Source organism: Manacus candei, unplaced genomic scaffold, assembly GCF_025592945.1.
Source record: "Manacus candei isolate 608988 ecotype Guabito, Panama unplaced genomic scaffold, ASM2559294v1 h1tg000169l, whole genome shotgun sequence".
In the NCBI taxonomy this organism is placed as follows: Eukaryota; Metazoa; Chordata; class Aves; order Passeriformes; family Pipridae; genus Manacus; species Manacus candei.
The window spans coordinates 417,864-556,339 of record NW_026138217.1 but is presented as its reverse complement, the minus strand read 5'-3'; the positions used below and the strand labels follow the sequence as shown (position 1 = coordinate 556,339).

The following is a 138,476-nucleotide window of genomic DNA, read 5'->3' as shown; positions in this document are numbered from 1 at the left end:
GAGCCTGGTCAGTGCCAACCACCCTCTGGGGGAAGAACCTTTTCCTGACATCCCACCTGACCCTGCCCTGACACAGCTCCAGCCATTCCCTCAGGTAAATTTTTTCATGTAAATGAATAAATTTGTCACCCTTAATCCCGAGCAGTTCCACACCATCAAAAATAGGAACTGGCTGATAAAATCAGGCTGATTTCCAGAGCCTGACTCCAGAACTGTCAGTCTTGTGCCCAAACACGACAGGGACTTGGAAAGTCACAAGTTTGTGGTTTGGGAAGCCAAGGAGTGAAGTGATGGGGGGGAATCAGCTGACCAATTTCTGACTCCGAGGAGCCAAAAACTGAGGGGTTTAGTCTATACCACAACAAAATAGTTGTCCATGGCCAAGCTGCTGCTCTCTGCCCTGTCCCACACCTTTTAAGCTCCATCCTACTCTCCACCTTGCACAGGGTTGAAGAAGAGGAATTAACTTCAGTTAGAAAAATGGTTCTTGGACTCAGATTTCTTGTTCCCTAGTTAGAGGTAGACACTGACTGAGTGTGGAAGGAGAAAAGAGGGAAGAAGGAGGTGAAATCATTATCTTTTCCTTCTGCTTTGGTCTCTAAAATGGGAACTACCTGGCTTTTTTTCACAGCTGGTGTGTTCTGAGCCCCTCAGAGAACTTGGGTGCCCACTGAACCCCTGAATTCCAACTGGAATGGGAACCATGGCAAGCAACATCACTTGGGATGTTCTCCCTAAGCCCGTTCCTGGACCAAACCTCCCTACTGGCTCTGAGCATCCTTGTCTCCGTGGACATGGACTGATTTCCTGCTGCCCAGGCTGCAGGGAGGTGATAATTCCTTGGTGACACCTGCACTTGCAGCCCAGGCTGCCTCCCCCACTTGTCAGCTCCTTTTAACCACATGTGATAACTTGCCAGAGGCTCCTGACATTGTTTTTCCTGGAGCTGAGCAATGTGTTGAGCAGCTGCATGAGGGGAGAGTCTCATCTTTCTGCTCCAGCCCGGGAGAGCCCGCCCGGCACCTCCTGCACCTCCCGCTTCCATTGGGAACACTGAGACTTTGGCACCACTTCAGACCCTCCCTCCTGTCCTGGGGTGAGGGGGAGGCAGCTGTGGTGCCTTCTCACAGCCTGGGAAAATAGTTCAGGGCTCCACAATTCCCTGAGAGGCCTGAAATTCAAGTGGCCAGTGCTCTCACTCCCCTCTCCCCCCTCCATCCTTCTCCCCTTCCTTTTCCTTCCCCTTTTCTCACCCCAACCTCACAGCTCTTGTTTAAGATTAAGCACTTTTCCTCCCTCACTAGGGAGAACAGGCCACCCATCCCACCCCTTGCCAAGAGCCTCAGTGCCCTGTACATCCCACAGCTCTCTTCCCTAGAAACTTTAACCCATTCCTTCCCCTCCCTATTATTTTGGGCTCAGTAATTCCAATAATTCTAAAATATTCCTTAAAATTATACCCTCCTTTTACAGCTGTAAGATGAGGTTGAGGACACTGCTGCTGGGAATATGTTCTTATACTTCTCCAGGGTTGCAGCTCCCAGACACAGAGCCCAAAGGATGAACCTCCCAATTAATAATTAAGTCTATCAATGCATCTCACTTTTAAGCAGTATCCTGCTGTTCCCCCATGACAGGTGGTAAAGCAGTTTATCCCAATTTTATAGATGAGGAATTGAGGTGCAAAGGGGTTTCACAGGCTCCCAGTCCAACAGAGTAGGGTCAATAGGCATGAACCTAATTCCCACAGATGCCCAGGACCACAATTTCAGGAATTTTATCCCTGTTTTACCACTGACGAACTCCCAAACAGTGATTCCTGTAGTTCAGGCATCAAACCATGGTGCAAACCCACCTATTTCCCAGCTGAGGGACAGGCAGAGCTGCTGGTTTTGAACTGGATTCCACAGTTTTGCAAATATTTGACATCACAATGGATAAGGGATGCTCCTGTACAAAATAGGTTATGCAAATGGACTGTATACACAGTAGAGACCCTTAAAATATCTGTCAGCACTTTGTGCCACATCCTTCCTTGTGCAAAATCACACTTTAATGCTTCTTGGCAAGCAAAGGACCCAGTTTTATCCCAAGACTATTGGTGCTCCTGCAAAGTACCACCATCTCAGAGTAGTAACAGTTTACACCCACTTTGTAGCATAAAAAACTGTAGCACAAGGTGCAGGTAACGTCCAGGGTATTGAAATAAAACCTCTTCACGTGGACTTGGCATTAGTTCCTGTCCAAGGTGCTCCTGGCATCAGGAAAGAAGGGTGGCTGTGTCCCACCAGGGAGGACATTAGACAGAGGGTGTGGATTGAGCCATTTGGGAATCACAGAATCATGGAATCATGGAATGGTTTGGGTTAAAAGAGACCTTCTCTTGTTCCACCCCCTGCCATGGGCAGGGACACCTTCCACCAGCCCAGGTTGCTCCAAGCCCCGTCCAACCTGGCCTTGGACACTTCCAGGGATCCAGGGGCAGCCACAGCTTCTCTGGGCACCCTGTGCCAGGGCCAAACCACCCTCACAGGGAGAGATTCCTTCCTAATATCTGATCTAAACCTGCCCTCCTTCAGCTTAGACCATCCTTCCTTGTCCTATCACTCCACATCCTTGTGAAAAGTCCCTCTGGGGAAGGAAAAGTGAATATTAACAACACATATTTTCCTAAGACAACACACCACTCCTTCCTCCTGTGTTCTCCTTCTCTGTTCTACAGGAGGGTGTGGGGGTCTCCCCAGGCTGGAATGAAGGTCAGTCTAGCGGGGACTGTTGGGAGAAGCTTTGGATGTGCATCTCAATCCCACGTGGTGGATGATTTGGATTAGCGATTTGTCACAACCCCCTCAGCTCAGTGGGTTTCAATGATGGGAAAGACACACAGATGTGAAACCTCACTTTGATTGGCTTTGATTTGAGGTTGGATTGACAACCACAAGGAGCTGGGGGTTGGACTGGGGTCCAGACACAGCTGAGAACTGTGATGCCAGAGTTGTGACCCAACACAGTAAATTCGGTGGTGGGGACAGAAATGGACAGGAAGATTTTCAGACCAGGAATTCCAAACTTCAACCCAAATGCTGAACTCCTCAGGGAGCCCCATCAGTGAACTTCATCTCCATTTGCCAACCATCCCTCAAACCAAATTCACTCGATGTTTGGCCCAAAGAGAAATGCAAGAGAAGCCCCGAGATGCTGCAGCAAAGCTGTTTTCTGTTCTCTCCCCTCTCAGTTGGGGGAATTTCAAGGATCTGAGGAGACCTTGTACCTTTTCCTTCAGAGGGAAGATGCCAGTGCTTCCAAAAGGCCCAGGATGGGCTGGATGGTTCCTTCTCCTCCCGTCAGGGTGGTGCCCATTTGGGAAGCTGCCATTTTGCCCAATCACTGCCATAGGAGGAGGCAGCTTTGAACAGCTCTGGAACGCTGCAGGGATCGTTGTGGGAATGCTCTCCCAGCTCCCTCCTTCCATCCTGACACAAGGAATTTATTTATTACCTTCCCCCCTCACCTTCCTTCTGTCTGATGCCGGGAAAGGCAGGAAGGGGACAGGACTGAGGGGGCTGGATGCCAACAACCACCCCAGAAAGGAGGAACCTGTTCACAATTTTGGCATGTTCAACACACAAAAATCCAGCTGACCCAGTGTTTCCCAACTTTCCCTTCCACAACTTACCTTCCAGGGTAGCAGGAAAAGGTAGCAGGATGCTGTGAGGGCCAGTGGGCAAAGCAGGGCTACTAGAGGTGTTTTGGAAAAGATTTCTGTTCCTCTTCTCTGCATCTAATTGCATTTAATTGTATTTATACTGTGGCAGAGATAGAAGCAGCTGCTCATGACCCAAAGTCCTTGTTTGTTAGAGAAGTCTTCACACTGGACACAGGATGGTTTTCCCACAGGAATCCTTGGTGATGTAGATGACTCTCCCTCTCACACTTCTCCCGGAGGACAAGGGAGAGAAGCTGGGTTAGCAAAGGGAAATTACCAGTTTGGGGAAATGGAACCAAAGGGCTGCACTTGTGACTTGCAGAGGATCAGAGCCAATGTCTCCATTTCTCCCGTTTTTTGGCTGGAAGGTGTTTCCAGTCCACACTCCCACTGGGCAGGGCTGTGGCCATGGCTCTCCCCAGCTGAGTTTCACATTTCAGAACACCCAGTTTCCCGTTCTGGGTTGACCTCCCTGGCAGGGAGGGACATGAAGAGAGGGTTTAGCTCCCATGGAGACACCATGAGCTTCCAGCAAGTTTGCTTCTTGCAATATGGGAATATGAGCTCAGGGTCCCATATTCCTTTTTTTTTTTACACCAATTACACCCTGCAGGGCGACTCCAGCAGCTGTTGCACATTAACCTCAAGGAAGGCAGGAATCACACAGCCCCATCCCTGGGGATCTGGGTGCAGCTTGGTCTCCCCATCCCCAGCAGTGTTTTCCCAGCCCTGTGCACCTGGAGTGCAGGGAATGGAGCAGGACATGAGGGGGAAAATGACAAACAAAGCAGAACAGCACATGTGACACCCTGTGAATTAATCAGAGAGCAGGGCCAGCATGCTGGGCAAACAAGACCTGGAATTGCGTCTCTCCCCTTGATTAAATTAGAAAGCTCTCCAACTAATACAGAGCCCCTCGGTAAACAAGGGAACGGGGGCTAATGAAGTGGATAAGAAGCAACTTGACAAGTGACGGGGCTGGTGAGGGAGAGGAAAGGAGGGAGGAAGGCAGGGGCAGAGATTTAGACAGGAAAAAAGGGAGAAGGAAAGCACAGAGTCAGAAATGGGGAGAAGAGAGGGATGAAGGGAGAAAAGGGAAAGGCAATCTCCTTCCAAAACGTTTTCCTAAAAAGGCAACACACAAAGAAAGTGTCTGTTTTCTGTTAAAAGAGATGGGAACTCTGAAGAGTCAGAAGTCAGCAGCAAAGGCACTGGGTTATGGTAGGTTTTCCTGCTGGGTAGAGGTTTAGGAAACCTTGAAGCTGTGAAGCATCAGACTCCAAAGCAGCTCCACCAGCTCTGGACTGACTGAGCTGTGGTGGGGTCAAAACTGGCACCGACAGACTGCACTTGGCTGAGGTATTGATTCAAACTGAGGAACTGCAGTTCTGTAACAGGCAGGGGGTTTGCTCCCTCTGCACGTCCCTGTCCTGTGTGTGCAGACCCTCCCCACCCCCTCACTAAGCCCTATGCCTCATTTGGTTCATCTGAATGAAAATCATGGGACCAGCTCTGGGATAAACCAGGAATGACCTGACTGAAGGCACTGGAGAAGTATCAGTGGGCAGGGATGCAAGAGCAGAACCCAACAATCTCCTTCTTCCATTTTTGAAGAATTTACTCTTCACATCCAGATATGAAGAACAATGTAAACATTTCTGAAAGCCTTGTCCTTCTCCACCACCTCCAGAGTTCAGACCAAACCTTACACAAGTACCACCCAAATCTGAGGAAACATTGCAGAAAAAACCCAACTACCTGAGTACAGCTGTGAGTGAGAAAAGGAGCAGCCAAGTTGGGGAAAGAAGAAGTGAAGTGGTCTGGAATTACCTTGGGGTGGGTCTCTCCACGTGCTGGGTGTATGGAAGAGGCCTTTGGAAGGGCTGAGGGGTTTTCTATAGGTAATGTGGCTCTAGAGAGGATGCTGAAGTAATACAGCACAGCCAGCACTAAACAGGCATCCCATAAGCTGGTTTCTTTGCCCAGAGGCTGGGAGAGGGATTTGAGGTAAGATAAGATAAAGGAGTTTCTTTCCACCGAGGGCTGTGAAATGGTGTGGAACTGTGTCCTCTCACATTTATTCCTGTCTCCCGTCCCTTCTCACTCCCACACCCTCCACCTCTTCCTGCTGGGTGATTAAAAAGAGTTTAATGTTGCTTTCCTCATTATTTTTCTCCTTTCTTTCTCTCTCCAGTGCACGGCAAAGCAGGAGGCAGAGCAAGTTGCTTCCCACCCTCCCCACTTGGGCTGTGGCAGTGAATTTCCAATTTTCAGCTAATATCAAGGTCGTGACAGAAAGCGCAGAGGCCCTGGTAGGACATAATGGCAGAAGAATTGTAAATGTTGCTTTTAGTGAATGCAGAATAAGGAAGGGCCAAGGAGGGGAAATTTTCCATTCAGTGCTGGCCTCTGAGTAGCGAATACATTTTCTCCTCCACTGTGTCGCATTAGATTTCCAGAGGTGCTCGGCACCAGGTACATGTCATTAGTAACAGTTTGCGTGGTAATGAATCCTTTTATTTCTCTTCCACACAGCTCATGAATACATAAAGAGCCTGGTTTTAGTCGCATCTGGTTCAGCTGCAGGAGCCTCACATAACTTAATTTCGTATCCTCTTCAGCCGGGTGGCAAACCCAGCTGGGGCCAGCCTTAAAGGCACAGGGAGGTTTGGTAAAAACCTGACTCAAATCTCAGCTCCAGGGTGAGGATTTGCCTGGGGATGCCCTGGAGCCTTCTCTGTTCCCTCGTGGTCTTCCTAGAGGTGGAACATCCTTTGCTTTGACAGGGATGTGCTGGAGTTTGGCTGAAAGTTTGGGACAATGTGGGTGCACCTTGTGTCACATGCAGTGGGGTCAGTGTGTGTGCCTCTTGTAAGTGAAAAAACTCCTTCTTCCCTGCCCTGGGAGGATGGAGCTGGTGCCCAGGTAGTTGGGTCTTTCCTGAAGCTGAAACCTTGCAGGCAGGAATTACAGCTGCAGGAACACTCTCGCTGTGCAGGGCAGGGACTGCTGCCAGCACCCCGCCAGTGGAATTGCTGTGCTTCCGTTCTGAAGCTTTATCTTTCTTAATTACAATTAATTACTCAGAAATTTTAATAATAATAATAATAAAACTCCCATGCTTTTGGCTCTCTGCAACCACCCTCCAGGGTCACACTGCAAAACATGCAGGAGCTGCCGAGTGGTGACAAGGAGAAGTAGCTGCGAATGAGGAAGGATTCCCCAGACAAGCCAAAGCACCTGTTAAGTGGGGTTGGAGTAAAAATTAAACCCAAAACTCCTCAAGCACCCAGTAAAACCCAGCCAAGACCAGTGTCAGCTGAAGAAATCCTCGCTGACCTCTCTTCAGCTGTGCCCAGACAACAGCTGGAGCTCGGGAGCAGCCCTGCAGAGCTGCTCCTCTAACAGGGACAGCCTGGGTCGGCCCTAGTTGGGGTGCTGGGAAGATACAGGACATTCAGATGTCCAGTAGAGTGTGATGGAGCCACCAGAGAGCTGGAGCCACGGGTTTAAACTGAAGGTGTGAGAAGGACAGGGCTCTACACAGCATCAGGCTGTTCCCAGACTAGACATGATCCTGCAGAACAAACCCTGAGTGAACAAGTTCGTGATTCACCTGAAAAAATGCCCTGAAACCCCTCGTTCCCTGGTGTTATCCAACCTCAGGGGCTCAGCAGGGAGAGCCTGGGTCTCTCACAGCAGTGTAAATCCCCCTGGGAAGCTGTCAGTCGGTCACAGGAGCCCAGAGCTGCTCCGTGCTGAGCTCTGAGGCTCCTTGGGAAGTGGCTTTGGAGCTGAGACAGCTCTGCTGAGATGTCACCCCTCTGACAAGGAAGGGCTGAGCTGGAGATTGAGTGGGTGGGAATCTGGCTGGGTGGTGGAAGTTCTGGGAGCTGACAGTGCTCCCTTCCAACCCCTGGGGCTGGATGTGGACCTTTTCCCCCATCCCGATCCCAGTGTGATTCTGCATCTTGGAACAGCTGCCCCTCCATGGACAGAGGCACATTTGGCTTTATTTGGGTTAAAAGGTAAGTGAAAACAGATATGTGAGGTGGTATTCTTGGTACAGATTAGGAGCTGGAGCCCAGGACTGGAGAGACCCATTGGCTGCAGTTTTGGTTAAAAGAACAAAATTCTGGTGAAATAAAATCCCCCAAATAAAACCCCAAGCCCTAAGCCAGCCCACCCCCCATGTGAGGGCTGCCCTTGGGGTCAGAGCTGTTGAGGGGATGCTGTTTTATGTGCTGGAGCTTCCCTAGAACTCACTCCCTAATTTCCCTCACCAATAAAAGCAGGAAGGGTGGACCCAGCCTATCCCAATCCCACCATCCTCTTCTCTTCTGCTTCCCCTGACTCCTCCTGTCCTCTCCTCCTTTAGGAGATAAGGAAGAATGAAGAAAAAACAATTTGGTTGGGTTTTTTTCCTTTATTGAGTGTAGAACAAGCAGGTCCAACTCCTGTTAAAATGCTTTTTCTTACCAAATTATTAATAATTTCTCAGCTGAAATTATTGATTACATTAAAAACAATGCTCAGCACTTTTCTGCTGATGGAGTTTTCTAAGCTAAAATCAATGTTTGTTATTAAATACCAAAAATTGCTCGATTTTCTAGATGAAGATGGGAAAAATTAAAAGACTATCTTGATAAAAAATGAAATTATTTATAGTGGGGGCTGATTCGAGTATCTTTTGCTCAGTTGCTCAATTAACTGGGCTGCAAGAACTCACATTAAATAATTCTCAGCACCTTATTCATGAGCATCCAAACACTGGGCACAGTCACCTCTGCCATCTGCAACAATTTTTTGCCCCAAACTCATCTGAATTTCCCAATTAAGATGGAATTAATTCCTCCCCACCCCTTCCTGATATGCTGCTGTGCCCAACACAGATCCCAGAGTGGGAATTTCGAGTAAGGAACTGTGGAGCTTGGGATCTGGGAAGTAACATCTTGGAAACGTGAATGTCAGCAAACCTTGAAGGAACAAAAGCTGGAATGATCCCAACAAGGTTCCCATTCCCCACTGGGACACTGCAGGCAGAGAGACAGTGTTGGAGAGAGAGGGATGGAAATCTCAAGGAAAAGTGATTCCATTGCACCTGAAATGAGGATTTTGTGTTGCAGAGGAGTTCAGGAAAAAAACTGCTTGTCCCAGAGCCTGAATTTCTGGATGTGGGTGGGACTCACTGGGGAGGAAGCAAGACAGACTCTGCACGAGGTTTCTCCAGAAGAGTTTTCACAGCACAAACATACAAAAAGCTGCAAATATTTTAGCTTAAAGGGCTGGTCGTGCCCATCACGAGGTCAGGAGTCAACACTTTTCCACCTCTCACCAAGTCTCTGTGTAAGTGGTTTTAAACTGAACCAAGTTTTAAACTCAGACCACACAACAAAGCAAGAGGACACCTCCCAGCCCCAGCCCCCAGACTGTGACCCTGAGAACCACCATGCATCAGGAAAAAGTGCAGAAAATCATGGAATGGTTGGAGTTGGAAGTGGAGTTGGAAGTTGGAGTTGGAATGGTTCCAGTCCCACCCCTCCATGGGCAGGGACACCTTCCACCAGCCCAGGTTGCTCCAAGCCCCGTCCAACCTGGCCTTGGGCACTTCCAGGGCTGGGGCAGCCACATCTCTGGGCAACCTGTACCAGGGCCAAACCACCCTCTCAGCCAAGAATTCCTTCCCAATATCCCATCTAAACCTGCTCCATCGATCGCGTCCAGCAGCAAAAGCTGCACCACCTAATTTTAAGTCACTTCTGATAAGTTCTACAAACCTGGTGGTGGTTCCTCCAGCATAGGATGGATATTTTACTCCTCAGCTGAGGAACACCAGTGCCAAACCCTTGGACTTGACCTGACACCTTCCAGGTGCACAGCACAGGGATTCCCATCAGGAGACTCCAAAGGCACTTCCTAAGGACTCTTCTTCCCCTCCCACATTTACCACCTAAAGATACTGAGTTGCATTCCAGGAAACAATTTAACCACAGGAAAATATTCCCCTGAGCCGTTTTGGAGAAGAATTCAAACAAGGCAAGTCTGATACAGATCTGCCAAAGCACAACATCACTCATTTTCAGGCACAGTTCGTTCTCCCAAACCACCTTTGATTTAAAGACCCCCTAAATAGGAGGGTGGGTTGGGCAGGAGGACAAAGGGATAGGCCAGTTCCTCCTTGGCACCCACCCACGTCCCATCCTGGGAGGCTGCAATCCCACAGGATCTCAACAAATCAGGATGGATTGGGGAAATCTCCACAGAGGGTTCTCACATAGGATATTTTACCCCAAATAGTCCTCCTATAATTTCCAAGTCATATGTCCATCTCCTGTTCTGGTGCCTACAGTGGGTTTTCTGGAATAGTGGTGGGGGAAATGGACCCACCCTCCTCTCCCCCCCCCCCCAAATTCCACCCACTCCTGCAAACTTTCCCGTTATTATTCCCATTATTCTCCCTCCCCCTCCACAAGACGTGGGTCACAATTCCTCTGATTCCCCTTGTATCTCCAGCTATAAAAAGAGAACATAATGGAAAAATAATTAAAAAATAAAAGGGAGGAATAAAACCCAGCATTTTAAGGGAGAAAGGGGAGGGGGCCTGGGAGATCTGCAGAGCTGGGAGATAACCAGCAGATGTGATTTTTGCAGATAAGCGTAGTAATTTAGATAAATCTGGAGGCTTTAGAGCCTTTCGCTTGCGTTCCTTTTCTTTCTGTCTGATTTTTTTTTCAATTTTATCTCGCAAGTCAAGAGGAGGGGGAGCAAGAGGGAGGGAGGGGGGGAAGCTTAATCTTTGGGTAGTTTTTCTTTTCTTTTTAAATGTGTTTTTCCCCAGAAGGTGGGATAATAGGAGCTGCTCTCCCCCACCCTCACACACACACACACACACACACACACACACACACACACACACACACAGAAGCCCGGGCTATGTTTTTTAAAAGCAGCGGACAAAAATCAAAATATTTGAAAATGTATTTCATGGTAATTATGTCATATTTCATGGACTGATGCCACTACTGAAAGAGAGCCTGAATGCCTTAATTTGTATAGAAATTGTAATCATTTGTTCATTTCAAGGTGAAAATTGCATTTTTTAATTTAAATTGTATCCTGCGTGATAGTCTATTATCTAGTAAAATTGTCTCCATGTCTGAATGCCTTATATGCAGCTGCAATGCTTGTTACAAATCCAGTTATATTCATAAAAGCTTTGTCGATGTCTCGGGAAATGTGAACAGTTTCTTCTGGGTTTCTTCTCTCTCTGTTTTTCTTTTTTTCCCTTCTTCCCTCCCATTTCCATCCTCCCTCCCCTTCCCCCTTGGTCTTTTTTTTTCCTAGTTGAAATAAACCCACATCTCCCATTAATAATAATTAGCCTGGGTATGTACAAAAGACAATTCTGTGTGGAATAGGGTGAGGGACGTGCAGAAAGCACCCAGGATTCCTGATTCTTTCTTTATTTCAGAGTGAGCCACCTCCAGGTTGTGGATTGCTGGGGAAAAGGGATCAGAGGAGGGAAAGGAGAAGGGAAAGGAAAGTGTAAAATGAGGGGAGAGGGTTTGTGTGGCAGCTCCTGGAAATAAAATCACATTCTCAAAGGATGGTAAGGGCAGAGAAAGACTCACACTGATATTAAAATAGAGATTTAAGTCACTTTCTAGTGTTTTGGAGATTTGGGAGTGTAGTAAAGAGGGAGGAAGGAGATAGAAGGTCACTTTGCTTCCAGCCCCTGGATTTAAGAAACCATAATAATAAGAAACCATTATATCAAGAGATGTCCCATCCTATACCCCTGTCTCTCCTGGCAGCTGTGTTGATCCCCAGTGTGATTTAGGCCTGCCCAGGGTCTGCTGGGAGGGAAACAGAGGCTGAGAAGTTGATTGTAGTGTCCAGGATCCCTCCAGCACCTGGAAAAGGACAGATCTTCCAATATCCTGATCTCTGCCCTGCTCACTGCACCTTCCAGCTTCTTTGCTGTTTTACAAAAGGTCTTTGTGTCGAGGGAATCACAGACACCCTAAACTGGCTCTGCCACACCCAGAGAGCCCTCCCTGAGGAGAAACCCCTGTCCCCAAGCCTGTTTTTCCTGGGAAGGTGGCTATGCATTTGTCTGCATCTCATCCTCCTCACCTTCCACTCGTCCTTCAGCCAAAGAGCCGAGGACATCCCACCTCCCAGCACCCAGTTTTCTGGGAAAACTACCCCCAAAAAAGTCAGGTTGAAGTGGGAATGTTGGAAATGCTGACAGAAGGATGCACAGAACTGAGGCAGGACTGACAGGAATTTTGCAGGAATGCAGGATGAGCTTCTGGCTCCTGTAAATCAGCAAACCCAGTTAAAATTCTGGGCTGGTTTGCACCGGGTGAGAACGTGGCTTGCCCGGGACAGGATATTAATTATATTAATCCTTAAAAAAGAAAGAAATGGGCTTCCCAAGGAAATCCTTTCTCAGTCATTTAATTCCCTTTCATACACCTCTCCCTGCTCAGAACACCCTGATTTTATGCAGGGCCACAGCCCATTATAATAAACTTCTCTCCACTGATTCTGAAAAGAAATTGCTCATGAAATGCTGCAAAGCTCGAGGCTGCTCAGCCAAATTTGCTGCCACCGTCGCTGGCTGAGGGAGCTGGAACCACTGGGATGAGCAACAAGGGACCTAAACACGGGTCAGGAGATGGGACTGACCCCTGAGCTGGGAAAAATCCGTGCCTGAGGATTCAGGGTTTGCAAAGCAGGTGCAAAAATGCTGTGCAAAACCGCTGGTTTGTGCAGGGGTGTTTTGGGTTGGGCACGTTCTCTGTGCTCATGTGGGTGGTGGCATTGCTGCCAACAGGCCTTTTGCAGCTTCACTCTGATCTTCCCAGTCCATCAGAGAGACCTGGGAGGTGTAAATACTTGCTTTAGGTAAATAAATACCTATTTTAGGTAAATAAATACCTAAATAAATTTTAGGCAAATAAATACCTGTTTCAGGTAAATAGATATGTAAATGCCTATCTTAGATAAGTAAATACCTAAATAAATTCTAGGCAAATACATAAAATAGGTATTTGCACCTCCTAAATCTCGTGAAGATGAAACGCAAGGTGGGCTCTGCGTCCAAGGGGATGTTGGAGGGCAGGAGGCACTGCTTGTGAAAAGGGATGGGGCTGGGAAGCAGCAGGAATACCACAGAGAGATGGAGGAGCTGAGGAATTGTGCTCCCAAAAGGAGCTGTCGATGCACTCACTATCACCCCCTTCTGTCCCACACAACAACACTGGAATTCATCCCACTGGGAACTTACAGCAGTGTTTTAGTCAGAGGGAAAAGATATCTTCTAGTGATCCAAGTGGCGGTCTGAAAAATAAAAGCTAGACACGATCCCAGTATGGGGAAACTGGAATCGTTTATCGAACACGAGAACACTAAAGGCATCTGGGGCTGTATGTTAATAAGGGGACAACCTATGTTAATTGGGGAGTTCCACAAGTTTTTACTGCAATTTCCAAATAGTTAATTTTTCTTCTAGTAGGATTACATGGGGGATAGAGGGATCACAGGGGTTTAGACATGGTTTGATACAATCATCTCAAAAGTCCTTTCTGATTTCTGTTGGAGCCAGGCTTGATCCATAAGGTAGAACTTTAACAGGTCTTGTGAGAAGGGTCCAGTTCCTTCAGATCACGAGGTTTTTGTCAGCCCTTGTTTTCCTTTGCTGAAAGCTGGGTTTGGGCTCCCACATCTGCCCCTTCTTTTTTATTTTTCTAAAAAACAAAAAACTCGGAAAAAACTTTGATCAAACGTTTGCCAATGCAAGACAAAATACAAGGGAATACAAATATCACCATAAATGTTTTCTTTAACTAGAGTATTAAATTTATCATGCTAACTAAACATGTAATCTAAGTTTTGATTACTATTTTTTTCTTCAACTATCAATGCTTTGATGCATTAGTTCAGAGTGAGTAATAACAAATTCTATAGCTGCATTTTAGAAGCAAATGTATTCTTAAATGGATCTAACAAGAAATATTGCAGTCTTACTTTTAATACCACAAGTGAAATTAATGTTAGCAAGGAGGTTCCTTTTTCAAGGCAATGTACAGTCTTTTATATACCTGAGATGGAAAGTATGATTATGCAAAGGCATTGTGTGTCAGAATAGTTTGGGCCACAAGGTTTGGCATTATAAAGGCATGTGAAGGAATCATAGCTGTTTTAAGGCATTCTGCATATTGCTACATAAATTATTTTTTTAAACCTAGCACTAACATTAAGAACATTAAACCAATCAAAAAGACTATCAAACATTTTTGAATATAGAAAAGTAAACAAGGAACAAAATGCAAGAAGGAAAAATTCCAAACAATGCTAAATTATAAAACTTGTTTAAACAACTTAACTTATTCCTATTATTTCTTATTAGAAATTGCTCTTATAAAATCTTATTTAAGCTATTCTCTAAAGATCCTATTGACTTATAAGCGATTGATTTTGAACCAAACTTAATAACTTGATGACTTCAGGGTTCATATGCTCCTGACTTTTACCTGAAAGTGTTTTTTAGTGTTTGTTTTTGAAAACTTTTATTTAACCTAAAACATTTCTGCAAATGAAATTCTATTCAACTCAGGGTGATATGTTTTCTGTTCTTTATCTAAGGGTGTTTGTGCATGTGTGAGGTAATGTGCATTTGTGTATAAATCAGAACATATTAATTATTGTATTTTCACACGCATGCATACATTCACACATTCATACTTGATGGCCATTGAACACACATCATACAAACATACTTTTGGGTTTCATTTTACAGTGTCTTTTGGTTATGAACTGAGAAATTGACGTTTTTTGTTTCTCACCCTTAGATTAGTAATATATGTTTTCTGGTTTTTATGATAGTATAACCTGTAAAAACATAAGCATATTTTACTTCATGTTCAATTTAAATTTCAAATACATATAAACATTCCTATAGTTCAAGGATAAAATATATACTTCTATTTTTAAGGAAAATATATGTGTTTCTGTGTTAATTTGGCTTTTGGACTTAAGGAAAATTGTTATTGTGAAAACTTTAAAATTTTCAAAAATACAGCTATGCATACATTTAAAAACAATTGTGGCTATTAGCTATGGAAGGGTGTCTTCATTCAGCAAAGGGACTTTGCTTCCCTCGCTTCTCCCTTTTTTTTTGTTTCTTTCTTTTTTTTTTTTGTTGTTTGTTTGTTTTGCGGAGGACAGTCTCTCCATTGGTAGCGTTTTGTTCGCCTTACTCACACTGTGAAACTGAAACAGGTTGATAAACAAAGAGGGTTTGCAAAAAAAGACCAGTTCTTAGTTTAGGCTGCAAAGAAAAAGGAAAAAAGTCAAGGAAGGGGTTTTTGCTGCTGTGACTACTGCCGAAGTCGGCAGCTTTGTGTCTGCCCCACTCCGTTTGTCTCCGGGGTCCCTGTTCCCGGCTTTCTCTCCTGCTGTTGCCGCCGGGCTTCCGCTCGCTCCCTCCTTCGCCGCTGGTCCCGCTCGGGCTCTTTCCTCCCTCGGGCCTTTCCCGGAGCCCCCCGGGGATTCTGTGGGATCCTCTCCTCCGCTCTCGCTCCACAGCCCCGGTTTTCGCACACCTCGTGCTCTGCCTGTGTTTGTCTTTCCCGGTGCCTCTCTCGTTTCCGGGTTCCGGGTCCCTCCTGCCCTCGGAGCGGTTCCCGCTCGGCTCCCGCCGCTGCTTCGGCCGGCGCGGGGCTCTCGGTCTCGTTGTTTGCGGGGGCGCCGGAGGTGGTGGCCCTTCCTCAGGGACCTGCTCCAGGGTGTTGAACCCGCGCCTCCGGCCGCTGCTCGGCTGCTGCTGCTGAGAGCGGCGGCGGGCGGCGGTGCAGGAACGTGCCCGGGGTGGCCGCAGCGGCGGTGGCCGTGGTTCTGTCTCGTACGGCTCTCTCCGGGCAGCGTGTGTCGGGCTGCAGTGTGCTTGGGGGGCTGGGGCCCGTCCCGGGCAGCGGCTGCTGAGGTTTTTTCGGGCGGTCGCCGAGTCCCACAAGCGCATATCGAGAAGGTCGGTAACGTTCAGTTCCGACATGTGACGCTGGGCCCACAGCAAGGGCTGTTCGTCAGTTTTTGCACTATGCTGCTTAAGCTCGCGTTTTAAAACTAAATAAATGTGGTTTTGTTCAGAAGATATTTGAGTCCCCATTGTACCCAAATTCCCACTGTAATTAGGACCTGAAGTACACAGGGTGGGTGCCTGCACTTCCCAAAAAATCAAGCCACTGATGCCAATCAGAGCTGAGGAAAAAATCAGGAGCAGGTTTTCAATCTCTTGGTGTGTTGCTTTAAACAGCAGGAGCTCATGTTTGGACAGAGAGAGGGATGCTTGGGCACATCTTCCCATGGGAATTTCCTAAATTTAGCATCACTTTTATGGTCCTGGTTCATCCTTTGGAATATGTTTTCAGCATCAATAGAAATCAGTATCCTAAACCCTCTCAGAGCACCCACACCCGGCAGGGGCAGGATTTCTGTCACCCCTTTCCCTGAATCTTTTTCACATCCCAGTTGAGATTTGGGGATGGATCAACTGAGACCTGAACAAGGTTCAGACACTTAAACCAACGTGATGCTGCTGAAGTCACTCAACTTTCATCTGTGAAACAGCTTTTGAAATGATTCTGGAAAAGGTGATGGAAAAGAGGAAAGATGAAATCTGGTTTAAACAAATTCTTACTAAAACATTTTCTTTTTAGAATAAGAACCTTTTCAAAATCATTTAATTATTCAGTTTTTAATAAAAAGGGAGAAAATTTTCAGTCTCTTTAGTTTTAGCTAAAAAATATCTCAGCTTAGAAAGGCAAAAATATTTTGCTTCCCCTCCAGGTTGTTCTTTTCTTTTCTTGCACACCTTTAAAATGATAAAAAGAATAAAGTGGAAACACCCCAATATTGAAAAGAGTTTATCTATTCCTCATATTTCCTCTGAGAATAGAATCCTAGAACATGCTGAGTTAGAAGAGACCCATCAGGAACACCAAGTCCAACAGTAATTTTGAGAGTGTCCAGGAAAATAATGGAAATACATTCAAATGTTTGGTTAGGAAGTTTAAAAGGAAAGTGCTGGTTATCCTGCCAAGTGCTTCTGTCCTACAAAACTACAGTGTTGATGTAAATATGTGGATATTTAGATATATCTATGTGCTCTGTGTCTCTACTTGCTCACAGTCGCTGTCCTGGGCTCTCTCCAGCAGAAAAACGTGGAGCTCCAGGGGAATATGCAGTGGGAGGTAAGAAGAGGCTGCAGGAAACCCGAGATCAGCTCAGCTGGGCAGAGCAGGGGGCTGATCATGTCCAGGTTGGGGGTTTGATTCCTGTACAGGCCGTTCACTTCAGAGCTGGACTCGGTGATCCTTGTGGGTCCCTTCCAACCCCAAATACTCCGTGACTCCATAAACATGGGGTGCCAGGGGTGGAAGCCATGGGGAACAGATGAGAAACCCAAATAATTAACAAATAAATAACTAGGAAGCAGAACAGGAAAGGAGCAGAATTAGCCCCCCAGGCAGAGGAACAGCCCCTCTCATGGCTCTCGGGTCAAATCCAGCGGCGCGGGAGCGGCAGAGCCCCGGCGGGGGCAGCACCCGGCCCTGGCAGGCGGGTCAGTGCCCGGGGCAGGGCCAGCAGCCGGTGCCACCCGGCCGCGAAGGGGATTTGTCACCAGCCGGTGCCACCCGGCCGGGAACGGGATTTGTCACCAGCCGGTGCCACCCGGCCGCGAAGGTGACTTCTCACCGGCTCATCAGCCCGCGCTGCTCCCTCGCGCCCTTCGCGTCCCTCAGAGGGAACCGGACCGACTCTGGCAGGGCCTGGGGAACACCCCGCGCTCCTCAGCCAAGGCTGAAGCGGCTGGAGCGAGGCCGCGGAGCTCGGGGAACAGCGGAGGGCAGTGTTGGAGCGCTCGCAGCGGAGCCTGGACGTGAGCGCTGCCGGAGCGAAGCACCGCGGGCAGGGCTGGAGAGGGAGCGCAAAGCCGTGCCCTGTCAGAGCGGGCCAGCGCGGATCTAAAACCAGGGATGAGGCTAGAAATCATCTCTGCCGTGGTTTAGAGCTCCCGGAAGACGATTCCTTCCTCTGCAAACCCCTCCATGTGCAAATGTTTGGTGTGGGTGGGTTGGCCACGCTGAATTCAGGGTGAAAATGAGTGCTGCTCACGAGTGCAGGTCTGAGGTAGGAAGGGGGGCCTCAGAGTGGGTAGAATTTGCAAATGGCAAATACAATTCCCATAGGATACAGGTAGGAAGCTGGGGCTGACTCTCACACTCTGATGGCTGAAGTTGGTTATGTTTCCTACATGAAGATGAGCCTCTTTGGTCCATAATTATCACAATAATGTTTTTTTGAGCAGCACGGTGCCCTTGGCATCATGTAAGAACAATGTCCCAGCTTGGGACATTTGGAGACCTGTTGTATTTACAGGGATCCTCATCGAGCTTCTCAGAACCACCAAAGCCCCTTTGTACCCAGAGCTCCATGCCAGGCACCCCCCAGTCCCCTGCTTCTGTTGCAGACCCGCCTGTGGCCAACCGTTGGCTTGTGGGTGCTCGTTTCCCTCAGAAATGTGGATTATCCAGGCATTGGGAGCAGGTGGGGGATTAAGAAAGGATCTCGGTGGGTGAGATTGATAAGGGGCTGGTTGATAAAGTAGCCACAATCAAGAGGTGCACAAGAGTGCAAGCAGAGTTTGCAATCCTAAAGTCCTTGTTCCTTCACTGAGCCTTCTCCAGCCTGTGGGAAACTCCAGGCTGGCAGATTTCTGCCTCTTTTGCTGCCAAAAGACAAACATAAGCAGTTGGCACATCCTATCTAAGGGTGATCTCACCTGGCTTTGGGCAGCCAGTCAGTCCCGTGGACTGACCCCTCTGCTGGAGACAAGTAGAACTCAAACCCAGGGGCTAATTAGGCTCGTTACTGCATGCGGGTATTCCTCCACCACGACTTGGATGAAGATCAACTTCTTTTACAGAGAGCCAAAACATCTTCAGATGGGACCAGCTTTTGAATTCAGGGCTTTGTTTAGAGGTGAACCGCTTTCTTACTCAGTGCAAAGCCCCCAGCCGCGTATCCCTCCGTAGTTTCTAAATATTTTTCCGCTTGTTGGTGCCGGGCTTTGGCATTAACGAGAGCCAGGTGCCTGTGGAGCAGCCTGGTCCCTCCCTGGCCTTCCCCTGCCTGGGCTGGGGCTGGCTCCAAATGAATGCATAAAGAACTGGTTGTGTTGAGAACAGGCCAGGTAATTGTCCTTCCCTTGCGCAAAGTCACAGTGAAATTAAATGTTTTATTTATTTACACAGCTCTTCCACCTTCTCATTAACTAACGAAGCCCCGCGATTTTGCTTCTTTGAGCAGAAACATCTGCACTTTGCCTGTGTGTGTCGGATATTTCTGCTTCCCCACTTTCCCCCCTCGCTCTTGGCACACCGCGGAGCGCGTTAAGCAAACAAGCCACCCAAAGGCACTTTTAATCCTTTTTTTTTCCTTTTTTTTTTCCTTTTTTTTTTCTTTTTAATGTATAACAGTTATGCCTGAGTTACAGAAAGACACCTACAGGCAGCAGGTAGTTAAAGCAAAACCAGTTTTCTCTTTCTACTATTCTACTCCATATAGCTGAATAAATTATGGTGCGATTATATATATACACACGCACACCCGCAGGCACCCACACACCCACACTCACACACCAGCAAATGGCTATGAGGCAAACACAGAAGCGACATCTCCGCAGTTACTAGGAATAAGGAATGCCCTAGAGTGCTATGTAGATATTCCCCAGGTGGGTACATGGAGGTGTTAAGGGATGACGGGTTAGAAGCATTAAATACACAAAAAGTCTCGGAGCGACAGGAGCCAATCTGCTGAGCTGCTGGACACAGTGATGCGACATCCACGCTGTGGGGAGAGGTGAAGGCAGGGCTGTGGGGAGGTCAGAGAAACCCACTTGGCACTGTTCCTTTCCCCAGGGATGGCAGGGCTCATCTGCAGGCAGGGAAGAGCTGTGGAGCTGAGAGAATGTCCCCAGAGCGTGTCCCTTCAGGGCTCATCTGCAGGCAGACATAGAGCTGACACAACATCTCTGAGTGTGTCCCTTTGCTCAGTGAGCTGTTTGGAGGAGGTGCAGAACAATGTTTGGGTTCCCTCAGAGCCACCAGGAGTTGAGTATCTGCTCAGTCCCTACTTGGTCGGTGTCAACCAGCCACGTCCACGTGTTCTTCAGGGTCTGATTTCAGGTCTGGTTTGACATAGTTTCAGAATCACAGAATATTCTGGTTTGGAAGGGACCCCCAGGGGTCACGAGTCCAACTCTCCAGTGAATGCCTGCTGTCCAGCACTGCCACTGCTACTCTTCCATGCTCAGTTTTGTTTCACCTTCAAGGTACCTCCCTCTGTTCTGTCCCCCCCTCCCGTCCCACCCCACCCCTGAGTTTGTCTCTTTTCAGCAGAACTGAGGTTGGCAATCCAAAAAACAAAACGAAACAAAACAAAAAAATACTTTGACTTTCATACATGAACGTACCTTAAAACAAAGAAACAAACAAACAAATAAAAAAATCCCAAAATCAAACCCATCCCACCCCAAAGATTCTGGAATGTACTTTGAAAACACACAATAGGCAAATTTCTACAGTTCATCTCCCTTCCCCTTTTTTTACTTTTTTTTTGGGGGGGTTTTCCTTTTTTTTTTCTTTTTTTTTTTTTTTTAACTAGCACGGCACTCACTGTGTTTTTTAGTATAAAAAAAATGTCAACTTTCTATAAACATACAGCACATGACCAAATTTCCAACTAATGTACAAAGTGCGACCACAAGGGAAAGGTCAGAGAAGAGCTATTTGTGCTAAGCATGGGGGGGTTTCATAGTCCTCTAAGAATCCTATTTACAGCAGTGCCCAGGTGGCCACGGACTTTCTGGCGAAGGTAACTGGCAAAGAGGTTCCTGCAGTGCTCCCTCTTTTTAATGGTTTTGATTTCTGAGTCCTGCACTGGGTGCTGAGCTCAGGTCGAGTCCTCCTCGCGAGCCCGTGCGGCGAGGACCGACCGTCCACAGGCGAGGGATCCCTGGAGATGTGTGTGCACAGCAGGGTGGGTAAGGGAACAGAGGAGATAAGAGCAGGACAAGCAATTCTCATGACAAACTGGAACTTTCCTTCTGGTTCAGAAGGCAGCAAGGAATGCATTGGGTCAGGAATTTCAGTATAAGGGATGAGGGATCACAACTGGCTGGGGCAGTAACAGGGCAAGAGATCACCAGCTACAAACCCCATGTTCCAGTGGCAATGAGGATGGAGGTTTGAAGGTGCTCCCAGGGAGGGAATCATCAGCATTTGGCCTCTTAAATACTGTTCAATGTAAGAAAATGTTGGGCTCTGTTGTTTTAGCAGTTGGCTCAGGAGGAAGCTGAGGCACAGGAGCAAGTTCAAGCAGGTGTTTCAGTCACTGATACCTTCACTGGTGTCCATCATGGAGACACCCTTGATTCCCCACTTCATGTGTGGCTGGAGGTTACTGTTGGGAACGGCTTTTAAGCCAGGACTGGAATTCAACAGGGATCAGTTCTAACATGTAAACACTATAAACCAGTGGGGTTTTTGTTGCTTTCCAAGATTTCAAACTAGAGCAAAGCAGGGAGAGTCCTTCAGGTAACACAGCTCATCCAGGGAGTTTTGGCTACTCAGTCACCTGGAGGAAATCAGTCCCTTTGGCCTCACCTGTTCAAGCAGCTGTAGGTGCCACAGATTGCCCTGAGAAAGGGAATGAAGAATGCAAGTGCTTCAAAAGCTTTGTGATCCAAGGAATGTTTTTCACAACTAGAGAGAAGCTTGGTGTGTGATATAGCTGGACAAGCAGAAGCTGAATTGGGATTTGTGGAGCATAAAGGACAGGAATCAACCTCAGGATGCAGATGTCACCTCTCACAGGGCTCCTGCACAGACATATCCATGTGAGAGGCCAAGCTGGTGTATGAAAATGCTTTTGGGAATGTAGAGCTGGCTCTGTCAGAGCCGTAAAGCAAAGCTGATGGAAGCCATATGTGGCTCCAAGAGGATACTGGGCAACATCAGAAACCAACCCCTGCTTTGGCCAGGACAGGTACTTCTCCATATGGCTCAAGGGAAGTGGCTTGGTGGTTCATGATAAATGATGTTGGAGCAAGTTCCCCAGAAAAATGTTGTTTCAGCTGCAAAAACAAGAACAGGTTATTTGGGAAGAATGGAAGAAGCAAGAAAAGAGAGCAAGTGGAAAGTGTCTCCTTTAACAACCCAGGCCAGACTCATCCCACCTCATGGTCCCTCTTTATCACCAGTGACTGAAAGCAGACATTCATTATCCTAGAAATATCAAACAGTAAGTGTATGATAAACTCCAACAGCCCATGGATGACATAAACACTGCCTGTTGTCACTGGACTTCACACACCAGCTCCTGGTGGCACAGATTCTGTGCATCCCAGTGCTTATCCCTGGGGCAGCTTTCCTTGCCCTCTCCACATCAAATGTCTTCAAGTGAATCCTCTCAACACAGGAAGGTGAGGGGAAAAAATCCATAATATTACATATCTGCTTAAGAATCATCAAGGATCATCCATCCCCACATGCAAAAGGGAAACTATTTAAACTGTGCTTATCTGAGCAGTGCAATGAGGTGACACAAAAGTGAGAGCACTGTTTTTCACTGCTGGAGAAGAGTGGGGTGACAAATCCAGAACAAGGTCTGGCTTAGAGAGAGAGAAAGAGAGAGAAAGAGAGAGGCTCTACCACCAAAATGGAAAGCAGAGGGAAGGGACCAAGAGACTGATTTGTACAGAAGAGTACACGGAATGAGATGGGTGTGGGAAGAGCCAGGAGGAGGGATGGGGCAAACATTTCTCCTGGCAGCCAAAGGATAAGGAATGTCTCGGGAAGGTAAATATTTTCCTGCAGTACAAAGAGGTGCAATCTTGCATCTGAGAGCACCTTTCCTTCCAAGCTGCTGCTAGAAAGACTCTTCAGATCCCTTTTACCTCAGGCCAGGCCACATCCATCCCTCAGTGAGAGACTGTGGCAAAGCACCTCCAGACCAAGCACCATCTCCTTTCAGGTGAGCCCTGCAGAAGACCCTGGCTTTGCACACTGAGCTCACAAACACCTCTGACTCTGCCCTCTCTTGTCTTTGCTCTCAGGGCCAACTCCTCTCCTGCTGAGAGAAGGAAGGGCCACCAACAGCCCTCACCCTTCTCAACCAGATGAGCAACAGCTCCTGCGCTCTGGGGTGTATCCGCTGCCCTTCCTCTGTGCTGTCCCATCTCCTGCTGCTCCTGGTGCCCACGTCCTTTCAGTGACAGTCAGCTCTAAATTGGTCCATAAAAGAAAAAGTAAATGTTGCTCATGCCTGTGCCCATCATCTCCAGCCCTCATGCAGCCATTTACATTTTCCAAAGGTCCCAGGCTGGATGGATTTCCATCCTGCCCCTGCTTAGCAGCAACCTGGCCCTGCTTTGGGAGGCCACCAGTGAGAACGGAGGGTAGAGTGGGGTGGGGAAATTTGCTGTCACTTTAATATGTGTTTTTCTGGGTTTGTTTGTCTTTGTGGTTTGTTCTTTTTGTTTTTAAACAAGTTCTTATATTTGGTCCATAGGTCTTCTGTGGTCCTGATTTGTATCACCCTTAATGATCAGCTTGGTTATTCCTTCCTATACATTCACCAAATTTACAGCAATGGAAAGAAAAGGAAACAAAATGAAACATTTCTCTTTTTTTTACAGAAAAAGAAAAAAAAAATCAATTTGGCTTTGACTATGCCAACTACCTAGATCAATGGAAAGTCCTTAAGTGTGGGCGAAACGCCATGGCCAGGTAGTTTAGTAGAGGGAGGGCATGAACTCGGGATTAATAAATGTACCCAACCCACTGTCTCTGGCCACAGGAGGAGTCAGGTCACAGAGGCCACAGCTGCCTCTGGAGTGCTCTGGAGGAGCTGGATACTTGGAGAGCCCTCCCGCTCTTTCCCGTCTCCTTTGCAGCTCAAGTTGGTGGAGGTGGAAGGGAATTGGGAAGGAGTAGGGTCTGGGTACAGGCAGATCTCTGGAAGGCTGGTGGTGTTTTCTCCAGTGGTTCCAAGTTGCTGGAGCAGGTTGTTGGCACAGTTGGACTCTTCAATAAGCTTGGCCTGTCTCTACTGGTAGGAGGCCCAGGACGGCGGAATGTTCTCCCAGCTTCATCCTGCGCTGCGTCGACAGACTCACATTCTTGGCCAGGTAATCAACAGCAGCTGAGGAGGAGGGGAGAAGAGGAAGGGTGAGAAAACGGCCCAAAATTAGCATTTAGTGGCTGTGGCTTTCAGCACCGAAGGGTGTGTAACCAACAGCCTCTCACAAGAGGGGCCCATCCCAGTGGTTGGCACAGGCATGAGGGTCCTGCTGCTCTCCTGAAGGAGATCACACAGAGGATGGTCCTGCCACAGACACGTGCAGGACAGACCCTGCAGGGGTTCAGCACACTGAGGGGTGTGCAGTGCCCTATGCTGCTGTGGGCCCCCAAACCTCTCTGTGAAGCCACTGAAAAGAGCTAAAATTCTACCTCTGCCATGGAAAATGCTGTTTCCAAGGGAGCTGCCTGAAGATGAGCCTGAGCAGAAGGCTTGGAATAAACCTTCCAGGCTCAGCTCCCTGTTGACAAAGCAGCTCCTGCTCTCAATGGGGAAATGATTCCAGAGATTTCAGTGGAAGCACACTAAGCCTGGACAGGGCTTGGACCTGACTCATCCTCTGGGCGCTGACTCAGCTCTGGGAGCCCTAGGCCTGCCCTCCTCCCAAGGGAAACTGCTTTCCCTGTCCCCCCCCGGGTGAGGAACAGCCCCAGCTCCTGAGGCGATGGCACATCCCAGCTCACCCGGCTGCCCCCTGGTCTGAGGGGGAAGAGGATGGGGGCAGGATGGTGACACTGCTCATTAGCTGAGCTTCAGTCAAAGTCTCTCCCTCTCCCTAACTGTAATGTCTCAAATTAGATTAATAAGGAGCTGGCAGGAGATGTACAATCGGTGCCAATGAGTAAACAAATTTCAGCCATCAACGTCTTGTCATCCTCCTGCCCCAGAGGAGGTCCCTTCCACACACAAATTCTTATTAGACTTGTCATATCTATTAGGATTCCTTTCACGCTTCTGCGTTCCATCACCAGCATCATTAACACAGCTCCGGCCTCTGGGAATGGCCAGGACCACATTAATCTGGCAGCCCTGCTCCTCGCAGGCAGGGCAAGTGCCAGAGGGAAGGCAGTGGGCTTGGCATGGGATGAGCTATCCAGGGCTGCAAGGAGGGAGCACAGAGCCCAAAAGCAGCAGTCAGGCCAGTGGAGCTGGACTGGTGCTCCTAGGACACCGGGCTCTGGAATGTTGCCTTGGGGTGTCTCTGGCTACAAGGGGGGTGGCCAAAGGATTAGAGCCCACGTTCTGCCTCTCATCCAGACCTTGTCATCCTGGTCCCCTGATGTTTCAGGTAAGCCCATTAAATGATGTCCTTGAGAGGCTGCAGGTGCAGAGGAATGTCCTTCCTCACACAGAGTGTGGCTGTGACTGTTCCTGTTGTCCCCTGTGCTCTGTGTGAATCCATGGGGAGCTTGGGAAAGGAGGGAGCTGAGGGCTCAGAGCTGGTCATTCTGCCCTGAGCAGTACTGAGCAAAATCTGAGAATCACAGAATCATTAAGGCTGGAAAAGCCGTCTAAGACCATTGAGTCCAACCATTAACCCAGCACTGCTGTGTTCACCTCTAAACCATGGCCCCAAATGACACACCTACACGTCTTTTAAATCCTCTCAGGAACAGTGACTCCACCACTGCCCTGGGCAGCCTGTGCCAGTGCCTCACAACCCTTTCCATGAAGAAATTTTCCCTACTATCCAACCTAAACCTCCCTTGGTGCTATTTTAGACTGGTTTTTTTTTTGTCCTGTCGCTTGTTACCAGGGAGAAGAGACTGACTCCCACCTGGCTCCACTCTCCTGTCAGGGAGAAATTGGAAATTTGATGGCAATCTAAAAAAAAATACTGAACTCCAAATATTGCTTTCTGTGGGTAGTGCCCATGGGAAGAGTTCAAAGGCACCAGGGTATCCCACGCCAGAAGTCAAGGATACAGTTGGTTGGTTCAATAGGGCGAAAGCCAAAATAAACCCATAAATTTACTGAAAGTCCTTTGGGTGTTTATTTGCTTATATGAAAGAGAAAGCTGTCTGGGTTTGTGTTTATAAAGCAGAGAACAAGGAGGAGAGAAGTGGGGAGAGAGAGATTCTCTGCAGGCCAGGTCTAAAGCCTAACAAAGCCATAGAGCTCTTAATTCCAAGCCCTGGTTTTGTCCCTTGTTACACAGAGCCTGCCCCCACCATAACAACCCCCCATTTTTATTATATCACTGTTCACTAAAAAGAGATTTGATACTTTTTTTGGTGCATCAGAGAAGGAAAAAACATATGATCTGAACTGAACACAAATAAATGATCTTGTGGAGGTCACTTTACACTGATGGGCATTTAAACAGCATTTGAAAAGAAGTGAGGAATTAAAAAGGAGGAGGAATTAAAAGTATCATGTATTAGCATGCTGCTAAATGCAACAGGCACTGAGAAAGACAGGAAAAATGTTGTTATATCAAGGTCAACCTCATGTAAGTGATTGCTCTAACAGGACTAATTACCAATGAAAACTGTTTCCTTGCAGAGATTATTACAAACAGAGTGAGAGAAAAAAAGGAAAAAGGGGCAAATTAAACATAAATAGAGCTGTGTGAGGAGATTTTCATCAGCATATGGAGAGGCCCAAGTGAAAATTCCTGCAGCAAACCAAGACAAATCGTTCTTTTTCCTTTCTCCTCCTTTGCTAGTCTTTCTCTCCCAGAAAACATAGCTCGTCCTCCTTATTTTATTTTTTACACACATGGGTGTGACTAACGTCTTGCCCAAGGGAATCTTTATTGGAAATACATGGTATCGGAATTTGTTTAAGATTTTTATCAATAGCACGTGTGTCCAGCCTCACATCCAGAAGCGAGGGGAAGGTCAAGGGGTCACAGATCAAACTCCTGAAAAACAAAAAAAGGAGGGGTGTGGGGAAGCTGCTATTGATCCCGTCTGCAGCCACAGCCGGTTCTCATTTAGCTGGAGAAGTTAAAGACATTAAAGGGCTGTGACGGAGAGGGGAATAAAAAGCCACAGCCAAATGGAAGGAAAGGTCACTGAGGACAAGCTCTGGGCAAGCAGGAGCACTCCTGGAGGAAGAGGATGCACCTTTAACCCCCCCTGGCTCAGTGTCTCACACCAGCACACTCGTTACTGGTTTAACACGACAGGTGAGCCCTTTGCCAGGCTGACCCAGGATCCTGCAGCAGAACAGACCCTCCCAGAGTCCCTCTGCCTTTCAGCTCTCAGGGTTAGGTTCAGGATTACAATTCCAGCCTCACTCCAGGTCTCCCAGAATCCCAGCCCAGCTGACAGGCGCTGGATTATCGTGTTTTGTAGCAAAACCTCTGAGCATGGTCCCAAGCCTTGCTTTGGGGAGGGCAGAGGAGGAAGAGACACACAGTGTTCGGCATCACCAAGGGATGGCATCAAAATCCAGGATTTCCTTTCGCTGAGCAGGGTGAACATGTTGTAGGGCTTCTGGAGAAGTGAGAATTGGAGATGGAGAAGAAGAGGGGGCTGGAAGTCATCCTTCAATAATAGAAATGTTTCACCTAAAATATTTCAATTGGGACTTTTGAACTGGACTGCAAAGGTGTTGGGGAGGCTGTGAGGAGCAATCTCCACCCACGTCTGGTGAATAAACTCCCTTTTTCTCTCTAGATGGACAGATTTCCACAGGAATCCCTTCCAGTACATAAGATGGTGTGGTATATCCACACCTTCTCGTGCTCCCTCCCTCTCCTCTCCTGCTCCCCATGCAGGGGGAATGTGAGCAGAGCACTTACTTTGTCCGTACTGTCCGTACTGGTATCCAGCCACGGGGTCCACGCTGTAGCTGGTGGTGCTGTAAGTGGGAGGGCAGTAGGACTGGGAAGTCGGGAGGCTGTCCACGGACTTGATGGAGTCACTGCGCTGGCTGCAGCTGGCAGAGATGGAGTTGGTGGTGTCCAGGCCACCGTGAAGGGGAGAAATGGAGAAGTCGGCCTGGGGCTGGGGAGGGACTCCGCTGGGATTGCTCAGGATGCTCATCACCTGGAGAAACACAGGAGACCACATGTCATGGCTGGAGGAGAAAAGGAGGGTGCAGCTGCCTTCATGCAAACCAGGGAGAAAAAACCTACATCTAATGGTGCTCTAGAAAATACTGTATCAGAATTGGTTTGGCCAGGCTGGAGAATGAAGGTCTGCTCCCTCCAAATAACACCAGACAGACCCCACAGCTGGCTCGTCTGTGCCTGACATTTTATTTGAAAGCCCTTAACATGGAAAATGGAGAAGTTCCTTCACAGCACACTCAATCTCTGATCATTTTTTTTGCTGCCCTGCCACAGCATCTGCTGTGCAAGGAGCACTGGAGAATGGAATAAACTTGGGACAAACCTGCTCGACAGGAACTGCCAGGACCTGGCACCCCTCCCTTCCTATGCACAGAAGAGGAGACACGTAAAACAGGGAGCAAAAATCCATATTTTCCGAAAGGGACAGTGCAGACACACCCTTTCTTGGGAAGCTGGAGCAGGGCTTGCTTTGCCAAGATGACTAAACAAACCAGATGCAAACCCTTTCTGGCTTTGATGCAGGTTCAGCTTTAGGGACTGAAATGTCAAAGTTCTTTCTACCCTCAAATGTTAAAGGATAACAGGTCCTGGTCCAGCTCGTTTCAGTGCAGTGCTTGGTTTGAAAAGGTAATTAAATTCGCACACAATCAATCTTCCTGCTTTGAGACCCGAAACAGATGAACTATTTTTTTTCCTCTTTTGCAGCAAAAATGCCAGATTTGTTCCTGCGGGCGAGCTCGGGGCAGGGCTCTGCCTCTGCCCTTCACACGGGGACCTGATCCCGCCAGGCTTTAATGCAATTGCCTTCTGCACTCAGCAGAATCGCCCCGCGGCTGCTGAGTTCGGAGTGTAAAGAGTTTGCAGGAGGAAGGGAACTCCCGACGCCTCTCGGTTGATCCCCGGGCCGCGGAAGGGCGGGGGGAGAGGGGACGGTCCCCTCGGGGGGCCCGGCCGGCGCTCAGATGCCAAGCGGCTCAAAATCTCCGAATTTAGCATAACCTTATTGACATCAATTAAAGTGGCAAATTGGAAATATTTGGAGCCTGGCAAGTGGTAAAATGAGCCCTTTATCCCCCAGCAGCGGCCTGGTGAGCTATTGTGCAAGGGCTACATTCTCTGGAAGGACACAAGAGGGGTTGTATAGAGAGGGCAGAGTCTCCCCTTCCTGCTCACCCCGACACCTTCCCCATCCCTCCTCCCTCACCTTCCTGCCAGAGTGAGGGCTTATGCTGAAGGATCAGCTCCACACTGGCCTTTGCTTTCTAAAGCTTCTCCGCCCCCCGGAAGGACTCAGGAGTCCTGCAAAGATGCTTTCCCTTGATGTAAAACCACCTCCAGGCTCGTCCAACCTGAGATCCTTCCCAGGCATTTGTCTGGGAGGGGAATTCGGGAGCAGGGGTGGCTGGAACCCCATGGAGGAGGAGGCAGTGGGAGGGGGTTAATTAAAAAGCCTGGAAAAACAATCTAACCCCGACCACGGGGTTTGTCTGCAGTTGGAACAGAGACAAAGAAATGAGCTTTGAACAAGAACAAGGTAAGTAAAAGCAGCACAGTGGCAGCAGCACAGAGCTCAGACAGGGTTCATTTACCGTCTCCTCCTTCTGGGCTTTCAGCCTGCACTGAGCTTAGAGTTTGCTGCTGGTCTCCAAAAGTTAAAACTGGCTTAGCTGTCTCTACACCATGGGGTTAGACAGGGCCTAAAATACCTCCAGCTCTCCAGTCCCTCCAGGCACAGCTAATCACAGCCATTAAGCCTCCAGGTATCTGGATGAAGATGTTTAGCCCTAACTCTGCCAAAATGTGCCCGTGGAACTCCCTGCCACCACAGCCCAAAGACTGGGGGATGAAGAAAGGAAATTGCATTTAAATATGCAAGACAGTGGATTAATACACAAATAGGCCTGTCATGCTTTCCTGGGTGGATGTAACATAAACCCCTCTGCCTCAGGGCTTATGCAGTGGGGAAATCATGGAAGTGCAGCCTGGAGGTAGGTTTTCCAGCTGCAAAGTTATTTGTAGCCTTCCACTAAAGCCAGGTCATGAACTTTGATCTGGCTCAACCACAGATCCCCTGATCCCAGCAGCTGCAGGCAGAGCTCAGAGCTCTGGCATCACCTGGGCTGGAGGTGTCACACCTCTGCCCTGGTGGGCATCCAGGACACTCACACACACAGCAGCCACCAGACAGGACTGGTTTTCATTCACAAGCAGAATCTGATGTTAAAAACAATAAACATGCACAAAGCCACAGATGTATGAATTATGAGTTGTTTTTTGAAAGCTCCAGCTCAGGCAGCACAAAGCCAGGCTGTTTTTCCTTTCCATTCCTGAGCTGTCCAGGTCTGGAAGTGCTGCTTGGCTCTGGATGTGCTGCCTGCCCTGCCAAGCCCTGCAGGTGCAGAAAAGATTTCGTGGACTGTAACATGAAGGGCAACTGGAATCACTCATAGAGCAGAGGGTTTCTAGTCCTCTCCCTCCTGGCCATCTCCCCAGGAGTCAGTCAGCTGCTTCATATTACTCTGAGAAAATAAAAGGCTCTTGGAGCAAGCAGAAGTCACATTAACACTTCCTTCTAAAAGAAAGGGGGATGTAAAGCAATGCTGGTAAATGAAACCCAGATTCACACTCTTCAGATTCAGGGATCGGAGAAGACACTTGCACAAATCCTGCTAAAAAAAGTAATTGGCTTTAATCAGTCAGAATCAGGACTGATTCCTAATCCCAGCTCTGCTACTGACTCACAAGGGCTTGTGCAAGTCACTTCAGCTTGGACTCAGCTCAACTAACCTTAGTCATGTGAAGTTCCAGTCTCTGCTAATCCTCCAGAATCCCTCCACAGAGAGACTGACACTTCTGAAGGACAATTCATCCCACCCCAAGACCTCTTGGTGAAAAAGACAGGCTGAGTTTCCCTCTGGAAATCCAGGGTGAAACACAAGGGCACGAGCGTTTCCTCACGGTGATTCCAGACTGGATACAAGGCCGAAGAGAGGCTGGGGATGCACATCCCTGTGGATGCTCTCGTGGATGTGGGGGACTGGGACCTGCAGATGAAACCCGACAGAGGCTCTGGGGCTCAGCTGGGCCAGGAGCCCCAAAAGTTTTGGATTCCTCTTCAGCACTGACCAGGGGAAGGATTTGCCTTTTCCAGGCACTCTTAGAGCAACTGGGGGCCGAGCTCCCCTGAGACTCTGTTTGCTCAGGTTTATCAGAGAGTGGCATCTGATCTTGGCCACCCCAGGACATGAAGGTGTCAGGAATAACAAGAGTGAACCAGAGATTTCTATTTCCTCTCCACCACGTGGCCACCCAGCACAGATAACCCTGCACGAACCCTCCAGCCCTGGCAGGCCCATGTTATCTGGCTTCTTCTTTCAGCTGAATAAACTCATTTTCCAGGCAACTTTTGAACTGAGGAAAGTCTGAGGCATCTGGAGAAATCCCCTCCTCAAGAATGCAAAGTCCTTTTACTTTTTCTTTTTGACCTTGCTTTCTTATAATTTATTACTTCTTGGTGCATTATCATCACTAACTAAAAATCAATACACTCTTCACATCTGTAAGGTTTTATCTGGAGGGAAATCTGCTCCCTGTCCATCACTGTGATTGACAGCCTTGTCTTTCCCCTCCCTCTCAGTTGTCTCCCCCTTTCCCCATCACCTTCCCCTTTGCTGTTGTCCCAGATCAGTCACAGGCGTGACGTGGGCTCACACTTTGGGCTAAGTCAGCAACAGCCACAGTGCCAGGAGCCCTCAGCCTCATTTCTGCCCTTTCCAGAGGTCATTTGTCATGGGAAGAGTGGGTTGGGGTCCCGATGTGCTGGGGAGACCAAGGTTAATGCACAAAGACCATCCTGAATGAAAGAATCAGCTCCCCTCTCACCTCCTGCTGCCGCCTCCCTCCCCACCCTCATCTCTGCAGCTCCCCCCTGCTCCCCCCCGGGACGTTTCATCACTCTCTCCCATACTTTAAAAGAAGGGGAGTTAAAAAAATGTAATTAATTCCCTCCATTTCTGAGCTGGCCCTCAGGGCCTCCGGCCGCGGAAACTGTAGCAGGGGAAATGTGCACCCTTTATGATAAACGAAGGCGGCTTTGGAAGGGGAAGTGCAATTAGGACCTTCCATCTGTGCAATCAGGCTCCAGATTTTAGGTTGGGGGGGATGGTTGGGTGTGTTGGGGGGGCAGGAGGGGCTCGAGGGGCAGACAAGTGATGGGGAGTGATAACACAGAGAGAAGGGTTTGAGAGCACCTGGGAGGGAGCAAAGAAGTTCCATGACCAAACCTTGCCCCAGCAGACCTCTCTGGAACATCCTCAGAGTCCCCAAATTTTCTTCCCTGCCTTATCAGCTTGCTAAGACCCCCAGCTGATGGAGACATCGGGGCCTGGACCTGACAGGGTTTCTATGCACACCCTGTGATCCTGCAGTGCCCCGTGCCCAGGGAGGTGTTGTGAGGAGATCAAACTCCAGCAAACAAAGCCATGGGGAGGCAGGACGTGCCTGCAAACAGCATTTTCCAGAGTGACCCCTGATTCTGTGGTGTCTCCATTTCTGGACACTCAATTTGACACAGTGCAGAGCATCCAAAATCAGAGGCTGCCTTAGGAAAATGCTGTGTTTAGAAACTGCTGAGCCTGAATAAAGAGGGGACGGAAAGACCCACAACAGGCATCAACTCTGGAGGAGCTGCCGGGTGGTCCCAAAGGATTTCAGACTGGATACCAGGCAGGAGACAACAAGGGAAAACCAGAGGAAGGGTGTCCTGCAGGGGGTTAGTATTCCTGAGGCTGTGGTACTGCTTTCCTAGGAATGGGTAGAAATCCTCCCTCTTTGGGACAGGCTGGAAATGTGGTTAACTTGTATGACCTGATGTCACAACAGGCCAGAAGCACTGGGACATTCTGTGTTGTGAGGGGCGTTTAGAGGCTGAAATCTCTCTTTGTTTCAGCTTCTGTGGTGTTAGAACAGAATGGAAAGTCTGCCAGGGGCCTGATGGCTGTGATGGGAAAGGTGCTGGATCTTAGAGATTTACTCACAACACGGACCAGGCTAATGGTCCCTTCAGAGTTCCTCCATGAGATCTCTGTCATTTGTGGCTGATTCAGCTTTTGCTCCAGGTCAGTCATGCCCTGTCCTTCAAGACTGGTTTTAGCTGCTTGGTGGGGACCCAACTTAATCTTTCCCATCTTTCTTTTGCAGCCTGTTCACCTAATCTTTTCCCCCTCCCTTGCAGAAGGCAGCCCTTCGTCATATTAATGCTTTTTGATCTCTGTGGATTCATTTTCTCTTGGTGGGAAGAGGAAGAGTCGATTATTCTATACATACATTAAATGGAAACAAAATGAAGAGGTGACTGTAAGACTACTGAAAGCCAAAGAAAGAGTTAGGAGGAGATAAATACAGTTTCCCCAAAGATCTTCACTTGAAAGGAGGATAAATATATGCAAATATGCCCCTAGGTAGGACTAAAATGACTTATGTAGCAATCACTAACACTGCACTCACAAAACCAAGCAATTAATTTTGAATATTTTCTAAACCACTAGACCCAGCTGAGTTGTATCCCAGTATTCCAAACCAAACCAGTAAGTGCACCCATCAAATTTGCTGTTGCAATCAGGTCAAGGATCCAGACAGTGCTGTGCACTTCCTGCATCTAGAAAATGCCTGATATGGGCAATTGCAGTCCCTTCCATCTAATATTGCTTCCAACCAAATTTTGGAGCAAACTGGCACTTCAGGATATGGTTTAGTGGTGTTTGGTCAAAGGTTGGACTTGATGACCTTAGAGATCTTTTCCAACCTTAATGATTCTGTGATTCACATCACCCTCCTTTCAGGACAACATCCCTGTCTTCAAGCAGAGCCCTGGTTCATTTTTGCCAGAAATGAGGATGTGACTTAACTCTCTACTTTGTTTTTGTGGGGATTAAAGTTTAAGGAATCTGATGCTCCACTGTCTCATCTGCCCAAGTCTTTATAATCCATCCATCAGCACATGCTAAGGAGAACATGGAGTTCACACATCTCACAAGTCCTTCCTGCCACAGAAAGACTCCAGGGCTGGTGTGGCTGCTGCTCTACAGAGGAAATGTCTCTGTTTCCTATGTTAACCTTCCACAGTCCCTTGGAAAATGTGTGGTGGCCATGCAAAGAGTGGAAACCTGGGAATAGAACGCAATGTTCCTGAATTCTTTCATTCCCTACACTCCCCTGGGACAGATCAAACCAGACCCCCTCAAAGTGGTCACAAACAGTTGCAGTTTGGCAGCAAACAATAAACCCAGAAACATCATCAATGCCTTCCAGTGACTTCAAACATCTGCAGGATGTTTCAGTGCCGCAGGGGAGGGGTCTGGGACACAGCAGGTGAAATGGAGATGAGCACTCGTGTCCTAAAATGACCCTGTTTCATTGGATGGATGAAAAGCTGCCACACACTGATGATGGAGAGGGCTCAGGGAATGCTGGGAGTGGGATGGAGCTGGGGATGTGATGAAGAGCTGCAGCAAAGCAGAGCAACAGGGGCTGCACGAGGAGGGGATCGGGAAAAAAAGGCAGTGGGAAGTTATTACCTGATTGTTCAGGGCTATGGTGAGGTTCCACCTGGAGCACTGCATCTTGTTTTGGGCACCCTGCTTCTGTAGAGATGTACAAATTATGGAGAAGGTCTACAGAAAAGTTTCTAAGCTATACAAAAGAATGGGAACGTCTTAACTACAGGGGTGAGAGAAATGGCTTGAGTGTGGATGGTGTGGGAAAGAGGAGGGGGCTCTTCCCGCAGTGGAAATGCCACAGGGGAACCAGAAGCTCCACGGGGCCATAGATCCAATAAGGGCTCTAAGAAATCCTGTGGGAGAAGTGGAATTTGGAGGGGAAGGGGGGAGGAATCACTGTGAACAGGAATTACGTTAAAAGCTGCTTGATCTAGAAACAGGAGCCACTATCCCTGGCATTAGGGCACCAAACTCTGCTGTCCCTGAGATAAGAGCAGGTGGAAAAGGCTTTAGTTGGCCGGATAACCAGAGGAAATCAAAAGCCATGCTGTGCCAGTGTGGGGTGGTAGAGGTAAAGGGGGTCCCAGTTCTACAGGCATCAATTTCACTAACAAGGAAAACCAGAAGACGTGGGCTCCTCCCTCCCAGAAACAGGAGAAACGTAAGCAAAAAGGCAAATGAGCACCTTGACATCTCAAAACTATCAAAGGGCTTTGATTTTCATGCCTTGCTGAGCAACCCCCTCCTGAAAATGGCCAGTTTGTGCTTTACCAACCATCAGCACCATTATTTGACTGATGTTACCTAAGCAGGAAGGGTTTTATCTGATTAAATTGGAATTGCTAAGATATTTTATATAGAATAACCAAAAGAAGGCCAATGTTTCCCAAATGTGCTGGTCAGCAAATTGAGCCACCCCATCCCCCTGACTTCTGTGCAGCAAAGTCACCACAGGCAAACTCCACCCTGATGCTGCTCTCTTCTTTAATATATTTAATCCTACATTTCTCTGTGAAGACCGAGTGAATATATTAGAAAGGAAAGTCTCCATGGGAAAATCCCTCTGTTGAAATATGGAGCATCTCTGGGATACTTCACACACAGCATTAACTGCAGGAATATGAATCTTGTGTGTGGAGTTTTGGAACTCACAAAGTCACTCGGGTGAGAAAGCAGGAAGGCACAACCACAGAAAACTGGAATTCCTAACATTTCCAATCCCCAAGCATTTCCAAAATCAACAGAAGCACTCGGGTTAGTTTTGGGTCGGGAAATGGGCTGGGCTTGTGTCTTCTGCCTTCCTGGGTAAGCTCAGACCTGCTGACGGCAGACAGGGAATGAAAAGCTTTTGGGGCTTGGAGAGAGATACAAAATAGCAAGAAATTAACAAACACATCCAAGGTTTCGTGCTAAATCAGCCCTAAATCTATGGCTGGGGTGTGAGGAAAGGTAGGGAAAGGAGACCCCGCAGCACAATCAGGTCCCAGCAAATTAAAACTGCTTTAGAAATACCTTCTATTCCTCTCTTCAGCAGCCTCACAGCAGCAGAGACTAACAAAGACAAGCCAAAATTCACAGAAAGGTCTCCTCTTCCCCTCCTCCCTTTCCACTTGTCTCCCTCCTTCTGTTCCGACTCCCCCGTTCTCAGCTGAGCTGCTCTGGGCTCGCTCTCTACCGCAGCCCCCCGCGGACACTGGTAATGGAGTGCTGGGGCTGACTTACTGCTTCCAAACAAGATTTCCTGAGATCCTTTGAGTCCTCTCCATGCCCCCCCCGCGCCTGATTTTCTCTCTCTTTTTGGAGAGTGGAGGGGAGCCTCTATAAATGTGAAAGGAGCTGCACTACAAAGAATCCCCGAGCGGCACATCCCAGCCCCAGGCAAGGCTGCTCCGTGCACTGATAGTCCCGGCTCTGCTCCAGGACTCCTCTTTCTCTTCCCCTCCCTCTCTCTCTGATCAATCAAGGGCTGTAATCAGTTAAGGTCCAGCTTAACTGCAGTGTAAGATACACCAGTTAAGCAAAGCCGGGGCCTCCGGGGCTCCCGGCGTAAATGGGAGAGGTCGTGGGGAGATGAAATAACCCCGATAAGTTCAGCAGGGCTGGCCAAGCTCACACCTCACACTTAATAACTCGAGCTGGCAAAAGAATGGAAGAAAGGGAAAATCACGAGTGCTTCCCATTGCCAGCTCCACGTTTCCTTGCTCTCCCAGCTCCCCCATTTTTTAAGGGGAGGGTTTCTCTTTCCAGCTCACCCGAAAGAAAGAACAAGCCACATCCTGATCCCGTCTGGCAGCGCCTTGAGTCAGTTTGGACCTTCTGAGGATGAATTTTTAAAGTCAGGACCTCTTTTTCCCTCACCTACAGGAAAATCGCAGCCCCAGGACCCAGGGAAATGCCTTTTCCAGCCCTGCATATCCACCTGTTCTCTCTTCCAACTCCACTGCCAGGGAGCACTGCCGTGTTTTAACACAGGGAGCTGTTTGCTTTTGCCAGGCATGAACCTCCCAGGTTCAGAAATCAGGGGTAATGGAGCTGCATCCACCGAGGAGCAGAATCCACTGGAGTGGAGGCATCAGTGCAAACAAAGAAGAGAAAGTAGAACAGAAGAAGGTGGGGATCCTTGCTGAAAACACTGGCTCTCACAGAGTTATTCATCAGTTATTCTCACAGTTCAGGTATTCCAACTCAGCCACCTCTTTCCCTGTGTTGCTCCAAGGTGTTTCCCTTCTATCCAGAAATGTCCATTCTCAGGGACAGTCCAGGGACAAACGAGCTCTTTGTGTTCATTATTTGTAATCACCTTTACACTGTTCCTGCTGTGCTGGATCCAAACAGTTTATAATTCCATAATGCACTTCTCCAAGAGGAGGCTGGGGACACTCAGACTGTTGAGGGGACTTTCTGTGCAGGACACACTGCTGTTTGCTTCCCTTTCCAATCCCAGAGCTCCTTTCTGCCCCTCAGATGGGAGAAATCCAGCAGGATTCCCTCCCCATCAAATCCACCCTCAAATACTACCCTTTCCTAATCCCAAACTCATAACTCTGAACACAACCCAAGGTTTGGATGCAAATACCACTGTGTTGGCTCCTGTCTAATTGGGCATTGCCCCACTAGGAATTACAGATAGGGGGAAAAACCATACAGGATTTATTAAAAACGATGCAGGCACACAAAGAGCAGAACAAAATCTTTAACCACAAGTGATAAGAAAGCCCTAAAGGATTGGAGTTTAGATCACTATCCCTCTTTGAGTCCTCCAGCTCTTTAAAAGCTATTTGGACTGGAGTTTTCCTGTGGTGTTATAGGTGCTTACTTAAGCAGGGGATGAGATTAATTCTTCCCTGGGTGTTTTGGCTCTCCTGTACCTGGGGTCTGCTAAGTTTGCAGTGATTATTTGTGTAGTCATCACAAATGGGGGAAGCCTTTGAACAATAAAGTATAAAAGCAGAAGCTCCTGGGCTAACACGTCATTAACTGCACTTCTTTTTGTTTGTCTGGCACTATTTGATTTTGGCCACGTGTGTAGCAACTCCAAAATAAAAGATCTTTTAGAATTACAATATGAAGCCACCGAGAAGTGATTTTGAGCATCAGAGTAGCAATATGGCTATTTTTAAAACCTTGCTTTTCTTCTGAACATCATTGACTGCCTTGAACTAAGTGATTTTTATGAAGGAAAAATACACTGGTGGAAGGTAACTGTCTGCTGGCAAAGCTGTGTCTGTGTCAAAGGGAAGGGTCCTGCCTCATTAAAATTAAACCTTTTCCAAAGGAAAATGGCAATGCATTTCCTAAGTGGACATATGACAGAGCACATCTTTTGCTCTCCTGTACAAATGCAAGCAAAGAACTTTATTCATTAACCCCTTAACTCCTGACTGAGCTATGAGCTCTATTTTATGAAAATATCTTGATCAAAAGCCTCCAAAAATGGCAAATCCTCCAGCTTGCTGAGTCGTGCCCCTTGCTGCAGTGCCAAGGGCAAGGGCGAAGGTATCACCCCCTCCCATTACTGGAGCAGAGTTTTTAAGGCATCTCCTGCACACAGAAATTTAAAAGCACACAAACCACTGCTGATCCAGAGATAAATGGTGGAAAAGGGATTAGAACTACTTAGCGGAGGAGAGGGAAGACTCAGGAAGGGCTGATTATTTTAAAGATATGACTATTTAAAGATAATGATTGCATAAATTTAATTAATGCATTTTCATGCTGCAAATGGCCGTTTTGTAATTAATGTATCTGGCCTCGCTAAGCATGGGAGATCACATCTCCCAGCCCCCCTCCATCCTCAATTCCCCCCCTCTGCCTCCCGTTTAATGAAAGACAGAAAGCAGATGACAGAAACAATTTGTCAGCCCGTACGGGTGTCAGATGCCTAATTGGTTGCGCTGAGTTAGTGCAAAGTGAAGGGGGAGAGGGTCGAGGCTGGGGGGGCTCTTCCCTCTTTATCCCGGGCTCCAGGTTGGTGTCTGCACCGGGGAGGGGGAGCAAAAGTGTTTCCTGTTAATTGATGGAGATTAGGACACAGATTGGCAGTGGCAGGGACTGGGCAGTGACAAGAAGGGGACGGGAGAGGCCGGTTAAAGCCCCGCAAACAAGCTGCCAGATCTCACAACGCGTTAAGTGCCGACAGCGATGACACATCCCTGGTTATCTCCTGGCTCCTGCTCCGCTGCATCCCGGTATTCCCGCACTCAGTGCCCAGATCAGCTCCCTGGGCACAGCTCTCCTCTCCACCCCTCCTCAGGGAGGAACCGGGACCTTGGTGGGAAGTTTGGGACCATGGGGAAGGGGTGCAGAGCTGAGCCATGGGCAAAGCAGAAAGGCTGGACCCCCAAAACAAGAGCCCTTCCTGGGTTTTCCCTGCCCTAAGCCTTGCCCTGGATTCACACCAGTGTCAGTGTTGGCACCTGAGAGATCCTCAGAAAATCTCCATGTCCCGTCTCCTCCTGCCCCTGCCCCACCAGGAGACAGTCTGGAACTCTGCAAGGTGAAGGATAAGTGCAGTTAATGGACATCCCAGCTGGAGCCTGAGCTTTGGGGGTGCCTTTGGGTCAGCGGGAATAAAGCCCCCACCTGATTAATTCATAAAACCCCCATCTGATTAATTCTCCCCTGGTCATCATGTGGAGAGGAAAACCTCCTGTCCACACACACGAAAAAAGGGAGTCAGGAGCTTCTCCAGCAGAGAGCAACTCCTTGAACCAGGGAGAGCTGAGCACCCTGAGCCCTCTGACACCCCTAGCAAAGCAGCAGGGCAAGGTCAGACCTACAGAAAAAGCAGAAATCTGACTTATTTTTGTAATATTCTTCCTCTTTCAAAGATTTCTGTGACCTTCTTTAATGCATTAGGCACAGCAGGGCTGCCACCTCTCATCTTACGCCTGGAAAAACGAGCCCCATAAAGGTTAAAACTCGAGCTGGTGCAGAAGTTTATTGGGGAGCAGGAATTTGAGCATCCCAAAGCCAAGGATCCCCAGCCAGCCAGCCTTGTAACAAGTTAGGCACAATAATGAGACCTTCAAACCATTAGTGCCACGGGGTGGTTTGGTGTATCCATAGGCCTTTCCCTGGCACATACGAGGAAGTTTTATTGAGGTGGGGGCAATTTTATCAGCTCAGTTTCAGTGTCACCACAAAAACGTGACAGAGAGGGAGAGCTGAGAATAGAAAATGTTGAGTTTCCACCTTTGAACACACAACCAGCAGTAACAAAAATACAACTAAGCTTCTGCATTGTATTACAGATTCTTCTATAAAAGGTTTGCTAAGGGGCAGCAGGTGATGAATAAATGTTATGAAAAAGACAAACAACATTTTCTTTCAGATGAAAGAAAGCCTTTCAAATGGCATAAATGAAAATGGAAAGGAAGTGGGTGAGGGATGCAAGTGCAAATACAAACTTTTGAGGGGAAGATCAAAAGAAAGTAAACCACTGCAATTTGTAACAAAAAATAATGAAAATAAAATATCTAACTACAATATTCCCCCCCTTTGTTTACAAAGAGAGAAAAATAAATTCTTCAGGGAGTGTTGAATGGAATTAAATATTTTGCTCTTTCAAAATGTCCCAGCAACTCATAGTGATCCCAGTTTTCATTTCTGCTGCAGGGCGAGGGTGTTGCAGGTACAAACCAGGACTTGACCATTGGTAACAAAGCCATTTCCACTGCTATTTATTTGTGTCACCGCATGAGAGACTCCGCACACAAAAAGGAACAAAATCCAAAACCCCCAAATCACTGGATATTCCAAATCTAGGGACTGACCTTGTCCCTTGGACCTCGGTCTCTTCCTATGCCCACCCCCAAAAAAATCAAATCCAGAAGAAAAAGAAAGAGGGGAAAAGTCCCAGATGCCTGAATCCCTTTCCCTGTAAAGCCAAGTAGAAGCCAAGTCTGGTCCAACTTTGAAAAAAATAGCCAAAGGTGGTGTAGATAAAATGGAAGAGTGGGAATTATTAATTAACCCTTCTAAAAATTCTTCAGGCACAGGCACTGAAGAAGTACTCAGCACTTGGGAATGTCTTCAAACTGAAAAACAGTAGGCTTGGATGGGATATTGGGAAAAAACCCTTCCCTGTGAGGGTGGTTTGGCCCTGGCACAGGCTGCCCAGAGAAGCTGTGGCTGCCCCATCCCTGGAAGTGTCCAAGGCCAGGTTGGACAGGGCTTGGAGCAACCTGGGCTAGTGGAAGGTGTCCCTGCCCATGGCAGGGGGTGGACATGATGGTCTTGCAGGTCCCTCCAACCCAAACCATTTTATGATTTACTCCTTCCACAGCCAGCCCAGACACACCCTGGCACAACCCTTCAGACTCCCCCACACAGTTACAGAGTGGGAATGGGTTAGGAAACAGGAGTGGGAATCCTGGAGCAGTGGAGCTCTGCTGGGGGAGGAAGATAGTCCATTGTGTTTGAACCAACTGCTAAATGACCACGAGTCCTATCCTGGCTGAGGAGAAAAGCAGGCTGGGGTGAGCTGGGCCTGTCACGGCCCCACCCCTGCTCAGCAAAGAAGTTCTAATACAATTGGTGTTTATTAAATGACACACAACAACTGCCTCATTAAATCAGGGCTCGAGTGTCGGCTGCAAGTCTTAATTTAAAGTGTCACCAGCTATGGAAATCAGATGGTTTGGGAAGGGAAGGGAAGGGAAGGGAAGGGAAGGGAAGGGAAGGGAAGGGAAGGGAAGGGAAGGGAAGGGAAGGGAAGGGAAGGGAAGGGAAGGGAAGGGAAGGGAAGGGAAGGGAAGGGAGTTGGAAGCAATCACTGATCTGAACGCACCTTGTGGAATGGGAGAAGATTTTTATGCTGCTCTGGTCACTGGTTGGAAAACTCTTTGTTCTGCATTTGCTTTCTGCACGTGCTCTTTCCAAGCCTCCCCTGATAAACGGTTGGGCACCTTCGTGTGTGTTTTAAATGCGGCATCGCTGCAAAGGTTAATGCTGGAATTGCTTTGCAATTGAAAACGCGGCCACCGGTAAATTTGGTTTGTTTGGAGTGGAAATGCTTGAACTGCTGGGGATGGGTGGTGGGAGCGTGGGGAGAGGGGGGTGGGAGCCACTCCCCAAGCCCCGGCTCCTCTCCGGGCAAAATTAAATTTCAAAGTTTAATGAGTTGCGAAGGGCACTGGATTAAAACGTCTGCTCCCAAAACTGGGGCAGTACAGTGGAGAGAGAGAGAGGGAGAAAAAAAAATCCCACCAAACTCAAAACGTCAGGGAACAGAGCAAGTGAAAAATGTCAGGGCAAATTGCTCTTGACAGTGTTAATATCTGCACCTCATAGCAATAATTACATGTAAATAAATAGTGAAATAGCTCTCAGCTGGAGTCTGCACTCCGAGTGCAGATGCCACTAACAGCCAGCTGGGGACCTTTCGCTCCTCCACTGCCGCTTTCCCCCCTTTCCTCCCTCCCTCTCTGCGTTTCATCTGTGCCAGAACTGAGAGAGCAATTGCTGCCGACTGCAGATCTATGCCCGGCCCTCCCCCCTCTCTCAGGGCTGGCTCCCTCTCCAGATCCCCCTCCCAGTCAGGGGCTGCTCTGGGCACGCAGGGAAAAGGACTTTTAGCCCCTTGCCAGGGGAAAAGAAGCTTTGCTGGATTCAGGCGTGAGTAAAGCTGAGGGGATGGGAGTGGCCTGGCTGAGTATCCTTCCATCTCTGTGGGCTCCTAAAAATGTCAGGAGGGATGGAGCTATCTGTTCCAAGCACTGGGATTATGCTCTTCTTATCACCAAGGTTGTCTATATTTCAAAAGGACACTGGAGAACGTTTGCTTTGGCATCAGGATGCAGAAAGATGCTTCATTTCCATCTCCCACTGCTATCAGCAGCATCCTCAGGGATTTATGTGCCCGAGTCAGCGCCTCCAACCCCTCTCCAAGCACAAAATGCACTTCCACAAACCCACATTGTTCCTGCCAAGGGCATCACTGCAGAACTGTCCAGCAAGGGGGGAAAACCATTTCACCATCAGCTTTGCTGGTGGAAGTGGGCTGGACTCAACCAGCACCATTCCTGCTTTCTCAGGCTGTGGGGATTTGATGGCAGCCTAAAACATCACAAATGACATGGGGAGGGGGAATAATAGTTAACTATTTACTGCCACTCCCAGAAGGTGGGAGGGGTGGAATAAGAGGAAAATAAAGTGATGCTTCACTCAGTGGAATCAACCTGTGGGAGTCTTGGCCACAAAAAGCAGTGGATGCTAAACTGGAGGGGACACTGGGTAAGTAGCTGGAAGTAAGGGCCATGGAGAATGACCAGACAAACCATCTTTGTGTGAGGAAATCCCCTGAGCTGAAAGTGGGAGAGGCCAGGACAGTGCCCTGTTCTTGATTCTCCTGAGGAATTTGCTTCTGGTCACTACTGGAGGGGACCCACTGGGCCAGGCAGAGCTTGGCCCAGCACTGGGACTGTCAGCAAGCTCTCAGCAGCTCCAAGGGAAGAATCCCCATCGTTCCTGGGCATTTGGCTAATATGGCCAAAGGGTGGCTGAGGGGGGAGAGAGGCAGAGAGGGCCCCAAAGGGCCGAAAACAAACATGCAGCTGCACAGAAATACAGAATTGCTAAATATGAAGCACTTACAGAGGAGGGGGTTTGGGCCAGCAAAGGGTCTTGACAAAGTCTCGGGTTCCTACCTTTCATTTCAGCAGGATAAAATAACAATTCTTGGCCTTGGAAATAACAACCTTCCCATGAGGAGAAACACATCCCAGGATAATGAGATGCTCAAACATTATGATGAAAGTCTTAGATAAAGTTAAGCTTATTACTTTAGCCCTGTGTCCTTCCTCATGGTCAGTTTGTCTCTCTATGCCCTCAGTTCAGCTTCCAGGCCTAAAAGCCCAGATCCAACTGTGAGCCTTGGGGCTCTGATGACCATCCAGCAGAGCTGGGATGTTTATTCCCAAATAAATCCAGTATGTGCCCAGCCCCACGGCCAAAAAATGCTGTGCAACACAACCACCCATCAACCACTCCCTCACCAGCAGCACTGCAGGGCCAAACCACCAAACCAAAGCAAATAAAATAAAACCAACCTGGCAGTGACAGGAGGGACAGGGACGTGGTTCTCACTGCACCACAGCCTCGTGGAAGGGAGGAAAGCTTTGGGGCCTTTCCTTCGGGCTAATGAAATTCAGAACAACACCCCACACTGCACTGAGCAACAAACACAGCTCCATTATTTGGAAAACAAATATGTTCTTTAGAGCTTCCTGGTTGTCAAACACCTTTTTGTTTAGCTCAACAACTAATCCACTTATCGGAGGATAAAGCTGCCAGTGAATCACCAGTATGATAAAAGCATGCACAAAATTAGCAAAAATTTGCCTGTGGCTCCTGCACATTTAACAAACACCAGTGAAGAGAAAAATGATTCTTTTTTTTTTTTTTTTTTTAATAACTGAGATCCCCAGGAGAGATTCTGTCAGATAGTGGCTTTTATTTTGCTTGCAGTTTTTTTTCCCTCTCTCTCTCTCTTCCCATATAACTCAAGCATAGAGGCTGGGAGATGCTGGGAGCTGATATGAGATCCACAGAAATTGGCAGTATTTGAATAAGCAGGAGATGCAGCCAGGCAAAATTTTAATAAGTTGGGTTGGTTTGGGGTTTTTTTACTAAAAAAAAATAGTGTTCAGGCATTGGCTGCTTCTCCAGGGCCTCAGCACTGCTGGGTGTTTTGCTGCTCATGAGGGTTGTAGCACCTCTAGGATTCTGGATTTGGCCTTCCCTGCTCCTCAGTGTGTTTTGGAGCTCTTTGTGATTTTGGTCTCTCCACATTCCTGACACATGGCTGGGAAAAAACACCAGTGCTCCAGGGTTGGGCAGCCAAGCTGGGAGCAGGGGACATGAGTCACCTGAGTCCAACCACATTCCTTTCCTCTCTTGACTCTTCCACTGGAACCTTCCACAGGACCTTGCAGAGCATTAACTGGGTAAATGGGATTTACCTGCTCTCTGGAATTCACTCAGCCACAGAAACCTTGGAAATTTCTCCCACAAATGTGCAGAGATGTTCTGGTGAGATTCCTAGGATTTCTGGACACTTAGGAACCAGCATGTGAAAAAAGGGAATCAGAAAGGGAGCCAGAGAACTCCTTAGGCTTGGCCTCTAACAAAAGACTTGTTCCAATAAAGGCCAAAGGAATCTCCATCAGCAGAGAGCGATTCAGTTTTCTGAGCTCTGAAGGTCTGTCTGTGCTCACCACACACAGCAAGTGTGACTGAGCCTCCCTGGAGGTGTGTTAGTCCAGAGGAGTGGATTTGGGTGATATTCTCTCTTTGTAACTCCAAATGGCAACGGTCTGAGATGGAGAATCCCCACAGTGGGACTGTGCTGCCTTCAGGGTTACCAAGACCTGCCCCCACAGCTGTCAGTGGTGAGGAACCAACACAGGGCGACTGATGCCCTTCCCAGCGACCAGACCCGGCGCCCCACAGCTCACAAACCCCCTCAGAGCCCCCCTCAGAGGATGAGGATGCTCCCTTGATCCCAAATTCTTATTTTCCTGGACTGTACCACACTCAGCTGGGCATTTGCATGACTGTCAGTCCAGAACAGCCTCACAGCAGCTGAGCTGGGAGAGCTGGGAGCTTTGGAGGCTTCTGGCTGTACCTTCTGGTCAAACACCTTTGCCTGGAAGTACTGTCAGCACAGCAAGTGCTGGAGGTGAAGATCTGCAACCGCTCCAGGCCACAATCCCACTGCAAGCACCTGAATGGAGACAACCCAACACATTCCAGTATTCTCCTGTTTTCCCACCTAACTTTGCCCGGACTTGAACGGGCCCACGGCACATGGAGCCAGGAGCATTTAGGGGAGCTGGGAATTAATCAAGAGGCACCCATCTGTCAGGCTGGTATCTGGAACTAAACAGAAACACTCGCTGGTGCTTGACCTCTCGCCCTCCAGACAAACCTGTGGCTCTTGCCGGTTTGAGAAACCCTCTGGCAGCTCTGGGAGCCGGGGCAGAATAAAGCCAGGGGAGCAGGGAAGGAGAGACACGGGAGCTGGGCTGGGAGAGGTGAGGAAGAGGTTGTATGTGGTGGGAGGGACAGAGAGACTGGAAATCTTGTGGCATGGCTGAGAGAAGGTGGCTGGAGAGCTGGTGTAGCCACATGGATGTGATGGGAAAGAACAGGGCACTCAAAGGGTTGGCCAACAGGTCAAGGGCAAGAGCTGCCTGAGGCTCAGGAAAAGGCTGGGTAGGAAAAGACACTGGAGATATTTGGAGTTAAAACAACCCCAGGACTTTCTGTAAATCCCCTGGTGGGGTTTGTGTTGGGTGGCATTGTTTGATACACCTGGGTGTGCTGACTGGAGCCCAGCACATGATTCAGGGTTAAACCAGACTTTCTTCTGTAAGGGAGGCCAAAACTCTGTGCTGATGATGTTCAAACAGTGGAACTAGAGGCAATGCTAACTCTGCTCAACAGCAGAATGGGGTCCTGCATGAATGCCAAGGGGATTTCAAATTCCAATCTTAAAGAACAGGATTAAGATCTTAATTTTAAAGAGATGTGGAGCACTTTCTCTTTAAAATGCATGGACAGGTTCTATGCTGATGTAAAACAGCTCAAGCACTGTGGTAGCATTGACCTCAGACCCAGCTGATGTGACCAGAAAGATTCTATCCTGTTCTGACTTTCAGATTTTCAGTTTTAGGGTTTCTGTGTAGGAGAAGGGAAAGCACAAATCCTTCAGGAAAACCAGCCCTCTCCAACTGCCCCAATACTGATGAGAAGAGAAAACAGTGCAGGACAAGATCTGGGTGAACAGTGCAACGAGTGGAAGTCAGGTTGCCAGTCTGATGTTTCCAAAGGCATCTGTTACCTCTGTCTCCTCCTCATCCTAAATAAACCCCCTCCTTTCCCCGGCAGCAGAACTCACTCAAGCATTGAAGTTGCTTAAAGTCTTGCCTGGCAGAAACCAAAATCCTAGGTGTTCAGTTCCACCAATAGCCCCTGGATCTGTATGGCTGGACAGAGTTTATGCCAGAAACCTGCTCTAACTAGAACATGGAGCCTAAAATGCCACTTTATAGGTGGTTGTAGAAATGAGGTAGGGAAAGGGGAATGGACATTGCTGGGAGCTGGGCTGAGATCTGAGGAAGCAGCTCAGAAGGAGGAATTTCTTTGCTTTCTGAGTTATATTGAGCCCAGTGACGGGGCAGGAGGAGGAAGTGGCTACTGCAGAAACCAAGAAAACATTTCAGGACTTAGTCCCTGCTTATTTTTCTTCATTTCTCCAAGCAGAGATGATTAAAAGCCTCAGGGAGAGCTCAAAGCCTCTGAGCCACATTCCCTTGGGCTAAAAACTTGGAGCTACAGATTCTGCAGCAAGTGGTGCTTTTGTGGAGTCTCATGCATAGGGAAGATTAGGCAACAGAGCACAGACCCAGGCAAGGATGCAAAGATGTCTGAGACACAGCAAGCAGCTAAACTGGATGCTGTAGGAATACCTGCTCCATCTGGCACTGGAACCACCTTGGTCCCTGGGAGAGCAGAAAGCTTTGAAACCATACCGTGAACTAGGAGGGAGCAAATTCCTTCAGAAGAGGCAGAACCATGTGCCTTCTCCTGCAGTGCTAGTGAGCACCTCCAGCCCAGCTCTCCTGCAGTGCTGACCTGCTCTCACCACTGCTGCTTGTTTTTAGGGAGCTCTGCACCCCGTTGAGAAGCTCTTCCAGGTGTCCTTGGCATCATCTCCTTGCTGCGGCACACGAGTCCCACAGCAGGAGCTGTGCCCACCTGGGTGGCTCCTGCCCTGTCTGCCAGGCCAGAGCAGGCCATGGAGATGCTTCCAGCAGCACGAGTGGCCTGGGGCTTTGTTAGAGCTGGTGGACCCTGCTCCTGCCAGAGCCGCTGAATCCAGGGGTGGCTTTGAGGGTCGGCAGGACCCCATGTGGCTCCTAATTCGGGGCTGGATTTGTGCTCAGCTGTGCACTCTAATCACTAATTAAAGGTTTGCCATCAGCCTCCAGCAGCTGTTGGTGTCCTACAGGTCGATCCCCAAGCAGCACTCTGGGAAGTTCATTGGATGGGCGGTGGCCAAACCCCCTCCCCAGCACACCCGGGTGTTTATTTCCTCAGCAGAAAAGGGCTGCAGCAGCAGACAATGCTCTGCTTTGCACCACCTCTTCTTCTTCCCTTCCTGCAGTCAGCCCCCAAAGATTTCCTGCTTTTCCCCTCTCATTCATTCTTTTTGCTTTCTTTTCCTTTCTTCTTCTTTTTTTTTTTTTGAACAAAAAAATGTTATTTTGTGCCTCCTGAGCCTTGCCGGCTGGGCTCGGCTCTGTATCAGCTGGAGGAGCTTATGAGCCTCGTCTCCTCGGATTTAGACTGAAATTTTGATTTTCTGCCGCGCTCAGATAATGTGGAAATCCTGTTCCCCGATATTTACTGTTTATCAGCACGGCACAGTGCAGTTCTGGGGGGAAGGGAATCTCCCCCTCCGTCTGTCCCCCCTCACTCCCCTCCACCCCCCATCCTGAATGCTAATAGAGTTTGACTTGGGAGCAAACCTACAACAATACCCTAATTATGGCGAGCGAGGGGAGTGGGAACTCCCTGGCAAAGGGGTTCTGCGTCACTGGGATGGACTCTGGTCCTGGAAGTGTCCAAGGCCGGGTTGGACGGGGCTTGGAGCAACCTGGGATAGTGGAAGGTGCCCCTGCCCACGGCAGGGGTTGGAACTGGATGAGCTTTAAGGTCCCTTCCTACCCAAACCATCCCAGGATTCCACAGTGTCCATCCCCATCTCCTGAGCCAGATGCAGCACAGGGCTGCTCCCTTGTCCTGCCAGGGACCTCTGAGCCACCTACCCCTCTCTAGGCCCACTCCTGAGCCAGGCTTTGTCACCTGCAGTCCCCTGCTGAGGATGGAGGAGCACAGCAGCAGTGATCCATGCCATGTCTGCCCCTCCCCTGCATGAGGTGGCCCTGTCTCCTGTCCCAGCCAGGTTGCCCTCAGCACCACAGTCTGTGGGACCACCTCCCTGTCCCTTTCTCATCCCGTCTGTCCTTGAGGGAACTGTGTGTCTGGGGACATTCCCATTTCAAGGCATGTATCCTGCTCCTCCATGTGCCAACACACACCAAGTCCTGCATCCTCCAATGAGGAATAATGTTACTGAGCCCTGGCAAATTCATTCCTGCAAACAGCCCAGAGGCCAGAAGGGAAAGGGGGGGACACTTCCCTGTGTGATGTGAACCAGGCAAGAAAAATAAAACAATAATAATAAAAATCTGGGGCTCAGCAGCAGGGGAACAGCTCCAAGGACCACTTAAGTAGCCAGCGGTGCATAATGCCTGGGTGTTAATGAGGCTGCCTCCGATTCCTGAAAGAAGTGGTTATTGTCAGATAATGTACAGGGCTTTCTTTCTCCCCCCCAGCCCCTCGCAGGAAAGGCAGGCATTTCCCTGTGGTTGGGATTGAGTGGAATAATGTCCTGGCCACCTGCAAATGCACTGGGCTTTCTCTGAGCTGCATAATTAGAGGCAGCATTGGGGTGAGGCAGCAGCGTAACGCAGCACGTGGAAAGGAGGGGAAGAAAAATGGGAAAAGAGGGCTTTTATAAAAAAAAATAAAAGGAGGGGGGAAGGAATGGAAAGGGAGACAGGAAACATGATAAAGCTCAGGCAGAGCAGTTCTCTGTGCAGCCAGGCTGTTGGCTGGCTCCTCTGGTTTAAAGTGACTCCACTTCTTATGGAAACGGAGAGGCGGTATTAAAAGAAGAAAAAAAACCAAGACACAGAGAGCTTCCTTATCTCATGGAGACAGTTGTCAGGAATCACTTTGACTGAGTCGTTTTGTCTCCATGCTTTTTGTCGCTGTCAAGCAGGCCTCAGGACATGGATCAAAGGAGAGGCGCCGAGCGCTCGCTGAAACTTCTGATCCCTTCTCGGTACAGACGCAGAGTGGCAGACAGCTCTCCTCACATCAAATGAAGGAGAGAGGAGAGGGAGGAAGAAGGGAAGGGAGAGGGAGAAGAAAAGCTGGGAGAGACACAGAGAGAGAGGAGGCTGCGAGGGGCTCTCTCTGCCACTCTGGATCTCGGGGGAAAGAAGCAGCAGCAGCCTTTGCTTTCCCTCTTCCACATTCCCTGCCGGGAGTGTCCCCATGAGAGTGTCCCTCCGAAAAGGGCAGTTGGAAGGAGGTGTGGGACATGCAGCAGCACAGATATTTCCTCCAGACTAACCACAGGGCTGCTTCAGCTCAGGCTTGGCCCCACATGTTGGTAGGTCCCAGACCAAGCTTTGCACTGAGCCAGTCATGGTGAGAGCTCCCATCCATGGGGGGCAGATGGACATCCTTGTTTTAGCTCTGCACTGGCTTGGTGGGTGAATTCCTACCTCAAAACAACCCCAAATCAACCCACTCCATGTCAGTTTTGCCTCTTTCTCTTCAATCTCACAAACCACTCCTTGGGATTTCTCAAGACAACCCCAAAACAGCCCCAAAACGACCCATTCCTGTCAGTTTTGCCTCTTTCCCTTCCACCCTGCAAAACAGCCCTGGTGATTTCCCTGTATCTGCTTGGCGAGCACACCCCACCCTTTCCCCTACACGGCTCATGACTGCCTTTCAGGTACTTATTCCCTGAAATAAGATCCCCCTCATCTCCAAACTGGATAGGCTTAAGGGCTGACTCCAGCTTACTGCGGCAAGCTAAGACCCTCCGCACCTTTGATCACTTCACTGCTCCCCCCTGCAGACCCTGCTGGGATTTGTGATCTCCAGCCCCTGCTGTAAATTGATCCTGTGCACGCCTGTCTGACAGAGGCACGAGCAGCATCCTGCAGGCCTCCAGCACCCAAACATCTTCTCTCCCATCCACCACCTGGGACGCCCGTGTGGCACAGGCCCCACAGCCCGAGAACCCCACGCTGTTTATCCACTGCCCACACAGCTCTGTGTCCTCTCCTCTGTGCTTCCCACTCTCCCTGTACTCTACAAAAGCCCGTGCTCAGCCCTGTAACCCCAAATTCCTAAAGCCCATATTGCACAGCCATACATTGCTCCCCTCCCCATCCAGTGCACCAGGAGAGTCAGCAGGACAAACGCTCTGCATGCTGACACGACACCAAACTCTCTTCCACCTCACACAAAAGCCCAGAACAGCATCCTTTTGGGATACATCTCCCCCATAAACCTCTCCTGATGCTTCAGGACTGCACAGCTCTTCTGGGCGTCTCCCTAGGATGCTTCAGAGATGGATTCAGTCCCCAAAGTCCTCCCTGTCAGCCCCAACGTCCTCCTTGTAACCTTTCCACCAAGATGCTGCAACCCATCCATCAGTGATCCCAGCAGCTGGCTGGCTCTGGGATGGGAGGGAATGCAGGTTTCCTTCATTGTTAGCACACAGAGATGGTGAAGCAAACAGCAAATAAACTGTGCTGAATAATGACCCCTTTCAAAATGCATCCAGCAGCTCTGGGAAAGCTGGTGGTCACGGCATGTCCCCCTAACACGAACAACACACAGTCCTGTGTCCATCTTCCCTGTGTGCTGATCCTGAGCTGGGGAAGGCTGGAAGCTCTCCAGCAGAGCAATGGACCCTCATACACCTGCACCACACTGTCCCACCTTCTTTCCCAGCTTGATGTTTCTCCTGTTGTCTCGCACCCACTGCAGTCAAGGCACTTCCCACAACCCCTCTCTGTGGAAAAAAAATAAGGGGACACATTGGGATTAGTGCCTGATCCACTGCAAAATATTACTGTGGGTTTTTCCTGTACTAGATGGTTTTTCCCAGCCAGGGCACAGCTGGAGCACAGCTGTCACCCCGTTCCCAGGTTTTAATAGGCACACCCAGGGCCCAGGCACACCCGGGTGAGCACACAGGGAATGCGCACGCGGGACATCGGTGCCCTTGCACACACGTGCTCCTGCCTCTGAATCCTAATTATTCCTTTTATTGCATTCCTGCCTTTTAAGCTTTCCCTCTATCTCGCTTCCCTCATTCCAGGGCTGCCTTTCCCCGCTGCGCTCCCTTGATTCCCCCGGCGGCTCCGCAGCAGCTCCCGGTCCCTGGGATATTGCGGCTCCCGGAGCCACGCGGCGAAACACTCGGCTCTGCGTGCCAGAGGTCGCTCGGCGGTGCCCGGCACCAGGCTGGATGCTGCATTAATTGCTAATCTCTCATTTTCTCTATCTGCCCTGCCTGCCTTGTCTCGAGTTCCCTCATTAATCAGAAAGCAGGGCAAATCCCGCATTTGAATTCTCCGAGTCTGTCTCCCGGCCAAGTCCCTCTCACCCTCCCCGGTGCAGGAAGGAGACAGGACCCAGAGGAGAGGTGCTTGAGCAGAGCTGAAAGCCCCACCAGTCCTGCCCGGATTTCAGCAGGAATTCCAGCCCCTGTGATGACCGTTCCTCCTCGTGGGCTTTGCTCCCACCACCCCGTGAGTGGGGTCTGGGTGGGAAGGGATATTTAAGGATTTGTGGGGACAGATTTCCATGTCTTAGCCCTGGGCGCCTTAAAAACATGCTCCCTGCTCCAGGATCTGGGGGCTTATCAGGCACTTTCACACCTCCCTGCATTTCTTCTTCCTGCTGTCATCATGTCATTCTCCTCAGGATTTTTCCTGTATTTCTTCTCCTATTTTCTCCTTATTCCTCCCTTTCTCCTCAATTTTTCTACAGCTGATACGTGAGTTCACAAAAGGTGCAGTGCTACAGGGGCTGATCCTGGACCCACCGAAGGGATTGCCAAAGCTCCCGAGGCTCAGGAATCACCTGTTTGCTCTGAAAACCTTCACTGTTCCTGATATTTTCATATCTTCCTAATAAACACATGGAGAGGAAATCACACAGGAATGAACCCTGCCAGGGCACCAGAGTTCAAGTTAAGGTGATAAGATGTTTGTTTCCAGTCGGTTTTCAGTGTGATCAAAGCACTCAAATCAGTCGAGGAAAGTCACGGAACCTCCAGACTTACAGAAAGTGGCCCCTCAGATATGAATTTCCCCCTTCCCACCCTGCTCAGAAACAGAGTCATCAGGAATCAGTCAAATAAATACGTATCCATTTTCACACGAGAAAAATGTTCCGTTCTCCCCTTTTGCCGTTGCCAGGAGCAGTGGCACCTAATTGACAAGAGCAGATGGGCTTTGTTTGGTTAAATATGAAAAGGGGGAAAAAAGCAAGAAACTTTCATGGAAGAACAACCAGCTTTGCTGGGACACGCAGGTTAAGAGTTTAGGGAGATGGGGCTGCATTTGACACCGAGCAAGGGAAAAATGCCAATGCAGTCTCAGCAGAGCCAGCTTCTCCCAGAGAAGAACCTGGAGCTCCCACATCACCTTTCCATCCCCCTGGCCAAAAAAAAGATGTGGATTTTAGCACATGTTCATCTCCTCCTCCAAAAATCCTGCCCCAAGGTCGTGGGGAGGCTGAAGCCAGAAAGGAACAGGGAGCGAGGAGCAATTGTGACTCAGAAAAGGGACAGCAGCCACTCTCTGAAGGGCACACACATTGTTTGAGGGAATCACATCCTCTGGAGACAGGGGGGTGCAGGGCAGTGTGGAGGAATGTGGAGGAGGTAGTAGGGGGGGAAAAGAGCAGGGACCACATGGAAAAAAACTGGAGGGAGGGAGCGATGGAAAAGGGAGGCAGAGGAACCCAGGAGGCAAGGTTAGAGAAAGACCCTCGTGTGGGGTGGCACCCAAGAGCCTCAGAGGTTAAAGAATATTAGAAGAACATGTTCCTACACTAAGATAAGCCAGAGAAATGAATCCTTATCCGTCCAAAACCAACCCTTGAAAATTCGAGCGAGAGAAGGGTCTCCTTTCAGGGAAACGGGGAATCCTTAATGCTTCCTCCCTCAGCAACTGTAATGCCAGGATGTTCCCAATCTGCTTTGAGGGATGGAAAGATTAAGAATAATAAAAAAATTGCAATAAAATATGTGTGAACGAGGGGGTAATTGTGGACAAATGCAGCATTCAAATTCATTTTTCAGCTCTTTTACACACCATTTCAATCTTATTTTCTGCTTGTTAATGAGATCTTGTTGGTTGGGGTGGGCACGGCTGCCCAGTATCGCTTGGGTAATTGCACATAATTTTCTCTCTACTAGTGATTTGCATCAGATTTTTTTTTCTAATTCTTTGCTATTTAAACCCCCTCCTCCCTTTCCCCCTCCCCCCCAAATCTCATCCTCTCCTCCCCTTCTTTCTTTCCCTCCCCTTCTCCTGGCCCAGCAAGACTCATTTTGAATGCTTATTATAAGCACAGTGTCTCCGTCAAAAAAAAAAGGAAAAAAAAAAAGGCACCAGACAGAAGGGATCCGTGTCACGAGGGAAGCAGGGAAGGAGAGCTGTCTCTCCGGAGCCAGACACCACCATTCCTGCTCCCCTCTCGCCAGCAACATCATGTCTTTCCCAACTGCCAGGTTTTCCACCCCAAAAAAGGGCTCAGCTGGCTCTTCTTGTCCTTCTGCCAGGACCAGTGAGCTCCTGACAGGGATTCAGATGATCTCTAATCCCACCCCAATGAGGCTGAGGAAACATTACCCTGGATGGTGGAAGGGAATGGAGCCATGGGATGATGTCAGGAAAAACAAACTGTGCAGACTAAGAAGGTCCCTGAGTTTAGAGCAGAAATCTGTGGGCAGAGCCTGAGCTGTGCCTTGAGTGTACCTCCAGGAACACCCTCAAAACTCAGGGATAAACCAGAAATTGCAAATCCGACTCTAACCCCCAGACCTGCCATTCCAGTGGGAATGAATCTGCTCATGGAGAAAAAAAAAAAAACACTGAAAGCCCTGGGAAAATTAAAGCAACAACTGTGAGATGGTGAACAAGTTTCTCTTGGCTCTTCGTATTCCTTACGAATTCGTATTCCTTACGAAGATTGTCTTAATCTCTGGATGATCCCGTGGTTTTGCTAAAAGATTCAAAGGTCTCAGAAATAACATGTTATGGAAGCACACGAAATGCCTGACTCTGAACTGCATCTGAATGTGTTCCCCAGCTACACAGGGGCCACCTGCAGCAAAGGGATGAGCTTTGGCTTTAGAATAACCCCCTGCAAGACCCCAGCATGCTACAGGGAACAATCAGACATATTCAAGATACAGGCCTGGATCTAAAAGGGCAGTGGAAATTTTAGGAAGTGAAGCAATGGACAAAACCCTCCTAAAAAACCATGAAGACACTTCAAAAGGCAGAAGAGATGTGGTAGAAGAGGCTAAAGATGAAAGCAGCAGAAAATACATAAGACCCTGTTTCTTAGCTGTTTGAAAAGCACCCAGGGGATCTCCCACCATCACAAATGGTAGAGGAACAGCCAATGTGGCTCCACTTTTGTCTTGTAATACAAAGTTTAAGTCACTTAATTTTCTGCCACCTCAGCCCTCACTGCAGCACTCACAGTTCCTGATGCTGCTCAGGATGTAACCGGACTGAATTTAAGGCCAGCTTGGACAGGGCCTGGAGCAACCTGGGACAGTGGAAGGTGTCCCTGCCCATGGCAGGGGTGGAACGAGATGGTCCATAAGGTCCCTCCCAACCCAACCCATTCTACGAGATGATTCTGTGATTTATCAGGAGACTAAGCTGTTTGTCACAAGCCTTGTCCCAGCTCAGTGAAGGGCAATTCTGGACTAGCACAGGGCTGAACTTCCAAACAGAGGGATGCAGAGTTTGTTCTCACTGCCAGTGTGAGGAGTGACCTGGCTAAGGATGTCTTGGTGCCCGGCCTTGTCCTTGTTGAGGTTGACGGGTATTCTCAAATAAATGGGAAATGAGTCCTCTGTAGGATGAAAATGAGTTGGAAATAATTACAGTGTGCTTGTGAAATCTCACCCATGCCCAGCCTTGGTTTACAACCCACTCCTGTGAGAAATGGTGAGACAGAAGCTCCAGGGCCAGAAATCACCCTCTGCATGCCTAAGTTATTCATCATATAACATTGCTTTGTGTCTCTGTGTCCTCACTAAGTTTTGGCCCAGGCTTTAGTGCCAGCCCAAGGCAGGTCTGAGCCCCTGAGTCAGCCCAGCTGAGCCTGGGGCAACTGCTGCCAACCCACCAGTCCTTGTGGAGCAGGGGGGACTTTGCTGCTGCACATTCTGGCTCCCCCGAGCCCCTCTCTGATAACATGGGAGCACCAAGTGCATCCTGACAGCTGGAAGTGACTCATGTGGCTGCAGCTGGTCAGGCTGGGAGGTTCCCTTTCCCAAACAGGCAAAATCTCTCTCTGACAAAGGCTGTCCCAGTACAGAACCAGCCCAGATCACTGCTTGGGTTACCCTGGGCTCTCACTCAGGTCTAGGAAGGAGCATGACATGAGACTTCACTCCAGGTAGTGCTTCAATCACCTTGGACTGTCCTTTGCACAACCAAGTCGGTGTTTTTGTATGAAGTGTCACAAAAAACGTCATCACGAGATGAAGGAGTTGAAGACAAAAATTCTCAGCTGACCTCTCAGGTCTGGAATAGAGGCAGGACACCATGGAAGCTGCCTGGGAAAAGCTCTGGGGCTCCAGCAGCTGAGCTGGGCAGGCACAAGGCTTTGTGTGCCATGGGCTGGAAAACAGGCCAGAAATGGGGCCATTTCCCACGTGAAGTTGGGGTCTCTCTGTCTGCCCGAGCGGAGGACTGAGGTGGGTGAGGGGGGGCCTCCGGGGGGTCCCAGCCCTTGTGGCCACATGTAATCCTCTGTTCTCTGTGCTGGGAATGGGAATGCCATGCCTCTCCTCTAGAATTCCAGCTGCCAGCACCGGGGCTGGGGGTTCTGGCCGGGACACCCAATCCTGGGGTAATTGGATCGTTACTGAGAGGCAGCAAATGCTGGGAGCTCTGGGCCAGGCTGGCCCCCACCTCTTGTCTAAACTGCAAAGAGATCTCCCTCCTGCTGCTGCTGAGGGCTGAAACCAGAGAACTGGCTGTCTGCAGTGCAGACAAATTGCCATCATTTACAGTTCCCTTCTTTTTTTCTATCTCCTGAACTCCCTCTTTCCCTCTAGCTGGTATTTACCCCTGTAAAGAGCAACTTCAGATAGAGAGAGGAGGAGGAGAGGATTGAGGTGTGATGGGTTTTACCTGCAATGCCATGGAAGAGCTGAATTATGCTCAGCACAGCAGGAAAATTACACAGAGCATCCCATATAGAGACCTCACTAAACTTTTACCCACCCTGCTACATAAAACAGGACACTTTTAGGAGTTCTCATTCATCCCATTAGGAGTATTTCCTGTATCCTTCCACTAGGAACAGCAGAGGGCTTAGAAAGGCAGGAAGGTTTGGTAAGTAAATATAAAGCAGTCATGAAATAACCTGGGTTAGCCTTTCCATGTACAAAAGAAATAGAAGAATTTATGTGCTGATATCTTGGCCCTCACATGATTAAAAGCATTAGGAAAATGGGAATCTCTCCTTCTTGGGGGTGCAAAGCTCTCTTTTCTTCAGGACTGCCAGATAATGGATCCTCTCTTTCCCATACAAAGGGCTTATTGGCTCAGGACTCTATCTTTCCCCAGCCTGAGCCTGGGGGCAGGGTAATTTGGGATAGGGATAAGCAGAGAGAAAGCCTTGGTTTGGTCATTTCAATGAGCCTCTGATTTCTGAGTGGGACTGGGAGGGAGATGATGAAGCTCCAGAAATGGAAATTGCAGGATGGACTCGTGTCTGGTGCTATCACGTGGATCTCATCCCCAACTTATTCCAAGGTGCTAAATTGCACTTGTGATCATCTGAATTAATCACGTGCCCTGGCCTGTCTAACCTGGAGCCTGCCTTTGAATTCCAGGCTCTGTCCTCATCTCCCAGGCCTGCTGCTGTTAGAAATCCCTTGTCAGAGAGATGTCTGCCTATTCCCCCCCAGATCACCCTGTCTGAGGTAATATTCTGCCTCATGCCAGTCACACCTTTACATTTTCCCACTCAAAGCTAGAAGGGGAGGGTTTATACCATTTCTGAGAAGCTGCAAAATTTCCCTCCTTCCATTGGCACTCTATGTTTGTTTTCACACTTGAGAGATCACAAGCTATTGGACCTCAAGATCCATAAACCTTTCTGATGTCCCTCTTTATTGGACTCTCCTCTAAACAGTTGTAGTCTTTTCATTTCAGATGCCCACCTAATTTCTCCTTGTAGTTTCAAATTATTTTGCATTTCCTGTCCTAAACAGTCTTACTGGTACTCTGAAACAACTATTGTAGTGCATTTCATGTGTCCCCATGTTCCACGAGTGACTGGGAGTGAAAGTAAAAGGGATTTTTGTATCCCTCCAGCATGAATAGAAGTGTACAATATGTACCTTGTTCCATTTAAAAGCAAATGTGCACTTGGAAAGCAGGTTACTGCAAGTAAAACAATGAGGTTAAAGGCTCTGTCTGATAAGGTGACAGGAAATTAGAATTCTTATCCCAGGGTGGAGTTAGAGGGGGATGGATTCTCAGGTGGTGAACATCCTGCCTTCTCCACTCAGCTGAGAACATAAGTCTGCTCCCATAGCACATGAGCACAAGCTCTGCTCTCTCTGGGCTCACTGATGGTGGAGATTTAACCTCTCTCTGCTCTGAGCCTTGTTTCTGTCACATGCAGCACTTAGAAGCTGTACACCCGATGGGCAGCATCAGATCAAACCTGGGAGAGGCACTTCAGAGGGTGGCTGAGCTGGGCTTTGGGGCACAGACCCCAGATCAGGTCATGGGCTCAGGCAGGGATGTGAAAATCAAGGGTATATTCCAAGGGGAGGCTGTGGCTGTTGCCTGGTCACCTCAAAACACACACACTCCACTTCCTTACACAAGCAGATGGTGTGAAACACCTTTCCTCCTTTAAAACTCACCTACACCTCTCATTCTGACCTTGTGCAAAGCATTAGCAGAATTGTTTCTATGACAATTACTTTCTCAAAACTAATTCCCAGATCTACACCCCTGTGTTTTGAGGAAGCTCAAATCCATGGCACTTCCATGGTCCAACCAGGCTTGGACAAGCTGGCTTTGGCTAATCTCTAAATCAGCCACCCACAAATCATGAGGTGCTTCTAAAGTAACTAAAACCATCAAATGTGCTGTCATTAGGTTAAAATCCACAATTGGAGGGCCCTGGAATTTTTGGCTGTGGAATATTTTGGAGGGTTGAGTAGATAAACACTGATGCTCTGAGTCCTGGTGTTTGTGGTTGCAATGTGTTAACATGGAGGTGGGAACTAAGAGGACACAAGTGCTCTGCAGAACAGTGCTGAGCGATATTGCTGATGAAGGAATGAGCCAAATGCTTTGACTGGGCTGCTCCAGGACTCCCTGACAGCAGCAATGACTCCCTTGTTAAGCAGAACACGCTGTGACAGCCTGAAGCTCGCCCTGCTCTCAGAGGATTTGAACCAGCCAAGTCCTGTCAGCCAAAGGCAGGATGGAGGCAGGTCACATACCTGTGGGGAGAGGCCGTTGCTGACGGGGTTCATGTGGTTGGCAGGAGCTGCAGCGTTCATGAAGCTGTCGGAGTAGCTGGAGAAGCTGTGCCGGGCTCCGTAGGCTGAGCCGCTGTCGGCGGCGGCCGCGAGTCCCCCCTGGTGCATGGTGGAGGGAGGCAGGGGCTGGGGCCTGTGCACGGTGCTTCCCCCGTCTGTGGAGAGAGAGCAGGGCTCAGTAGGGCTGGGGGGACAGCTGGCACTGCGAAATGGCCCCTGGGTTTGGCCATCCTGTCTCAGCGTCTGGGACACGCCATGTTCCACAAAGTGTGTGATGGGACAAAACCTGCCATGCTGGGGGGAAATATCTGAATTTTCCTTTAACTTTTCCTCGAACAGAAGCTGTAAATTCTTTTGTAAAGGTCAAAGCCAACTGAAATGGGCAATACTCCCTCCACAGAACCCCAGTGTGGAGCTTTATCCAGAACGAGGGATCACCTACAGGATACTCAGTTCACAGTGCTGTGCTCCTCATTTCAAAGCTGAGCAGAGCTACAGCCATGGGACACATTGACAGAGCAAAAGGACCGTGAGACAGAGGAGAAAACCGAGGAGCTTCCACCAACCTGAGGAAAACCTTGGTTTTCCCATCTCAAGGAAAACCACCTGTGTATTACAAGAGACCCAGTGGGATGTCATGAATGACAAAGGCAAGGAACAATGGGATGATAGAATCCCAGAATTCCAGAACTAATCCTCACTGGAGGATGCAGGACTTGGTGTGTGTTGGCACATGGAGGAGCAGGATACATGCCTTGAAATGGGAATGTCCCCAGACACACAGTTCCCTCAAGGACAGACGGGATGAGAAAGGGACAGGGAGGTGGTCCCACAGACTGTGGTGCTGAGGGCAACCTGGCTGGGACAGGAGACAAGGCCACCTCATGCAGGGGAGGGGCAGACATGGCATGGATCACTGCTGCTGTGCTCCTCCATCCTCAGCAGGGGACTGCAGGTGACAAAGCCTGGCTCAGGAGTGGGCCTAGAGAGGGGTAGGTGGCTCAGAGGTCCCTGGCAGGACAAGGGAGCAGCCCTGTGCTGCATCTGGCTCAGGAGATGGGGATGGACACTGTGGAATCCTGGGATGGTTTGGGTAGGAAGGGACCTTAAAGCTCATCCAGTTCCAACCCCTGCCGTGGGCGGGGGCACCTTCCACTATCCCAGGTTGCTCCAAGCCCCGTCCAACCCGGCCTTGGAAAGGCAGGATTTGGGAAGAGAAGAGCAGCGGCACAGGCGAAGGGTGCTCACCTTGGGAGATGGTGGTGGTCGGGTAGGTGGAGTCCGGCAGCTGGTAGGGGGGCAGGGTGGGCATCCCGGTGGGCGGGAACCCCCCCGGCAGCAGGTGGTTGAAGGCCGCGAGCTGGTTCGCGCCCGCCTGCTTGCGCCAGCGCGCCCTGCGGTTACTGAACCACACCTGGGGGGAGAGCAAAGGCCACGAGTGATTCCCCCTGAGCTGCCGTCCCACCCCAGCCAGGATCTGACGGGAACATGTCCCACAGCGCTGGCCAAAGCCAGACCCAAGTTGCTGCCTGACTCAGATTTGTGAGTGTTTGCCTCCATTCCTCAGTCCTTTTAGTTGCTGAACCTGGAAGGGAGAGGAAAGATCCCCCTGTGACTCCCGGAGCTGCTGTCCCGCCTCACCTGGGGGCTGATGGAAACACATTCTGTCCAAAAACAGGTTCAAGTTGTTGCCTGCCACAGGCTCTGTGGATATCACAGAATCCCAGAATATGCTGAGCTGCAAGGGACCCACAAGGATCATCCAGTCCAACCCTCAGCCCTGCATGGGACCACTCCCAGAGTCACCCCCTGTGCCCCAGAGGATCAGCCAAACCCTCCTGGAGCTCTGGCAGCCTTGGGGCTGTGCCCACTGCCCTGGGGAGCCTGGGCAGTGCCCAACCAGCCTCTGGGGGAAGAACCTTTGCCTGAGATCCAACCTGAGCCTGCCCTGGCACAGCTCCAGCCATTCCCTGGGTGCTGTCCCTGGTCCCCCCAGAGCAGAGCTCAGTCCCTGCCTGTCCTCTGCCCCTGCCCAGGAATGGGAACTGCACTGAGGTCTCCCCTCAGTCTCCTCTGCTCCAGCTGAACACACCAAGTGCCCTCAGTGTCCTCACACGGCTTCAAATCAAGGCCCTTCCCCACCTTCCTTGGACACTCTCCAATGGCTTCAGATCTTTTTTATAGTCATCACCATTCCTCAGTTCCCTTTCTCCCAAATGACAATACAACCCCTGCCCTGTCTCCTGGGTAAACATATACATTTAAAATGGCTCAAGATGCTGCTGAGAGTGTTGGGAGGGTGCTCTGAGCTGTAGGGTGAGATGAAGAGGAATAATTTAACTTGTGTATTCCGGGAGAGTCCACACCAAATAGAAGCACTGCTACCACCTGGCCATTCTGCCTTGTTATCTGACAACTATGTGAATTATGCTGAGGGATTAAGGACCATAATAGCAACACGGCTGCTCTGTTAGGAGGGATAAATAGACAGATTAGCATCGTGGTTTCAATGTTAGACAAGCTAAAGAGATAGAACCAGACCGGAGGGAATACAGGGCTTGCTCAGCTCCTCTGTGCTGCAGCAAATCACTGTTGTCTGTATGCTAAGACATGCCCTGCTTGGAGCAGCACCAGAATTGTTCTGCAGCCAATTTAAATCTCTGTGCATTAAAATAAACCCGGTTTTAATGCCTGTGCAAAGCTGGGCTCATGTTTCCTACAGTGCTGGTTTACCTGTAAGACTCCCGAGGAGATTTTTCTAAATGCATCTGTGTGCCCTGGTGTGTTTTATCGTGGGCAATCTCCCTCCTGCATAGTGGAAGGGGCTTCTCAGTCTGTCACTTGGGCTTGGTTTGCTTCATTTAATCAGAGAGGCTCTCAGGCCCCATTGCTGTTTGGGGTTCAGAAGTATGTGGATAAGCTTTCAAGCCAGATGAGAATGCAGCTGCTGGACTTTGGGAGGCCTAAAGGGCTAGAAAACACGATTAAATTTCACAGCAACAAGAAAAAATGGAGCAAAAATCAAGAGTGTAAAGCATTCAGGGGGGGGAAAAATCCTCCATCAAGCTTCCAAGCTGCTCAACATCAGATCAGGGGCTAGTGTTACAAGGGTTTGAGGCACTGCAGCCCAAACTGCGCCCACATCTTAGGAGCCAAACCAAAACTCTTCCCCAGATACTGCAGAATTTTAGCCCTGTGTGCTGTGGACATCAAACATGACCCAAAGCTCAAAATGGGCATCTTTCCCTGGTCTTTATGTCCAGTCCTCCTGTAAACAGTTACCTGTTCCTGTGCATTTTTCTTACAGGAAAAGGCAAATTTATTTAATGGAGTGCTGGTCTCCAGCCCTCACACACTGCAGTGGTGCCTGCTGCAAAAATAAGTGTGCACTGAGCTTCACCCACTAATTTCTGTGAGGTTCTCTGGATCACAGCCTATTATTGCTCTTTCTACGTGTTATTTAGCCACTATCATGCTGTGGAAACAGTTTAATTAAAACTTGCTATGATCCTGATGGCTGAGGAAGAACCCAGGCCTGGGCAGCCCTTAATTTCATGCTGCTATTTACATCCATATACAATGGCAACAACAAAAGCCCAGTTTTCTTTGAAGAGTTGGTCTAAATTAAACCCCTGAAGTGTTTACAGTGCTGATGTCAGGTCCTTGGCTCCAAAAACCTCTTTGTACAGACCTGTTCCTGTTGCCCTGCTCTGCTGGCTGGAGCAGCACAACCTGCCACCCTCCCAAAGGCGTGACAGAAATGGGTCAGCTCACATCCTCTGCATTGGCCACCAGGGGCCGGGCAGGTCACAATCCCTGGGGCCACTTCTGGCACCCAAAGTCGCTAAAAAAATCTAGGACAGAGTTAAGGAGAGGGAAATGAATGAAGGCTGAGGTCTGTGGCACTTCACAAGTCCTTTATCCAGCCCAATCCGTGGCACAGCTTCTGTGAGCAGTGAGCAACAGAAATGAATAAATAACCTTTTGTTTGCCCTGACCATGCAAAGAGGAAGGTCCCATCCTTTTCTCAACAGGCATGTGTGTGCAAATCCAGTTTCAAATTAGGGAGATGGACCTTGGCTCCTTGTCTCTTATAATTTGCTTCCACTTCCACAGATAAGGACATGAAAATTGGATATTTCTGGTAGCTGAACACAGGGAGATAAATAAACCTACTCTTTTTAGAGACAAAGGCCTAGGCCTGGGCTGGAAGAGCTTCCACTCCAAAAAAATAAAGATCTCAGTGCCAAGAACAGCACATAAAATTCAAATACCTGAAGGGAGAACACAACCAAGACATGAATCCAGGAACCGAGAAGGAAAGAGAAATGGAATTCCAAGAGTGCAAACCATCCCCACGAGGACTCACTGCCCCATCTGTCAGTTGATTTGGGCAATGTATGATCAAAACACAACGTGGAGAAGGTTTGTGTTGTCTTCTGTTCCCCCCTTGTGAGGTTGTTGTTGTCTGGGCACCAACACACCCCTTTGCACTCAACAACAACTAAAGACTCCCCCTGCCAGAGGACCCTGTTACACCATGGTAAGCCTAGGGTGAAGGCTGCATCTGCTAAAACCAGGCTGCTGGGAAGAAGATGAGGAAGAGGAGGAAGTTTTGGAGCTGCTGGGGATGTTTTGTTCAGAATTAAAATGCACACGTGCCTGTGATGGCTGCTCCCATCCTGATCCTCCACATCCAGTATGGGGGTGTGGTTCCTTTATGCTTTAAGGGAGATAAAAGGATACTCTGGATCCTTTTACAACCAGGTAGAGTCAACAAAAAAATCCTGTGCATGAGCCATTTTGGTCTACAGTGCACGTGGGCTTGTGAAGAAAGGAAAGATAAATTCTGAGAGAGCGGATCATCACCAAAGAAATTCAGTTCTTAATTATGCTCCTCCTGTGACTTTGGGAAAGTATTGCTTTTCTGATTTGAAATCAGTGTATTCAACAAATTTTAGTCCTTACACAACCCATGCATCAGATTAGCACCTCTAAATTGAGGATAAACTCATTTTCTTGCATTTTAGTTCATTTCCACAGTCAGCCACTGGAGATAGAGGCTCTTTTGAAGTGCCAGAAGGCACCAGACCCAGCACAGCAAGATCTTGGAGCATCTTGTCTGGAGCATCGCAGCAAAGCAGGTGATAAATGATAATAACAGCAAATACACCTGCACCAAGGGAATTCACAACCACGTGTTGAAAGGCAGTGTCTCCTCCCAGAGCCTGGCTGGGGAATCCAGCCCCAAACACACCGAAACCTGCCACAAAGCAACTGATAGGATTTACCTTCCCGTGCAGGGGAAGGGACATTTCATGGCCCAAACAGGTTGATTCTGCCCCTTATTTATAACCCAGAGGAAAAAAAGGAGCTCCTTTGCAGCTAATGACGTCTGCAACTCCTTCCCTTCCCCCACTCAAAGGTGGCTCAGGCCTTTATGCTCATAAATCATTTTATTGGGAGCTAAAATACAGAGGCTGGAGCATCTCCCTGTAATGCGAGGTGTACTTCAAAGGGAACCTGCTTTCATTTCCCAACAGTTAAGGGTTTATCAGCCACTGAAGATTCCCCCTGCCAGGGGATCCTGTTACACCATGGTAAGCCTGGGGTGAAGGCTACGGCTGCTAAAACCAGGCTGCTGGGAAGAAGATGAGGAAGAGGAGGAAGTTTTGAAGCTGCTGGGGATGTTTTTTAGAGGCTGCTGGGGCTGGATTGCATGATTAGAGTTTTATGCTGGGACGAGGTAGCACTTTAGAAAAGGGCTGTGTGGAGAATTCACCAGGAGAAAAAACACCATGGCAGAAACCAGCTTTTCTTTAAAAAGGGAAGTTTTTCATGGTCATTTCATAGCATAGACCCTGAGCTGTGTAAATGTGCTGCTTTCCAAGGGTGTAGAAGTACAATACAGACCACTGGAAACAACAGTTTGTACTTGTTAAAGGCATTTGGGGCTTTTTTCCCCTGTGAATCGTCTTCCAAATAAAGTATTAAGAACACAGGAGATGTGTTATAAAAACTGCTTGGCGTTGCTGAGGGGAAGGAGATGGATACAGTAATGCCCCCATGGGAAAGAACTGGAAAGAAGATATGCAAGGAGGTTTTTCATGTTCTAATCAAGCCCAGGGCCCAGGTAAGAGCAGTGTCCCTCACTGTGCCACATGCCCCTTGCTCAGATCCTGCTCCAAAGATCCTGAATATCCCTCAATCCCTCACCTCCCCATTCCCTTCCCAGATGGGCGAGGGAGGAATGTCGAGACTAAAAAACCTCTCCAATTCATCACTGTCCACTCTGCAGAACCAGCTGATTCCAGGAGGGCCCGTCCTCCCAGCCAGCCTGGCTTTGGGGCAAAGGTTAGAACTGGTTCTTGTTTAACCCCAGTGCCTCCACCCAGCCCTGCCAGGAGCCAGTCCGAGATGTCCCAGGCACTTGTTCCCCACCAGCAGAGAAGCTGCAGAGGCAGCTGCCTGCCAGGATGGGGCTGGACTGAATTATCCCGCCCAGATATGGGTCAGCTCCCACAATTTGTCAGACAAGGAGAGGAAAGGAAGGTCAAAAAGAGCCTCCTGTGGGAAAGAAAGCCTGTTGTGTTCCTACTCAGCCTAATCAGGACTCAATGTGGGAGAAAGATGGATGGGGTGAGTGAGCTCATAAATGGAAACAGGGATGGAAAAGCCAGGTGAGGCCTTTGCTCTTCAGCAGAATGAAGGGATGCAACACATGTTTGTGCTCACAGGCCCAGGAGGCTGCAGGAACCATGTGGCCATTTATGGCCTAAGTATACCCCAAAAAATTCCACCAGTCACATAAGGTCCCTGCCCAGGTTGCAGATCAGATCCTCTCCAGGTTCTCCCTGGAACCAGAGCAGATCCCCTTGTCCACCCTGGTGGGAAATGCTGCAAGTCAGGGGTTTCCCGGGAGGCTGATGCAGAAGGATTTTAGGGAGGAACTCTACAGCAAGAGTGATGAGAGACCAGGGGTATTTACTGCTCCAAATGCCTTTTTGGCAGGTGGAAAGGGCTGGGATGTGATGATGAGAGGGGGTCCTGTAGATCCATACAACAGTTTAGGGATGACGATGCTTCCTCTGCCAGGTGCTGAGGAGTGTGAAAAACAGACATCAGAAAGGTACAAACATCACTGAGGCTACTGAGAGAATTCTTCACAGAACGAAAAAAAGCTCCTGAGAATACCCAGATTTTCCAGGCTGTACCCAGAGACATTTGGGTTCAGTGCTGAGCCTCTGCCACGGGTGGGTGACATGGTTAAAATAAATATTAAACAAGGTTAGTGGAGCAGAACAAATGACTCCTCACAAATGAGATTATCCAATGAATTTAGCCTATATTTCTCCTGGCATCTCCCAGTTCCTGAAGGTGTAAGCTATTTATAACAACCTACTGAATTGCAGGGAACAGGTGGTGGTATGAGATTTTTTTTTTTTGCAAACCACTTGTTTTTTTGAGGAAATCATTCCTACCAGTGAAATCTTTCATTGTGACATTGATTACTTTACTCTTGCATCATTCTTCCAAACACTTCCTCAAACAAAAGGACCATCTCAGTGTGAACATTTTGTAGCCACTAATGGATTTCATACCCCAGGCAGGGAAGCAGGAAAACGGGATAGATCTGTCCACTCTCACACTGAGACACACCAAGCCCAGGCTGGAACTCCTGCATTCAGAGCTCCCAGCCCAACCCTGCCCAGTGATGCAGCTTTACCACTTGTAAGAGAAGTTCATAATATTTACAAATAAAAAAATATTATCACGGAATAAAATAGCTTTTGTATACTGATGGTTTGCAAATGTTGTGTTTTCCAGCCCTACATTTTACAAATCTGTTTCTCGGTGATGATTTCAGTTGCCAGAGGAGATTCGGCTAAAATAAAATAAAATTTGAAATAAAACCTGGTTTACTTCTCTTTAGAAACCTGAGGTCTGAGGATGAATGGGACCTGAGGAAGCTGAAAGACATTAGGATGGGTTCACTGCTGCCAGTAAGCAGCTGCAAGGCAGCGTATTTATAAACTGCTTTATCACTTGCACACTTCCTTCTTAGACAGCCAAGTCTTAATGGTGTTAAGAATTGCATTTAGACATTTGGGAACAGGTTTTGATGTTCACACCTCACAGAGGTGAAGGAGATGTTGGAGAGTAGATTTCCTGCTGCTATTGTTTGGCTCAGACAGGCTGGGCTTTAGCAGCAGATCAACAGCACATCAGTTCCTGCTATCAAGATTTGCTTTGCCAAAGAAAAGCTTTTAAAAATGGCTTAAGCTTCATGTGAAGTGGCTCAAAGTTTAAAGGACCCTGGCAAAACCCTCCTCCTGATTATTATAAATACTTTCCAGTGTTGACCACACAGAATATATTTAATTGGAGTCCCAGGAAAGAGTCTGGGGAGGTTGAAGATGGATGAGAGCCCCGTGTTGGCCACAACAACTGGATCACTTGACTGGGTATATCCTGGGTGGCAGCAGAGGTTCAGCACAGGAGTCTGAGCGAAGCCTAGGAGGAATATTTTGGTCCATGCCACGGTTGGAAATTTTGTGATAAAGGTTCTTCTCATAAAACCTCTGGGAGGCCCTGTTTGTTTTTAATACAATGGCACAGCCACTCTGCTGCTATAAATCAGGACCTCACTGCCTTCCATCAGAGCAGCTGAGTGTGCAGAGTTCCACACAAACACTTCAGCCAGGGCCTGGGGGGCTCCTTCATTGCTTTGGCCTCTGGGCCCTCTGTCCTTTGTATGAAAATCAAACCCTTCCCACACTGTTTAGGGCATCTCAGCTTGCGACCATCAGGTTGGCAGTTCTTGGCCCAAAGCAGACCAAGAAAAGCACAACAGGACAAACAATCAAAGAAGTCACTTCCAGGTTTGCATCTCAACACAAAAATCCACAACTTTATCTAAAAATGGAGTTCTACTGATCTGAGTGGATTCCTCCACCCACAGCAGGTTCCAAGGAGCACTTTTCTGCCAGAGATTTCTCCATTTGGTTCCTAGGTTCCCTGCCCCACATTTAAAAAAACAAGCTGCTCTTGTCAAATTATGCTGCAAGTTTCTATCAATTCCCATTGACCTCAGCAAATGCTTTGCAAGAAGGACTCCAGGATTAGGCTTATCATTTTCATCTTCAGGAAAGTAATGAAACAGTGCTGGTTCTTTCCAGCAACATCCCTCGGGCTTCCAGAGCTGGGACCACATCCTCTGCCAGTGGGACACTTCTGCTTCCAAGGGTACAATTCTACAAGTACCAAAAGTGCTGATGTCTTTCTAAGGAAAGGTTTAGATTGAATCCCAGAATGGTTTGTGTTGGAAGGGACCTTAAAACCCATCCAGACCCACCCCCTGCCATGGGCAGGGACACCTTCCACTAGCCCAGGTTGCTCCAAGCCCTGTCCAACCTGGTCTTGGACACTTCCAGGGCTGGGGCAGCCACAGCTTCTCTGGGCAACCTGTGTCAGGGCCTCCCCACTCTCACAGGGAGGAATTCCTTCCTAAGATCCCATCTAAATTTCCTCTCTTTTAGTTTAGGACCAGTCCTCCTTGTCCTGTCCCTCCATGTGCTTGTGAAAAGCCCCTCTCCAGCTTCTCTGTCAGCCCTGTTTAGATGCTGGTGCCACAATTTTAAGAGATCATCTCTGGCTCGTCCAAAGCTGAGGTGGAGAAAGACTTTCCACTGCAGTTTGGATACCTGATAAATTACTTTACAGTTTGGTTATCTGGTAATTTACTTTACAATTTGGGTCTGATTATTTGTATGTGATTATTAGGTGGTTTGAGGGCTTATTTGAAGTTTTTTCACTGAGGCAAGTATGTAATTGTTACTCTTTTCTGTAATTTAACTGCATTTCTGAGTCTAATTCCGGCTGGGGAAATGGGAGAGAACAACGGCAACGCCGTGAGACATCACGGACCAATTCACTGAGCAAAGAGAAAGTGCAGAGGCTGCAGCCCCCTCTCTCCTTAGAAACATCCTCCTGCAGCAAGACCTTCCCGAGACAGGAGTGGGGGGGAAGCACCACTGAACTTGCAGAGCTGCTGCTTTCAGCTGCCCGAGCAGCCTCTGCCCTGGCCCCGACCTGTCCCGGGAGCGGATGGAGCCTGGCACTGCCCCTGACCTGTCCCGGGAGCGGGATGGAGCCTGGCACTGCCCCTGACCTGTCCCGGGAGCGGGATGGAGCCTGGCACTGCCCCTGACCTGTCCCGGGAGCGGGATGGAGCCTGGCACTGCCCCTGACCTGTCCCGGGAGCGGATGGAGCCTGGCACTGCCCCTGACCTGTCCCGGGAGCGGGATGGAGCCTGGCACTGCCCCTGACCTGTCCCGGGAGCGGATGGAGCCTGGCACCGTCCCGGCCGTGCCCGGGCACGGGGAGCAGCATCCCCGCGGTTCTCACGGAGCCGCGGTGCCAGCGGCTGTTCCTGCCGGGGGGCTGAACCAGCGTGCCAGGGTAGCCCTGCCAAGCAGAGCCCGGCCCTGCCCCGGCTGTGCCAAACCCACGGGGCAGCTGTTGTGTCATAACCCATCGCAGCCCCTCACAAGGAACGGGAACGACTCGGAGCCTCGGGAAGAAAGGAAACATTCTCAGCTGACCTCCAAGGGAGGGGGAATCGCCTCAGAAGAGCCAGTTTGGACACATCTCAAAGAGTTTGGGAAGCAAAACAGCGGGCAAACAGCATCGGGCCGTGGCAGCTTTGCCTGACTCCAGTCAGTGCTCGGAGACCTGCTCACCATCATCGTCCCCATGTTTAACACCTTCATCCCCAAAAAGCACCACCCCAAGGAGCAGGACAGAGCTCTGACCACAGTGAAATTCATTCATAGCACCCAAAAATGCCACTCAGGTTTTTTGTTTTTTGTGGGTTTTTTGAAAGGGCAGGTCTACTTTCATAGCCAAATATTTGGTTTCTTTCATGGAAAACTGCATTAGTTTCAAATTTGGGTGTTTGCTTCTCTCCCGTTTAGGAAAACAGCACAGTGACACTTTTAAAATTGGTTAAAACTTCATTTGCCTCTGAACTGTGTTTGCCTGGGTAACATTAATTGGTGGGCTGTGGTAAAAGCCCATGTCAAGGTGCTCCATGTCAAGGTAATGTGAGGTAAATTACAGGGATACTGCTCTATTTCTGCAAATTAAGAGATACTTTAAGGTCCCCACCAGCACACAACAGAGAGATTTGAGACATTCCTCAGAAATCCACATATTTTCTGGAAACTGCAGAGTCCTGCTGGTAAATAGTGGGTTTTCAGCTTGTTCAGCTTGAAAACAGAATTGCTCTGTGAAAAATTCCAACTAAAATTGCATAGAATTTCTTTTCTGGTGCTTCATTTAGCAAATCTGAGCCTCTGCAGTACGATCCAGAATATGGCTGTTTGTTTACTACAGTTTGAAACTGTGTCATAAAATACACATTATGTGAGGAGCCTAGAAATGCACTGAGATTTCAGAGGCAGAATTGCTCTGAGCCCTTTTATTAAATGAAACATCCATTTTCTCCCAGGCAGAAATCACAACGGTCTCCATCATAAAAATGATCAATAAAGCACTGGCTTGCGACTCCTGCTGCCTGGTTTAATTTTGTTATTGAAATAAAGGTTTCTCAGTGCATGGAATTTCCTGGGGATTAATATCAAAAATCAGCATCACAATGCATCCACCTCTTTGTGCTGATTTACTCTCAGAAATCACCCACTGCCCAGAGCAGAATAACAAACACACTCACACCCAGCTGCCCCAGGTCCCACCAGCCAAACCAGCCACAGGCCACGCTGAGAAGCAAAAACCAGCAGCTATTTTCTGGCAAAAACTGCAGTAGATTTTGGGGAAAGCTTCTTGAGGCAATACTTTGGAACTTCCCACTGTAGCACCAGGAAAAACGGAGCTGGGGTGTTTGCATGGGAATCTCTGCCCCGAGGAATATTTGGAAGAAACAACTTCAGTGGAGAAATTTCTAAGTGACTTGAGATCGTGGTGCTGACCTGGGGACAATGTGGCCCCATGCACTGTTTGGGTTTACTTTCCATTTCTTTCTATTGGTGAAATAACAGAAATAAGCACTAAGGCTTGTTGGGAACTTGCCTTAAAAATGCAACACGTTTGGGCAAACAAATCCACACATGGGATTGTCTACAAGGAGGGTTTTGTTTCAACTCCCCACACCAATGAAGGAGGCACCTGGTGGCTCTTCTGACTTTAGCATTGATTTGAGAAGTCAAAAATTTCCTGGCAAAACTATATTCCTGTCGAAAAACACTCTACTAACAAAGCCAAGTTGTTCATGAGAAAAGAGTTGTTCTAAAAAAAGTCTCCCTTCTACAGAAAATCCAGGCAGAAAAGCTTCAAAATTATCACAGAGTCTCATGTAAGGTTTTTTTCCACATAAAAACTTTGACAACATCAGTTAGATAATTGCAAAAACTGGTGTAAAAACCCAAAATACAACCAAGATCAAAATCAAAACTCCCATTAAATTAGTGAGTGAATTATTTAGCTGTTAGATTTAGTTTTTAATTCCATGAAAGCTTGGCATCCACCAGCTTGTTTTCTGGAAGGGTGGAAATGGGAACTAGCAAATGGGCAAGAATTCCTTCAGTCCTGGACAATTAGTGTGGCCACATGAGTCAAGACTTTGCCTTGCACAAAAATCAGTGGAAATTTCCACTGTTGGCCTTGCTGGGCATGGGTTTGGCAGAGCTATCCCAGTTCACCCAGAAATCCGTGGCAGCCTTGTCCCTGGCTATGCTCATCCCGGGATTAACCTTTTAACAGCTCATACCTTTGGGGGTGTTGAAGTCTGACAGCTGAAATCCTGCATCTCTGCCACACAAACACTGCAGTGGCCTTGCAAAAATCCTGCTCAGCCCCCGTGATCTTCCCAGTAGACAAGAAACCAGACCCTGGAGCTGCTTCCCCCCTCCCCCCAGTTGTGAAGTTTATGAGCTGTCAGCGTGTCAAACCTCCACTTAGCTGGGCAGCTGTGAGCAGCCAGAGCCTGAGATCTGCCAGGGCAGTTTAACAGAGCCATCAGCTCCTCACAGGGGGAGGCTGTGGCCTGTGAACACCCAGGGGTGAGGGAGAACCACCAAGCCTTAGGTGAGTTCACCTTTCAAGTGGAGCAAAGAGAGGTGAGGGCAAAGAAGAGGCAAAGAGAGACAATCCCACTTATTTTTGTTTGTGATTGTCCAAATGGGATCCACCATAGGGGTGTGGTGTCCACCTGATGCAGTCAGACAGAGGCACCTGAGCTGTGATCCAGGGATTGTCCAGCCAGGGCTGCCCAGCACACAAGTGGCCCTGGGATCCAGAAGGTGGGTGAAACGATGATCAGACATTGAGGAGCTGCTTTCAAGTATCTTTTGTGATTATAGGTCACAAAACACTTCTCATACATCTGCCTCCCATCTTACACCTTCAGTTTTGTGGACAAGATGGATGGGTAGATGTGGCCCTTCAGAGAATCACAGAATGAATCCCAGAATGGTTTGGGTTGGAAGGGACCTTAAAGCCCATCCAGTGCCACCTCCTGCCATGGGCAGGGACACCTTCCACCAGCCCAGGTTGCTCCAAGCCCCATCCAACCTGGCCTGGGACACTTCCAGGGCTGGGGCAGCCACAGCTTCTCCAGGCAACCTGTGCCAGGGCCTCATCATCCTCACAGGGAAGAATTTCTTTCCAATATCCAACTAAACCTACTCTCTGTGCATTTAAAACCATTCCTCCCGTCCTCTCACTCCAGGCCCTTGAAAATAAACTCTCTGTTAACACCCAGAAACCCTGATCTCAGCTGGCCCTGGTGTTTTTACAGCCATTTTTAATCCCAAACACATCTCCTGGACTTAAAAACTCTGTTGAGACAGTAGTAAGACGCCAAGGTGGTAGAAGATTCCCTGCTGGATGGGTCCATGTGGATGTGTGTGTGTGGCTATTTTTTTTCCCACAAGAACTTGATTGACTAATGTCTGTAGATCCCGAGAGCCAGCAAAAGATCTGCTCTGATATCCAGAAAATTTTACAAGGGGCGGCAGGCTTAAAAGTGGTGGGAAGAAGCTGAGTGTGCCAGGATGTTGGAATGAGAAAGCCATCAGGAATGTGCCTCGGAGAACAGCTGCTACTGCAGCCCTGGCAGGAACCTCCAGGAAAGCTGCCTGGGAGCAAGGAGAGGGACTCAGAGATCACAGCTTGAGACAAGGGAAAGGTTCTCTTTAGTCAGTTAGTTAGTTAGCTAGTTAGTTAGTTAGTTAGCTTTCCCTGTCTCTGCTTTCGCTTCCCTCCTCTCTCCCAGCACTGTCACAACAAAGTCAGAGCACCTTGGAGAAGAACTTGCCTCTGGTTTGTGCACTTGGGACTCTTCCCTTCCTCCCCACTGGAGCACTGAAAAGTGAATGATATAAAAACCCTGGACCTTTGGCAATAAAGGAGATTTCTGTCCATAATTCAGGAGTCCATGTAACATCCCATTCCATCTGTACCCCACCATCCCTCAGCACGGCTCGTGCAACACAGCTTTCCCTCTCCCCAGAAAAAGGTGCTCCCTGCACTCCCTTCTCCCTTGAAACTACTTTTTTAAACCTTTTTACCACAGGAACATCTATTTTTATTCCCCACTTAACACCTTCTGTCCACCTACACAAGTGCAAGCAATTAGAACAAAATATGCAAAACAAAAATGGGGGAATTCACACATTCCAACTCCAAGCTTAGTCCCCTTAATTAGCCACTTTCCCAGGATCCATCTATCTCTGGTCTACAGGGCCAGCACATTAACACTGTTACTGCTGAACACCCCGGGATGGTCTTTTGGCTAAAATCAACACTGGAGTCAGCTTAGGGTTTGCTAGATTTCCTTTTCCAGTCTCCATAGCCAAATCTGGAGGGATGATGGATTCAGGAAAATCCAGCACCTCTCAAGAGGAAGCTGGAGGGAGGTGAGAGGGTTTCCACTGCAGTGCTGTGACTGGCTAATGCTTCTTTGGGAAAGAGGGATAATGGGAAAAGTCCTCAACCAGCAGCTGTCCAGGTGTGGGGGGAAATGTCCATTCCCAGACAGCTGAGGGGAAACACTGAAAACATCCCGTGGTTTTGGCTGCTGGGAGAGCACATGGAGCACATGGAGCTCATTGTCCCGAGAGCACGGACAACAAACACCTGGGTGGGTTTGGGGGAGCTGGGTCAGTGTGGGTTTGGGGGAGTGGGTCAGTGTGGGTTTGGAGGAGCTGGTTTGGTGTGGGTTTGGGGGAGCTGGGTCAGTGAGTGTTTGGAGGAGCTGGTTTGGTGTGGGTTTGGGGGAGCTGGGTCAGTGAGTGTTTGGAGGAGCTGGTTTGGTGTGGGTTTGGGGGAGCTGGGTCAGTGAGTGTTTGGAGGAGCTGGTTTGGTGTGGGTTTGGAGGAGCTGGGTCAGTGAGTGTTTGGAGGAGCTGGTTTGGTGTGGGTTTGGAGGAGTGGGTCAGTGTGGGTTTGGAGGAGCTGGGTCAGTGAGTGTTTGGGGGAGTGGGTCAGTGAGTGTTTGGAGGAGCTGGTTTGGTGTGGGTTTGGGGGAGCTGGGTCAGTGAGTGTTTGGAGGAGCTGGTTTGGTGTGGGTTTGGGGGAGCTGGGTCAGTGAGTGTTTGGAGGAGCTGGTTTGGTGTGGGTTTGGAGGAGCTGGGTCAGTGAGTGTTTGGAGGAGCTGGTTTGGTGTGGGTTTGGAGGAGTGGGTCAGTGTGGGTTTGGAGGAGCTGGGTCAGTGAGTGTTTGGGGGAGTGGGTCAGTGAGTGTTTGGAGGAGCTGGTTTGGTGTGGGTTTGGGGGAGCTGGGTCAGTGAGTATTTCCCTGTCACAAGCCTGCAGAACTCCTTCCCTCCTCTCCCAGGATCCAGCCGGGACAGCAGGATGAGCCCTGTGCTCGGTGTGAAAGCCCAGCAGTGCAGTGGCCGCATGGAGGGCAGACTGCTGGGGTCTCCAATTCACTGCTGAGGTCTCCAATTCACTGCTGGGGTCTCTATATCACTGCTGGGGTCTCCATTTCCCTGCTGGGGTCTCCATTTCCCTGCTGGAACCCGGCACAATCCCCGATCCCTCCCCCTTCCCTTCCCTGTCCCCGAGGGACTCTATTATACCCCCCGATCTGTTCACACTCCTGATCCCTCGGCGTGTTTGCACACACTGCTGACCCAGCCTTTATCTGCAGACATAAGGGTCTCTGTGTGGAGCTCCCACAAGGGCTATTAATCGTTTAGATGTCAGAGTCCCCCAGCTCCGAACCCTCCCTTCCTGCTCCTCCCCTCCCCTTCCATCCCCCCACCCTTTTCATGCTCTCTGAAGGTGGAGGGGGAGAAAAAAAAAATACTTTTATAAAAATTCACACACAGAACTTGCAAACTTTGCAAAATATGATCTGCTCCCCTGGGAAAAGTTGGTAAATGGTGGGATTTGTCCTCAAATATCAACCAGAAACAAACACACTGTTCCCTCCTAAGCAAAGGGAGGAATTTCTCCAGCAGAAAAGAGAGCACCAAATGCCTTGCCAAGTACAGGAAAGTTTGGCTCCTGGTTCCAACGTGGAGTGAACCCTCAAGCTGGTACCTCTGCAAGGGGCCAAATCCAAAGGGCCTATCTGCAAATCTGTGGGAATGTAGGATAGAATATGCTCAGCTGGAAGGGACCCATCAGGATGATCAAGTCCAGTGTTGAACCAGAGAATATTCTGAGTTGGAAGGGACCCACAAGGCTCATTGAGTCCAACTGTGAAGTGAATGGCCCATGCAGGAATCAAACCCACATCTCTGTTGTTATTGGTACCACGCTCTGACCATCTGAGCTCATCTCAGGGTTCATGCAGAACTGGATTTAAGGCTCAGATCCTTGTGGATGTGGATCTGCAGAAGTGTGTCCATGTCACCACCTTTCAACACCCCCTCAGAATCACAGAACATGCTGATCTGGAAGGGACCCACAGGGATCGTCAGCCCGACCCTCAGCCCTGCACGGGACCATCCCCTGAGTCACACCCTGTGCCTGAGGACCATCCAAACCCTCCTGGAGCTCTGGCAGCCTTGGGGAGCCTGTTCAGTGCCCAACCAGCCTCTGGGGGAAGAACCTTTTGCTGAGACCCAACCTGACCCTGCCCTGACACGGCTCCAGCCGTTCCCTGGGTGCTGTCCCTGCTCCCCCCAGAGCAGAGATCCCTCTTGTCCAGCAGCACCCTCTCCTTGCCCAGGGTGACCAGGGAGCTGTTCCCCAGGCTGTTCCCCCGTGCTGACCCTCCTCACCTGCACACGGGCCTCGGTGAGTTTGGTCCTCTGGGCCAGCTCCTCACGGGTGTAGATGTCGGGGTAGTGGGTCCTCTCGAAGGCCTTCTCCAGCTCCTCCAGCTGCTCAGCCGTGAAGGTGGTTCTGCTGCGGCGCTGTTTGCGCTTCAGGGGCAGGTCTGGCTCAGATTCCACGTCAGAGCCTTCATCCAACCTGTTACCTGGGGAGGGAGAGGAATGGGAGTGAGGTTTGTGTGGTTCAAGGTCAGACAGAGGCTGTGGGAAGAGCGGAGCAGCCCAGAGAAGTAATCCTGGTTCTCCTGTTGATCAAAGCACTGAATCACAGACACTCCAGTTTGGGTTGGAAGAACCTCAAAGCTCATCCAGTTCCACCTGCCATGGGCAGGGACACCTTCCACCAGCCCAGGCTGTTCCAAGCCCCGTCCAACCTGGCCTTGGACACTTGCAGGGATGGGGCAGCCACAGCTTCTCTGGGTAACCTGTGCCAGGGCTTGCCCACCCTCACACAGTGCCCGTGTACAACACATCTGCCAGATTTATGTTATTTATGTTGTTTCCTACTATTATTTTTTCCCACACTGCAAAGAAAACTTAGGAAAATCAAAACTCCCGCAGGAAAACGGTGGCTCGTGGTCCTCGGTTCAAATTGTTACAGAGAAAGAACTTCCAGTTGTTGACTTATTTCAAGAAATTTCCATTTTTTAATTTGAAATTACTGTTTCAGAGGCGCACATTTGACACTGAAAAATGTCGAAGCTGAAATAAGCACATAAAAATGTCACATAAAAATGCTTTGGCTTGTGCTGCCTCATTTTCTCCTGTGTTTTGTCAAGTGTTGGTGTTTAATATTTCAGCTCTTTTAAACCACTTTAGGAAGCAAAAAAAAAGAACAATCAGGAATTCTTACAGGTGGAGAAAAACCTTTCCAGCTCTGCTTTACCTGTAGGTTGGGCTGCCCACAGGATATAGTTCCTCAGCTCTTAAATTCCCCCACTTCAGCAGGAGTTTTGCACAAGACCAGACTCCTACAGAGTTCAGATGCCATCGGAGTCCTTTCCCAATGACTAATTGGTCACTTATTCCTTGGCTTTCCCTGGACCTGTGCCTTTCCCTTCTCCCTGCCTCGAGCCTGGCACCACATCTGTTGCCTCCTGAGGCCCAAAGAAGTACAGCTGGAATAAGTAAATGCAGTTTTCCTCCATTTTTTCCCTCTGGAGATACAGCAGAAGGCACTACATTGATGTTCCCCAAGTGTTCAGTGGATTTTGGAGGGGGCACAACCAGACCATGGAGCTGTGACTCCAGTGTTTGCTCTCATGGAACAAATCTCGTTACAAGACACAACGTGCAGGTCTCAGTTCCCTGCAATGTCTGAAGGATCTCAGCCAGGCCAAGCTTCGTGTCTGCCTTTGGGACAGGGAGAAACGTGCCCCTGGTTTGTGGCAGCAGGAGAGGAACAACCTGAGAGATGATACCCTTGAGGCAGGAGAGAGATGTGGTCTCTGTCACCTTTTCCTTCTCTCTCGTGAGAACAGGAGGCTCTATAAAGTCACTGATTTCTTTTCCCTACCAGGCTTGACTTCTGTCTTTCAGAGGAACCACAGAGCCAGAATCAAACTGTGCTCACAGAGAAGTAATTTTTCCTTCTGGGTGAACCTTTGCTAATCTAAGGATTAAATCAGGACTTCCATGTGCTCAACTTGACGATAAAGTTCCCTGAAGTTCCTCACGGTGTTTTTCAGCCTCTATATCATCATCTTCCAAAAATCTGCCTCTTTCCTTGTCAGGGCTGGGAACGGCAGCTGTGATTCCCCAACAGCTGCCGGGGAGCGGCGGCAGTTTGAGGAGTAGGAGGCAAATATCCCCTCGGAGCTCTCTTGTTTATACTGAGATCACCACAAAATGCCTCTGCATTCAAAACAAAAACGCTTTTATGTCCCGGGGCTTCACGGGGAGGACGTGGGACCTCGGATAACGCAGTTGTGCTGGAGCCAGGGCAGCTCTGCTGCAGGGGAGTGGGTGGCTTGTTTTGGGGGCAAAAACATCACCCTAACAGGTTTTTCCTCCTTCTGCCTCTGGCTTACCAATAAGTACGTAAGGGTCTTTACATACATTCATCTTTTAGACCATCTTTTATTTCTTCATTTCTCACCAAAAGCAGTGAGAAATTTGCTTTTGACCTCAGAGGAGCAGCCTCTGCCCCACAGTTTAAAGACAACATTACTGCTCGTGGCAAAAACCTGCTACTAAACTAGTTTTTTGGTTTTGTCCACTTTCAGGGAAGGTCTGGAGTGTCAAATAAAAGGAACATCTGCACTTGAAAATAAAAGCCCTCCACATCTGGGTCCCACATGATTCAGGACAGGTAGAAGCACATCTGGGCCCTGGAGTACCATGCTGTGCAAAAGCACATCTGGAAACCTAGAGCATTCAGTAAATTTAAGTTCATCACTGAAGTGATTATTAATTAGTTTGTGTCTTTCCTGGTAATGTTGGGTATGGAAAAATAATAAGGACAGAGGTGTGTTTGTGTCTAGGGTGTGAGAGAGCCAGTGTGAGGAAGGGGAAGGAAAACACAGAGGAAGGAAAATACTCAGATTTAAATGTCCTATTTCTCTTTAGTTACTACCCACCCAGGTGTAGTTAGGACACACACTACACACACTTAGTAGGAACTGGCAGCCTGTGAGCTCTTTAGCACAAGAATGGTTGTTTGGGTGTTTCACCAAAGCCCCAAACAGGCAAGTCCTGTCATGAGAGTGTAATCATGGCTGAGGTCTCCCCTTGCCCCTGCCCTGGCAGCAGTGTCAGATCATCTCCCTACAGCTCATCTGCTCATCTGATCCAACTGCTGGGATCCAGGATCTCCCTGGGTGAAGGAAAAACAGTCTGGAAAAGGATCTGCAACTTATTTCATCTCCCACACTTCACTTCTGTCTGCAGAAGTCCAGAAGGGAAAACAGCCAAACTTCCTGCACCAGCTTTGAACTCCTCACTGAGGATCCCTGATTTGGCCACGAGGTTTTGGGAGAGGGTGACTGATTGTCATGAGGAGTAACCTTTGCCACCCACAGCCATCAGTGCTGCCTACAGGGTTAAGGCCAACCCTTGCCAAGTAAACTTCCCTATCCCCAAGCCTCCCAACAGCCCCCGCCTGGCATTATCCCCATTTCCCAAGCGTGGCAGGGACGGCGGAACTCACCCACCTACGGTCACCCCGTGAGTCAGGAGCAGAGCTGGGAACAGAAGCCACAGCTCCTCGTGCCAAGTCCAAGGCTCCAACAACCCGACTACAAAGATGAAACCAAGAGAGCAAGAAAAATCCCAGGATATGTGTGGAACCAGCTGGTCTGACACGGAGCAGCTGCTCCTGTCACACAGGGAATCAGGGAAGAATAGAGAAAGTCTTCCAGCTGGGATGGGCTGGTCGAGCCTGTTATCCAACACATCCCTGCTATCGTGGACAGGCTCCCTCACCTGCCTAACGAGCAATTCCACAGGTCTGTGCCCTTCCTGACCAGCTGGAATACCTTGGACAAACCATTTCCAAAATCTCCCAAAGATTCCACCCAACTAGAAGCTCTCAAAAGCTGCAAGAATAACTCAAAGAGACTCCCTCGCTGGGGATTCACCCAAAATTTAAACACTTCGTTTTTTGCAACACATCCCTGTGTGAAAAATGGTTGTGAGCAGGGGAAATCCTAGTTTCCAGCCCCCAGCACAACGGGATTATTGCTGTAGGAACAATCACGAGCTGGTAGCGTTTTACACTTACTCAGCACAAGCAACAATGTAAATAAGAAGGTGGAGAAATATCTAGAAGCAGCTTCTTGGGTGGTTTTCCAATCAGTTGTTGTGATGAAGGATGGGAACCAGCTATCTGTCCACCGCGGACCTCCCCCAGGATATCCCACCGGGAAAGACTGACAGGAAGGAGCAGAAAGGGAACGTGAATGGAGGAAAAACATCTCACAGCAGAACAAGTCCAAGAAAAGGAAAAAACTTAAGGAAAAGCATGTGTGTTACACACACTCATCCCACTAGATTTTATATTTTAAGAGCAAAAATTCCACCTTTATTTTTTGTGTAACTGCTCTGTAGCTCAGGAAGAAAACAAACTGCTCAAACCTCTCTGCTTTGCAATACTTGTAGAACTAAAAAGGCACAGACTTCATCATGGGAGTGAAAGCAAGGGGATGCCAGGGTGAAAATTAGTTGGCTCTTCCCTCTTCTCCCGAGGAACTGTGCCAAGGTACAGGTACCTTCCTGGGGCAGAGACACAACCTGGCTCGTGCAAGAGGGGAGAGATAACCACGTGAAGGGACTTGCTGAAGGTCTGTGTGGAGCAGAGTGGAGTTCTGCTCTGCAGTGGGCTGGGGAAGATGGGATGAACCCCAGTGGTTGTTTCTGCCCGTGGACACGAGTGTGGCCAGAGCTGGTGTGCAGGGGTGAGGGCAGGATGGCCCAGCAAAGGTGACAAAGAGAAGCCTGGGCACGTCCTGGGAGCCATTCTGGCCCGAGGAAATGTGGGAATTACCTCCCCCAAACTCCCATTCCTCAATAATGCTGCCAGTTCAGGATGGGTACAACTAGAGAGAGCTGGGCAGAGCTCTCTGAAGGGATTTGAGAGGAGTAAAGGGAGCTGGAGCTGGAGGAAAGGACTGAGAAAACCCTCAGTAATTACAGCCTGGTTGTGTCCTTCCTCTCCCCATTCCCTTCCCTCCTCTACTTCCCTTCCACCCCTCTGCCTTTCTCCTCTCCATTCACTGCTTCTGGACTCCTCTTAGCCCTGGAGTTAAATTAATCAACAGGATTAGGTGGAATCGGCCACAACAAGACCCTCCAGGCTCAGCCTGAGCCCTTGATGCTCTACAAGGACCTGCTGCCCTGCCTTGAAGCACCTTGGAGCCGTCTGGAAGGATTGGCAGAGAGGACCAGACATGGAAACGCATTCATTAAAGTGGGGGTTGGATTTTGTCAGAGGGTAAAGGGGAGCTGCACACTATTCCTCATCTCATTTCCTCTCTTTCTTTCTTCCTTCCAGCTGCACCATCCTAAAAATTAAATGTGTGTTGGAGGGGAGAGATGGAGAGGGGGGAAGGGTCTGGGTTTGTGAATGGCTTGGCTACAACTGCACCTCCTGTGCTGCAATTGGCTTCAGCAAACACACCCCAGTACAGCTGGAGCAGCAGAGATGCTCCACAGAACCCACCTGGAGCTGACTGGCTGGGGAGCCAATGCAGCCACAGGGAAACCTGGATTTGAAGGCATGAGAGAAGGAGGAAAACCTCACTTGGAAGGTATCAGCAAGTCCCGAGCACCCCACAGTCCAGCCCCACACAAGGCCCTCCCTTCTGCACAGTGCTCTCCATCCACCAGAGCTGTCTCTTGGTGGCCCCAGCAGCAGAAATGTGTCCATGAACACATTTCCAGTCCCACGTGCACTTGAACTTCAGGCTTTTTTTATGCTGGAGGACAATTAAAGAGTCTCTTGACAAGGTTTCACCTCAAGTGATGTTTTTGCTTCCTGACATTGCCATAATAAATGGTGCTACATTACCATTCACCACTTCCCAGGTGGGAACACCTTCTGCTTGGGGATACCTTGGCATGAGGGCCTAAAATAATAAGATCTCTATATAAATATATCCAGAGGAGGCCAAGTTTATTAGAGGGATGGAGCACCTCTGCTATGAGGAAAGGTTGAGAGAGATGGGATCGTTCAGCCTGAAGAGAAGCTTTGGGGTGACCCAATTGTGGCCCTCCAGTACCTGAAGGAGCTGACAAAAAAGATGGAGAGAGACTATTTACAAGGGCCTGGAGTGACAGGACAAGGGGGAATGGCTTTAAGCTGAAAGAGGGTAGATTTAGGCTGGATACTGGGAAGAAATCCTTCCCTGGGAGGGTGGTTTGGCCCTGGCACAGGGTGCCCAGAGAAGCTGTGGCTGCCCCAGCCCTGGAAGTGTCCAAGGCCAGGTTGGACGGGGCTTGGAGCAGCCTGGGCTGGTGGAAGGTGTCTTTGCCAGTGGCAGGGGGTGGCACTGGATGGGCTTTAAGGTCCCTTCCAACCCCACCCATTCCATGACTACAGTGAGATCCTTGCCATGTGCCTGGGCTATAACACACCCCTGGAGCAGGAGGGTGGGACTGCACAGCTCGTGCTTCCTTCCTGCTCCCCCAAAAGCATGTAGGATGAAGAAGGATCACCCAGACACAGTGGTTCATTCACAGAGCACATCTCCTGTGCTGCTCCTGCAATCCACAGCTTCAGGAGACAGAGCTGGAACTCTCCCTGACTTCTGAGCATCTGCCTTTCCCTCTGGCAGAAAGCAAACAAACCCCATCAAAATGCAAACAAGACCACGAGAAGGCTGAGAGGAAAGGTGACACAGTGGCAGCATCACAGAAAAAATGTTCTGCCTTGGTTTTGGTTTCCAGCACAGAAACAAGAACAGCCTTGTCTCTCCTTGGAAAACAAAGAAGTTCCGAGTTCCCAGTGAGCCAGAGGTGCTTCTGTGTGCCCCAAATAACCCTGCTCACCTCCAAACCTATTCAGCAGCAGGTGGGACTGCAGAAGGGGACAGGTGTTTCAAATTCATCTCTTGCCCCCCTCGCCCCTCTCCAAGCACATTCCCAGACACAAAAACCCAGTAATTGCCACAGCACATACAATAAAGAGTTGGGTTTCCCCTCCCTCCCCTTCCCAACCTGTAAACCCCCATTCCCCAGCACTTGCTCGTGCCTGTGCAGCTGTATCACAGTTTAACATAGTTTAGGGGGCTGTGGTGTGGAGCAGCAGCAGCAAACGAATCACATAATAGTTGATACGCGTTTTAATCAAGTAATTCGGCCCAAGCAGAATGACAGTGCCTGTTGGTGGGGTGCCCTTGAATACCAAACAGACCAGGGAGCAGGTCTAGGAAAATGAAAAAATCATTTACAGCTCAGCTGGGGGCTGCAGTGTTCAGCACAGCATTAATGTGGGGGCCTGGCAAGAGAAAGGTTGGGGTATTTTTCTGTATTTTTATTACTCAGGCTCTGAACTGACCAGCTGTAACCAAACCACAGACTGAGGTAATGTCCATTATGGGCTTTCCAGCCTGGAAATAATACTCACAGTGGAGCTGGTGCTCTTTGACAGGGAGTGACAGTGTCTGTCTGTCTGTCTGGGATGGATATAGAAAAGGGGTGAGGGTCAAAGGGAGAGGGGGTTCACAGCTGGAGAATTCCCTCAGCATGTCAAGGTCTCTACTGAATGAGGGAGATTAGATGTGGAAGAAGCTGGAGGGAGAAAGGAGAGCTGGAGATTTAATGGATGAAAAGGGAGCCCACACAACCTGTCCAAGTGTGAGCAGCTCCCCACGTGTGGGTGACCAGTGACCAGAGGGAGAACCCTGTTCTGTCCTGGAGCCAGGGATCCAATCATTTCTCCACAGCTGAATCCAAAGGTTCACCCAGGAGGGGCCCCACATTCACGTGCTGAGCTCGAAGACCCACAGGTGGTGCAACATGTTCAGTGTTCCCTGGTTCTGGTCCTGCTTCCCTGAGCATCCCCCAGAACTCCCTGTCCTCCCAGCTCTGCCAGAATTCACCTCCTAACTCATAGATTGGGGATTTCAAGAAAACTCTTGTGCAGGAGTATCTGGGGCTGGAACCAGGTTATGTTTAAGGTCCTTTCCAATCCAAACCATTCTATCTCACCTGGCACTTGGCCATGAAATACGTGTGTGATTCTAAACAAAAGAATATAAATTTTATTTCGTTGGGGCGTCAATTTGGGATGCACAGAGGTCCAAAATTCACCTCCATTTTCCAGTATAAAATCCCTAAATCTCCTTGAACAAGTGTCTGAGCCTTTTGGGGGCAGGTCTAACCAGGTTCAGAGGCATGACTGCAAGTGGAGCACTACAAGATTTTGGAAAGAAAAAGCTGGAGAGACCCTGTTTTCCTTGGAACAGTCATCCACTGCCAAAAAGCTCTTGCCAATACGAGGACTTGCTTTGAGTGAAGGGCTCCCCACCAGCTCTCCCTGCATTCCTCTCTATCAGCTGCAGCCACTCCAGGTAACTCTGGGTTTGGAACGTACCTTTGCCTTGAAGCTGAACTAGATGGAGGCTTTTCCAAAGCCACAAAGAAGAAGGAATTGCACCTCCAAGCAGATGCTCTTTCACAATGTACAGAGCCCAAGCAAAGCCCTTTGCTGACGCACCAGAGCAGCTCTGGTAGGAGCCAAGAAGTTTGTACTCGTTTATCTGGGTGGAGGGATCTGGCCCTGGAGGCTCCATCCACTCTGAATGTGAAATCAGTGAGAGATGTGGGGGCCCAGCAAACCCCAAGCCCAGTCTGGGTCTGGCAGGGAAGTCCCAGCTGCGGTGCCCCCACGGGAAGACACATGGCCACAACAAACACAACATATTCTGCTCCTTGCAGGCACTGAACAAAATCAAACCATCCAGAACATTTGGAGGAAGATAGGGAGGCAGGGAGGGCAAAAGAGAGCCTACGTCTCCAACAGCCTTTGTTAATTCCCAGCACTGGCCTGAACATAAACAGATGGAATATCCATCAACTCCAGTCGTCTTTTCTTTTCTTTCAACTTTTTTCTAGTTCTCGCCTCCCTGCCCCCTCCACCCCTAACACTCTTTCTTCTGGCTTTTGTTTGGCCTTTTAAAGAACCCCGAGGTAATGAGGCCTGCCCCAAGTCCCAGCACATCTGTGAAGTCCATAAAAGGCCCCTTTTTCACTTCAATATTCATGGCCTCGTGCTTGTGGCAGGCACAGGATCCAGCACAGCCCTGCACGAAAGGGGCTGCAGGGGCTCCTTGGCTCCTCTGCCTGAATCCAGTGTCCTTAGAGAGGCATCAGTAGTGCTCCCAAAACTGGGAAGCAAAGGGAGACCAGCTGGGATACAGGGGGAATAAAGAGGTGGGGGGAAAACAGCTCTGTTCACTTTCTCTGTAGTTTTCCCTTTTTTGCTTCTTCCCTTTCAGCTTCCTCTCCTGTTCCCTTCAGGCAATTTCTCACAGACACAGGGAAGATGTTGGAGCAGCACAAACATCCCCCAGGGTCTGAGCTGCACAGGAGGATGGGGCACAGGCAGCCAGGATGCTGGAAGCCTGCCGGCATTAAGGATGGGGGATCTGATGCTTTGATAACCACCTTGATTTAGGACTTAAAGCAGCAGGTAAACCCGGAACAGAACACCTGGCCTGAGGAATACACAGCCAGGCATGAAGGACAAGTGTGTGGATGATACCTGGAGATGAAAAAAACAGTAGGTGATGGACCAAAATGTAAAATGTAACGTTCATGTTCAGCTTGGTACGCTGTGTTTGTTTTCAGTGTGGGTCCTGGCAGGGGTGAGTTGGCCTGGGGCAGGCTATGGCACGGCCCCAGCTCAGCAAGAAGCCTCTCAACCTTATGCTCAGCTTGTCCCTGACTTTCATCCACTAAATTCATGCCATGCCTCGACTGGGTGGAAGCTCCAGCCAGGGCCCAGGAAATGCAAGGAGAGCTCAGTGATGCCCAGCCTGCTGTGATCCCACCCCATGCTCCAGCCATACCTGTTTTCCCGCTGCAGCAAAGCAAACGTTGCACCACGTGCTCTCAAGCCGGGGGTCCAGGAGCCCCTCACACCAGTTTCCCTCCTCATTCTGAGCACAAACCAACATTCCACTGCTCTCCGTGGGCACCACGCCCACCCTCCCAGAGGGCCTGCAATGGCACTACAGAAAACACGCTGTGCTATTCAAACACCCTCATGAAAACAACACCCATATCCACAGGAGAGAGACTCGGAACAGCCCCCAGCCAGAGGATGGACATCTCTGGGCAGTTTTACCCTTTTACCTCAGTTCTCATATGGATAAACAAGCGTGTGTTTCCATCCTGGAGCCACTCCCACAGCCTTAATCCATTCCAGTACTTTTTAATCAAGAATTTTCTCAAAATTGGCTGAGCAGAAGCACCACAGTCATGCCTCAGGTACTGGTGATACCTCATCAAAAGTGACCTTTCCCCATACATCTGGACTGGACTGCTCTTGCTGTAACCTGTTCATCAGCCCACCACATAGGCACGGACATCCCATCCCACCCTAGTGAGACCCATAAATCCAGGTTTCAGAGTTTCTTGCCTGTGATAACCTCTGCTGCTCCTGGCTTTGTCCCAGCGTGGCTCTGCTCATGTACTTGAAGTCCTGCCACCCCTTCTGTCCCAGTTCTGGCCCCACGGGCTCTGCCAGCACATCTCAGCCTTGGTCATCGCTGCCTTGCTGTTCTCACCCTGAGGTCCCCTCACAGCTCTGTCCTTGCTCCTCCATCCCAGTCTGCAACACCCGCTTTTATTTTCATCCCAAACCCTACACAGCTCTGCCAACAGCCCTTAATCTGGTCTTGTAGTTCCTCTGCTGTTTCAGCCCTGGCTGGATCCATCAAATTAAAGATCTTTCACTATAAGACTCTTTCAGGAAAGATAAACAAATTTAACCTCATAAACCTTTCCCAATCCTGAAAAACCAGCCCATGAGAATGAGGCACCAGAGAGCACTTAACCACACATGAGAAACACATTCCTCCTGCTGTTTGCAAGCCCTGCTTCATTTATCTGAGTGTCAGCCCGACTGCCTGAAGCCAAGAGGTGTGTGAGAGCAGGCACGAGCCACCACCTCCCTTCCTCTGCTTTGTGCTCCACCGTGTCTGGGAAAACAGGGATGCAAGCAAAAGTCATTAAGGCAGCTGTCCTTGGAGAGCATCTGATTCTTTTTCCCCTCTTCTGCTTCCTTCCCGTTCCTGTGCTTGTTTATTTATCTAGATACATGCACTGTATATATATATACACACATATATATACACATGTGTGGGTGTATAAACACATCCTCTCGCTTCACTGCGACTTCCACTTGCTTTCTTGCTCTCTCTACTGCACTTCTCCCTTTGTCTCCAAATTTATGCCCTTTCCCTGCTTACTTTTCTCCTTACACACAGACACAGCTCTACACTCATTTCAGCCCCCAGGGAAAACCCCAAAGGACGTGAGAGCTCTGGTAGAAAGGGCCCACGAGAAGAGCGAGCCCCTCGTCACGTTGGCCAAGAGCAACTGCGGCTGCTGCTGCCAATGTGGTGAGAAGCTGGACTGTGACATTCGCCTGCAATTGAACCCCGGTGCCTGTCTCTGCCGCTCCCTGCTCCCAGAAGAAAGAGAAGAAAGAAAAGTGTAGGGAGGAGAGAATGCAAGTGACAGAAAGAAGGATTGAATGAAGGAGCGAAAAGAAAGAAAGATATCCCTGCGCCGCTCGGTCCTTTATCAGCCCTGTCATCTGGTGCAGGGCCCTGCCCGCATTGTCTCACCTTGGACAAAACCAAAAGGCTGGTTTTTGTGCAGATTCCTTTAGAGCTGCCAGCAGCAGCACCTTAGGGGGTCTGGGGAGGCTGAATGTGCAGCTGACAGCCCCGCGCGGCCCGATGTGATATCAATAAACTCCGACATGTCAACTCTTCAGCACAGATCATGTGGAAGGTATGGCCTGAATATTAAAACCCCCGGGGCCGGGAAGGGAGCTCCGGGGGAAGAGGGGGGAGGAGGGGGCTTGGAGCAAGGCGAGGTCGGCGAGTGAGGGGCTGCACCAGCACAAGCCAGGCCACGGCACCAAAACAAGAGGCACCGCTGCAGAGCTGCTTCCTGCTGCCTCAGCAGCCTTTTGGCTTCTATTCCTGACCGCCAGCAAGGACAAGGGGCGTAAAGGCTTCTCTGGAGCTTCTCCTACAGGTTCTGGGAAAGGGATTCTCCTTGAGGAGCAAACTGGGCACAGCTACAAGAAGCTGTGCTGGCCCGGCATTGCATCCTGCTCCTGCTCCATGCACATTTGCTTCAGGGAGCAAACAGAGCCCTGCCCATGCTGCTCTGCTCTGTGGTGCTGCTCACAGGCACCATCACTGACAGAGCCCCAGCTGTGCCACCAGCACAGCTCCCGGTCCGGGGTGACAAGCCAGGCAACACAAGTGCCTCTGAGGAGACGCTGAAGCCCAGCAGGACATTTTCTGCCACTCCTGCTGTGATACCAAGATGCTTTCCCAGAGGAGCAGGCACAGCACCGTGACAGGGGACCTTTCCTGCTTGGTAGCAGAGAACATTTGCCTCTCCTGACACTTTTCATCCTTAGGTTCCAGAGTGAATGTGCCCAGATGAAGTTAAAGAGGCAGCTCACTCCATGAGAACTGGGTTGTGCTGAGCTTGGAGCTCAGCTCTCTGCAGACTCCAAATATCCACAGCCTCCATTTCCATCAGATCACAGCTCTGAAATTTAATTTTGGGGGTAAATTGTCCAAATTTAACACTTCAAGCCTCAGATACCAATTTCTCTTAAGGATGGGGGGAGGCCAAACCCACCGAGAGCAGAGCTGTGCTGAACGTGCCCTGTAGCCCCAAGGAAGGCAGGACACAACTGTGCCTCGATCAAGACAGAAGTTCCAAAGTCTCCAGCCCCACAGAGGAGTTTTTTCAGGAGGCAGAGAGCTCTGTGTGCATTATATTCCTTGGGGTTTATCTGCCAAGCATTTCTCAGGATACATGACTTCATCTTTTAGGTATTTTCAGATGTAACAAGGGATCTTTCAGGAGCTGCAGTGATCACTGTCCCTCTTGGATTGTGATCCTGTGAGGCAACTGCACCCTGACAGACACAGGGCAGGAGCTGAAACCTTTCACAGCTACTTCCTGCTTAGGAATTCAAAATGAGGAGCAAAGCCAAAAGCATTTCCCACTGGGATGGTACCAGAAGGGTCTTCAGAGAGGAGCCCTGTGCTTACCAGCTGGAGGGACTGAATACAAGGAGAATAATGTTCTAGCCTGTCACTCACAGATGGGAGCAGGTATTTCTGCCACTGCTTCTCTTTCGGTTAGTGCAGATCTGGAGTTTACAGTTTGACAGTCAAATTCCCAAACGCAGGGAGAATGTTTCAGGATAGTCTTAAATAATTTCTGTTTGACCGGATTGTTTAGGTTTTTTTAGATAAAGAATGAAAATATTTTAATCTAAGGTAGTAGAAACATTTCAGCTGATCTGAAATGAAAAATCTTGCTTTGTTTTCAAATTATTCAATCAGATTTTTTTTTTCTATTAAGCAGTAGCTTCATTTCAACATGAAGATGTGATTTGAGAAGACACTGAAAACCCTTTGCATTTTCTGATTCCCTTCTACATGTGGCCGTGGGATCTTTCAGAAGCCTCTGGTCGTGTTTTAATTCAGTTTTGACCATGCCACAGGAATCAAGAGAGCCAAGAGCTGGGACCATGATTTTGAGAGATGTGATGTCTCAAATATCAAAATGTTGGTTCCCCTGTGACCACAACTGTGGAAAAAGGAGAGGAATTGTGTGCCCGGATCTCTGGGACACATGGAACCTTCTGTGGCATGAGCTCATTTCTGGCACTCAGTAACTACATCTCAGTAACCACATGTAGGACAGGCACCAGCAGCTAACACAAACAGATTCTGAGAAAAATCAGCGAATAAAATAGATATTAACAACTCATAATTAAAAAAAAAGTCAGAAACCCAAGCAGTGGGTTTGAAAACCCACTCGAAAACCAAGCAGTGAAATGTCACAGGAAGAAAATTCTCTCTCCCAACTTGAACAGACAAAGCAAGTGCACAAATGTCACAGGAAAAATATTTTTCCAGCTCCTGACGAGCCCACATGAGAATCCCTCACCCTTCCAGGGGCCTGGGACCATGAGAGTCAGTTCCACATCATGCAGAGTTTTGAAAGCTGAGCACTGACCATGCAAAAGCCTAACCCCTTTCATCCACCCCTTCTCCCCAGTCAAATTTTACAGACCAGAGCAAATTAGCTGGAATGCTTAATGAACCTTTTGATATTCATACTTCTTCAGCTGGTAAATAATTTCATTCTGCACGCTGAGGACATTCAGGGTGCAAGCACGGAGATTTTCCCCTTGGGAGAGGGTAAGTTGGCTCAGCTAAATTAAGAAATTACCTCCCCCTGAAATTTGAAACACTTCAAATATGCAGTTGTCTGAATTGTCCAGATACCCTGTGTTTCAGTGTGAAACAGCATTAAGTGTTATTTGTCTTTCTGTAGTTCCTACAGCCCATAACTGGGGTTAGGTTGGGGTTGTATGGAGAGAAAACACAGACAAAGGATGGCAGCAGGACAAGATGAGGGAACTGGATAGTGGAAATTCATTTTTACTGCTCTGAGACAATGCTGGAAATAAAATCTGGAAGTCCTGACTCCCAGGTGGCTGCTGGGTCCAGTGGTTGTTCCTTCATGGATTATTATGCCAAGAGAAATGAACGACTTGGGCAGATTCCTTGCACCTTGTCAGATGTGCTGCATAATTCCTACGTGGAATCCCAAACTCCCGGTTAGGTGAGAGCACTGCCAGTCAGGTGAGAGCACACCTCTCTGAGAGCCATCCCTGCTAAACATCACCTGCAGCTCTGACACATTACTCAGGTAATTGGTTGGCCTGCCCTTCTTCCTTCAACACTTTCCTCCGTGCCTAAAGATTCCCATTTCATGCTTCAGAAATCCCGGGGAGAACAAGCTCTTGGGTTTGCTGGACAACTCCAGAGCTGTTAGAATTGGTAACAAGACAGAGATCCCTCTGTTGACCAGCAAGAAAAGTGTTCAGGTGCCCTCTGGCAAATCCAACAGGGTAGCAAAGGTTTGAAATCGCAGGTGCCCCTTGATTCTAAAACTAGAGAATCTCTTTGTTTTAATGAATGTTTTCTAACCAGCACAACAGACAAGTCAATGCCAGAACAATTTTCTCCACAATGCCAAATAAACTGTGCCTTGGAACAGCCAGAAGCAATGGGTGTGCATGTGAAGCCTCAGCAAAACACAAGCCCAAGAGCTGGAGACCAGGGACAGCACCCAAGGAATGGCCTGGAGCTGTCAGGGCAGGGTCAGGTTGGATCTCAGGCAAAGGTTCTTCCCCCAGAGGCTGGTTGGGCACTGCCCAGGCTCTCCAGGGCAGTGGGCACAGCACCAAGGCTGCCAGAGCTCCAGGAGGGTTTGGATGATCCTCTGGCACAGGGGGTGACTCCTGGGGATGGGCCTGGGCAGGACCAGGAGTTGGATTTGATGATCCTTATGGGGCCCTTCCAACCCAGCATATCCTGGGAAAAACATTAGAAGTGTGGTGCATTTCCCACTTCTCCTTAGGATTGGGTGGGACCATCCATCCCAAACCAGCACATTCCCCATGTCCCTACAAATAACCCTCCTCTCCTGTTCATTACCCAGGACCCTTGGATTCCAGTTGGAACCCCAGGCACGCCGTGGTCTCAGTGGGGACAAACCCCACCAGGATGTTCATCCCTTGGGCTCCAGGGGAACCAAGCCCCATTCTGGCCGGGGCTGCCCCAGGTCATGTAGCCACGGTCCCACTCCCCAGGGCCCCAGTGGCACATTGGGAGCAGCTTTGGCATCGTGGTGGGAGCTGGAGGGGCCTTCCCGGCCCTTTGTGCTGGTTTCGCTCGGTGCTGCCGGGCCATGGCCACTGCAAACACCTCCAGAACACAGGGGGCATTTTCCACTCCCTCCTCAGCCATTATCTTGTCTATCGGCTTTGTCCCGGCTGGGATGGGGCGCAGGGACAGCTGGAAACACGGGCACAGCTCGGGGACTGGCAACACGGGCACAGCTCGGGGACTGGCAACACGGGCACAGCTCGGGGACTGGCAACACGGGCACAGCTCGGGGACTGGCAACACGGGCACAGCTCGGGGACTGGCAACACGGGCACAGCTCGGGGAGTTCCTGCAAGCCTTGAAGGTTACGTGAGCCTCCACTGGGTGATTTAAAGGCTTTGTGTCCCAGGGGTCTGCTGATATTTCTGGGAGAAACCTTTCAAAGCAGGATGCATTCCCTACACCTGCTCAGTGGCCAGAGCCTGGCTGGTAACCCCGAGGTGTGTTCCATCCTCAGAGGGACCATTCACCTCAGAAATGGACTCAGGGATCTTTGGGGGTCCCTTCCAGCTCAGAACATTCTGTGGTTCTGTAACACGAGGTGAGAGCATCCACCCCAACCAGCAGAGCCTTGTGTAGCCCGTGTGCCTACAAACCATCTCCCTCTCGTGTTGGTCACTGAGGATTTTGCCTTGTGTTGATGATTCCAGGGGGGTTTTGTCACAGCAGGGGCAGTGAAAGCACCTGGAAGTACCTGATCCACAAGCAAGTAAAGCAAAATCCACCAAACACATTTCAACATCTGGGTCAAAACCCTTAAGTTTTGGCTCGGTTCACAACAACCGTCCACAGACTGTCCGTAGGTCTTAAAAAACCTGTAGGAACAGCCCAGATTTCCTTTACAGAAGCAGAGTCTAACATTTCTATCATTTTATACTCTTGCAGGATAACACCGGGATCAGTTTCATTCCCAGAACAAAAAAGTTTCCCTTTCAAAATCTCAAAATTCCATCAAAAATGTGTAAAAACTCATATTGGGCGTATAATTTTATATATTAAAAAAGTTAAATGGTATTTATAAAACTAAGATTTTTTTTAGCAGACAAATAATACTTAGATTTAAAATATTTTCTTAGTGCACAGCAATGCTACATGAAAATAACTCACTATTTCTTACAAATTTTAACAAAACCTAATGGACTTTCTTTGAATTTTAACCCATTCTGAACACTTTCAGCCTTCAAAGTTTTTGTTGATGGCACTCCAGATATTTCCCAAACCTGCACAATGTCACCCTCTGCTGACGCATTCAAAGAGAAGTTTTTATAACAAAAGAGATAAATGGTCAATTTAATTCAGAATCCTGCCCCTGACAGCTCCCAGCGTTGGACATATCCCAGTGGGAACAGGCTCCTCTGGTATTATCTCCTGCTCCAAGGGGAATATTCCCAGTGCAAATTAACTCCTGGCTGACTGGTGCTAAAATGTTGCTTTTTTTTTCATCAGAAAGGGCTATTTGATACCCAGGATTAAACTGTGCAGTACTCAAAAGTTCAGCTTCTATCTAAGACAACTTCAGCCTGGAAATCTGGGCTGGAAAAAGTATCCAAGGAAACACAGAGGAATCAATATATGAAAGATGTTTACAGACATAAAGAGAGGAAAAAACCCAAACAGTTCATTACTTGCCAGTAAAATTCTGCTGTGAAATCTGAAAGTCTGAGGTGAAGACTGCCTAATTAAGGTCAAAAATAATCAGTTTTTAATCAGAAAAGCTTTTATACCTCCGAAACAAGGCCCGAATCTCCTTGCTGACCTTCATCCCTCCTCAGTCCCCCAAGCAGAGGTGCTCATGGAGTCATTTGTCTTTTAAAAGCCCTGATTTAGCACTTTCTAAGGCCTGTTCCACAAGCCTTAGAGATCAAACTTATACTGAACTGCTTTCACCTGGTATTTATTGTGCCCAAATGGCCAGGTAAATTTAAATAAAGCAATACAGCTGAGTTACTAGCAAAGATCCACACCTAAATGAAGGTGGGGAGAAGCCTGGTAAAGGTTAAAAACCTCTACACCAATAATATATGGACCTTCCTATATGCTTATGATACCTTCTGATCCCTAAAGACCTGGGTAGAATGGAGAACAGAAACAGGACAAAAGGGATAAATATAAATGACAGGTCTGAGAATAAAATCGTGCTCTGAGGTTCTTTGTGGCTTCCAAGTGCCACTGGCAGAGACACTGGTGTCAGGCCAGTGGCTCTGTGCTGATATCTTGTGATGGAGAAGTGGGATTTATCCAAATCAATTATCTGGAAGCTTTGCTCCAGGGCAGCTGCTGCTTTCAGGTGTGTGGTGAATGTGGGCAGAAAGAGAAATACAGGGGTTGGAAAATGGGGGGAGTTTGCTCTCTGACCTAAAAATTATTGCTAAATGGAGAAGAGACAAAGTGGGAACGACTCAAGGTGAGAAGTGAACTTTCATCAATGCGCTGACACAAAACAGGAGGGGAAAAGGGCAAAAGCAGTCTGGGGGTCCTTGGGGACGAGCTCGTCTGTCACCACGGGCAGCAGAGCTGGGTGAGATACAGAAATGGTCTGGATTGTCTGCAAGAGTCAATCACAAATCAGGGCCATCGATCCACGCATCCAGCTGGATAAAAATCTGTTGGAGGCAGAGCCTTCCCAGGGTGGGAAGTGGCTCCTCTGCCCATTCCTGCTCCCTGCCTTCCCTCAGCCAGAGGGGATGAGGTTCCAGAGCTGAGCAGGCAAGGAGGGTTTTATTGCTAACCCTCAGCTTCCCCTGAAACAAACCCAACAACAACTCAGCTGCTCTTCCTCTATTATTATTTTTGTTGGAGAGGCTCCCCCGGCCCCTCCCTCCCTGTGGATCTGCTGCTAATAAGACTCGTGTAAGTTTGTTGTACATCTGCCAAATTTTCGGGCGAGACCAGGAGCCAGCTCGTGTGGTTGCTGTTTGTCCTGGCCAGGAGAGGCCTGCCAGGAGTGTGACAGCACCTGAGTGCTGGGGCTGAGAACCACGGCAGTGCCTGCTCTGCACTGCAGCACCGTGGGAGAGGGGCTGGGAACGAAGGGATGGAGGAGAAGGATGAAAGGAACAGCAGCTGGCAAGGAGTGCCCTGGGAGAGCTTTAGAGAGCAAAGGCAGCCCCGGGGATGTGCTCTGGGGAGAGAGGCAGAGGCTGAACCTAATGCAGGGTTTACTGAGTGCTGCTTTCACTGCACAGCACAGATCTGGGCTGGGGCAGTGCCCAGGGCTGCAGGTAGAAATAAGCATATTATATATATATATATATATGTATATATATGTGTGTGTGTGTATATATATATATATATATATATATATATATATATATATATGAGTGCAGCAACACACAAAAGGAAAGAAAGCCCAGTGAGTACCCGGCAGGGCTGGCATTGAGTTGGTCTGTCTGTCTGTCTGTCTGTCTGTCAGGGGGGACAGCAGGAAGAGTTTCTGAGGAAAGGCATTTTAAGAGATTGAACTCTGAAATTCGGGGGATAGTTCACAAGGGGTGAGAGAAGGGAAGTGGGAATGAAAGGACAAGGGGGAGTGGCTTTAAGCCAAAAGAGGGTAAATTTAGATTGGATATTGGGAAGAAATTCTTGGCTGTGAGGGTGGGGAGGCCCTGGCACAGGGTACCCAGAGAAGCTGTGGCTGCCCCATCCCTGGAAGTGTCCAAGGCCAGGTTGGATGGGGCTTGGAGCAACCTGGGCTGGTGGAAGGTGTCCCTGCCCATGGCAGGGGGTGGGATGGGATGGGCTTTAAGGGCCCTTCCAACCCAACCCATCCTATGGTTCCATGAAACGAGCAGGGGAGGAGAGGCTGGAGAGTGTGGGGAGCAAGGCCAGGGGTGATAACTGAGGTAGATTCCACAGGCCCTTCTGCAGAAAGAGCAAGACTTTAATGCCTCATGAAGAGAGATGTTCACACGAGGGCTCGAGGAGAAGATGGATTTTAGCAGAATAACCAAGAAGTCAGGGAGGAATAAATTCAACAGCAAGAAAAAAAAAATAAAATACTTAGTAGGTCACCTCGTGCACACGTCAGTCAGTACGAGGCTGTTCTCGCCAGAAGGAATTTTCCCTCCGAAAGTTGATAGTTCAGTTTAAGTCCCAGAGCTTTCTCTGGTGTCCAAATGCCACGAGAGAGGGAAATCCAGGCAGACCACGCTAAGTCCCAAAAATCTTCCTTTTTTTCTGCTTTTTCCCCCCCCCCTCCTGTCCCTATTTCTTTTGATTCAGACAAAACTCCCTCTGAAGTGGAGTGGACCAAAATACAAGGGCATTTACTCCAAGCTCAATTCAGATGTCACTGGGGGTAAATGTCCACAATGCCAGCTGGCACTGCCTGAGTGAGCAGCCACCGCTCCCAGAGCCGGCCCAGCAAAACCTCAACTGGGCCCACAGGAGATGTAACGGGGAAGGGACAAGCCTGATATTGAGGCAAATGGGGCTCAGAGCATCAGAGGTTTTTATTTAATTAAAGCTGAACTGTTCAGCATCTGTGTTGCAAGCGTGGATGGCAGCACAGTCCCCGGGGGAAGGCGCTTTGCAGATATCGTGGTAATAAGGCCGGGCAAGCAGCTTTCTCCATAAATTGTACCAACTAAGACAACTCAGTTCATGTCACAGCGTCGTGACATGGTCCGTTGAGCTGCCTGCAGACAGCTTTAATTGTAATTTATTGTGGCCCAGAGCCTGATAGTGAGCTGGGTTAAAAATGTGTCAGAATGAGTGCTCCGCTGGTTCAGAATAGTCACAAATATGTCTCACGGGCTGCAAAGAACTGAGTGAGATGTCCTCGGTCTTTTCTTTTTTTTTCCCTCTGCAGGCATAACCTCGTGGTTATTTCTTCCAGCTTAACCAGTACAGGACACATTAAAACAGAACAAAGCCCAAAAAGCTCGATAGAAGGAGGGGGGGAAAAGTTACCGAAAACTCAATGAAGGCAACAGCCGTTTCTTCCCGCCTCAGGTCTGATTCAATCAGGTCTTTCAAAAGAAACTCCTGTCACCACAAACTGCCTTTTCATGCCAGATTCCTCCAGCTCCCCCTCTCTGCCCCATCCCAGCGACTTCCAACAGCACCGATCAATCTCTGAGCGACACCCAGCTCCCCCCCCTCCCAGCTGCCTCCAGCCACCGCCGTTCCCAAGCAAAAGGCAGCTTCACCCAGGAAGGTGGTGGAAAAAATGTGGACAAATTTCTGATTTGCAACACTCTGGGAATGGGTTTATTGCCATTGTTTGAGTGCAAATGTATAAATAAAGCAAAACGAAGATTCCAGGGTGAGTCCGATGAAAAGCAGAAAACAAGAAATTTTATGGCCATAAGTGGCGTGGGCTAATGGTGATTTTTGAGGCACTGGACCATGGTAGTTACTTAGCTAAATGATTGCTGTGAAACCGGGCAAGAGGCTTATTTCTTAATTACTGTTACATATTATGTCAAGCTGACACTTCAAGGCGCGCTCGGGCACCGACAAAGTTGGCCAAGAAAAGCTCCAACCAACCCAGCTCTGCCATCCTGGGAGGCTGCTTTTAGAGCCTGGGATGTGGGGGGCATGGCTGGCACTGGGAAAAGACAAGGCTGGCCCCCAAAAAGGGGTTTGGCGGGTTTCTGCTGTCCTGAATTTCGATCCATAGGATGGGGCAGGATGGATAAATCCCTGGGAAGCTGGCAGCCACTCAGCTGGCAGAGCGGGGAGGCTATAGGGGACGGGAGGGAGCCAAGAGCACTGGTGGCACTGGGACAGAGGAAAGGGACAGTCCTGCTGCCCAACCATTTGGAAAGAGCAAGAGATGGATTTTCCTCCTGGCTACATGGAGCCAGACCATCATTTCTGGAGCCAAAGTGCTTTAACTGGGAGCAGAATTCATCCCAAAGAGGGGCACACACGGGATGGGCAATGCAGGAAGACAAAGCAGTGTATTGCCCCTTTCTCCTCTGATTTCTCGTGGCTACAGGGCTGGCTCAGCTCCTGCCAGAGTCCTTCCAGGATGCCAACCCCCCCTTCCTCTGGACATCCCGATATTGGAATTCTGTGTCCCTGTGTGCCCTGAGAGCAGCCACTGGGATCCACTTCCCTTTTAATCCCTTTGCCCCAGTGTAACACTGAGTAATGTGGGACATGAGCAATCCAGCTGCTCATTCCCTCCTCCCAGTCTATCCATTATCCAGCAATCCAGCTGCTCATTCCCTCCTCCCCGGTCTACCTATTTATCCATCATCCATTATATTCTACCTATACTTTGATCATTTATAGTCCATATGTAAAAATCTCCCCTGGACGTCGCTCCAATTCACACTTCCATGGATATCCCATGGGCTTACAGTCCCACAAGCTGGAATTCTGCTACTTAACAATCTAAATATATACAAAGTTCCCAAAATACTGACCTCTCCCTTGTTGTTTTTTTTTTTTTTTTTTTTTTTGCCCAGTGCACCAGGAGATTTATAAATCCTAACCAAAAACATGATCTCTGATCTAAAATCTTATAACCTGAGCCCATAGTTTTGTCAGTGTGGTTTTTCCCAGTTTAAACCAGTGCACTCCAGGAAATTACACCTTTGCAATGGTGTAAATTGGCTCAATAATTGACTCAATAAAAAAAACCATTAGAGAGTATTGAGCTTGGAGAGATGGACAGAGCAGCCTCACCCTGCTCTACCTGATCCCTAGTTTTAGTTTGATTTAATCAGCCAAATCAACACCTCTATCTCCACGGGACCCTTCAAATTATGGCAGGCAAAATGCACATACTAGATTTACAGCTGGGTCACTTCTACTCTGTGTAAGCTGATTAGACCCTACATTTAAATAAAAAAGCAACCACAAACCTCCCTGTGCAGGAATGCTAATGGCAAAATACATTCACAGCTTATTTAATAACCCAAAACTGCATAATTGCAACAAGTAAGCTCGTCCTGAGGTGTTTAACTTATATTTTTGTGAGCAGAAAATTCTTCTCCCTGAAAAAAAAAAAGAATGGAAAATAAAAATTCCGAGGCTCCTTCTTAGCCTGCGAAATTTCATTCCCTTGGAATTAGTTTCTGTCCTCAAAACTCCTGTGAACAAATGCAATTATTTGTAAATTGTGGGGATTACTTTGCAACTAACTGGCCACGCTCCCAAAAATGCATTGGTCGCCCATTGATGCTGGAGAACAAGTAAGGGCACTCTTTCAAAACTTTGGGAAGGGGCAAAACCAAAAACAAACAAATAAACAAAAAAAAATACAAAAAGTCAGGCTTCTTTTTTTCTTTCCCTTTCAGCTCTTTGGAATAATTCGCTTTCAAGAGCCCTGGATTTGCTCCAGTGTTTTTGAGGTAGGAAACATGCAGAGGTTTAATTCTTTGACTCCATCAGGTTCAGGTTACATGTCGGGGGATAAAATTATAAACAAATGGGCGGCATTTCCATTTGTGAAGGGTTTCCAGTCCCCTCTCGCCCTCTGGAAGGGACATCACAGGCAGAGCCGCCCCAGTGAAGGGGGCCAGGGGCTGCACCCCCACCCAGCACACCCCTCCTGCCCTGTCCCAGCTGCCCCCCCCGGCCCCTGGCTCCAATCCAGGCTGGAATCCTGCGGGCACCGGGCACGTTGGGCTCAGGAGAGCAGGACTGTGTCCCAGCCCAGAGCTCTGACAGTGAGGATTCTGCAGTCCTGGTGATGCAGAGAATAACTGCCCTGCTCTCAGGGGAAGGTCAGCCCTGACCAGGAGCAAGAACCAGGGCAGGAGGGGGCAGGGTTGGGGTTCTTCATTCAGCTCCCTGATGCCACTGCACTGTCAGGGGACATTGAGCCACAACAGCTCGGCCAACAACCCAACAGAGGTGTTTGCTCCCTCTGTCAAAGAGATTTACAACCACCTGCTCTGTTGTATCTACGATGGGAAAGCGAGAAAGTGGAAACTGTCAAGTTGAGAGACCTCCAGCACGGGTTGGGTGGGATTGCACAACTCTGATGGAGATTTGTGGTTCCCAGAGAGAGGAGGGACAAAGACAATTTTTGCTTTAATTTGCCTCAACTGGACCATCCTGCCCAACCCTCCAAGCACCTCATGAAAATCAGAGGGTGAGTGGCAAGGACATGCAGGCAACTGGAGGGCAGGCTGGAGTCAAAGCCAGTAAAATCATCTACAATCCCCTGGATGTCCCTGTTTGTGACACGACCCCGTAACGATGCTGCTGCCCAGTTAACATCAGCAGGTCCCTGCATATCACGGGCACTGCAAAGGCAGCACAGGCTGGAGGAAGGGCTCCTTTGAAGAGCCTGACTCGTGTGTAACAACCACAAGAAGCAAGAAAAGGACTGACTGCAGCCAAGTGGCTTTCCATGAGCTGGACTCTAAAATACCCAACATGGCAACAGCTTTAGGTCTGATAAAGAGGAGTCTGTAAGTCTGCTTTTATAGGAGGTGGTGGTGGAAGTGCCTTTTAACCCTGTCTGTGTATCCTACCATGAGGCCACTCACATGTATGAAATCAAATACAGAACAAGTCAGTGGGACATGAGAGTGTAAGGACCAAAGTACTAATTAAGAGCAATCTCCCTGTAACCTTGACAGGTCCAACAACATCATCACTGTTTCTGAGATGTGGTGAGGAAGTGCTGGTCCAGAGCTGGTTCACATTCACCTACTCAGTTATTAAGAGCAACTCTTCCAACACTCAGATGTTTCCAGTGGAAGGTGTCCCTGCCCATGGAATGAGATGATCTTTATGGTCCCTTCCAACCCAAACCATTCCAGCTCTTCCATGGCCAGGGACACCTTCTGCTAGGCAAGGTTGCTCCAAGTCCTGTCAAACCTGGCCCTGGACACTGGAAGTGTTGAATAATTCAGTAGCAGAGCCAGATTTTAAGTCTTGAAAGCCATGAGTGAATTCCATATTCTTTAGAGAAAACAGAGAGAACATACAAAGGGGGGCCAGATTCCTGTCTGCAGATTCAGAATTGCAGATTAAACAACCTGGTGGTGGTAAAATAAAAATCAGTATCTGGAGTTCAAAGATGAAGTTGCTTATTTGGTACCAGCTAAAGTAGGTCCATCAAATTCCGCAGTTTATGGCAGAATCCCTCCTTTTAAGCTTTCTGTGTGAGCTCAGCTCTGCTCCAATGAGTGTCCAAGGAGATCCCACACCCTGGGAATGCTGATTTCCAGCTGAGCTCATGATCCCCTTCTCAGCTGTTCACTTTTACAGGAGATGGTGGAAGGACCTTCTCAGTCGTGTCCGTGTTTCCTCCCGTGAGGCGACTCACGTGGATGGAATTAAATATGGACATAAGTAATTGCAGATTCAGGACCTGAGACAATAAGGACTGAATTTCCAGTGGCTCAATCCCAGCCCCCAGAGCTGCCTGGCTCAAACTGGGAGATGTGGTTGTGAACGGTCGTGTTTTCCTGTGCCCCAGAGCTCTCAAATACACACAAATTTTTTTATGCACCAATGAGCAATGAAACCCAGACCAAAAATGTGTGGACGTGGGGGGAAAAGTAACTGATCCTTCCTCTGATCCAAAAAGTAATCTCCTGTGAAATATCTTGTTTTTTCTGCACGTAAGGAGTGCATTTCTCAGTCCTTCTCCTGAGATTTCTTAGGTGTGTCAGTAGGGACAATTCTTTCCAACACAATCGGACAGAGTGGGAGAATCATTTGCCAAATAATCAAAATACTACATCCAGAAGTGTATTAAAAAACAGGAGATCCCAAATACCTAAAGCTCCTCCTCAAAGCCCCACTCAGAGAGTGACTCAATCCACAAAACTGCCCCAAGTGAAGCCATTACAGGTTGGTTGAGAGTTTGACCCAGGAGGATGATTTGTGAAGGTGGAGGAATTCCAGGAGACACAGATTCAGTTCCTTCTGTGAGCTCCCAGTGGGACATGAAATGACATATCCAGCCTGTGCTTTAGTTTCCTTACCCATAAAAATATCGATTACTGCCCTTCTTCTGGGTCTGGACCCCAAATCCCCTCACAATGCCCTGGGAGTGTCTGACACACGTGTTCCCAGATTTCCCAGCTGGTCACATTTCACTGTGACCTTTTAAAACATTTTTTCCCTCTGCTTCAAACTACAAAATGCCTGTTCCTGGGTGGAATAAAGCAGCGAACATGTCTCCAGTGCTTGCTCGCAAATGCAAAAGAAACCCCACCCACAACATTCAGAAGAGATACAAGTGCTCACAGGAGCCTTTAAACATATATTTTTTTGGTTAACTGTGATGTTGCCTGTAGCTCTTTAGGGCACTTTTAAAGCATCAAAGCTCAGATTTGTTATATGGAACCTGAAAAGCTTCAAAAAGTTTTTTGTAAATTAAAATTAAAAAAAAAAAAAAAAAAGAGAGAGAAGACACCAAAAGCTGTGAAGTGGTATTTTTCAGATGGGAATGTGCTTTGATTTCAGTGGTTAATGCAAATAATACTCTCTCCTCCTCCTCCTTCCCCCTGCACCCCCAACAGAGTTTTCAGTGCTGCAGACATAAGGTGGGGAAAAACAAATATGACATAAATTCTTGGTAAACAAGTAAATAGTGTCACTTGACTCTTCCCACTAGGACTCCTGGCTGGAACTGGGAATTAGTTTATGGCAGGGCTCTGTCCAAAGGGCCCCCTCCCTGCAAACAGAGGTGAGACCTCGAGAGCCATTGTCCCCTTAGTTAATTAATTAAGGTAATATTGAGTCGAGCTTTGCTTCTAAGTGCAAGGAACCCAGCTGGGGGCAGCAGCCCCTTGTTTGATGCCAGGAATACAAAGGAATGAGCTCCAGGCCCTCCATTAAAACCCAAAATCATTTAAAACATGCCGAGAAGGGAAGGACCTGAGCCCAGTTTGGGGAGTTTTACAGCAAAGTCCAGCCTCCTTCAAAAAACTCCAGGGGGTCCCTTGGCACTTTACCCTGGGTTTGTGACTCTTGTCTTAAAAGCACCAGCCAGGAGGAGCTGGTTGGGTTTTGCAGAGCTGATTCCAGTCCTGAAATGCTTCTTAGGGGCCCTGCCCCAATCCCCCCAATTCTGCTTACATGGGGAATCCTCTCAGGACATGGCCTGGGAGGACTCACTGGGATCAAGTCGCCCACAAAGGTAAAGCCTTTCAGGCCTGAGCCAGAAATGTGTTTTATTTCCAAGGAGCGTTGGGTTGTTTGCCCTGAGAGCTGATTTGCCTCTAAAGGAAAGAAAGAAGCCAAATCTCCGGGTCCATATTCAATCTTTGGGTAAAACTCCTGTGGATACCATGGGAATTTTCCTGCATAAACCCCCCAGGTTTGAAGAGGAAAAGGAAAGCTGTGGATGGGGCTCTGCTCAGTCATTTTTACACAAGGTTCCAGTCTTGACTTTGTTGCTGATTCTCCACGTGAACCTGGGCAAGCTGCTTCACTTGGGTTATCCCTAATAAAATATCCTTAATATTCTCTAGCTGGGAGCTGGCTCTGGCTGTGCATTCCTACCCTGCCCACCGAAAATCCAGCCCCAAAGTCCAAATAATATCCATCTATCCCATGCACAAAGCAATGCCTTCATCCCTGCCCTCCCTCACAGGCTCCCTGGGCATAAACACGGATCTATTCCTTCTGCTTTCCCTCTAGAACAGGGACTAACAAGGTGAAGGGTGTGGAGATTTCACCATCTTTGTGAATTTGAACCTATATTTCCCCCTGTCCCCATATGCTGTGTATTAACATCTGCTGCTGTGTGAAGTCTAATTTGGTTTGGGATCCTCTCGGGGGAGAAGTTGGCTCTGGTCTGGATGTGACACTGAGTTCCAGGCCCTCCAGTGCCACTGGATAACCACTGATCATAAATAGCTGACAACACCTGCTGGGTTGGAATCAGCAACAAGTGATAATCCTACGAGCAGCTAAATGGGACTTTGGGACGGCAGGGGTTGGCCTGGTTAACTGGCTCCTTGGTTTGATTATGTGTTTGTGTTTTCCTTTTATTTTGCTTTGCCTCAGGGAGCCACCAAGGGAAGAGGAATGACCCAAAATCTGGTCTTTCATCACATCAGCTCCTCATCTGTTTCTTTTTTAACTCTCCTCTCCCCGGCCCCATTTGTGATGCTTTCAGGCAAGTGCACCTTATGGAAAACCCAAAAGGAAATAATACAAATATTCCTGCACTGCAGGGGCTGCAAAGGGTCCCATGTCTTGCAAAAAACTGGGTCCATCAGTGGGTCTGTTGAAGTCAGTGGCATTATACATAAAATCAAATGTGGAAGCATTTGCTTGAAGGGTCAGTGTCTTAATTAATTCTAGCATGGGACCAAATTGTCATATTTCTCCAAAAATGAGGGCTTGGGCCCATGCACAGGTTTATTCTCAAGCTGGTTGACACTGTCCCCATGCATGGTCCCTTTGGGGAGGCATCACCACCTCCAAGCCCTGGCTGGGGATGGGAATTCCTGCCTGGTGCTGAAGTCCACCTGGGGTTTACCAAGAGTTAAAGGGCAGAACTGTCACCAAAACCACAAAACCACCTTCCAACATTCCTTCCAAACCATCCCCTACCTGACTAACCAGGTCTTTCCCTGATTGGGAAACATTCACATTGGTTGGTATTTTTGTTCCTTTTGCTCAGTGTTTTTCTCCTCCCTGTTGCTGTTTTGGCCTGGTTTTGTTATTAAATAGATTGGGTTTGCCCTTGTGGCTCTGTCTCCGTTCAGGTCACCTCTCCAGGAGCTCGTCCCCTTTGGAAAGCTCTAAGTACAGGTTAGGAGGGTCAGGAGTCATGGAACCTCCTGGAGGGAAGTTTGGCTTTAGCCAGCCGTGAAATAGTAGCTCTTCCGCTGGGGAGGGCGAGGTGAGGCTGGGAAAGGGGGGATTTTATTATTATTATTATTATCATCGCTTGACCTCCCACCCCAGGCTCGGAGTTGCCTCTGGGTACAGGCTGAGCAGAGGCTCTGTGAGCACCAGGGAGAGCTGAGCTGAGCAGTGATCACCCCCAGAGCCCCCCACAGACCCTGGGGAGAGGCTCCTGCCTTGCAGGGCTCCCCCTGCCATGCAAGCTGGGATGGAGGGGACCCACAGACACCCAGGACTGGGATGTGGGGGTGAGGACTGAGGTGTCTGGGAAATCTCTGTGCTCAGCTTCACGCCCTGCCTGGGCTATTTGTTGTGCTCTCTGCTCCCACAACTTGTTTCAAGGGCCAAAGTGATGACAAACTCACTCTTTCCCTATTTTATCACTGTCCAGGCAACAAAATACCCCAAGATCATAAAGCTAAAATGTCCTCAATGCGAACACACATTTAACTCCTCTTCACTTGCAAGGCTTTATAAACTTTTCCTGAATTAACTGGGGGGCTCGTGCAGCTCAGTGTGGTTTGATGGGAAACCAAAGCTGCTCAGCATTGCCCAAATGCTGCTCAGCCCGGCCCCTCCAGCCAGGACACAGAGCAGGCAGTGACAGTGAGGGGAACCACAACAGCCCGTATGGGCATAAATTTGGGAACTTTTGCAGGCCCCCACTGCCAGGTTTGCCATTCCCTGCCCCTCTCCATAGGATGCTCAGGGCGTTCCTCCCCACCACCACATCCCGCCAGCCCAGGGCAAGGAGAGAAAAAAAATAAAATAAATCCATCAAAGCCTATTAGTGAAATGGCTCTGTGCAAACCTAATTGACCACGAGGGATCTCGGAGACAAGCGGGGCTGTAAATCGCGATTTGAACAGCGGCCGGGGGAAGGAACGGGGAGAGGGGGGGAAGGAGAGAGGGAGAAGAAAGTTTGCGAGTGCTGGGGATCATTTTAGGCGACGGCCTGGCTGGAGGCGGCGGGGAAGGAGGGCTGATCCGCAGCATATGGTGCAGAGAGCCGGGACTGGGGGGGAGGAATAAAAACCCCGAAGGCCGCAGATCCTAAGCAGCTATTTATTCCTCCCCCTGCAGATGTACATTAATGCAGGAGGAGTAGGGGGAACAGATCTTTGGGTCGGAGAAAGAGAAACAGCGCTCCTTCCTTTTAACATGCTGTTGTCTGGCTTGATCTTGTCACTCCAAAGGGACCCATTCAGAGGTATTCATGCATCTGCCTCAGGGGGACAATGGGACCTTAGTTTATAAACTGTCTGTCCAGTTGCCTGCGGCCTTTAGTCCTTTTGTTTTCGCTTCTCTTAATAAACTTTTTGGGGGAGTTCATCAATACGCTTGAATAGCTGATGTTCTCATTCTCAGAGAGAGGAATAACAGAAGGTCTCGAAGGTTTTTTTTTTTAATAGGGGTGGGGGTGGGTTTTTTTCCCCTTAAAGGGGAACCGAGGCTTGAAAAGCATCAGAATAAACCCTTAAAAAAAAATCTGAATCAACCCCAAACAAAACCTCTATTCAAAAGAGACGGGGAAATGCACAACATTTAATTGCTCCCCCCCCCAGCAATATTCATCCTGCCGACAGAATTAAGACGACCTCCGACTAATTTTACAGCTCTCAAAATATTTTGGGTAGGGGGATTGGGAAGGAATTTCGGAGACCAGGCTCATTTCCAGGGGATTTAGGGCTGAAAGCTGGCTCTAACCTTTCCCCCTCCTTTCCCCACTATTCCCCCTTCCCCCGGCAATGGCAGAAATCACAGCCCAACAGATCCATTTCCCCCACGCACTCTCCCATCCCAGGGAACATCCCCAAACCCAAGGCTCTGGGCAAGACTCCGGAGCCCTCCCTTTCCCCGGCGCCTCCTTTGTAGCGGAGCCCCGGGGAAGGCGGGGGGGGTGCGGAGATGCCCCTATTTCTAAGGCACAGCCCCCTCCCCGTGTCGGCTCTCTCTCTCCTCCCTTGATTTCTCTTTTAAGGCGTTTATTTTCCTGGCAGCCCCTTCTCCCTCCCCGCAGAGCCGCGGGAGCGCGGCCGCGGCCCCGGCACGGAGCGATGCGGAGCCGCCCCCTCCCCAGCGCTCCTTCCCCGGGCAGCCCCCCACCAACCGCTCTCCCCAGTGACTCCAGTTCAGCGTTTTAAGGCCCTAATGAGTGTTGACAAGTTTAATGAGTTTGTTTTAAAGAGGAAAAAACTGGTCAAGTCGAGATTTCCGAGTCAAATCCATTAGGGGATCCCTTTCAAACCCCTCCTGACAGCTCAGCCGCTCTCACACCGCACCAGCCAGCGCAGGGCCGGGCCGGGGGGCGAACCTCGGCTCCCTGCCCCTCGGCGGGGATCCCCCAAACCCACCGCGGACCCCCCGCCCGGGATGTCACTGCCCCGGGAAGGGCAGCCCGTTCCAGGCGCCTCTTCCAGAGACGGACCCCGGTTTGGAGGATCGGGCCCCCCGAGGAGGGGGCGAACCCCTGAAGAGGATGGAGGGGGTTCATCCCCCCCAGCGGATTAGAGAACCCCCAAACCCGCCCTACGGGACAACACCGAGAGCAGCCGGCGGCCAAAGGGGACCGTCCAGCCACGCCATAACCTCCCATTTCTATAGGAAATTTCATTAAACTCCCCCTATCCCCCCCTGCCCCCTTCCCTCTCTCCTTCTGCCTCCCCCCAGCCTCCCCATAAGCAAACAGCCTGTGAAGCCGAGGTGGAGGTCACGTTAAGTCATGCAGTCTGACTTGGTGAACTTTGAGCTGGGTGATTAGGAGGGGGGTTCTCCTTTTTCAATTTCTCCACTTCCTAGGTCTCTCCATTGTTCCAATTCCAAACAGCTGCTGGTGCTAATCTTTCGGTTATTTGCAATCAGGAGGAAGAAATACCCACACCCCAGAGTGCTCCGATATTGGCCCTGCCAGCGGAGCACAGAGACCACTGGAGGCTGGGGAGAGATGGAGGAAAACAAAACAGACCCGAGTTATTGAACTCAGTTTGACTCTGAGCCTTTCAGGTACTTCTCAATCCCAAATCCACGGCAGAAAGCCATGGAAATCAGGCTTACAGGTACCATCACATCACTTAAGGCCAGACCTGATTTTTTTTTTGTTGTTTTCTTCCCAAAGGTTAAACTCCTCCAGCCACTCAAAGTCCGGCCGGGGCTGGAGGGAAGGGGGGGAAATACCAACCGGGGGCGAGCTGGGAGAAAAAGAAACGGCGACAAAAGCCCAGTTGGAGGCAAACCTGGAGAGATACGCCCAGGAGGGTTTTGCTCGAGTTGGCTCTGAAGGATTCTATTATTTTTAAGCTATTATTAAGAAGGGATGGAAAAACTAAAGGGTTGAAGGAACCTGCGTTTTTCCTTGTGCAAAAGAAACGAACCTACTTACACGTGTGGAGGCGGGAGTGCCCTGCCCCATTCGGGTGGATAGGAAATCCTCTCCTAACTCATTCAATCCCCTAGTAAATAGGGCGATGGGTGCCGGGTAATGTTTATGGGTGCCAGGTGAAGACGGTTGTCTACCTTGAGGCATCCCGAAGAAGAGAAGGGAATCGCCCTTCGTTTCCCAACCAGTAGAAACACCCCCAACAACTCAAACCCTTGCCAAAAGCCTTAAAAACCGGACTCCTAAAATTGCTGGGGTGGCCCCACACGTGTCCAGACCGTTTTCTCGGGGGTTATTAATATGCTGGGCTGGCTGTGGCGGGGGGGAGCCCATTAGTCCTCGCTAGTCTTGCCCAGCCCTGCCTGGCCCGCAGCTCTCGCCAGCAACGCGGAGTCTTTATTGGTTTACTTAGGTGTTAATCCCTTAACAATCAAGTTGTCTGACCATGGAGCCCCGTCTCTATTCTTGTTTACATCTAATTACGGGGCTGAAATGCCACTTCCCTTCCCACCCTCCCTCTCCCGAAGCCTTCGAACCAACTTTCATTTCACCGCTTTTAAGCAGGTAAAGCCCCTTCTCCCGGGGAGCCAATTGAAGATAATTACAGCGGCGGTGGCTCGGCAGCATCTCGGGCCCGGTGGCTGCAAAAAGGGAGGTTGGCAAGAGGGGAAGGGGGTTGGGCACCAAAATAACCCGTGTACCCCCCTGGCACAGCCGACTTGTGGAGATACCGTGGTCCTTGGAGACAACTCTCTCCTCCATCCACCCCCCGCTCCCCGAGATGAAAGGAAGAGCTCTCCCGTCCCGGTGTCAGGAGCATCTCAGAGCTTCCCTTAATTCAATTAAACCTCCAAACTCCAGGAAACCAGCGGAGATCCACCCAAGCAAGCCGGTAGCCGGGACTAACAAAGGACCTTTCTTTCCAGAGGGTGCGGGGACCCCGCTGGCCCGTGTGTCACCCACACCCGGCGACTTCGGGGTTAACGATGCAGACACCACTGCGAGCTCTGGGACTGCGCCTTGGCTTAGATAGCGTCTCAGCCCTGGGGCAATTCCTCTAAATCAATTTTCAAAACAATCAGTTTAGGGGCTTTTAATTAAGCTTTAAACCAGTGGTTAAAAATAGCAGTTTACTTCTTTGGGATGCAAACTAGGCTAGCGTAAAAATAAATCAGAGAGACGGGCCCGCTGCCTTTTGGGATTCGGGGAGACGTAGATTATATACGTCCCAAGATTACGAGGATTTTTTTTTCTTTCTTTTAACATTTATTCTCTCTCACAGCAGCTGCTCTTTCCCTGCCAGGCATTGAACTGTCCGTAGGACCGCAAAGCCAAGGATTCCGCGCAGCTTTCCCAGAGCAAAATTTCACCACCCTGCTCCTGAATCACAATCCCGCTGCGAACAGCAGGTTCATCACCTTTTTACATATATCACGAAAGGGAAATAACATAAAATAATACAAAATAAGCTGTCCATCTGGGCTTATTGCAAGGAGGAAAAGCCCCTCAGCGCTGCAAACACACCCTGCTCTCCCCTTCGCTCTCCGCCAGGATAAATTTCACTTAAAAGCCGAATTTAGGCTCCTTTGTAGTTTAAATCGGATCCTCCAGGTTCTTCCCACCTCCCCGCCACCCTCTTCCTTTGTTTAATACTTTTGTGCTTCCAGCAGAAGGGATGCTCGCAGGGTCCAGCCCGAAACACGCTCCACACCTTTAAATCCCTTAAGCTGGAGCAGGTTTTTGGCTCCTCGGCCGGGGAGCAGATGCTTAAACGCAGCTTCTTGCGCCAAAAGCAGCTCTTTAAAGGGACCACTGTGTTAGCTTGATTAAAGAGTAATTAAGGGCGGTGGGACTCCTTTGGTACCGCTTCTAGCACTCTCCGTACCCGGAGGATTTCTCCCCAGGTGACCCAGATAAATTACAGATAGAGCTGAAATAACTTTAGTCCGCGGCGGGCCGGGATGAGCCGGGCCCGCAAATCCCGGCTCAGCGGTGGCTAATGAGGCAGTCATGCACAACGCGGCCAGTTCGACCTGAAAAGCAGCGGTGTGGGGTGACTTCTCCTCCCCGCCGGACCCGCTGGGGTATCTTACCCCCCTTCCTACCCCTCCCAGCCCCTCATTCCCAGCCTTTCTGCGGGGACGACCCGGGGAGCGATCGTGGCTCCGCGGCCAAACGCGCAGCCGAGACCTTGACCCCGTTTATTCCCAGTTTGGGGAGAAAATCCGAGTCCAGCCAGTGGTGTCCGGGCTGCAGCAGCGAGGAGGGTGGGGAAGAGATTTCCCCGTGCCCCCAAAACTTTGGGGTGAGGCTCTCCTGGGGCTACCCCCGGCTTGGGGAGAGGTGCCTGCGCCCAGCCCGGGGAGGATGCGCAGGTCGGCGGGGTGAGGACTCCCGCACCATCCCCGGGCCCCCAAGAAGCGTGATTTGGGTTTTTCCACCTTTTTTCTACTCTCAGCGGGAGGAGAGACCCAAATTCCCCATGGAGAAGGTGGAAAAGAACTTTTCAAAAAATTAAATCGCACCATAGGCGAAAACACACGGGGAAAAAACCCCACCAATGTGGGGTCAGAGAGCGGGTGGGAGTTTTCCCCGATCGACCTTCTCTAGGGTGGGGAAGGAGAAAAACCTTTCCCCAGTCGGATTAATTCCTCCCCAAACTCTCTCCTTCCCCTTCCGCGCTACTTTCGAGGACTTTCTGCTGCTGCTTTTCCTCCGCTCCATCCCTGAAGATCCCCCCCGCCCGCTCCTTCAGCGCCTTCCCCCCTTTAGATCTCAGCGTGTTTGCTCTTGACTTCATCCACTAAGTCAATAGTTTGGAGATGCCCTCATCCTCAGAGGCCCGAGCCCCCGTGTCCCCTCCCTGTTTTCTCCTGCGGATAATGGCAGCCTTTTGTCGTGTAATCAAGCTCCCGAGGGGTTGGGAGACAGATATAGATTCTTGGCATTTGTCGGTGAAAATGAAAGCTGGATTAGGCAGAGGCGGCTGCACACTCCATGGTAAAGAACAACAACTATTCCCCCATTGAAAGTCCCATTCTGGTTTGGTTATTTTATCTTTAAAAGTTGTTTGTATTTCTAAAGTGGCTATTGATGCACTTAGAAAGTGTAGCAAGCTGTAAAGCCTCGCCTCAAATGAAAGGCGGACACACAAAAAAGAGGAGGTTAAGGGGAGAAAACAGTGAGAAAAAAAACACCGTCAGAAAAGGAGGGGGGGGAAAGAGATGGGGATGGCAAAAGAGTTAAAAAGATCAAATTCAGCCTAGGTAAAGTTTAAAATCGGAGAAAAACTCGCGGAGTCCCAGGAGCCGGGAGAGGAGCGAGGGCTCGGGGGGTTCGGCTCCGCTGTTTCCCTTCCCTGCCTCGCAGGGAAAAAATAATTACAATATTTAGGTTTCCCTGCTGATCTGGGGGGGGGGGGGGGGGAGGGCGGTGACGGGGATATTTTTTTCTCCGCGGGGCCACTTGACTCTTCGCGACTGAACTCTAAACCCAGGTAGCTCTCTGCTCGGCGCTGGAGTTATTTTATTCTTTAGGAATTGATCCCAACCACCACCCTGTTTTATTCCTGGACAGAGATTTGCTGAGACGCTTTTGCCAAGCAGAATTTGGGAATATTGTCCATCTGTGCGCCATGAACCTTTGAGTGTTTTCCCTTGAGAACAACGGAGATTTTGACTTTATACACACATAACTTTCCCCAAAACATCACTTGGATTTAACCATCCTGCATCCCCTCGTCCTTTAGATGCATCTCAATCTGAGGCTGTTCGATCTCTCTCTTTCCACAGGCCCCTACGGAGAATTCGGGGTGCCGAGAACTGCGTTGTTTTGTTTGTTTATTTAAAAAGAATCTTCCTTTGTTAAACCCTTCAAACTTTTCTCCTCCTTTTGCTGAAGTTTCAGGAATGGCAATGGCAGTTTACCCGCTGCGAGCACATTCACCCGCACGCACAAGGGAGGGTTTGTGGCTGGAAGGAGATTAAGTGGAAAACTCCAGGAAAAAAGAAACAGAGCAACAAGGTACAAACCAAATATTCACATTCTCAGGAAATGGGGGGGGGGGGGGGGAAGCTTCAAATAGCTCAATTTGCTGCTATTTAGCATCAAACAGGCATCTTGTCGAGAAGTGGGAAAATAATTTATAAATAATTAAGTTACAGCACAGAAAAATAACGAATCCCTCTGGAAAACGCCGGCCTGTCGCTAAACACGCGCTTCTATACGCGGATATATAAATATATATTCCTTTAAAATCCCCCGCAGCCCCGGCTATCTGCCCTCCCTCGGATAATTTCCACCATACAAAGGTTGGGGTTATTAATCGCGGCCCCCCAGCCCCCATTCCTATTCATGTCACTGTTTCTTTCTTTTTCCGAGCAATCAAATGTGCCGGAGACAATTGTAGCGAATATAAACATGACTGTCCCCTGAATATCCCTCGACATCGAGGTGTCCTTTGTACCTTCACCCTCTCCTTTTAAACGCTCTTCTGTATTTAAAAATGCAAAATAATGCAGCCTGCGAATCTTTATTAAAGCGCAAGACGAGGCTCTGGGTGGATTGATTTTTCTCAAGAAAAAAAACAATAATCATCTTTGCGAAGTTGTTTAACAGTGGGAAGTTTCACGGATGATTTAAGGATCCTTCTTCTAACTTCAAGCAAGGCGAAAATCACCCGGGTATTTTTAACTCCTCTTGGAAGGGAGTTGCTCAAAAGCAGCTTCTCGTTGAGCAATCCTGTCGAGTCAACTTTCCTCCCTCTCGTTTAATTCCTAATAAAAATGCAAATCAATTCGTCCCCATAATGGGAAAAAATAAATTAAATATATTACAGAATTGCTGTCGCTCCGGACTTTCCCCTCCGCTCCTGATCTGGACGCTGATGAAAAGGGCAGTGGGGCAGGGGCGGGTTTTCCCCCTTCCCTTTCCCTTGGAAAACAGGAAAACAACATTGTTTTTCGGACTCCCCTCGGGTTTGGGGGCCGCGGTTTCATGACTATCCGCGAACCCCCGCCCCCTCTTTTGGAGATACCTCTTTGATCCGCGGGCTTTGGGGGCTCGGGACAAAGGCGGCACTGAAGGTTCGAGCTGGGGGGGTTTGTCCCCCCCCTCAGCCCGCACCCCGCCCGGGGGGAGCCCCGCCGGCAGCGCTGCCCTCACCCCGCTGCCCAGGGTCAGGCAGAGTGCTGCCTTCCAATTTTAGCATCAAACAAAAAAACACCGACAGGGGAAGAGTGAAAACCAAGAAGGGTTTTTTCCTCCCTCTTCCAGAGAACGGGGGCAAGCCCGGGGGCAGGGACGGACCACGGGAGGAAAGAGAGGGGGTAAAAATAGTCTGCGCTTCTACTGAGCCCCCCCGAAACATCCCCTGGGGGCTGTGGAGCATCCCTTCGTGGGGCACAGAGCATCCCTCGGTGGGGCAAAGAAAGAGCATCCCTCCGCGGGACAAGGAGCATCCCTGGGTGGGGCAAAGAGCATCCCTTGGTGGGGCAAAGAGCATCCCTGGGTGGGACAAAGAGCATCCCTGGGTGGGACAAGGAGCATCCCTCGGTTGGGCAAAGAGCATCCCTCGGGGGGGCAAAGAGCATCCCTCGGGGGGGAGCAGGACATCCCTCCGTGCCCTCCCAGCTGCCCCCGGTGGGGCAGAGCAGCAGGAGACCGACCATCCATAGGAAAGGCTGGAAAGCCCCCTCTTTAAACCCCACATTCCACCCCCGCTCCAAAAAAATCTTTTATATGCATTTTGGGTGCGCAGGTGGAGGTGCGAGGGGAGCAGCCCCGGGGTGGGATGTTCGGAGCTGAGTTAAACCCTCCATTTCCACCGCCACCTCCTCGCCTCCTTTGCCCTGTCTTTGGGAAGACTTGACTAGTCTTTTTTCACTTTTTTTTTCTTCTTTTTAAAAATATTTTCTTTTAAACCAGCCCTTGCCGTCCTCCCAAAGCCTCCAGGAGCCCCCGAGCCGCGCAGCCCGGCCGTGCACAAAATGGATGAGCTAAAATGTCTCCCCAGCCGCAGAATTTCATGAATGAGCGACCCCCTTCCCCTCTTGCCTGCCCATCTATAGATTGATAGATATAGATATATTTCATGAATGAGCCGAGGGTCCTCCCCGCCTCCCCTCTGCCTCGGCTGTCCCCGCAGAGCCTATAAACAGCCCCGGCCCTTTACAGCAATTCATCACAGGACCCAGAGCCATCCAAGCAAGTAATATGTAGCCTCAGATCTCGTGTGTCCCACAAGACAGAGCGCCTGCTAATTAATAGACAGTGATTCCTGCGAGCAGCCCGAGCAGTCTGTAATATGATGAACTTCCTTTGTACCGGTGTCACCACAAATGTTTCTGATAAGGAAAAGCATCCAAGGATCAAAGACTATAAGCTTCTCAATTTCCTCAAGCTGCCTCTACTTTTCCTCACCTACTTTTTCTTTTTCTCCCCCCCCCCCCCTCCCCTTCCCAGCCCCTTCGAGGGGATGAAACCCCCTCCGAGGCGTTACAATCCCCCTCCGAGGAACTGCGATCCCCCCCGAGGGCCGTTCCAGCGCAGGGGTCAGTCCCGGACAGGGCCCCCAAAATATCAGCGTCACTCGCACCTTCAGATTCTGCCTTTTAAAAAGGCTCCGATTCTGGTCCTCGCCCTCCCCGCTCCTTCTCGGCTCTTCCCAATTCTCCCCAACTCGGGATGACAAATGTCTTTATAAACAGGCATTAGCTGACATCTAATTTCTTTTGTGGTGCGATGCTGCGAGATGAGAGCGCAGGACGAGCCCTCCCGAGCGGGGACCGTCTCCGGCTCGGGATGAGCTGGGGAGGAGGAGGGTTTTTTGGGAGGGGGGGATGCAGCAAACCTTCTCCCCGGGCCCGCCGGCAGAGCCGCATCCCCATCCCCACCTTCGCGCCCTCCCTGAGCTGCACCTGCGCTTCCCAACTCCTTCCTTTCTTTTTTTTCCTGGGCTCAGAGGGGAGCAGGGGACGAGAAGCCCCCCAAAATCCACCCCCCTGGGGCTCTGGTTCCTCCACCTGCATGTTCAGCGCTGCCGGGAGAGGGAAGCGCTGCCCGGCCGGGCGGGAGCAGCTCCCACCCGGGCGTTCCCCCTCCCCGGCTCGGAACCCTCCTGCTCTGACACCCTCCCCAGCATCGTCTCGTCCCAAAAAACCCAGAGCCCAAACCGGCCAGAAGTTCAGATTAAATAAAAAAATACAAGGTAATAATAAAAAAGAGTAAAACCCAGTGGGGGAGAAGAGAGAAATGTGGCAGCTGATTGAAATGGGCTTTTTTTTTTTTTAAGAAGAGTCTCTATAAATATATAATATCTCCAAAGCTCAGGTCTTAAGAGGGTCCCTTATTTGCTTATTTCTTTTGTAGCAAACGTAATTTTCAGAAAGATCCTTCCCCCCCCGCTTCACCCTAATGCTCGAGTAAGTACCTTACAGCTTTAAGGCCAGTGTTATATGTGCTTTAAAATCCTGCCATGTAAATTCCCCTGAAAAATTTGGAAAGCTTCTCGGGGCGGGGGGGGGCTTTGGGAGGGGGGGGAGCTGGGGGTGAAACGGGAGAGGGGGAGGGGGAGAAAGGGGAGGTTAATCCGGGTTTAATGCTATGATGCAGTCATAGGACCAGGGCTCGGCTGATTGTGTTATCTCTTCCCAACATTTGGGTCTCCCATATTTCACCCAGCCAAATAGCTGCGAGAAAAAAGTGCGTATGGAGGCACTCCTGACGCCTCAGGAAAATATGTTATTAATATCTAAATAACTTCCCAATACTGTCTCTAAATCTCCCCTTCACCACTCCAGATGATGAATTCGTTTGAAGTGTTCTCCCGTCTCATCTTTTCAGTGTCTCTCTCTCTCTCTCCCTTTTTTTATAACCAGGCTTATTTCAAACTGGTAAATATCTAATTCCTTTAACCACACTGCAGACACGTCTCTCCCCTCTTATATACAATTCTCATTTGGAAAGATCCATATATACAGGTCTCTATAAAGGAGAATAAGTCCCAACACAGCCCTAAACTACTTCTTTAAATTATTTGGGGGTTGAGAGTGGGGGTTTTTTTGGGGGGGTCTGTTTACTTCTGACCAGCCCCTGCCCACACCTGGATCACACATTTCCCTCACAGCCTTCCTGCCGCTTAATTCAATGTCTGCCTCCTCTCTCCTACCCCAATTACAGGCGAAACCCGGGATTAGCAATAGACCTCCCCGCTTCCTTCCTCCCCTCCTCTATCACGGCATCCATCTCCCCCCCGCGCCAAAGATCTGCTTCCTATCCCTCCCTGGATAATGTAATCTACCATCCACCTTCAAATTAGAGATTAAAACGTCTCGAATGTATTTCCTTTGCCGTTCAAGCTGAACCCCGGGCACCCCACCTGCCAGCCAGCGCTTTTGATACCAATATTTGCCTTAATATTTTCCCCCGGTCTATAATTGAACCTATTCTTCTCCCCCAAAGAAGGGAGGGGGAATGATGTAGAAAAAGGAAAAAACCAAACAACCCTTGGATCACAAACATCTCCCTTATATTATTTCACTTCCTACTGTATAATTGAACCTCTCTCCCCGCATCCTTGTCTTAAGTTTGTTTTTTAAAATGTCTTGTATTAGATTATACTCGTTTATTCCCCTTTCCAACCTTATCTCTCCTCCTCTCTTCTCTCCTTCCCGTCACACTTGATTTAGGAAGGAGTTTATCTTGCAAACATTTGCCTACTTTGTTTATGTAGACCAGGTTCTGCAGCTACTTGTTCCCAAAAGCCACTGTTTGCCTTTGTAATTGTTATCTGTGTTTATTGTTGTACCTCATTTGTCTCAGCTTTTTTTGTGACATGTAAGCTCCGTGTGTGCTCACATCCAGCCCCCCCTCCTTCTCCCTCTCCCTGCTCTTTTTTTTTTCTCCTTTTCCCTCTTCTCTCTCCCTGAAATATGCACAGAATAACTCAGCCTAAAGCCAATGAATTGCTTGACACCTCCCTATCTCTTTCCTGCCCCCCATTATTAGAGCTGATCCCACTCGCAACACTCACAAATCCCGCCTGGTCTCTGTTTGATTAGATTGCCAACCTTTCGTAATCCCTTGATTTGATGAAGTGTCTGTTCCCCCCCCCCTTCTAAACATACATTTACAGAGAAAGCGCTTGTTGGTTTTAAATCAATGCAGATTGTTTGCTGATAAATTGACTCCGCATCCCCTCTCCCCCGCTCCAGCCTGGCAAACAAAGCCCCTTTCCAGCTGGGGGGGTCCCCCCTTCTTTCTCCTTTTCCTCCCCGAGCCCAATTAAATTGGGCAGGACCCATCCAAGCCTCTCCCTGTTCTCTCCAGCCCCCCAAAACTCGACAGAAGGGGCACCGGGGGCTCCCCAATTAAATCGTTATCACCTGCACGTGTCCCTGTGTCCCCCCTCCTGTGCAGTTCACACCTGCCCGCCTCTCCCACCCCCAATAAACCCCGAACCCGCTGCTCTCCCGGCTTTCCCACTCGGCTTTCCCATCCCACGCGATATTTCCAAGGAGTATCGAAGCGAAAAATCGATCGGTGGAAGAAACTTGGCGCAATAAAGCGGAGTTCGGAGATACAAAGCGGGGGAAAACGAACTAAAAATCCGTGTTTTCACCCCAGATGGGCCCCGCCACCCAAGCCCTGAGCATCCTTTGCATCCTGCCTCGCGTCCCGGAGCAGTGCAGGGGGCAGGACCGGCTGTCCCCCCCCGTGCCCGTGGGATGACACGCCGGGGTGGGGGGGACCTGCCGAACTTCCCTCTCCTCCCGTGCAGACACATCGCCTTCCCCGTAACCCCGCGACCCCCCTCCCCCGCGTCTGGTTGCAATTAATACCCCACCAGGACGAGGCCCTTCCGCTGCTCCTCCCAATTAACCCCCGAACAGCACCCCCTGAAATTTGGGGGTGTCCAAATGCCCCCCCGCCCCCCCCCCGCGGGAGAGAACAGCGCAGCCCCCACGCGTGACCCTCCCTAATGAACCCCACCAGCCATAATAAATAACAACAAGCCCAAATAATAATAACAACTCGGTCTTAACAAGGATATAAATATATATATATATATATAAAATAAAGTGAAGCCTCATGAATATATGCCCAGGGCTAGCTGGAGTGAGCCGTTTAAAGATGAAAGTGCAAAGAAATAAAGGCTCAATTTAATCTGCCTTAAAACCCTTCAACTTAACGTTTGTGCTGGGAACTCAGAGAGTGAGTACTGATTGGGGATAAATACATTTCTTAGCATGCCTTGGAGCTATTACACCCTTCTCCAACACAGCTCCCTATTCAACAGCCACAGTTTTCATTACCAGCTCTAATAAGTCTTAACATTATTAAATGCCAAGCAGACGATAGAAAGAAACAGGCGCAGGGTGGAAGCTTTCTTTAACACTTAAAAAGAGAGAGCATTTAGGGCTGTCTTCCTCCGGCTCCCTGCGAGGAGAACCGGCAATGAAACGTTTGTCAAGAGGAAAAAGGCCAAAACAGAGTTTCCCCCCCTCTCTCGCCATCCGCGAGAATCAGAAAACCGCGTTAAAAATCAGAAATTAATAAAAATAATAATAAAAAACCTTTACAGCCCCCTCCCCCCCCCCAGCGAAGCTGAGAACAAGTGGCAGCAGCGCGGTGTATTTTTATTTTATTGCGAACCTCCTGGGAAAAAAATTAAGGTAAAGGGGAAAACAGCTATGATTTTAATTTTATTGTATAAGAATATTACTATTTTCGAGGGATAAAAAAAATATCCAGCGTGCACCCACCGCCTCGCAGTGTTTCACAAGTTGAATCATCAATTATCTTAATTGGGGCCATTAAAGCTTTCCCAGGCGTTAAAATACACATTACCGGGGTCACTTTTTATTTTTTAAGGGTTGTTTTTCAGCCAGACACGATCGCGCAATGCTCGGATGCGCCGGGTCCAACCCGCACCCGCGGTTGACTCTCCCCCCCTCCCAAAAAAAACCCCAAATCAGAGCCTTTGTGGGTGATTTCTCTGCGATCTACAAAGTCAGGGCGCGATTGCGGGGGAGGAAAACAAATTTTAAATTGCCGATAACTCAGGATTTCTCTCCGGGGATGCGAGCGGAGCCTGCGCGCCTGGAGGTACCGCGGCGCTCCGCGGGCTCCGGCAGCGGGAATTTGCCCAAATTAGCCTTCTTTCAGAAAGAAATGGGGGCTCGTGTTTTATTTGTCCGCGATATTACCCATGAAGGAAGAAGAGAGCGTTTTGTTTTGCTTTTTGACACGCACTTCTGCGTGTTAATCATGAATAAAGACCCTCCAGCTCTTTCACTCATTCTTTTTAATTTTTTTTTTAATTATTATTATTTTGGGGGTGGTGATGGGGAAAACGCGAGGACAAGGGAAAAAATAAATCAACCCGCGGTTTGAAAATTATATTTTTTTTTTTTTTCAAGCGGTGAGGCGCGGTTAAAATAAATTTTAAACCCTAAAATCTTTACCTCCCTTAATAAAATTAAAAACACCCCAAAGTGATAGGGGGGAGCTTTTCGCGGACACAATGGCCCCGATTTGCAAATGAGCATCGCCTCTTTCCAAATCACAAGCAACATTTTGCAACGTCCAACGGTTCTCCCTTTTTCCAACAGACGGTCCTATAATATTACAAAACTATCTAACAGCAGGGAGTTTTGAATAATTTATCTCCCTTTCTTCCCTTCCTTGGCCCTTTGTCCAAACTTTTTCTCCTCCTTGCCGAATTTTGAATGAGAATAGACAAGCCCTCCCTCCCCCATCCCTTTACTCCATTTTTAAGGCAGCCTCGGGTTTTCCCTCCCTTTCCCCCCCTTTCTTTTTTTTTTTTTTTCCTTTTTCTTTCTTTTTTTTTTTTTTCTACTGTTTGCTTTTGTGGTCAGGAATCTTTTACTTATAAAGCTTCAATAGACTTGAAGGTCTTTGTAAGTGAAGTTCATCTTCAAGGTTGGGAAAAAAAAAAGGATCAGATCCTTAAAAAAAAAATAAAACCCTTTTGTGCACCTTCATTTAAAACTCGCAGGAACGTTTGATGGTGACACGGAGAAGCTTTTTCTGCCCCGAATTCCCCCCACGTCAGTATTGCCCCACTCACTCGCATTGTCCCAAAACAGGGAAAACTTTGGAGCCAGTGAGAAACTTGGGGAGCGATTCCCTCCCGCTTCCCACCCCGGGACTGGGGAAAGGCTCCACGGGGAAAATCCCCCTCACTCCGCTCCCTCTCTGCCGACAATGTCCCGAATCCCCCAAAACTCCAACCGACTGAACCCCAGCAGGCTCAGCCCACCGGCATTTTGCATCAGTTTGGGAGAAAAATGGCAATTCCCAATTTCCCGAAGCACATCCCCAAGACTTCCAAACTTGCTGTTTTCCCCCCCCAAAAAGCGCCGAGCTCTGTGACACAAGGAAATCATTTTCTGCCCACACCGATACAGCGGCTCCTCCCTCCCGTTACTTCAACGTCCTCGCCTTCATTGATAGATCTCATTTATTCTCCCTAAAAGTGCCACTTTCTCCTCCTTATTTTGGAAGGGGAATCATCACCCCCACTGAGTTTACCAAAAATCAAATTCCAGCTCCCGCAGTGGCCGGCTCCGGCTGTTCCTCATCCCCAACCCCATATTTAGAGCACAGAAGCTTTGAAAAGTTTAATTTTTCCTCCCACGAGAGAAGAAAACACCGATCACGGGAGGTGATAACAGGGCCCCAGCACCAGCCCAGCCTCAAGCTCTCCATCAGAGCTGCCAGATTTATTTCTGCCGGTCTCCTTTCGGGGTGCAGAGCCCCCGTTCGCTGCTCCGCGGCTGCTCTAATTGATATTGATTGGCCAAATCGGTCAACTGTCAGCCCGAGTTTCAGGGGACCACTTAGAGAGCAGCAGAGAAATCTGTTTAACAAATTCATTTAGGAGTCAGAGATGCCTCTCCCCCCTCCCAGCCGCCTCCTCTCCCTCTTTCTGTCTAATTGATCCAGAGCAAACGCCAGCGACTCTTCTCCTGGGAAAGCCCCCGCGGCCCGAGGGCCGGGCACCCCCTGCCCCTGCCAGGGCCCTGCAGCTCTCCGTCTGCTCGCCCAGCGGTCACTTTGGGAAAGAACAAACCCGTCTTCCTCCTGGCAGGGAGGGATGTTCCCCCTCTCCCAAATGTCCCCTCCGCCCCCCCGGGCAGCGCGGCCGCCTTTACCTTTGTCGCCCAGGATTCCGTCGATGCTGTGCTTGGCCTTCTTCTCTCCGTCCTCCTCCTTCTTGTCGCAGTCCTCCTCTTCCTCTTTCTTCCCGAATTTGATGCGTAGCACCCGGCTAATCGAACTCACTAAACCTCAGACAGTCAAAGACAAGAGGGCAAGTATAAGCTGCCTGGGCAGGCCAGGGGGGAGCCGGCTGGGAAAGCCCGGCCGGGGCTGCAGGACGTGGGCGGGAGGCCTCGCTCGCCCCCGAGGGCATCTGCACCCCAGGGGAACGCTCCTGCCCGGACCTCCGTGCCCCCCAAAACCCCCGAGGCCCCCGAGCTGCCCAGGTGGGCTCCCAAAGCTGGACCCGCTCGTCGCCCTCCCCGAGGGCAGCTCCCGGTTGTGCCAACGCCCCACGGGGCAGCAGAGCCAGTGCTGCATCCCAGGGGGGCACCACAAGAATTGTCACCTGCTCTGGAACAGGGAAAAGACCCCCCAACACCCAGCTTTCCCCCAGCTCCAAATGGGAACCCACGGCCTGGATTCAGACCTGGGGCCTGTCCTGCTTTGGGGTAAATGTGCCCTGCAGAGAAGGCTCAGCCCCCAGAACAATGGGCACCCCGCAGCTGGGACCCAAAGAACTCCCCACACCCTGAACACATCCCTGCGGGCCAAATCTGGGGGTGCAGGGTCTCTTTCCACGGACAGCTGGAGGCTCTGGCTGCTGGAAATGTTGCTCTGCAGCCCCCACTGAGCAAAGTCCAACGGGATAAGAAGGTTCCCTTTCATCGTGGATTTGGGGGCTGCCTCCTCGAGTGCTCCCGCTGCACCAGCACAGCCCTGCTCCCAGGGCAGCTGGAATAACTTGGGAAAACTGGTTGGTTTGTGTTTGTTTTTGCAGCAGACCACAGAGAGACAAGAGCACACCCCCCCGCCTGGGATTTATTTGCTGCTGTGGCTTTGCTTGGGGTGATTCCCCCCCCTTATCAAAGCAAAGGTCGAGAGGGTGTAAGAGCCCCTGGAAAATATTTTTGGTGGTGATAATGATTTCCCTCCATCTTCCTGCGGGTGTTGGGGTGCCCTTCTTGCCAAGCTGCCTTCTCACCTGAGGGCACAGTGCTCCGGTCGCAGTGCCCGTCCTTCAGGAGCCTGTCCCGGATCTCCCAGCTAAACATCCCGGGGTTTTCCCGTTTGTATTCCTCGATTTTCTTCTCCACGTCGGGAGTCGCGACCTGCTTTTGTGATCAAGGGACACCGGTGCGTGTCCGCGAGTGCAGAGAGAGGGGAGGGGAGAGAAAAGCGCTTTTAATTGAAAAGAAGAGCTGAGCAGCTCAGTTCAGTCCTCCTTGCCCAGCTGATAGTTTTGGGGCTGAAGATGAGGACTTGGAGAGGGGAAAGGAGGAAAATAAAGCTAAGAAAAGGTCCCGCTCTCCCAAATATTGGCCATCCTAAAAGCAGAATCTCCGGGGGCCCAGGAGATCAGCCAGGGTGCGTTTACCTTGAGCAGGGGAAGGAGGCAGGGAGGAGGTGCAGGGGATGCTTTTTGGAGTGTTTATGCACACATGGTAATGTATTATTGCCCAAAACATCCCGACCCTTCTCCTCCCCTCACACTGGGGCCGAAGCAAACGCTTGAACGTGCACCACTTGTTGCACGTGAGGAAAAAAATCACTTTAATTTATTCACAGCCTTCAACTTGCACCGTTTTCTACCCATCGGAGGCCGAAAAGTGCAGCTTTACTAAAGCCCTTTCCCCTCCTTCTCCCTTCCCCTGAAAAAACACTTGGAAAACTTGGACCCCCGAACACGAAACGTGAATTTCTTTAAGGTGAGGAGGGAGGTTTAGCTCGGCGCCCACATTGCACTCACCCTGGGCTTGCTGCCTCCGATGGCCCCGGGCCGGATGGAGCCCGTCTCCTGGTACCTACAGAGGATTTTGGAGACGCAGCCGTGGGAGACCCGCAGCTGGCGGGAGATGACGCAGGGCCGGATCCCGTGGTGAGCCATCTCCACGATTTTGTGCCGGATATGGTTGGGGAGCGGGCGGCCGTTGATAAAAACCCCTCCGAGCTGGTTCACCCTTCCCTGGCCCAGCGGGGTGGAAACTGCAAAGGAAGGAGGAAAAAACCCCAACCCAAGAAAGAGGGGAAAAAAGTTAAAAGAGAGGAAAATCCAGCGAAACCGGGCGTGTCCCTCCCCGTGCCTTCAGCTTCTCTCCTGGGATTCGAATCGTTTAAAGAAGGGAGAAGCCCCTCGGCCGTGCCCTGGCCTCGGCTTTATCCCGGCATCACACGCGGGAGACTTTTCCTAGCGATAGTGGGAAAATAAAAATAACCCACGACCCGCACACCACCAGCCGCGACAGCCCCTGCGTTTCTATCCGTTATATTTATATATATTTAGGGTTTCACACCTTTGTTTTAAATAATACCCGACGTTTTAAATAAGAAAAGATTTAAAAGCGCACAACAACCCCCCCTAAACTTCCCATTCCGCCCACCAAAAAGCGCACTCCGATTCTTGCTTCAATTTACGGAGCTCTCTCCTTTCAAACAAACTTTTGGAAATAATCTCTTAAACACCCTCGAGGGGCTTTTTTTTGTTGTTGGGCCTTTTTTTTTCTTTCTGTGGTTTTGGTGGGGGTTCATTCCGCGGTTCGGGGAGGTGCGGAGGGAGCGCGGATTCCCCGCGGCCGCGCCGCTTCCCCGACACCTCGCCCGGCGCATCCCCGCCCGGAGCGGGGGGACCGGCGGCTCCTTAATCCCCCTCCCCAATTTATTTAATATCTCGCAATGTAGATCTTGTAGATTAATACGATTTCACAGGCTGGAAATTAAAAAAAAGGGGGGGAGACAAGGAGGGGAAGAAGAACTCAGCTGGGTAATTTGCACAAGGCTGGAGGGGGCGAGGGACAGGGAAGGCGAGGGGGGTGATTTTTCTCTTTATACAAAGAAAAGTCGATTCCAGAAATTGCCTCGCGATTTAACAAGAATCATGCACCACTAATTCCGAGTCACTTGGCCAGCACTCCCTGGATATATCATTATCGGCAGATAACACTCGAGTGGCCAATTTTACATTCAAGAGGTACTAAAACCGCCGGCCGCTCTCTCTTTTCATTATTCCCAGTCATGTTGTGCAAATATTGTTGTAATCCTTTGATCCTTTCCCTTGCCGTCTGTTTTACTTCATTTGCTACAGAAAAGCACTTCACCAAATCCCCCCAGCTTGTATGTTTTGCAGCCTGCGTGGTTTTCCACAGGTTTGAGTTTCGCCACTTGATCACGGTCAGGATGAAATTTTCCTGTTTAATAAATGCGGGGAGAAGGGTCCCGCTCGAAATTCGCCTCTTTTTTTCTTTTTCTTTTTTTTTTTTTTTTTTTTTTTTTTTTTGGAATGCGTGTGCCTGGAAATAATAACTCCCGTCTCACAAAGGGAAGGCAGATGATGGGGAAAGATGTGCTGCGAGGTGGGGATGACACTTAGCGAGGTGACAGCTACGAATTCCCCCCCCTTTCCCCTCGCCAGCCCCGGCCAAGGACATCTCGGCTTTCCCGCTGCCGCAGGATCCCTCCGGCTAAAGGTTTCTATTCTTATTTTCCCCTGGAAAAGTTGAAAACGAGCGATTTGGTTGTTTCCCCCCATCTTTACGTGGAGCTGATATTGTCGGGACGTTTGCGGGTTAAAAAACCTCAACCACCTAAATAACCCCAAAGCACGTGAAGCTGCCCCAAAAATCCTGCGGGACGCCTGGGAACACTTTAAATACAGGGAAAGCCAAGGCAAAGCCCGGTAATTAGCGGGGCCGGAGCAGCTCCAGCGGGAGCGGTGAGAAGTTGGATGCTCAGGTCGGGAACCCCCCGGTGCGAAGTTCAGCCGCATCCCCCCTCCCGAAGCATCCGAGCCCGGCCCGCCCCGGTTATTCCAAGGTGCGGAGGGGTGGAGAGGCGCATTCCCAAACCTACCTTCCAGAGGGAAGCCGGTGCGAGGGTAGTTTTGCCCCGGAGCCGGGCGCATCATCCGCGGCACCGTCCCGGGCAGCGCTGCCATGGCGGGGGGGGGTCGGGGCGGCCGAGAGGGTCCGGTCCGAACTGGGGGGGGGGCACCCCTTGGCCCCGGGAGAGCCGAGAAAGCCTGGGAGGGGCTGCGGGGCTGCCTCTCCTCGCAGCCGAAGCGCTTCGATCTTCCAGCCCGCGGCTGCAAAACAAGGGAGAAATCTTTGCTCCGAGGGGGGAAAAAAATCAGAGCGACAAAAAAGAATAACAAAAAAAAAATCGACAGATGATGATGATAATAATAATAAAAGAGGGGTGGGAAAAGGGGGGGATTCACCCACCAGAAATTCCTCTTAAAGTTTTAGGGCTATGTCACAACCGGCCTGAGCGGGCGCTCCGGAGGAATGTAACCCGGAGTGCCGGGAAGAGCAGACACATCCAAAGTTGCCTCGGTGCTGGGCTGGGCTTAGGGCCGGGGGGGGCGGGGGGAGCCGAGTCCCCCCGCAGTTTGTTATTGCGCTTTTTTTCTTTTCCTGAAGTGGTTGTGCCGCTCGAGGGATGCGGGAGCCGGGGGGGAGTGGGAGGAGGAGAAGCGGGTGTTGGACGGGGAGGGGGGCTGGAAGTTGGTAGCGCGGGGAAGTTGGGGCGGTGGGAAGGACGAGCGGGCTCTGATAGGCTCCGGCTCCTTTCTTTTATCCACGGCCGGGAAGGGGGTTCCGCGCCGGGGCCGAGGGACCAATAAGAGCAGCGGCAGGCAGAGCCCTGGGCTCGCTCCTCGGGTTTTTTTAGGATATTATTATTCATTACTAGGCTTGGCTTCCTTCTGATGGAAAGCTGGGGTCCCCCCCGGATGGAAAAGATATTGGGGTGAGAAACGACGAGGAAAAGTTTGGGAAAGGTTTTTGTGTGTTTTGTGGCTAAGCTGAGCGTCCCTGCGGGTTTCAGGGAGGGGAATGATCTCGACCCGGACTGGGGAATTGCAGTGTGGATTTAAAAGGAAAAAAAAAAAAAAAAGGTTGAGAAATTAAAAACAAAGTCAATTACAATAAATAATAAAGTTAAAATAAAGAAAAATACAGATAAAAATTAAATTAAAATAAAAATTTGTAATAAATAAAAACCAAACCCCAAATAAAATTAAATACTAATTTGGCACTTTCAGGTAGATAGATAGATAGATAGATAGATAGATAGATAGATAGATAGATAAATAAATAAATAAATAAAATACCCCCTCAGGTGCCCACCCGAGCCCGGCACTCACTGCCTTGCATCCCATTCCCCCAGGAGTGGCTTGGATCCACTTTTCCTCCTCTTCCCATCCCTTTCCGAGGGGTGGCTCGTCCTTCCCGGCTCTCAGCATCCCCCCGAACCTCCTGTTGTTTGGGGCCGGGTTCGGGAGCAGCCGAACGACCGCGGTACCTCCCTTCCCCAGCCCAGGTAACTCTGCTCCCCTCCTTCATTAACACCACATCTTTAATTACGAGCCAGGCTGGGAGCGGCTCAGCCGGTGCCGTTTTTGGGGGGCTGCAGTTTCGGGGGTGGGTGCGGAGCTCCCCGCGGTTCTCCCGCACCGCCCGCCCGCTGACCCGGGACGGGCTGAACAAATAACTAATGTTTTCCCCCCAAAATAGGAGCGGGGCAAGAATCCTCCTCGCAGCGGGACGTGACGCCAGGGCTCACGAACCCTTTTGTTCGCAGCTGTAAAAGGACTTGCCGTGCAAACCGCTGGAAACTTCTCTTCCCCCTCCCTTAAAAGCCTCCCCGGGAGGGGCGGGAGCAGCCGGCGACACTTCTGGCCCGGCTGGACCCCAAATGCGGTCCCTAAACCTCCTCCCTGTCCCCCCGAGGGCATCGCCGCCCTCAGCCCCCCTTCTCCTGTCCTGCCTTTTGCTTTGAAATGAAAGCCCTGCCCGGACCCCTCCCCGGTCCGGCCACATCTTCATCGCTCACCCTCTTCCTCTCCCCCCGCTCGAGGCCGCCAAGCTCAGCCTAAACCCGCGCCCGCCTTGGTTTGCTCACGTTTTCACGCCTCAAATTTAACCAAATCCACCCTCCCTCCCCCCCCCAAAAACAAACAAACAAACAAACAAACAAACAACAACCCACGGGACAGGGAGGAAAAATGCGATATTAAAATTCTTTCCAAGGTGTCAAGTTGCTCCCAAAATCTCAGCCCGACTCAGCCCCGACTTTGGGGCTCCAGCAAACGAAAATAAAGTCTCTCTCCTTCCCTCCACCCCAAAAACACCAATTCCCGAAGTTTTAGGCAAAAAACCACGGGCAGAGCGGAGCGGGACCAGCTCGGAGCCCCTCGCAGCCCCGTCCCCGCCGCATTCCTGCAGCAGTAATTCAATTATTTGCCTTTCATTTGCTTGGATGGGGGGGGGGGAAGAGCCTGGGAATAAAGTTGAAAATTAAATGTTTCTGCTCTCCCGGCACCGGGGGAAGATTAAACTCGAGGAGCCGAGCCCGGAGTCCTGCCTTCCCCGCCGCTCTAGGGTTACCTCGCCGGCAGAAAAATCTCTCACATCAAACACGGCATTTGTTTTCCCTCGCTCCCCCCCCTTTCTCCTGGAATTGGGGTAAGATTTGGCACTTTCAGGCAAAAAAAAATCGCGTTCTCCTCCAGCACTTGCTGCCGGCTCCGGGCAGCCACTGAGCAAAGAGCTCCATTAATGATTATTATTTAATGTATTTTCATTGAGGGGATGCGGTGCCGTGCGGCCTCAGCCCCTAAATTTGTGTGGGGAGGGAAAAGGGGAAAGGGGGTGACAGGGGCCTGTCAGGGCCGGGGGAGGAGGGACACTCCTGCTGGAAAGCAATTTCACAAATCATTTTTCTAACAATTAAGGAGTGTGCGGGGGTGAAATGGCGATTTCACGAGCGGGGCCGGGGCCGGGGTGTTACCTGCGCGTCCGGCCGAGAACAGGGAACCCCTTCGGGAATTTTGGGAAATTTTTCAATATTTCCCCCTTTTTCTGCCCAGTTCTCTGCTTCATTGCCCACGTTCACAAAAGAGAGACCCCTTCTTTTCTCTCCTGGGAGCAGCGAGCAATAGATTAAAACAAGCATCAATCAGGAAAGGAGCAAGTAACTGCTTAAAGGAGCAGGGGCAGAATTCCTGCCGCTTCCCCCTTTCCCTGAGCATCTCCATGGTTTCCTAAGGTATGTTTCTGGTTGATAAATACCGTATATCGCTATTCCCTTCGGAGAAACGGCTTGTAAATCAGCGCCGAGAGCCAACTCACGAGCAGAAGGGAGCGGGGCTGGGTTTATTTGTATTTTTTAGGAGCATCTCTGGTCCCCACCGTCCATCCCCCGCATCCTTAGCGGGAGGAAGGGGCTTTTCAAGTTGGATGTGCCCTTGGAGGGGACGAACGCCACCAGACTGGGGGGGAAAGGGGTTGTATATCCCATTTTCGACTTGAAAAAGATGCTCCCAGGTTAACTAAACCTGCCCTGAAAATCGCCGGGGCACAAGCGCAGCGAGTAGCCCCGATCGGCAATTTTATTACTTCGGATTCTCCGCAAAAAAAGTCCTTTTTTTTTGGTTTTGTTTTTTTGGGGGGAGATGCCATCCCATTTCTAGAGCGATGCGGGTCTAGAAATGAGAAATCTCCTTAGGAGATAAATCAGATGTGTCTCATCTGGTCAACTAAAACCTCAAGTGTTTGATCACGATTTTCACCACAAGTAGGATGCGAAAAAAAGAAAAAAAAAAAACCAAACTGCCTGGGGATGAATTATTTAATGAAAAGTTGCTACCTTTGCAATTACAAGAAGATTATTAATGTGGGAAGGTTTTCCATTTGAGATCCCGGAGTAATAAGCATTATTTTTTTAAGCGATTATCCAATAAATCTCTCTCTAAAGGGCGATAAATCCACCTTGAAAACCGGGGATTTAAAAAAAACATTTCTGCGGGACTTCCGCATTTTTTAAAATGACCATTGAAAAAAAATATCGGGAAAGGAGGAGTAGCACATTCCACCTGAAGTGTTTGTTTTTCCAGAAAACCCAGAAAAGAGAGAAGGAATATTTGCAGCCACGGGAAAAGGTGGTTTAGTTAAAAAGGTGGCTGAGAGCTGGAAAAGCGGCTCCAGCCGGGATCAGGGATCAGCGGTCCGGGATCAGGGAATTCAAGTCCACAGATCCTCAACATAGCCCCAAAATTTAATTTTGCTTATTTGCATTGAAGTCCAGAAGCTGCCAAACGAAGCAGATGAAATGTGGGTGCAGATTTTTGCTGCCTGGTGCCTCTCCAGCCCCTTGGATCATCCCTGTCCTGCCGGTGCAGAAGTCTCCTCCCCATGTCCCAGCAGATCCCGAGTGTCCTCCCCATGTCCCAGCAGATCCCGAGTGTCCCCAGGTCCCCGAGGTCCTTGGCCAAGGCAGCTCCTCCAGGGGAGCTCCAGGCAAGGAATGACCTGGATTCATCCCTAAGATCCACTCTCGGTTGCAGGTGGGATGGGAGAAGCCAGGATGGGGAAGGGAAGGGAATTTTAAGCTCCAAGGCACGACCCTCAGGCTCATGTTGGTCCCTAATTCTCCTCCTTCCTCAATGGAATAAGGCTCTGCTTGTTCACCAGGGATGTTCTGAACTCTGGTGCTGAAGAAGGACAAAAGTTCTGTACGCTCAGACCACAGAGTTCTGGAAGCCCTAAATCACAGAGGAAGCAGTTTCCACTTCCAGGACTATTTATGAAGGAAAAAAATCCTTTTTTTTTTTTTAATGCTCCTGCAGTCTCAGTCCCAACCCTACGGCTTCCCAAGGAGCTGTGTTATCCACACTGGGAATTCCTGCATCTAACAGGGATTCAGTGCTCTTTTTTTCCCCCCAGGAAAGGCAAAACCCAAACCAAAGGATAAAACTCCAACCCCACTTCCCGTCAGGACACGGAACAAAAGGCAGAGTGTCACCAGCCCCACCGGGCTCTGCTCCCCACTAGGTCAGGCTTAATTTGCCCAGGGTGTAGCATTAATAGGATGTAAGCTGGGCCCTCCAACAATTACCTTATCAAAGCATAACATCTATGGAATGAGCAAAGTATTTTCATTAAACAAATCAAAATAATAAGGCTGGCAGTGGCCTTGTTCATTCTTTGAACCTCTAAGTGGCTTTGGAGATATTCAACAGTACTGCACCAACTTCTATTCCACTGGTAGTCCCTGCTAAGTTTTTCTAAAGAAGATTAACTGCTCCTTGCTAAAAGGCTCAGCTCGACTTTTGTCAGGGTGCACAGACTAATTGGGTTTTCCCTGCATACAACGGGATTCCTGTACTCCTGCTTCCCATTTCATGTGGCTTTTCAGGATAGGGAGAACAAGTTCCCCTTGGTTTGTTCAGTGTTCTGTGTCAGAAATAACACTCTGAAACAGGACCTGACCACGCAGGGAGAACCACCACACTGAGAGGCACTTTTTTGGGGAGGAAAGGGGAATTTTCCAAACTTGCACCTTCCCAGAGCTCAGCAAATCATGTATTTCAGGGCAACAGGCTGTCGCAGAAGGTGCTGAAGGGACAGAACCGGTCCCAGAGGGAAAACATTGAGGATGTACACCCCATGAAGAGGAAGGACAGTCTGGGAGCAAGGGGATCCCGATTTTAGGGTGCCTTTCTCCTTGAGACACCCAGCCCCAGGCACGGTGAGATGGATTCACAAAAGCAGAGCACCTGCCCCGAAATAATTCAAGCTGCCTCCACACTGGACATGCCCCAAATCCCTCGTTATGTGGCTCATAATTCACCTGCTCCCGCATTAGTCCCACTCCAGCACTAAGGGCCGGGCCGTTTCTCGGCCCCATAAAGACATCACTCACAGCGGGGAGGGGAGACAGCACAGCCCTGGCCAGCAGCTCCTCTCCCTGCTCCCACACTGCCAGGGTTTGCTGGGAGCCGAAGCCACTGCAGGAACAGTCCTTCGGGAGGACACCCAGCTCGATAAAGCCCCTGGAGAGGCAGGAAAACGGGAGCACGGGGCTGGGAAGGGCTCGGCTCTGGAAAGAGCCCACACAGAGACACCAGTGCAGGAGTGAGAAGTCCTGGAAGAAGTGGAGAGCATGGAAAAGGGAGAACACAAAGGGACTGGGTTGGTCTTTGCTCGAGTGTGAGGAATCAGATGGAACCAAGCTGCATATTTGTCTGGGTGAATTAGAAGCACAATCCTCTCCTTCCCAGAGGGAGCAGTTGCTTCATATTTATACATTTAGTCTTACAGGTGTAAAATAACTTCCCTTTATGCTTATATAATAATTTTTTTCATTTGAATTTCAAGGCTTTATTCCCTCCTTTGGATTCAAGTCTCCTACCTGAGCCTGACTCCTCATATTGCCATTAATTCCTTCATCACAGAAATGAATTCCATTTAATTCTCTATAGCAGTTGTTAAGGGAGATCAAAAAGGGCATTTGCAAAGGTTTCTTCCCCTTCTCCCTTCTGGTTTCCAGCTCACCTGTGTCCCGAGAAGCCTTGAATTCAAAGCCATGGCACTCCTCAGCCTCGCTGCAGAGGGGAAAGGACGGGCAGGAGGAAACCTTTCCCACCCTGCACTCACAGCTGGGGAACTTCCCCCTAAATGTAATTAGAAAGGTTAATTACTGAGAGCAGCTGCACCACAGTTTACCTGCTTCACCGGGTGAGTTAAACTGGGTCAGACCTGGCCCCAGTTTAGTGGGAAAGCTGGGACAGCAGCAGGACCCGGGACTTCCATGAGGAAGGGGATGAAGGGAAAAATAAAAAAAGCTATTCCAGGGAAAACTTCCCCAACGCCTCCGGTTTTGGGAGCAGCAGCCCTGCTCCCCAGGGCTCTGGGCCAGCAGAGCATCTCAGCCCACACTGGGGGCAACAAACCACACCAGGCTCCCTGGCTGGGTCAGATCCCTCCCTTTCCCGTGAAAAACAGCTTTTCTCAAGAAAAGGGGAATTTCTACACAGATAACAGTTCAGTGAATAAAGAAGGAAGCTCAGTACTGTGTTTTTTCACATTATTTATGGCACATAAGGTGAATGGTGCCCCAAAATCAGCACATATTTACCCCACACTGCATAAAAACACAGCAAGAACAACCCAATTGGCCAAAATATTGATAGAAATGGAGAAATATCAATAACACAAAACTCACATCTCAGCCTTCAAGAGGAGAAACATGTAAATTATATCGGGCTTGCTGCTCTAACCTCAATTCAGACTTGTGATTCAGAACCTCTTTATTTAAAGCCAATCATTTCAAATTGTTCTTCTTCATTTAAAATTGTTTGGCACCTCAGTATAAAGCTGCTTTTTATTCCCATTTCAGTTTAACTCAGGCCTTTAGTTCTAGTCACGTTTAAGCAGAATTACTTTATGGCCAACTACAACTGCACAAATGCATTGCTACAACAATAAAGAATAAGAGGGAAAAAAGGGAGAAATAAGGTACCTTATAAAGAAATAAAGACCTCTTTATAATGATAGTACTGAGACTTAAAAATCCCACAACTCACCTTAAATCTGGTCAACAAACCTCAGGATTATTCAGAGAAGCCCAACATAATAATGGCATTTTGCTTAAATAGTGGATGTTACAGAGCAAAGCACGTTCCAAGGGCTGTAGGCCAGGATGGTGCCAGGCATGGGAGAGGGAATTTGGGGAACTGGCGACTTTTATGGAGCTGGAGCCCCCTGTGGATCCCATCCCGCAGGAGGGGGCACAGCAAATCTGGGCTGCATTAAATGTGATCACACATGGAGCTGATTTTTCATTTAAAAGCTGATAAATTTGTAATTTTCTTGTTTTTTTTTTTTTCTTGGTATCTGAACTCAAGAGGGAACTTCTCTAACAACTCTATTAAATAGTTAAAAGAAGCGTCTCCTTGAAAAGCAATGGATTTTCCTTGTTGTTTTCCGTGGCTGAGCTGATGTTTGGTGCTCTCCCCTCACAGGGGTTCCTGGGCTGGGTGCTGGGAGGGAGCTCAGCTGCAGCAGTACTGGGTGGGAAGTGGTGGGTGAGGTGGGAGGGAGTGAAATGAGGTCTCTCCAAGTGGCTCTGGGGGCTGGAAGGTTCCTCTCTGCTCTGAGCCCTCTGCTCTGGGTGTGTGGGAGAGGCTCTTCCTGAGCATCAGCAGTGCAGATAAACACAGGGATGCAGGAATGACTGAGTTCCCCAGGGACATTCCATGTATTTCAGCTCTATGTATTTTTATATTAATCTAAAAGAATCCCTGTGTGAGCTGAAACAAGCTGGTTTTAAACCAGTGTAAATGCCCTTGTTAAACGTGATTTACCACTAAGGAGCCTGGTTTGCAGAACTCCATTGCAGTGGGAGGAGAGAAAGTCGTGGTTTCTTGAGGGACTCAACTTTATCCTTAAAATATCTGATTTAATTCTTAGTTTTGCTATAGATCTTTTTATTTAACTTGGATAGGACCTGCCAGGAAAAGCAGAACAATATTTTTGTGATGTCTTTGCTGTCTCGTGCACAAGCTTGGTAGGACAAGGGGGATTTGCAGATCCTCCCAGGACTCTTCCCGAGTTTCCAAGGAGTTGCATCCCTACAGTCTCCCTGGTATGACGTGTATGAGCTTCTCCATCTCCTCCTGAAAGCCTGGTTAAATGTTGGATGCTTCCAGTGCTGCGCAAGAGAGAAACAACCCTGGGGGAAGAAAAAGTTAAACCCCAAGGCACAAGCCTCCAGTTCCCCTCTTTCATTCCCACCAGGTAGCTGCTAATTACTCCAAGAGGAAAAAGGTCAGGAGGTGGGATGGGGCTGCCACAATAGGGAGGAAGATGTTTTATGAGCCGCTAAGTGAAGGGCTCCCACCCCCTGCCCAGGGGAACCCTGCACCCCACCACGCCCGGCAGTGCGGGGCTGTTCCTTGGAGGTGACACCTGAGCTGGCCAGGTATTTGATCTGGAGTGGGGAAAAAAGCTCCAGTACTGGTTGGGTTTATACAGGGTTAGTGCTAGGCTGGGTTTGTGGCTTTAATGCTAATTCTGTGTCAGTTTAGGTCAATGCAATGCCATTATTTTGGGGGATATTGGATGGAAAGAGCAGCTCTCTCCACTTTGGAGCTGCGCTGGGTTGTATTCACGGTGCATGTGGAGCCTGAAAACTGTGTCTCTGTCTCCATCCTTGCCCAGAGTGCTTGGGATGAGGGATTATTTTCTTCCTGTGCTTCTCTAAGATGCTTTCTCTGAGTGCTATTGTAAGCCCTTCCTAAATTTGTGATGAAGCTGTTTGCTTTTCTAATGTGAGGCTCAGTGGTGTTTTGTCTTCCTTTTAAAACTCGGTTTTTGAGCCATTTTTGCCTCATCCTATAATAGTGATTACACCAATTCACTGGGAGACAAAACATTAAAGGAGGGGGGGAAATCCTGGTCTAAGAAATGCATATTTTTTTTGTCTGGAGGACATAAGTCTCCAGAAACACAGAAAGAAATTTGCACGCGGCTCAGCCTGGTAGGGCTTAATCTCAGGCAATAATCGCTGCTGCTTGGGCTGGAGGAGAATAATTAACCAGACATTAAAATTGCAGTGGGCTGTCCCTGGGATCTAACGGGAACCTCAGGTGAGCAACAACTCAGGTGAGCGAAAACTCAGCTGAGCTCTGGGGGAGAGGAGCTTTCCCTGGAGGAGTTTTCTCCATCTGTGGCTGCCTCATCCCTGGAAGTGTCCAAGGCCAGCTTGGACAGGGCTTGGAGCAACCTGGGATAGTGGGAGGTGTCCCTGCCCACACAGGGGGTGGAACAAGATGAGCTTTGAGGTCCCAAACCATTCTGTGATGATTCCATGATTGCTCCTGATGGACCATCCAGGATGTGGAATTGGAGAGTGGTGGAGGGGTGTAAATTCTGCAGCTGCCAAGTCCATAGGAGAAATCCATAGGATAAACCCTCTCAATCCACTTGGAGTCCATGGAGCTCAGTGGTTTGTGTGCAGCCAAGCCTGGACACGAGTTCTGGGTGCTCGTGATGCTCCACCACAGTGCAGTGAAGATGCTCTTGACTGAGTGGAGTCTGGTCCTGAGATGTCAACCATGGATGAAGTCCATGAGATCCTTCTCAGGCTCTCTCAAGCCTGAAGAAGTGTTTGGAAACAGCAAAAGAGGGAACTTGCTGTAATATTTGACATTAAGGAAGCAAAGTATTGGTGTTGGCTCAGAAGACCCCCTTGGTGCACAGCCTGGGGGGCTTGTTTTAATTTGGTGCTGAATTTTAAACATAATTTCTTGTAGTTGAGACCAGCTCAGGGACCCCAAATGAAAGAAAATCTGATCACTAATGCACTATAAATCAGGGGCAAAAATCCACTGCAAACCCAGCAAATAAATCAGGAGGTGGTTTTGTTCCCAAGCGTCAATTCTAATTTCCTGAATTTTCATTCGAAAGGAGGGCAGAGGTTTTCTTCTTCCCTCTTAATTCCTCTTCATAATCAATTGTTTTGCTTTAATATTTGACATAAGTGATAAACTGTTGAAAGTAGGTAATTTAATTGTTGTGCTTTCAATATTCTCCATTTGAAGAGCGGCCTGTTCTGGCCCCATTGAACCCACGGACATGTCCATCCTTTCAACTGGGAAAACGGTCGTGCCCATGTCCCAGAGGGGATGGTGACAGGAATATCTGACTCCTTGGGCAGCAGAGGTGCAGGATCAGGTCCCCACAACACAAACACAGGAGAAGATTTTGGTCTGAGTTATTTTGGCCCCAATCCAGAGTAACCCGTTGCCTCCAGCGCCGTCCCTCGGGCTGGACGGATGCCCGGAGTAATGGAAAGCAGGGATGGGGGCCACCCCTCCCCTGAAAACACAGATTTAACTTTCACAACTGACTTCTCAGCATTAGGAAAAACAAATTAACAAGCCTCCAAAAGGATTTATTCTCCTGGAATGGAAAAATTGCAGATTGTTTTCCCTCTTTGTCCATTGAAACTAAAATCTCTCTGTTGTCGAGACACATTTTTTGGGGGGTTTGGATTTTTTTGAAGCCATTGCCTGTACAATTTTTGAAGTCCATGGTTATATTACCTTGGATGATGCAGTATCTGTAAAAGAAGGGTCTTCTGCTGTACCGTGGTGACTGTTTGCCATTGACAGGAGATGGAGCAGCATGGAAGGTAACCTGCGCAGGGCCAGGGAGAGGAGGGGAGCTACAGAGTATGCTCAGCATAGAAAACCGGCCTTTCCCTTATCCTAATCCATAGTCCCATTCCCTGCCATCACTGCAGCTCTTCTAGGGAGCAGCAGAACCATCAGCTCAGGCTGCAGAGCCCCAGACAGGAGATGAGCCCCTCGCCCATCGGCCGGAGCAGCGACGACAGCGACTGCAAAGTGCTGGGGGATCAAATTCCAAAGGGTGGAAATCCCAGGAGGAGGGGGGTTTGGGATCTGGACAGAATGAAAATCAGCCTTGTGCTTGGTCCTGCTCTGCTCCTGGGGAGCTGAAAGCCTCAGGTTGGCCAAGGGTCTTTTATTTTCCCCTCCACAAAGACTTGACCCTTCGGTGGCTCTGAAGGGTCAGGTCTTGGTAACGACCCCTCGATGAAAGGGAGGAAGGAGCTGTGACCCAAAACCACATCACAGCCCAGTGGGATTTTGGGCTGACCTTGCTGGGCTGTGCCAACACAGAAAGCCCCCAGCACCCTCCTACATTATCCTGGCTGTGGGTTAAGCCTGGCAGAGCTGAAACCGCAGCACAGCCTTGAGCTGAGCCTTCTAAAACTTGTTCATCTGAAGCTCTTCACAAGGGCATGCAGTGATAGGACAAGGGGGAATGGCTTTAATGTGAAAGAGTGTGAATTTAGGTTGGATATTGGGAAGGAATTCCTGCCTGTGAGGGTGGGGAGGCCCTGGCACAGGGTGCCCAGAGAAGCTGTGGCTGCCCCAGCCCTGGACGTGTCCAAGGCCAGGTTGGACGGGGCTTGGAGCAACCTGGGATAGTGAGAGGTGTCCCTGCCCATGGCAGGGAGTGAGACTGGATAGTCTTTAAAGTCCCTTCCAACCCAACCCATTCCATCTCTATGATGGACTCCTGAGATCTGGTGACCTCTCCTGGACACACGTGCCCAGAGCCCTCCTGGGCCAGCCCAGCATGTTCTGCTGCCAGCCCTGCTCAGCTGTGGTGCCTCCAGGGTGTCCTCTGAAGCTCAAGAGGATTTAAGCTGAGCTCAAAGCAGTTTTAACCAACAGTGGAGGGAGCCTGCTGAGAGCAGTTGGGTATTTTGTGGCTGCAGGGCGCGAAGAAGGGATCTGCTGGGAGAAGGTCACAGAGGCTGACCAGGATAGTCAGCTGCTCCCTGCAAGTCCATTTTTTCCAAGTTTTCATACCTAGAAAGCAGGATTGCTTTGTTATCAGTTGTCTTGGCTCTTTTGCAGGCAGAAGCTGACTTAGTTCCAGCATTTCATCTACTTCTCTTCCCAAGATCAGGCTTGTAAATCAGTGCAGGAAAACACCTGAAGCACAGGCTCAATTGACCCCACCTCCCTGGAAAGATGGTTTCCTGCATGGCACAAGACCTACTGGGTCAAAGAACAACATCCAGCAAAAAAAATACAATCTGGACATACATTTATCACATTGTCATCCCAAAAATATCCCTGGATAGAGCTGATTCCAGCCTGGGAGTCACTGGGATGCCCCTTTCCCCCACGGCAGTTGTTGCCAGCAAAGGCAAAAGACATGGTTAGAATGGATTCATGGAGAATTCATGGATAGAAGATGAACTGCTAATAAAAAACTCAGGGGGACGCCTTGGGAATGGGAAGGGGAGTTTTTCTTGCCTTCAGTGCCTTTGCCCCCCGTTGTCCCCACACTTGCTCCCAGTGATAAATCCCAGGTGTTTTTGACAGGGGGGTGATTAAACTCAGTTACAAAAATCTCTTCTTCCCAAAACCTTCTGTTGGTGGTTCAAGGTCTCTCCTGTGCCACAAACAGGGCACTGTGGTGGGCAGCAGGCTCGGGGTGGGCAGGCAGGACCCGTGTTGGGGGGGGGGAGGACTGGCAGTTCCCCTCTTGGAGCTGGACTTTGGGCTCCTGAGGGTCCCATCC

At 49.5% G+C, this 138,476-nt stretch overlaps 1 protein-coding gene across 5 annotated transcripts; it reads right to left on the bottom strand.

Annotated features, from left to right (window-relative positions):
• Positions 1 to 19,218: 19,218 nt before the first annotated feature.
• Positions 19,219 to 126,093, bottom strand: PAX7 (paired box 7). 5 transcript variants are annotated; one of them, XM_051773438.1, is made up of 11 exons: positions 125,790 to 126,093; positions 125,419 to 125,650; positions 123,323 to 123,558; positions 122,558 to 122,687; positions 121,467 to 121,595; positions 76,627 to 76,826; positions 60,621 to 60,786; positions 59,334 to 59,527; positions 34,517 to 34,582; positions 27,669 to 27,915; positions 19,219 to 23,980 (listed from the first exon to the last, which is right to left on the bottom strand). In XM_051773438.1, the coding sequence occupies exons 2-11, from the start codon at positions 125,501 to 125,503 to the stop codon at positions 23,865 to 23,867; spliced, it is 1,569 nt and encodes a 522-aa protein (XP_051629398.1). In that variant the 5' UTR covers positions 125,504 to 125,650; positions 125,790 to 126,093; the 3' UTR covers positions 19,219 to 23,864. The 5 variants fall into 5 exon arrangements, with proteins under 5 accessions (XP_051629398.1, XP_051629393.1, XP_051629396.1 ...); XM_051773433.1 differs by lacking the exon at positions 34,517 to 34,582 and having other exon boundaries at positions 121,467 to 121,601; XM_051773436.1 differs by lacking the exon at positions 34,517 to 34,582.
• Positions 126,094 to 138,476: the final 12,383 nt, after the last annotated feature.

Coding starts and splice junctions, on each gene's coding strand:
- PAX7 (XM_051773438.1), bottom strand. CDS start 125,503: ATGGCAGCGCTGCCCGGGACGGTGCCGCGGATGATGCGCCCGGCTCCG. Junction 76,827..121,466: donor CGGAATCCTGGGCGACAAAG/GTAAAGGCGGCC, acceptor CTCCCTCCCCAG/GTAACAGGTTGGATGAAGGC. Junction 59,528..60,620: donor GACCACCACCATCTCCCAAG/GTGAGCACCCTT, acceptor CTCTCTCCACAG/ACGGGGGAAGCACCGTGCAC.